The sequence below is a fragment of the Pangasianodon hypophthalmus genome, chromosome 19 (genome assembly GCF_027358585.1).
Source record: "Pangasianodon hypophthalmus isolate fPanHyp1 chromosome 19, fPanHyp1.pri, whole genome shotgun sequence".
Lineage (NCBI taxonomy): Eukaryota > Metazoa > Chordata > Actinopteri > Siluriformes > Pangasiidae > Pangasianodon > Pangasianodon hypophthalmus.
In genome coordinates this window covers 11,772,019-11,916,197 of record NC_069728.1, presented here as the reverse complement: position 1 = coordinate 11,916,197, position 144,179 = coordinate 11,772,019, and the positions used below count along the sequence as shown (strand labels likewise).

Below are 144,179 nucleotides of genomic sequence, written 5' to 3'. Positions count from 1 at the left end.
TGCAACCCCTAATCACTACTACATCATTGTCACTTCAATGCTGAAAATGATTCTCCACCCAAATAATTATTGAGCACACTTTGGCAGTCCATTTCCATTAATATATGAGTAGAGGGTGGCTGACAACTTATTCAAAGTAGCTCATATCAAGTCCACAAGTATAATATGTGTACCTCATGAATGTGGCCAGTGAATGTAGTGGATTGGAGGGGTCTCTGGCATGGGATAATGTCAAGCGCTAAACACTCCAAGCCTCATTTTCAGTTTTTTTTTTTTTTTTTTTTTTTACAGGTTTAATTTATAATGTGCCTTTGACAACCACAAAACAATAAAAATACCAAAATGGCTAAACTGATCTAAAACCAATAGCAGATAGCACAGTATACTGCAATAGTTGGTTTAAGCACCAAAGCTTAAAATATAGTTTCATAATATCACAGGTCATATTCAAAACCCAATCCACCTTGATCAGTGCATTTTAGCTGAAGCATCATGTCTTATTAGAGAGAGCATAGTCATATGTTCTGACCAAATACACATTTATTCCCAGGGCAAACCAATCCCTTGATTATTTCCTGCTGTTTATATCTACCTGTGATCGGCTAATTAGTCCCATGTCATTCTAACATGTATGCAGGGTCCTAACTATCAGCTAGGTTTGCCTTAAAAACTAGAAAGTGAATGTGTGGTGTAGTAGGAATACATAAGGTTTTCTATAACACAGGATGTCCTATCATATCTGCAAGCAAAGTGCTTTAAAAATTGAAGGTGGTAGGACCAGTTCATATTCAAAATTTTTAAAAGCATAATATTTATACAATTTAGGTTCCAAAGTTCAGTGTCAAAAGTTCTCCCAGCAAGCTTTCAGCAAAACTAGCAACACTAACAGCAATACCATTGCTGTTCTCACCACCGTAAAATGAAAAGTTCTTAATTCTAACTTAATTCTAAGTAGGTTTTGGTAAATGATCGCAAACTCAAATGTCAATATAAATTCAGATATACAGTATCTTTAATTTGAAGGGTTGATGCTCAAGACTGTATGTAAAGCCCATACCATTGATAAGTTCTTTTTTTCTTTATTGTAAGTTGCAGCACTAAGGATCATCTTCTTGAGGACTGCCACAGTAGCCAACTCCTGAAGCCATATTTTAGGATCAATGGCTAATAATTGATGATTTATCATCTATAATATCAGTGCTTATGTGCAATATAAATTGATTGCAGGTAACAACACCATAATAGTTCTTTGACAAGCTGTTGTCTTTACACTGGAAGAGATTAGTAGCACATGATAGATTAGATGGTTTATAGGTCAAAATGACCTTTTTTCTCAATGAGGTTAACAGTGACCTGGTTGGGAAACCATAATCATTTCTCTCTGTATATGCAATGATATGTGAATATTTTTAGATAACGGAACTTGGCTATTTATTTATTTATTTATTGCCTATATCTGTATAATGAATAATTAGGTGGTCACATCAGACAGTGGTGCAGGACTTAATACTGCTTTTTGCTCAAGCCAATATCATGCAAAATAATGGACTTAAGTTCTATATTCAATGAATCAAAGAATCGTGCATGAAAGAGACACAGAGTTATGTCCTGAATACCTCAAGGATTGAGGTTTGAATACCTGAGGTGTAGTGTGTGCAATTTCTATATTAAATCCCTGCTCTAAATCAAATCTACATAAATAAATCTATATAGCAGAAAACACTGCAATTTGATGACACGCTCCAGTAGAGAATTACAGTTAATTAAATACATTTGAGCAATTTAACTAACACATTCTAAGAGATTTTCATTTGTTTTCGGGCACAAGTGGCCAGATGCTTGAGGTTTTATGTGCATACAGTTAAAAAAGGTGTTAATTTATTGAATAAACAAGCAAAAATGGTGCAAAGGACTAGCAAACATGCTGAATGCCCAGTAAAGAGCATTATGTAAGAGTGGATAAGAATAGATTGTGTAAGTCTTGTTACATGTGTGTGTCTTTCCTGTTATCCTCTATTACACTGGTGTTTACTGTACTTTGTGTGACCTGTTGCTTCAGTGGGCTCCAACAAATCCAACATCTGTGGAAAAACATGCAAACATGCCCTCTAGTGGAAATTTCCAGACGTTTTGTTGACTGACCAATATGTAAACCAGATCCCAGTTGTGGAATAAAAGGGCCCTAGTTCCAGTATGTAATGTGTTAGATTTTCATATGGCCTTCTTCTAATCCAATCTCACACTTCAGTTAACCAAAATTATGCTTCATTAGGATGAAATAGAGAGCTCTAAAGACATGCTTTTATGACTGTCATAACTTGTAACACTCCCTTCCTGATTATATAACAGGAGGAAAACTTACATGTCTATAGTGCCTGATATTGTGTGTGGATATTTCCTTCTCTCTCTCTCTCTCTCTCTCTCTCTCTGCCACTACTACTTGACTACTGCTGCTACTACTACTATTACTACTGCTACTAGTAACGATAAATATAACAATAAATATAGCTGCAAGCAAGGGGCCAAGCCAGGGCCAGGGGCCAAGCACTTTCTGGCCCCACCCTTTAGAAACAGAGAAACACCAGAATCCACTGAGACTATCAGTACTTGTTGCCAAAGAGATATACTAAATTTGATAACAATACATCAAGCTGTTGCTGAGATATGCCTTCACTTTGCCATCAAATTTGTTTGTGCATATCAAAAATCCAAGAAACAAGTTTCGTTTGGGTTGGTCTCGATGCTATGATCCAAACTTTGTGATGATTGGACAAAATTTGCACAAGAAGTGAAAAACAAAAAACTGTTTTTGAAAAAAATCTGACCCAAATCAGACATGACCCAAATCAGAGGAAAGAGGAAACACACTTACACAGCATTGTGTTGCAGAGTTACAAACATATGCCCAAATTTGCCCTGATGGTTCACTAGAGCCCTTGAGGGGCGGCTGTGTAGCTGATACTGTCCTCTATCACTGGGCCAAATCTCATAAAATGTATACAAAGCCTTCTATGGGCTGTCATAGACTCCCATCTTTTTGTGTGGGGTTATTCATCTATGTCAAAGTTTCCATTTCTGTAAAGTTTCAGTGTGAGTGCCTGGGGTCATTTAGAAGCATGTTCTAAGAAGATATGTATTTTTAATTTAATTTAAATTTAATTTAATATAGTAGTTTTGTAGATATTGTGAAAGTGTGTGTGTGTGTGTGTGTGTGTGTGTGTGTGTGTGTGTGTATACATACATATATATCTCTCTTTCCTCCAAGAATACTATGCTGCCCTCTGCTGAACTACCAAACAGGTCATGACTTCCAAAATCAAGGTTTCTGGGTTTACTACTTCATTTGTTTCTTTTATAGAAATAATCCATTTATTAGCTACAATTTCATATCAACATCCAATACATTGAATTAGCCTGGTTTAGACTACGTCGATAACAAGTGACAAAATCTGTATTCATCTCATGTTACTTGTTTAAAGACAATTTAGTAATTCGAAGAAACAACTTTCTCTCTCTCTCTCTCTCTCTCTCTGAGTCAGAAAGGTTCTTTCCATAGTGTGTCGCCACAGCTGCCTTTTCCGATGAGGAGCGTATTTGGACTAAACCACACCATGCCATGGGATGTTATCTCAAAAACGCTGTGGATGACTTACTTTGGACATTTTAATTTTAGGGAATATGTTTTAGCATTCTAATAGCACACACGTTTAAATGCTTTTATTGAAGAAAATTCAATTTACGAAAGGAAAATCCTCAAAATAATCAAATGTCTTGAAGCGTTTCCCCCTACAAACAGTTTTTGGTCGCGCCCATGGGCAGCAGAGCGGGCAGGTCCAGGGTATCGGATCTCCCGCTAGCAGAAGTGATGAGGAGGAGGTTTCGAGTGTTAGCATAAGAAACGATGGAGCCTGTTTTCTCAGGGGAAAATGTCTAAATTCCTGATATGCTATGAAATAATGTATTGTAAAAGCTGCGCGGCAATGGATACGTTTGGGAATATATTTTAAAAGTGTTTTAGTTATAAGCAGGCTTTACTACTTTCCCCCGTTACTAAGGACACTCTTCTCCAACGCTGCCGGAGTCTTAATAATAATCTTTAGACTTCTTCAAGGTAAGTTCAAGTTCGTACTGAAAATAAGCTGGGTCTTCACACGTTTACATCCGACCACCTGTTAGTTAAAACTGCTTCCTTACTGTGCGTTATTCACACAAAAGCCAAACTTCTTGCAGAATAGTAAATAACGTTGTTTTAAAGTAAAGGGACGCGGTTTTGCAGAGCGTCTTTTTTGTGTTTATTCACATCTAGTAACAGTTTACAGGAGCGATGATGCTAGTGATGGTAGGTGATGGTAGTGATGCTAGTGACAGTAATTGATGGTAGGTGATGGTAGGTGATGGTAGTGATGCTGAAGTGATGGTAAGTGATGGTGGGTGATGGTAAGTGATGGTGGGTGATGGTAAGTGATGGTAGGTGATGGTAGGTGATGGTAGTGATGCTGAAGTGATGGTAAGTGATGGTAGGTGAAGTTAGGTGATGGTAGTGATGGTAGGTGGTGGTAAGTGATCTTGGGTGATGGTAAGTGATGGTAAGTGATGGTGGGTGATGGCAAGTGATGGTGGGTGATGGTAAGTGATGGTAGGTGAAGTTAGGTGATGGTAGTGATGGTAGGTGGTGGTAAGTGATGGTAGGTGAAGTTAGGTGATGGCAGTGATGGTAGGTGGTGGTAAGTGATCTTGGGTGATGGTAAGTGATGGTAAGTGATGGTGGGTGATGGTAAGTGATGGTGGGTGATGGTAAGTGATGGTAGGTGAAGTTAGGTGGTGGTAAGTGATGGTGGGTGATGGTAAGTGATGGTAGGTGAAGTTAGGTGATGCTAGGTGATGGTAGTGATGGTAGGTCATGCTAGGGATGCTAGTGATGGTAGGTGATGCTAGGGATGGTAGGTGAAGTTAGGTGATGGTAGGTGATGGTACAGTAGGTGTGGCCGACTGTGTTTTTCCTTTAAATATCCGGTTCACATACATTTTTTGAGATTAGCTCAGAGATCATCGTTGCAATATAAAGCCTGTTAAAATATGTTAATGAACCTGAGGACCTCTGCGTAATCAGTTTTTAGTGATGTAGTAAGTGTGAAAGGAAAAAAAAAAAAAAACCCTGGTCTGTGCGTCTTCTGTAAATGTCACCGATTGAGTCACGACCACTTTCAGGTCTGTGTGACAGAAGTACGGTTTAGAAGATTGGGCATGAATGACAAAGCATTCAAACATTACTGGAGAGATTTGTTGTCATTTTATGTGAGTAATTGCTCATGCTGGGGTCAGCTCAGGATTTATAACTCCTACAACTCCTACAACAGCATGCCTACGAGATCTTCTGCTTTCCAGAAGGATTGGGAGCTAGAGACAGTCCAGCATGCGTACGAGATTTTCTGCTTTCTTTCAGACAAATCTGGTGGCACACAACTGGACTTTCAGTGACATCGTTTCAGTGGAGTAGTCAGTAAGAAAGCATTGACATTTTGATGACAGGTTCAACAAACAAGCTATTCTGGGGAGAGAAAAAAAACCTACTCGGACATATCCGATGAGCTAGCACATGAGATGTTGGTTTTAGGCTCAGCTTATGGTCCAGTGGAGCAGGAGAAAGCCATCGGATTTGTGTTCTGCTGATCTTTTGACACCAGTCAGGGTAGATTTCGGTTACCCTGCATTCAAGCACAGGGACTTAATGAGGCTCACACAAACACAAAGAGGTTAATGGGCTTGATGATTTATGCATGACGGACCAGAGTTGCCAGAGAGTCCCTACTACTCTACAACCACCAGGAGAATTGTACCAAGACAGCTGATGTCATGGTACCATATATTACATAATGAGCTAAGAAATATGTTAGAAATAGGTTTATAAGTGACAAGCGAGTGCAGAGCTTTGTCTGTTTCTCAGTCTTGATTTTTGCACAGAAGTCCTGCTGGAAATTCCATGTCGCATGATGGTTCAAACTTGTGGTTGAGTACAAAAGAACATTCTGGTTAGCCAGGACAGCATGGGTGAGATTTCGACTGTGGTAATGTGTACTGCTGTAAGAAGAGACAGAGCAACAAAGATAAGCAGTCATGGCCTGGAGAGCACGAATGTTACATAAACATCTCCACATAGTGTACATTCAATACCTTGACTATCAGCACAATGTATGCTGGACCATTTTAACACCTCGGCTAATGGTAAACACATGAGTTTGCTGGAAGATTGTCGTTTTAATATCTTCAGTATTTACAAATATGTAAATTTTGCAATGCTCTGTCCAGCAATCGTCCCTAACTAAAGAAACACAGACCCTCATATGGTGAAAGAGTCAAATCTTTAATTGTGGTCTGTTTGGAACGAATTCCACCTTGTTATTTGGCCCCCCCCAAATGGATTATTTTCACCTTTCTCCCTCAGCTTGTTCAAGATTTTAATTTGGCATCTTTTCATACAAAATACATTGCACTGAATTTCAGCTCTGTATTTGTACTAGTCTAGTTATTTGAACTAAAAAGGGCCTGTGGGACTAGTCTTCTTGCATGCAGTATGTCTTTTTTTTCCATGCCACTGTATTTTGTTCTGCAGACTGGAAAGTTCTGGGTTTTATTGTGGCTTGGCAAGCATTTGAAGGAAAGTGGGAGTGAGTAAAACTCAACTACGCCCATGGTTATATCTGCGTCTGCAACTCCCAAGAAGCAGAGCAGAAGTGACATGACTCAGATTTCAGGACCAGTCTAAGTGTAACCACTTCCTGATGAAGAGGTGGACACTGAAAAAATATAAGCAGAGTCTGTGAAAATCCTTTCACCTTAAAGAATAAGAAATAAAGGCAAGCTCATCAAATTTAATAAAGTGCAGAAAGGGACATTTAACTGTATCAGAAATTTCCATTTAAAGTTAACCATGTATTAATAATACAATATGTAATAATAATTTAGCATGCTGATTGCTCTGAATTCATCTTCCACTCTCTTTGCGAGTTTATTTCCTGCCATCAAAATGTTGGCCTTGTTTGTTAATGTCACATCATGTTTACAATGTTTACTGACTGCAAGAGCCATGATGGCAGCAGATATGCATCAAGATTGATTTAAAAGCAATTATTATTTAAAAAAACAGCAACAACAATTTAAATAGGCAAAAGAGTAAGTATGAGATACAAACCTGGGAGGACATGAGGGAACAAATAAGTGGCCACACAATTCTTTTTCAGTATTGTTAACATTAAGCTTGTATAGGTTTAAGTGGATGGTGTAGCTGAATTGTATAACTTCCCGTTATATTTTGCCACGCCCAGCCACTTCACCTATATAGTCTCAAAACGCGTTTGTATGCGGGTATGCTATTTGAGCACTTCCATCCCACTGTCTAGGAAACTGATCATATTGTGTTATTATTAGGGGGACAAAATTCAATCTAGGAAAAATCATGCAGATCATCTTGATTGCTATCTCAGCCGAATGTTCAGAGCTGCATGTTAGACTATAAAAAGAGCTAATGTGTTCAGATCACACCTTTCAACAGTCCGCTAATGTGGCACATAGCACATTCTTAGTGAGGCTGAAATATCAAAGAATTCTGCATGACCATGAAATAATAAGCATGAAATATAAGCATTAAACAGAGAATTTAATTTTGCACACACTGAGCCTTAGAGAAAATGCCTCATCATGTGCTAAAGCCATATTAAATTAAAGAACTTTGAAGGTTGTAGTATCTGTGTAGAATTTAGGATGGAGATGTAGAGAATGTGGAGAATGCAGACGGTGTAAAACTGTCACTTGGTGTCTTCTGACACACACAGACACACACACACACGCACAAACATATTCACAGAAATAGTTCTGTCTATGAATTTATTATTGCAGTTTGCTGCTGTAACACACTACCCTGCACTAAAATTTATTCTTACAGACAGGACTGTAACTTCCTTTGTATTATCTGACTTGTAACTCACACCGTCTTGGTGGTTTCCTAGGTTATCTAGTGCAAGTCATGACCTTCTGTAAGCATCTCACAGATGGCCATTAGCTCCCCACCCCCACCACACCAGCATCGAGAAATCGATAAATTTTCACCTTAATAGGCCATTAAATGGTATCCATGGATACTAGACTCCTTTCTCTCATCTCACTAGATGTAATATCTTTCTCCATCTGGCCAAATCCTCAACTGACAAAAGAGAGGAAAAAAGTGTATGAAATTGGAAATACAAAAAAGGAATATCTCTGAGAATGTTGCAATTACTTATGATTTTTATTCATTCTGCTATCATTGTGTAGGGCAGGTGTCAGACACCCAGACACAAGAGTGATCCAGCAGAGGGGTCCTGGTGTAGGAGTGTATTACCATCATGGGTAAACAGAACAGCAAGCTACGTCCTGAGGTTCTGAATGATCTGCGGGAAAACACAGAATTCACAGACCATGAGTTGCAGGAGTGGTACCGTGGCTTCCTTAAAGATTGCCCTACTGGCCACTTAACCGTGGATGAGTTCAAGAAAATCTATGCCAATTTCTTTCCATATGGGGATGCCTCTAAATTTGCAGAACATGTATTTCGTACCTTTGACACCAACAGTGACGCGACTATTGATTTCCGGGAGTTCATCATCGCGCTGAGTGTGACATCACGTGGAAGTCTGGAACAGAAGCTTCGCTGGGCCTTCAGCATGTATGACCTGGATGGAAATGGATACATCAGCCGAGCCGAGATGCTGGAAATAGTGCAGGTGAGAGTGTGAAGACACTGTTTTGATTAACCTGTAATTAGTTTTCAGTGTGGTTATGTTGATTTTACCAACAGACACATTAACACAGGGCCTAAAGTGGCCTATAGGTCATGAAGAAATCATCCAAATTTAATCTAGGGTAGTGAAAAAAAAGAGGAAAATCCACACGTTTTCTGGAAAACATTTTTCCCAAAGCTACTTTCTGTCTTTCTTGCATTTTGTTTTATTTTTGTATTTGCAGCTCTGTATTTGCACTGTAGGTCCCTGTTGCTAGAGCAGTTTGTTCCATATCAGTATTGGTTCAGTTGAATGTTTGGTGATATAGTGGCCTGAATAAACAGAACACATCAAGCTGCTGTTCCACAGGCCATATGGTTGTGCCAGAAATCACAATTAAGTACAAAGGCTCTGTGTGCATTTAACAAAAAATAATGTCAATACTTATTATTCATGAAACAAATATATTTCTTAGAACTAACTGATCAAAATAGGAATGGGTGGTGTTTACGGAATGAGTGAGCGAATTAATTGTTGCATGATCAGTTGATTTTTTTTTTCCATAAACACAGGCAATTTACAAAATGGTATCCTCAGTAATGAAGATGCCAGAGGATGAGTCGACTCCAGAGAAACGCACTGACAAGATCTTTAGACAAATGGACACAGACAATGATGGTAAAAAAAAAACTGACCTAAACCGAGTTGTATTTTTTCATTATATAATTATTGCAGTGTTAATGACATGATGAAGTAACAATAAGGGTAGCAGAAGTGGTTTACTGAAAAGCCTGTATTTTGTTTTGCACATTCACTCTTCAGTAAGCATTAAGTATCCCAGCAGTGGCACCGACATCTGGGATTCAGCTTGGAGTTCCAGGAGCCTCAAGGACACAGCTGGCTGTGTTCTCATTGGGAGGGGAAAATAAGGCCCTGAAATATTATGTAACCTCTGAGGCATCTGTAAGTCCAGTGCATAGTGCCCTCCAGCTAGAAAATAAATGACTGTGCGCTTGTCTAATCATACTGAAGTAATTGACCATGCTGTGCAAGCATGTGCAAAACAAATGAAAAATCATTTAAAAACAATTTAAAGACCGGTGAAGACTACTTGAGTAGTACAGTGGCACAAATGAGCAGCACTGCCACCTCATAGCTCCAGGGTCCCTGGTTCATTTCTGAGGTCGGGTCACCGTGTGGAGTTTTGCATGTTCTCGCTGTGTCCGCATGGATTTCTTCACGATTCTATGCTTTCCTCCTCCCTCCCGAGCACATACCCATAGGCGGATTGGCTTCTCTCAGTTCCTAAATGTGCAAGGTGCCCTCTGATAGACAGGTGTCCCATCCAGGATATATTCCTGTATTCACACTCAGTTCTCCTAGGTTAGGCTCTGGACCCACCACCACCCTTACCAGGATAAAGCGCTTACTGGAGATGAATGAATGAATTACCTCTGCTTTTGAAATGATGTGGTCTCTCTATCAGTTTCAGATCTAGTTTGCATCTATTGCTTTATTGGCAAAATCAATACAAATTTAACAGAACCTACGTTGGCCGAGAGATGCGTAAGACCACAACATAAAACAAAATCCGATAACACAACAGTGGACTTTAGCAACATGTAATCTTTTAAGACAAATCAGCATTAGAAGCAGGACTGTTACCTGCTCTTCGCCATGAAGAAGCAGTTCTGTTGTCATATCCCTAAATTTTGTTTTGTCAACTTTGGTTTTGTGTATGCATTGTGAATACATTCCAGTATAATTTGCCTTAGTGCATGACTAATTTTGGAAATATACCTGGTTATAATATCACTGATCTTTGCCTTTAATATTACAGGGAGGCTTTCCCTGGAGGAGTTCATCAAAGGTGCCAAGAGCGATCCCTCCATTGTACGACTGCTTCAGTCTGATCAGAGCACTCCTCGCTAGTCGTGAAAGCAGCAACACCCACTGAAAACCATGTCACATATTCACACTTAGACAGGAGGATCAGTTGGTTGCGCTTTGGTTGCATGGACTGCATCTGAGTAACAAATCGGCTTCATATATGCCAGATGTTAGTCACAAAATCTGCTCAGTTTATTACTCAGGCGCGCTCACAGATTTAGCCCAATCTAGTACTTTTTGTTAAAGTTATGCTTAAAGGAGGATCATGTTATTTGGTATGTGTCAAATAAGATTCTAAAACAGCAAATTTTATTTAATGTGCTGAATATCAGACAGTACAACACAAGACAACCAGTTAATTAATATACAACCATAAAAGGGAACTCATCTTGAGGTAAAAGCATTGTTTTTGATGCAGTTCAAACAGGATTTAGACTAATGAATCTGGATATGCCACAGCCATGGGAATAAGGCACCCGTGTTTTTCTTTCTTTTAAACCCAATATGCAAACACACAGATAAGTAGCACTTAGTAGAAGTAGTAGTAAGTTAAAGCTCAGTCCAAAAACCCTAATGCAAGTGTACAATTAATTTGGTTCTGCAAATGTAACTATGTCCATTTATGGAAATGGTAAAGTAAATCCTTCAGTGTTTAGTCTTTTATTGAATTTGTTTGAAACTTCAGTTTTATTCTCCAGACTGTTGCTCTTTACCAGCTTACATAGTTTTATAGTTTAAAATGCTGCCACTATGCTACGCTTCATCAAGAGCCATTTGCCAAAACTAATGTTTACGCTGATTGTATCAGATTCCTTGGTTCATTAACGTAGTTGTCTGTATAGTAAGCAAGGCTTGTGCACTTGAGCAAAAAGCTATATTGCTGTATCTCAGTGTAGTCAACAATAGATATCTATGTGAGCTCCTTTCCAGTTGATTGTTGTATTTGTATGAATTATGTATTGAGAAATCAAGCAACCAACCATTATTTAAGATAGTAAATAAACTTACAGATAACCCTACAAAAATAAAACTTCAGTAAGATTTGTATATCCATAATAAAATGCAGTCATTTTATGTGTTCCTTTTTTATTTTCATAACAAAAACATTAAACACACTCATGTAAGAAAAATCTACACAGTTCCCACTTTACTCCCTGCCCAGCACAAATACAGTCGAAAGTGGATTTACTGACTCACTTCTTTCTCCTAAAAATAATTGAAACAAAAAAGAATATTATAGGGGGAAATGAATAGGACATTCAACAGGGGAAACAGCAGGTTAAATCCAGGGCAATGTATATAAAACACTCATGACTGCATCCGGTAGCCTAGAATAGTTTCCTCTCCTCAGTGACCATCCTGTGTCAGCTACCTGCCCCATTAATTACCAAGACTTTATCCTGTTTTTTTGTCATTGTTCACTGAGGAATGGACGTCACTGGATAACCACAGGGGTGGGTGGGATTTTATTGGAACAAAGCAAACAAACCTTATTCTGAATCTATGTGTAGTGGGTACAACTGGACAGGGAAAAGTGAAATGATAATCCTGTTCAACATCCTTATCAGCACATCCAAACAGTCAGCCAATCAAACAGAAAGGAGGTCTGTAAGGCAAAGCTAAAGCAACCATGATTTAAATCCTGATCCCACCTCATTTCAAACAATTGGAGAGAAGTTAAAAGTGAGACATGTCTTTGTTTCAAGAGTGTTCAGTAACTTAATGTCCCAGTTTTCCCCTCATCCATGGGAGAGGAGAGGCAGCTCATAGACTGGCTCAAACTGGACAAGCCTTGCACAGCCTATGTACTCATAATTCATCCTTCTCCAAGTCATCCAGATCCACATCACTCAGGTCAATGTCATCCTCCACAGGCAGCTGAGGGAATGGAAAATACAGGAGAATGTCTTGTGAGGACAAGTTTGACATTTCTTAGGCTAAATGTGACAAGGACAAGAAAGCTCCAAATGGGTATAGATAAAAAGAAACGTTATATATCAGATTTCATTTGCATGATAAAAAATAAAGCATAAATGAATATTTTTAATCTGTTCTTACACAGCTAATGTGTTTCTGTACATTTTCCACTATGTTGGTGTTCTTAAAAAAAAAAAAGCTCTCCCACCTACAGATTTACACTTTTTTTTTAAAAAAAGATGAAGCACTGCTTCATTAAAGTAGTTTACCAATAAATAAATAAATAAATAAATAAATACTTACAACGCCATCCTTCCCGTCCCAGGCTTCTGCAATGTGGATCTTGGGTAAAGCCCCACCTGTTATTGTGGCAGTGGAGCCACGCCCAACAGAGAGATCCCTACGGTAGAGGAAAAAGAAAAAAAAAACAAACAAGTGTTGCAATAACACTCAGTGAAATATGTGGTCAGATGTGGGAACAGAAGGGAAAAAACATTACCTTAAGAATTCATGGATTCCTGTCTCACTGAACGAGCCTTTTAGAAGAGCAAACTTCATCTTGCGAGCATTAATAGCTGCCATGGCTGGGTAACCGAAACCACCAATTCCCAAAGAAGCCTCAAGATCCATCTGAGCTCCAGCTTCGGTCCACAGCCAGCTATAGAAGAAGGAAAGAGAATTTAATTAAAAGCACTATAAAAAACGCGTTCAACAATAGATGATATTATGAAGCTGTTTTACAAAACTATGGAATTAAAACTTTGAGCTAGCCCATCACTGGCAAGAAAAACTCCCCAAAATGGCATTAGGGGGAAGGGAAAAAAAAAAAAAAAAAAGAACAACTTGAGAGGAACCAGGCTCTAAACTGATACTGGATTATGTGATTTGTACATATTCTGACAGAAGCAGAGAAAGGCCAAGCCACTAGTTAAAAACATTACCACGTATATTAACTCTTGCAGCCTGCTGTCCTTTCCTTACTCTAAATTAATCATCTTCTGTCCACTTCATAAACAATCTATATGGAAATATGCTACAATCACTGACCCCCACATCTTCTTCTTATACTTCTCAGCCATCTTCATCATGACTTCCAGATAAGCATTTCTGCCTGCTGCACCTACAAACACAGTAAGTAATAGGGCTAATTTAATTTTAGATTATATACATTGCAGGAACTCATATTTTAAAAATAAAGACTGAAATTATATATTATATATCACACACACACAATGGATTTGAATTTGAAGCAATGGATTTGATTGAAGTGTAGATTGTCACCTTTATTTCAAGGGGTTCAACAAAAATATTGCATTAAATGTTTAGGAATTACAGCCTTCTTTTTTTTTTTTTTTTTTTTTTTTTTTTAAAAATAGTCCCTCCACTTTCACAGGCTCAAAAGTAATTGGACAAAACAAACATAATTATAAATATAAGGATGCAACCCTTGGACATCACCAAATGCTGAGTTTCTTCCCTTGATGCTTTGCCAAGTCTCTGCCTTCAGTTGCTGCTTGTTCTTGGGTCTTGCTGCCTTCAAGTTTTGAATAACTGAAAAGTGTACTCAATTGGGTTGAGGTCAGGTGACTGACTTGGCCATTTAAGAAGATTTAATCTCTTTGCCTTAAGAAGCTCTTGGGTTGCTTTCGCGGTACATTTTGAGTCATTATCCATCTGTACTCTGAGGCACCATCCTATCAGTTTTGCAGCATTTGACTGAAACTGAGCAGAAAGTATAGCTCTATACACTTCAGAATTCATCCTGCTACTTCTATCAGCAATCACATCATCAATAAACACCAGTGATCCAGCCGTACATGCCCATGCCATAACACTGCCTCCACATGTTTGACAGATGATGTGGTATGCTTTGGATCCTGAGCCCTTCCTTCCTCTTTTCCTCTTCCCATCATTCTGGTACAAGTTAATCTTGCATCAGAACTGGTCAGGCTTTTTGTTTTTTTTTCTTTTTAAAGCAAAGTCTAATGTGGCCTTTCTGTTCTCGAGTGTTACCAGTGGCTTGCATCTTGACATAACTTGCCTGTATTTACCTTCATGAAGGCGTCTCTTTATTGTAGACTTTGACAATGATATGCATACCTCCTCCAGAGTGTTTTTGACTTGGCTAGATGTTGTGAAGGGTTTTTCTTCAACAAGGACAGAATTCTGCATTCATCCACTTTAGTCTTCCATGGTCTTCCAGGCCTTTTGGTGTTGCTGAGCTTGCCAGTGCATTCCTTCTTTTTAAGAATGGACCAATTGTTGATTTGGCCACTCCTAAAGTTTCTGTTATCGCTCTGAAAGGTCTGTTTTGTTTTTTTTCAGCCTAATGATGACCTCCTTCACTTGCATCGACACCTCTTTGGACTGCATACTGAGAGTTCCTAGGAACAGCTACCAAATGCAAATTCAACACTTGGAATTAACTTCAGACCTTTTATATCCTTAATTTGTCATGAAATAACTAGGAAACAGGCCACATCTTGCCATGAACTGCTTATCAGTCAATTGTCCAATTACTTTTGAGCCTGTGAAAATGAAGGAAATAATGGCTGTAATTCCATAACGGTTAAGGCAATATTTCGGTTAAACCCTTTGAATGAAAGCTGAATGTCTACACTTCAGTCTTGATTGCTTCATTTTAAATCCATTGTGGTGGTGTACAGAGGCAAAATTACAATTGTGTCACTGTCCAAATACGTATGGACTGTGTGTTTGTGTGTGCAATTTTAATAGATGCTTTTGGTTGACACTTGTTCTTATGTAAATGTGTACGTTTTTTTTTTTTTTAAAATAAATGTATTTATTTAAATGTACTTCTTAATCAAAATGTATTTTTGTAATGTAAAGGTGTTCCTTTTTTTTTTTTTTTTAAAAAACAAGTAGTATTTACTTAAATTCTTTCCCCAAGCAAGCAGTTTTCTTTTAGACCTCATTTAGACCACTGCCTATTTGGGGAACATTAAAAAAGCCTCCTAGGTGACACTGGTTGAGAAGATGCCAATAATGTGCAAAGATATATATACAGCTGATATTATATATATATAAATGCACTGGATAATCTAATAAAACTTTTGTTAAACAGCAGGTGTATATATGCACTATGTTCTCATTCAGTTCTCATACCTGTATCTAAAATATGAGGCAAAACAGCAATAATACAAAGCTGTTGATCCTCACAAGTCTTCTTCAAAATGTCCTCATTCAGAATCTAAAAAGGACAATGCACACTACTTTAAACATTCACAATTTAATCCCTTAAAATATAAACAAAAGCACAGATCTAGAAAGCAGTGCTAGATGAGCACCTAGCTTAGCTTAAGGAAAAACTGAATGAACAGACCTCTAGTAGTTCTGGAGGAGGGGCGTTGTCTGAGTAAAGGTCGATGGCACGGGCAATGATGTCTGAGCGTGTGCGTCCACCCTGGTAGTCCTCTGGCTCCTCTCCTTTTCGAAAGATCTTAATGGTAGGGAATCCTCTGATCTACAAATGATAAATTAAGACTATCCGTGATCAAGGCAAAACAACATTCTAAAATTCCTGAGTTGTCAATCCTCAACACCAATTTCTAGACAGACTGACACATGATTCAGGTATCAGACTCACTCCATAGCGGCTTGCCAGACCCTGTTGAACAGTAGCGTCTACAGCTCCCAGCTTCACTCTACCATTGGTCTGCTCTTTGACCTGAGTAGCTGCAGCCGTCCATTCAGGCTCAAGACTGAAACGAACAAATTACAGATTAATAACCAAGACCACAAATAAAAGCACAATGGATTTTTTTTTTTTTTTAACAATAGTATAATTCATGATGCTTGTACATTGTTTTCAGTCCACATGACATTACAGGGCCTTCACAGCATCATTTAAGAACTTTATGCAAATTTATGCAAGCTTACTTTTTACAGTGTCCACACCATGGTGCAAAGAATTCCACCATCCACACATCATTGCTGTCTAAAACCATGCGGTCAAAGTTATCATCAGTCAGCTCTTCCACATCTTTCTTATTGCCACCACTGCTACCACCGGAACTCTAAAATCAACAGACAGACAAATCAGAAAAAAAAAAAAAAATGATACAAGACAAAGAAAAACAAATAAGATTTGTGCACTTCAGTACCTGTCTGCTGTAGTCAGAACCTCCAGACTTCCCACTCAGTCTGTCTTTCACTAGAGATCGCGCTGCATTCAGAGCTGCCTCAACAATCGCCTGACTGCTGCGTCCACCTACATACAAAACACACCACGGAGAGAGTTATACACAGCACGCTCAAACCCCAGTACATACATGGACAGGCCTGGGCAATGAATCCAAGTTCCTTGTTCCTATTTAACACCTCAGATAATTATAATTGTATCTCTTTTTATGGTTTTGTACACAACTCATCTTTTTTCCTTATTAAAAAAATACTGTATTACACAAAGCAGCAACACAGCACAAAAACAGTCTGTTCTGGAAAGCATAATCATAAAATATGTTTTTCTTTTGCCATATTTTAAAGACGCTCCAGGACATGCTCTCTCTTTTCTATCAACTCCTGCTGAAACCAAAATAAAGCCAAGTACTGTCCCTGTTCATAACGCAGAACAATAAAATATAAACAACATGCCCATAAAGACATGTTATGGGCATGTGATCCACTAATGATCAAGCCCAACATGTGCAGCCACAGGCCCTACAGCAAGACTTATATTAATGGGCTTTCAGGATTCCTTTAACTGAAATCGCTAACATAATAATAATAATAGTAATAATAACAATAAAGGAAATAAACAAACTTTACCATGGAGTATTCCGAGTAGTTTTTTTTATGTTTGCATGTCTGAGAAAGTATTCCTCTTACACCACAATGATTTGCCAACAATTCCAACTTTTAATATATTAATGAACTTTTGATTTATCAACTATTTATTTTATGGAATATCCACAAGACTCCAGTCTTCAAGACAGAAGTGTTTGCGTTTTCTAGTTTCTTTGTAATCTGAGAAAGTTTTTTTGTCTTGAAAAGGAAGCACAGATGTTACAGGTTTTACAATGTCTCCAATGTTAATTGTTTACATTAATGTTTACATTAAGATTTCAAAACACTGGTCCAACCACATTCTAAAAATAACATAACATATATAACATAATAACAGAAAAAAATGGCATCTGTACCTTGGTAATCCTCAGGCTTATGCTTGTTAGCACCAAAGATTTTGATGGTGGGGAAACCACGAACTCCATATTGGCCTCCCAGTGACTTGTGTTGGTCTGCATCAACAGCACCCACTTTAACAACACCCTGTTGGTTTACAGCATACAGTTTAAAACTTATTACTTAAAAAGTGACAAATGAGAAATCTTTTTGTGACTGTGCTTTACAGAAGAGAACCAGATTACAAACAAAGATCCCTCAAGCTTTCAGTCTTGGCTCAGCTGTCATCATTGTAAACTGTCACAACTTATTTCATTATTCACTAGCTGGCCTTACAATGAACAATTGATACTCAATGAGAAAAGAAAAACAGCCAAGAAAACATGAGCAGTGCTAGAACATGCGTATATAGATATACACTTATATCTGTGTATATAGATATATCATTTATATAAAGTAATCTTTACCTTCAAAGCCGTGGCTGCTTTCTTCCATTCCGGGACCAGGCTCTGGCAGTGTCCACACCTTTTTCAATAAATCATCAGACTTAATAAAGCACAAACCAGAATCAAAACATCCTTTTTCAATGGCTATTAGGTACATGAACACCATTTATATAGCTGACTCATATAAATAATAAAGGACCCATAAATGTGGAGTCTGTGTAAGGATATAAGCACTGTTCCTCTTAACTCACCAGGGGGCGTAAAACTCCACCAGCCACAAACTGTCACTCTGCAGAACCTCCCTGTTGAAGTTTGAAGGATTGAGCTCAATCACATCATCACTGGCAGTGTAGAGTCCATGGACAGAGAGGACCGTCAAGGAGCACACCAACACACCTGAAAGCGTAAGCAGCAAGTTAGAGTCATTCACAAATATTCAGCTTTAAAATGGCAAGCTATGGATGGAAGGTTGTGTCTTTGTGCTGATAAGACAAACTTCTAAATGAATAAAAGTATATGCACACTTGTATGACCCTAGGTAGCTGTGCTCATCTCATGCATGTAAGTTTTTAAGCACGAGTTTACAGCTGTAGTCGGGTCTGGTTAGAACCTGATTGCTGTAAAATCATTGACCAACTTCCTGTGTTGCTCGTTTCTATTTGTTTCATGCAAAAGACGGTGGCAGCATTCAAATCTCACAATTTAACAAGCTGTTTTTTTTCCTTCAAGGCCTCTCAGTCCTTCTGAAAATGATGGTTCAAATGATCAGATTTAAATGTGTCTTGAATGCATATTAATTGGGTGCATTTACACCTGAATTTCATGTGGATAATCTCTATTCAAATATAATCCTGATGGTCCTAACACACAGGCTTGTCTTGGAGAAGAGAAAAGAGATCCGCAAGTTTACCAGGAACTCAGAATCAGAACTCAAACCCAGATGAGGTTTAGGAGAACTGTAGCTGTCTTGCACTGTTCAGCACTGTAGCAAACTTCATACAGTGAATTACATGAAAATGACAACGACACTCATTTACAAAACATCACTAAGATTCTGAGCCATTCTGCTTTCAGTACTAATATAAAAATACTCACACAAGATCTTTACAGTTAAATATTATGTCAAAGATCATACAAAGATATTTAATTTGTATTCTCCACCACTACAAACATTCCAGCCATCTGTTCCCAGCAATATGAACAGTTTGTAGAGTGACAGTCTCACATCAGCTCGCTAGTTACTGAGTCACTGGATACTTAGTTGACATTTCTCCATAAAATTTACATCAGAATCATTATTTACATTCACAAATATCTTGTGATATCAAAACAAGATCGGTCACATTTTGCATTTAAGAAACGGTCCGCAAAGTATTACAGTAGCCAAACAATCCCCAGTTAGCCATTTGCTAATTAGCCGGATAGTTTTCATTTTCTGCATAACGAGCTTTGACATATCACTTCGCTATCATGTTCACAAACCAAAACAACAAGTGCATTAACTAAGTGAGACAGCTCTTACCCAAGAAAGCACGCATGGTTGTTTCCAGGCCACAGCTAACGCCACTGACACATTAAAGCCCGTTCAGTGAAACCGTATAAACGCCGCAGCCTGCTGAACCGCCGCGCACCGGAGCATAAAGCAGACGCACTATCTCACCGTGGCCCGCGCTGATTGGCTCTCCGAAGCCCAGAACCAATCACATCCAATCACCTCCCGCCGTGTAGTTTTGAAAGGCGGAGAAGTACGGCGGCCCAAAGGGGACAAACGTCCTGCACAGGAACGGCGACATTCCCATTCTCCCTGCTGCTATGCAATAATTAGCGATAACAGTTCACGTCACGCGTTTGAGACACGTATCATACGGTAATACTGCAGACGCGTTGCTTACAGATTCGCTTAAGTTCTTCTGGGAAAAAAAAAAATTATGAAACACCCAACGGTTGAGTCACTATTACAAAAGAAAGAAAGAACTGACATGCTGACACATTTTCCTGTATTGATGTGTAATCTTAGGTGTTTAATCTATATTTATATATAAGGGCTTGGAATACAGTAGAAAAAATACTGTTTGCATACTGTTACTATAATACTGTTTGCATTACACGTTAGCATAAAACTGGAAGGCACCTATATTCGGGTAAATAGTGTGAATTCAAGTGTTAGGATGTTAGGTAAATTGGGACAGTTCAACTTAGCAGCATTTAATTCTTACCTGATAAGTGAAAATCAAAACCAATGCTGTTAAGCCCTTGCAATGAAATTGCTTGATAGAAGTAACATGAATTCATGTGACATCATATAAGGGGGTGTGGTCAAGATCAAACAGGAAGTTGACCCCAAAAAGCTTTAGGTAGGAAAGGTCACATATGCTTTGACTATTGTTTTATATATATATATATATATATATATATATATATATATATATATATATATATATATTTATATATATATATGCTGATCAGCCATAACAGGTGAAGAGAATAACACTGATTATCTCGTTATAATGGCACCTGTCAAGGGGTGGGTTATATTAGGGAGCAAGTGGTCAGTTCTTGAAGTTGATGTGTTAGAAGCAGGAAAAATGGGCAAGTGTAAGGTTCTGAGTGACTTGGACAAGGGCCAAGTTGTGATAGACTGGGTCTAGCCAAAACGGCAGGTCTTGTGGGGTGTCCCCGGTATGCAGTGGTTAGTACCTACCAAAAGTGGTCCAAGATAGGAAAACCGGTGAACCAGAGACAGGGTCATGGGTGCTCAAGGCTCACTGATGCTTACCTGAGAGAAGAGATGGCACCAGGATGCACTATGGGCAGAACGCAACCTGGAAGAGGCAGTGTGATGCTCTGGGCAATGTTCTGCTGGGAAACCTTGGGTTCTGGCATTCATATGGATGTTACTTTGACACGTACTACCTACCTAAACATTGTTGCAGACCAGGTACACCCTTTCACGGCAACGGTATTCCCTAATGGCAGTGGCCTCTTTCAGCAGGATAATGCACCCTGCCACACTTCAGAAATTGTTCAGGAATGATTTGAGGAACATGACAAAGAGTTGAAGGTGTTCACTTGGGAACACAAATTCCCCAGACGTCAATCTGATCGAGCATCTGTGGAACGTGCTGGACAAAAAGGTCCGATCCATGGAGGCCCCAACTCACAACTTACAGAACTTAAAGAATCTGCTGCTAACATCTTTGTGCCAGATACCACAGCACCCCTTCAGAGGTCTTGTGGAGTCCATGCCTCGACGGGTCAGAGCTCTCTTCCACCCTCAATACCACGACTGAGGTGAGACCCTCGAGCAAGGCACCGAACCCCCAACTGCTCCCCGGGCACTGCAGCAAAAAAAAAAAAAAAAAAAAAAGGCAGCCCACTGCTCCGGGTGTGCGTTCACGGTGTGTGTATGGGTTAAATGCAGAGCACAAATTCGGAGTATGGGTCACCATACTTGGCAACACACCAATCAACCATAACATTAAAACCAACGAGAGGTGAAGTGAATATTGATTATCTCGTTACAATGGCACCTGACAAGGGTTGGGGTATATTAGGCAGCAAGTGAATAGTCAGTTCTCGAAGTTGATGTGTTGGAAGCAGGAAAAGTGGGCAAGCATAAGGATCTGAGTGACTTTGGCAAGCGCCAAATTGTGATGGCTAGAAGACTGGGTCAGAGCATCTCCAAAATGGCAGGTCTTGTGGGGTGTTCCAGGTATGCAGTGGTTATTAATCTTTAATCAATCAATCTGTTATTATGTTAGATGTTTAAGTTTATTTTTTGAATCCTGGGTTATGCTGCTACAATTTTACGTAGTCCAGTGCTGTATATGTTCATATAGTAGATGTGTTCATACAGTGTTAAAGTATGTTGATGATGGATTTGAAGATGTTTTCAAGTCCTGTTATTGAAATTTGATTTATTGATGCCATGGATAAGTATGCTGCAAATAAATAATGTTTAAATATGTGATTAAGGATGAAAGAAAAAGCCAGAATCAATGAAAATACTGTACAGTATGTGTTTCAAATTACATGTCATTAAAATGGCTTTCAGTCAGTTTTGACACAAAGGTAAGCCATGCTTCTTTAGAATATGGTATATTTCTTTTCCTTCACATGTAGACAACACCTTGAGAAATTCATACATCTGAATTCTGAAATCTGAGTGGCTAATTTACATGCATTATTTCAAAATTGCAATCATCTAAGTGTAATGATCGGGTCTGGAGCTAGGTTGCTTGGTAGGTCGACGGTGGCCACCAGAGGGAGACCCACTCAACTCTGGAGTTCATTTTGTGAGGGCAAGAGTGAGCTGGTGTTGGTAATTTTGCAAGTTAGAGCTCTAGCCTTTCCTCAGCACCAGGTTGGCCTCACCTTGTCAACCTAGCTATCCTCTTGAGTTTTTGAGTTCCTTCTCTTGAGGAAAAAAAAGCTTTCTACTTTTGAGTTCTCTCTTCACTCTTTCCCTTCACCCTCTTTGAGGAGAGAAGGCATTTGTTCTGTTTTCTTCAGTTTCACCAAATGCTCTGTCCACTGTGTCACCTGTACCTTGGTGGTGCAGTAGGTAGCATGTTAGCTTGTGAGTGCCAAGGTCCTTTAGGCAGGTGGAATATATATATGTATATATATATATATATATATATATATATATATATATATATATATTTATTTTCACGAATCACCACAAACCCCCAGCCCACATCTTCTGAGTAAATACTATACCAAGATATAGCGCAGCAAGGTGGCTTCTCATATTACGAGGACCTGAGATCATGTTGCTGTTTGTGTGAAGTTTCACATGATCCCCCCGTGTCTGTGTGGGTTTCTTCCACCTCCTAAAAACAAGGTTGTGTATTCCTTCCTCGTGCCCAGTGTTGCCAGGATAAGCTCTGGGTCCCTGATCAGGATAAAGTGGTTACTAAAGTGAATGAACTCCACAGTTAAAAATGGCAGGGGTTACAAAACTGCCACTCCATGCATGATATGTCTTTGCCTACCCCTGAATAGCCTAGATGTTAAGTTTGAATTGTTTTCGTATTGAATTTTGAAAATTTAATATTTCAGTATAGATAGTGGATAGTATTTTTTAAACCTGAATTTTAAAAGATGAATCTCTGAGCACTGAAAAAAAAGTAAATTTGGTTAATTAAAAATAAATAAGTACAGATCTGTGTTATAAACCTAATATATTTCAATATTATGAATTCAGCTGTTTTTAATTTTCATTATTACGAATTCAGTGGCTTTTATTTCAATTCAATGTTTTTTAATTCAAACCTTTTCAAGACTCAAAACTATTCAAAACTTACTTTTTTTGCTTCCATAGTTGCTCCTGACTAAATGTTGCCAAATCATTCTTCACTAATGCCTCACTCTTGGTTCTCCCACAAGACAGCAAGACAGCAATACTTGAGTCATGGAAGATTTTTGCACTGACTTTGTTTCCGCAGTCCATGGATACACTGCTGCGACTGTGCTGCACACTGTGGTAAACAGATGTCAATTCATTGTAATTCTGTCTTCTTCTGTCAAATCATTTTTGACCATAAATGATGAGATTGCTGTGTTTTTTTTTTTCATCTTATTTGTATTCTGGTGTTTTTTGTCTTAGACAGTTTTAGCTGGACATATAATGCACATGCACTTACACCCCTATGTGCTGTGCTGTTATAATAATGTCCACTCTTCTGGGAAGGCTTTCCACTAGATTTGGGAGCTTGGCTGTGAGGTGGAATAGGTTTGGGCCTCTTAGTTCCAATGAAGGGAAATTGTAATGCTACAGTGTACAAAAACATTCTAAACAACTGTGTAGCAGCAGTTTGGGGAAGGCCTACATATGGGTGTGATGATCAGGTGTCCACAAACCTTTGGCCATATAATGTAGCAATAGCAAAATACAACAGAGTTTGACATTCATCCATTTTCCATAACACTTATCCTACACAGGGTCATGGGGGGAGCATGGAGCCTATCCCAGGGAACTCGGGGCACACCCTGGACAGGGTGCCAAACCATTGCAGGGCACAGTCACACACATTCACACACTATGGACAATTTGGAAATGCCAGTCAGCCTACCACATGTCTTTGGATTGGGGAGGAAACGGGAGTACCCAGAAGAAACCCCCAAAATATGGGAGAACATGCAAATTCCACACACAGGGCAGAGGTGGGATTCGAACCCCCAACCCCAGAGGTGTGAGGCAAATGTGCTAACCGGTAAGACATGTATTATTTGTTGTACAGTATATTCTCATTGTTCATGTTTTCATGAACAGTGGAAATAATTGAGGAGTTGACTCTATACATTTCCAATTAATGTTAATCAAGCAACTCCAGGGTAAACCTAATAAAGGCAGATTAGTTGCTGATTGACTATGCTTTAAGTAAGTAAAAAAATCTGTGTCATTTTTATTTTCCATTAACCATTCATTTAATAAATGTGCATTTAATAGCATACACGATTTGGCATATCCATTTCAATTCAACAAAGTTACTGTATACACAGATTGTTTTATAACTCAGTGCGGAAGGAACAGAGAAAATTAGCAGGCTGAGGAATATTAGGCCCAGCACACTGAGAAACACCACCACAAAGCGGTCCTATAATGTCTCCAAGCCAGGATACACAGGATACAGGACTCAACAACCATGACAAGCTGGTGGTGGGGTGGCTGCAGGACATAAGATTTCATTTACACACACACACACACACACACACACACTGAAGCATCTTTATTTCAATAAGTACATTTTATTCAATCTTCATACAGACAAAAATAAATTAATCAATAGTTCAATGTTTCACACTGTTAAACAAGAACTATACACCCTTCATAATATAAATAAGTCAGATTCAGTGCAATCAAGTCAGTTATCAAATTTGTTGATCAGTACACACAATCACAAGAAACAGTAGAAGAGCAAGCAAGTACAAAAACAGTGTACACTGCAAACAATGTAAATCAACAGCTGGATAGTAGGAAGAATGATAACACAGTTCTGAAATTCTGTGCTGGAAAAATTTTCACATATAGCAAGATCTTGAAATTCTATTTTAGTATGTCCTATGTATCACTCTTTTTTTCAAGAATTTGTCGCATGCTAATTATGTCATCAGCTGCAAGTTTTGACATTTTAGAACAATTTACACAGAAACTCAAGCAAGGCATACTATATCTTTAAAGTATGAATGAAAAGACATACATTCACCATCCACTTTATTAGGAACACCTGGAGATTCATGCAATTATCTAATCAGCCAATCATGTGGCAGATGTGTAATGCATACATTATGCAGATACTGGTCAAGAACTTCAGTTACTGGTCATATCAAACATCAGAATGGGAAAAAAATGTGATCTTAATGACTTTGACCGTGGCATGGTTGTAGGCTATAGTCAGCACAGGTTCACCAACTTCAGCGGTCCAGATTTTGACATTTTAACCACTACACTGCAACCATATCGTTGGCTGATTGAATAATTGCATGAAGTACAAGCAGGTGTACAAGTATTCCTAATAAAGAGGTCAGTGTGTGTATACCTTAATTTCTTGCTGAAATAAATAGTATAAATCAGGAAAAAAAGTTTATTGATTGGCAGGTAGATATACATAATGGTGGAAATCAATAAAAAAGTTCTTGAGGAATGTAAGATATGCTTGGTGTGCAACAGTGTGGATTAGTAAATCATCTGGAAGGAGAATTTTTAGGAAAGGCATAAAGCAGCATCAGTGTAGATGAATGAAACTGAAATCCTGCAGACTATGAAGAGGAGAGGTGGAATAAAACACCCTGTTTCTCTCTGGTTTCCTCATGCACCCAGCATCTTCTTGACCAGGTAGCCAGGCATACTATAGATGAAGAGGGCCACCATGATCACCAGCAGTATGGCCAGGATAATTTTGATGATAAGCCATTTGTAGCGGGTGCACACCAGGTAGCGCACAGCCTTAAGCGGACTCAGGAACCAGAGGAAGGTGGTGTCGGGCCGGCTGTTTCAGGACGAGTCAGGTGATGAAGTTACGGGGGAGGTGAGTTGGGAAAGTCAACGGGAGGCAAATGGAGGAGAGAAATAAAGCATGTATTAGTGGTTAGTAGTAGGTGGCAATCAATATTAAAGATCTTTATTTTCTTTAATTGTTTATTGTTTTCTAGTGTGGTATTTAGGATTTGCACAGACATTAAGACTAAAACATAACCCTAGCCTATCTTTATTAAGATGCATTTAATCAGGATTTAATACCAAAACATAAGAAATACAAAGATCAAATCATGGAAATGGCAGAAAATGGCAGTTATAGTGACATGCGAAATCTACGTGACAGACACATAGGATGAGACAGGATGCCTGAATGATCCATGTAAAACTGAGATCTACTGTACAGGTACAAAGAAATTAAAAAACAGGATCTGTGCTATTTGAGTCCCTTAGGCCACTTTTCCAACACAAAACCTATAGGCTTGGCTTATTTCACCAACAATCACAAATCACAAATCCTAAAAAAAAATTCTGATTCTATTTTTTCCTCTTTTTAAAAAATGTTCACACTTGCCATCAGAAGCATACTGAACCACATGTAGGGATACTGTGTTTATTCCAATATTGCTTATATTGCTCAGAACTTAGATTGAGATATGATATGATTAGGAATATTTAAGTAATTTTACAATTAATATCAAGTGATGATTTGGGTCAATGAGACATTCATCAAGCAATGAACAGAACATGTGGGTTAAGAGTGTGTGTTATGATTTCCAGCAATGGTTGCTCAAGTCAAAGAAAAGAGAGAGTAGAAAGGGGGAATGTAAGAGGGCTACCAGCAATTTTCCCCTCTCCCATCATGCCCCCAACAGCTTCTTGACCACGTATCCAGGGATGGAGTAGAGAAAGAGGCCGAGGAGCAGGAGGAGCAGCAGCAGTGCCAGTGTCTTCAGGATCAGCCAGCGGTAGTGGTGCCATATGAAGTATCGTATGGACTTCAGGGGGTTCAAGAACCACATTAGACTGGTGTCCGGACGACTTTTTCCAGAATGTGTTTAAAAATGAAGGAGATGAACGGGTAAGGGTGAAGGAAGGAATGAAATGATGAAGGAAGGTGGAAATGATAGAAAGAGGAAAAGTTAACAGGATACAGAGAAGGGTGTCTGTTTTCTGTATCGAAGAAGATACCTACGAGGTACCTATGCTTTACCTTTTTCTGTGTGTGTGTGTGTGTGTGTAAATGGCTTGGCAGTATATTATGTTATCAGTGAATAATGCAAAGATAATAGTGATAATTTTATATGACATCAAAATCAGGATTTATATTATCCCTTAAAAGATGGGGATATGGGTAAACGCATGAAATTATTCCAGTTTCGGATTTGTTGGAAGTGTGTGTGTGTGTGTGTGTGTGTTTAACATCTTACTTTGGTTTTTCCAGTGGCTCTGGCTCATTCCTTCCAAGGCCAACAGGATTTTTCTCTGCCTCCTCTGCTGTCATTAGATGGAGCTCTGCTTCCACTTTACCCTTTGAGGAGAATTAATAATGATGGGTACAGTTCAGCTGAATGGAGATTATAATAAGCACTAATAGAGATTTTCTCTTTCTAATACTACTCATAGTAATATATTTGTAAAAGCATACATGATGCGACATTCATGTCTCACCGTGAGCTCTGGCTCATCGTTCTCATTTTGTGCCATAAAAGGCCACCAGCCCTTCACTCTTTTCTGTTTGAAGATCGAGATGGTCGGCAGCTCCTGCTCATTAATAATCATGTCAAGGGAGCACAGCTTTGATGATTTCGCGCCTCTAGGAAACCGGTTCAAATCTAGCTCAATTGCACCTGAAAGAAAACATGTAAAATTACATGCTAGAAATAAAGTTGACCCTGAACTAACTTCTCTGGCTGAAAGCCGCATTACAAGAAAACAAAAGACATGTTTCATATTACACAACCTACAAGTTCCTACACTCACAAAACAAAAAAATTTGGTTTCACTTGAAGACACATGAACACAATGAACACATATGCTGGATTTCTAAACAAACCCTTACAAAATCCCTGTGAAGTTACTTTGAGAAAGCAATTTCTCATACCTAAGAAGTCATCTGCAGAGAAATGGTCAGCATCCCACACTTGCAGGGTGAGGCGGGCAGGAATCTTGTACTCTGTCTCATCCCAGGAGAACAAGGACTCTTTCTTGGAGACCACAATTTTCTCCTCAGCCACAAGATAGTCAAAGGGAAAGACGAAGCGCCAGTTAAAGTTTCCTTCTCCAGTCAGAGAGTGGTAGTGCACGTCTGTGTCCTGCTTATCTTCTGTCTGGCCTTTCAGCCAGCTGGGCAAAAAGGCCAATTTTAGTAAATAATTAGACATTTTTTATTAAAGATATTTACAATGATGATACAAATATAAAGCAAACTGAGAAACACTTAAGAAAAGTTCTTAGTCAAACAACTTTTAACCAGTTTAATTACCAGATAATAAATTTGCTTTCTTTTTAGAAATAAATGCAATCATTTGTGATACAAATTGTGATACATGGTTGTACATAATTAGTCTAATTTAATTAATTTAAACAGATGCTACTGTTCCAACTTGGCTACAAGATAATCTAATGAGTTTACAGATTTACTAAAACATTGCTTATTAAAAAAGGAACAAATATTGTGCAAGCTGATTTACTATCATGTTTTTTACATGAACAAAATAGCACATATCCATTTTGCATGTTTCCCCTAATGAATATGCAATATGTGGCATTTTTACCTAAAAGTGCAAAATACAGTACAGTGTCTACGCAAAAAGATTAATTTAGCACTGTAATTTACTTTACCTTATGAACAGAACATACAAAATAAAACAGTGTATGTTCTGTTCACCGTTATTCTGGATGCACACTTATGTGTGTGGCAAGTTTCAGTTTCAGTGTACTCTTCCAGATTTCTCACAACTTGAGACTGGAAATCACCATAAGTATCACATTATGATTATCATGATTCGCAAAATTAAAACAGCACATATAAGTCAATCTCCTTAGCCTTTCTTCATGACAGGAGTTCATACTGGTCAGTGAACATCTTTTCTTTGCGAGATGTCATTCATCCACTTGTTATTATAGTTAGGTGAGTCAGTAGCGCTGACGGTTTTGTTGCCGTTTTATCATAGATCCACACAATACAAAGTACTGCAGTACACCATGGATATGGGAAATTGCATTGGATATGAGAACTAATAGATAACTAATAGTCAATTAATGCATTCTTAGAAAATTCTGACACTGTTATGCAAGCAGTAGTGTCTCAAATGCAGGAAATTCAGAATTTAAGTTTTTATATGTTAGTTGACTGTTAATGTAATAGTTTTATAGTCTAGGGGGAGAGCATAGTATATGTATGGAGGCCTGGGAAAACAAATATGTTTCCCTTTTGCATGTGTCTCAACCACAAGTAAAGTTATAGCATATTAAAATCTGCTTACTTCCAGCATTTACCTATCCAACAACTTGCCTGACATTCACTGTATGAGGAAATCATACTTAGCAAGGTTTTAGACATCTTTAGCCAGATTGACAGTTTTTACCACTGCGTTTTCTTTAACTGGCCCCTTACCTGACTTTTTTTTGCAGGAAGAAGTCTAGGCATGATTAAAAAGTAAATAAAACTTTTCTGCTTCAAAACATTTTGGTGAAATATATTTATGGATTCTTAAAGTTAAGAAAACTCTTTTTTGGCTGTTTGCCAGAATGTAATTACAGTGAGATTTGACAGATTTTCCCAGGCCATCACATATGGGCCTGCTAGAAATAATTGCAAAATACACATTTCGTTCCATGCACAACAACCATATTCTGTGCTTTCATGCACTGTGAAGGGGAGATTTGTGAATCCTGTGGTGTCTTGGGCCCTGCTGTTTTGACAGACCAGGACCTTAACATTTGATTGAGTATTCACAGATTAAAATAAACATTAAATTAATTAAAATTTAATTAACTATTCAATAGTCAGACTAACCTTTAGGCTTGTAATATTTAATGGCTTTCATTATAAAACACATAGCAGCATTTCACTCTTGTTTAAATACTGTGGTCCTGTAAAGCTGAGGTGTGTGTGATGTTCAGTAAAATTAAAAGGGGAAGTAAAACCTTGGTTAATTTTTGTGCTTTTTAGTAATATGTTGGCTATAAGCATGCAGTCGAGCCATGCATTGGAATCGTCTTTACCCCCTGACATAGATGTCAGACATCTTCTCTCCTGTTATGAAAGCATCGTCTTGAAGAACTACGTCATCAGTGTTCCAAATAATAACGCGAAGCTCAAAGCTAGACATCACAGCAATAACGCGGGGGATGGGGAAGCAAGACCAAACAAAACATACAGACAGAAAAGAAAAGATTAACAAGACCAACCACACAGATTTCTCACACCTACCCATACCTACCCCCTGACAAAAATGTCACTGGATTTTTCCCCTGTGAAGTAATCATCGTCTTCCAGAATTACCTCGTCAGTATTCCATATTATCACCCTGAGCTCATATCTGGTAAAGTGGTGGAGGGAGGGGGAGGAAGGGGAGGACATGTGGTCATCTAACTATATTATAATAGTTTCAAACACTATAATGGTCTAGAGAGCATCAGAGAGAGAAAAGATAGAGAGAGATCATGTAGAAGAGGGCAAGAAAGAAAAGAAAGAGAGTCATAATCATTTTCTGTGAACCTATAGTATTTTTGAAGCCATGGTGGAAGACACATTGAAATAAACTCTGCAACAAAGAGACATACATACACAAAGTGGTGTGGCAGAGGAAAGGAATAATTTCTGAAGAATAAGTGAGATTTTACGGTTGTTGCAATGTCACAGTTTCACGGTTAGTCATGGTGTATGATCGAATGGCTTTTTCAAAATAATACATTTCCAACTATTACTGTCTACACATTTATTTTTTCCCCCTGATCAAGTTCCTTACTCCAGTGGTTCTCATCCTTTTTGTGTCCAGGCCCCAAAAATGGTCTTTCTAGACTTCCCCTAAACCGACTCCATTTCTCTGCACAAGGACATGGACTGCACTGAAAACCCTTTGACAAGTGTGAACTACTACTGTTCTAAACATGTTACAATGCTACTCTGCTGCCACTTCTGGCATGTTTGCAAAATGTTTGTATCATACCCGATGGCTATCAAATGCTTGCTAGAAGAATATGGCATTGCTGATCAAAACTAAATGAAACAGCTATCTGTGTGTGGATAAGCAGTGTCATGTACTGCCAGGCTATTTTTTTGTTTTGTTTTTTTCTGGGGGTTTGATTCAGCACGCTGCCATTCCTGACAGCCACTCTCTCTTTCAACTTTAAAAAAACACTGTGATAAACACTGACAATGTAAGAGAATATAATTTATAGAGGAATCTCTGAAAAAACAGTTTTTTAAGAAAGAAGAACAGTTAGGGGATTTGATATTTTTGTATCATTTGCTTTTTTGTTACATGAACAAGGATGTGCAAAGAGACTTTTTAATAAAGAATTGGTAATATGTTTTTCCTTCAGTTTTCATCTCTGGCTTGTGTGTTTTTAAATGGTTGACTGATACCGTGAAACTGTGATATTTTTATACTAGGTTGTCATACACAGTCATAAAAAAGGAAGATAATCAATATCGCTAAGTAAATAACACTAAGTGTATATGTAAAAATGTAAATAACACTAAGTAAAGAAGCCAAATCTGAAAGAGTTACGCACTTCTTTGGTTTTCGTGGTGATATGTCTAAGGCTGGTCCTGGTGCAGGCGCATCCATTGGGAACATGTCGACCCACATCTCAATTCTCCCCTGCAAGATTTATAAGATCCAAAGCAGAATAGGATGGATTACTTGTCTTTGTGACACATTTCTAAACAGTTACAGAGAAACTAATATTGAATTTACTTTGCATGATTTAGGTGTTAAGTCTTTGATTAACTTATTAATCTTAAAAAATGTAATACCGCTGACATCTGAAAAAAATGTAGCATGCTGATTTGGCCTTCAGTACTAAAATGTGAATTGTTCACACAGCATTGACAACCAGGACTCCTCTGTAACATAAACAGCGTGATGTTATTGCACCTGCTCTATGCCTGGTTTCTCCGGATTGAGAAGAGGCCTGGTCTCTACGTGTTCTGGGATGAGTTTACAGCCTACGTGAGGTATTTCCTCCCAGTGCTTCAGTGCAGTAAGTGCCAAATGTTCATCTGTTGGCTTCTTCAGACCTGCACACACACACACACACACACACACGTGTATATATATATATATATATATATATATATATATATATATATATATATATATATATATATATATATATATATGCAGATACATTTATGACTGTGTGTGTGGGTTGAATCAATGTCCTTCTCAATCCAACCCTTCTCAGGTATTAGACATCACAAAAAAAAAAGAGAGATCAAATTTGCTGCAGTATTGCTGAAACTTTCCTTTAATAACTTACCATTTTCATCTTCAATCTCTGTTGGCCCCAAAAAGATGCGGTTTGCAACCTTGACCTTTCCACCTGGGCCATAATGTGGCTCTTCCAGCTTGCCATCCTTACACAACTTAGCGAGTATCTGAGAGGGTTTCTGAGGATCACGCCACACATTGTAGCCGTGGCTGTGTGGATAAAACAAATCCAAACATTTCACCTGAAATGTTTGCTGAGAGCTCACAAAACAGGAAATACACCCTATTTGTAACTGATGTTAAGTCTAAACTGATGCTTACAGAGAATAGGTGGATGCGATGCCACAGGTGGCTCTGTATTTACTGTATAAACGGTTCTCCAGATCAATCTTGGTCTCTCCAATCAGGTCATCAGTGCCAACTAAATCCCAGTCAAAAATTGACACCGTCAGCATCGACTCCATTGGAAATGTGGCCTCTATGTCAAAGGACCTTAAAAAGCATAAAGTATTTTCTTTAATAAAAAATACAATGACATAAATTGAACTACAGTACAGAACTACTTTATTTTTATTTTTTGGTTCATGATTCAAGGCTTCTAAAGGGGTTCTACTTGGATTGTTTTCTGAAAGGAAAACCCTTTGTTGTTTGGTTTTGCATGGGTCTTTTTCAGGGTTCTCCCTTAAAGAAAAACCAAAGAACCCTTTAGAGTATGCAGCTGCTGTTGTTTTTCATGTGGAGAATATAGGGAATCCTATATTAGGATTAAATCACTGCTAGAAATCGAATATTATGATTAGGAATTTTATGATTATTGATACATCTACAACTGCTCTTTTCTTGTTCATTAAAGTGCAATCCATTTAGAAGGTTCACACTTTCATACTCACTTCCCGAAAACAGGGTTGAGCTGCTTAGAGATGTAATTATCCTTGTCCCTGATCTCTGTTTTTCCCAGCTTGATGACAATGTAGGGATCAGCTTTCCCATTTAGGTCAGTAGGGTGAAGGTTTGTTGCCTAGAAAACAAGATTTTCACAGCTCAGTAGTGATGGAGCCCAGTTGTGTGGATAGGGGTTAGTTAAGTGTTGGTTGAACACAAGGAAACAAGGACCTTGAGAAGTCACTTACCCTAACAATGTAAATCCTCACTAGGACATTGATGGGATCATTGTGTGGTATATTCTGAAACATGCCCATATTGGGATCAAATCCAGGCTCTTTGGTGATTTCTTCTGAAAGGGGCAGCTTGTACACACACAGTGAGCCCTAGGTCAAAGGTCACAGAAAGGGAACAAGGTTAACAACACACAACAAACAGTGGATTTTATCAGATATCTGGTTCACCCTGCTTTTAACAACTGGATATACTTTGAATCGGCCCATGATCCGGTCGTCATCCACCACACTGTTGTCATCGTCATCTCCAGCCTTTCCTTTAAACAGGTTGAAGCTGTGAAGCCAGTCCTCAAAGTCTTCAAATTCAGTCTCCAGCTCCTTATTGAACACCTAAATATGAACAATATTCAAAATTCATCTGGAATTGAGATGTATTTTAAACAGTTCTTTTATAGTATATACTTTATAATATATACAAAATATTGTATATATTAATACTCTTTGTAATAAAGTTCTACACTTGATAATAAATGTTACAGGTGATATGAAAAGACACTGACCACAAGCTCATCCACTTTGGGTTTGGCAGCTTTTTTCTCCACTACTTCACAGCTCTGATTCTTCTTCTTGTCTTTCTTGGCTTTGTTTTTCTCTTTAGTCTTGGTGCCTTTCACATGAGATTGATCAACTTTGATTTCTGAGGTTAGGATTGAGGAATGAGAGGAGCAGATGGGAGTGGAAGAGAATGGACAGCATGGAAGATGTCAATGACCATCTTACATCTTTCAAAGCCATGAGAGTTAAAATATATAGAATCAAAATAATAAATGCATTTAAAATTCATTAATATGCATCTTCCCAGACTATAATCAAATGTAAGTGTTTATTTTTAGAAGTACTTAACTGAAGTTTGCTGAAGTTCGGAGTTAACTTTCATGGCATGAAATAAGGATGTGAACATAATGTGATGGCAACAAACAACAATTATGGGATGGGTAATGGCATAGAGAATGAAGCCATAAACATTGCTGTGGAAGCGGGGGCTTGGTCGAGCGCCGATTTGTGAATGGAGGACAGAGCTGGAGGAGGTGAGTGGTAAGGAATGCACACCTGTGGGGTATTTAACTAACGAGTATTCTGTGTTGCAGTGAGCTGGGGCGAGGATAAGGGAGAGAGAGACGAGCACCTCGAGAGACAGAGAGCACGATCCAGCACAGAGCTGGGTGTATGTGTGTGTGTGGAACTTAAAGAGAGCGCTGAAAGCACAAGAAAAAATTGAGAATAAATCGCCTCTGAGTTGTTCTAAGCCTGCCTCCTGCTTCCTCATTTCCGCCCGAACCCGTGAGATTACCTTGGTGCATTTTGATACAATTCACAGTGCCATGTGCATCCTAACTTAGGTATGTTTAATTGTGTTTACCAGCCACTTCTGCAGCAATCTCCAAGTCCTCTCGCTCTTCTGCCTCGGCCATGGCTGCTTCTTGAGCGCGCAGATTCTGCATCAAGAAAAAGAGATTTCATCAAAAACATTCTTCTTTTTAGCCTGATAGGGAAGAACCCCATACTGAGGAAAGGCAGAGTCTCTCACCTCCATCATTGTCTCTATTGAGACAAAGTACTTTGACCACCAGTCCAGTATGCTCTCGTCTTGCTCCTCTTCCTCTACCTCCTCTCCCTTCTTTTTCTTCTTCTTCTTCTTCTCTTTCTCCTTTTCATCCTCGTTCTATTAAAATGAAAAAAAAAGGCTTTGCTGTTACCCTTAAAACACTTAAAACCCACTGGGGTTTTTTAGCCGACTGTAATTTGCTATTGATTATATGCTTTATGAGGAAGAAATGTTGACAAGCTGTTACCCATTACACATAAAGCTTCTGAAACTAAATACATACTGTGACTTACCGAATCAATTTTAACAACAGCATCAGAGGTCTACAGAGAGGGGGCCACATGAAACAAACATCAAATCAACTTAAACAAGATTAACTTCAACAAGACAAACAAGTACACGCCAGCATAACAATGAAATCAACACACAGGGTTACAAATAATTTATCTAGTACTAACCTGGACATACAAACATACTCATGCAGTACACACAAAAGACTGTGACATGTTATGGTTACTTTATGTGGATTTTAAAAATCATCATGGAGAGACTCACAGCATCCAGTTTGACCACAGTGTCCATCTTCTTAACATTGGCCTCAGGGCTCATGTTGATCACAATGTCACCTGAGGAGTGAGAGAAGGGGCGAGAGCAGGGGTGGGAACGGGACGTTCCATTGGTAAGAGCCATGAGGCCATTGGTCAGTCTTGCTGTAGTGGGTAGGGTCATGTGTACATGAGCAGTCAAAAGCCAAGTACCAGTAGAGAGGATAGGACAGTGCCACCAATGCAGTTCAGAAAGAGGACACAGTGGAGAGAAAAGTGAAGAATGGGAATTAGCTGGGAAAAGGAAAAAGAAAGTGTTCAACCTTGCATGCACTGTAAAAGGATGCAACCCAGCTAACAATTTTTGGGTTAGCAGAATTTCCAAAAATTACAGATCTAGGAACTTTTAACATTCTCCAAACACCCAATCTGTTAAGTTTTCTAGATGTTTGAGAATATTTTACATAATGTTTATAAAGGTGCCACAATTTGCCTGCAGCATTTTTAGTTGTACGAAGTTTAATACACACATGTTTCCATGATGGTAGTGGTTGTGTAACTGGGAACATTTGTGTAAACAAGCTTTTATTACAGTGCATGTTTATAAAATAGATTGCTGAAACTTTGTGTTAGCTGGAAAGTCACATTTCAAGTGCAGTAGCATCCTTCATGCATCCTTTATGCATTTCTCTTTAGGTAGTGTGGTGGAGTAGCTAATAAGAAGATTCTGAAGAGCAAGACAGTTTTATAGAGAAACTCAAAGTTTAGAGAGAGATTAAAAGCATTGCCAAATGTTCTTTTCTTTATGCTAGTACCTGTATTGGCCCAGTTGTTGGACCTCTTATCTGGCGGTATGTAGATGAACTTGCGAAGGCTGGAGACAGCGTGTGAGCCCACTAAGGTGTAACGTCCAAAAGCTCTGCAATCCACCACTCGGATATTCAGTGGAGGATGGAGTAACTCATTCTCTGGTAGGTCCTGCAATATAAAATTTGGTGACACCATTACTGACCTAAGAAGCATGTGAAAGTAACAAGCATCCCAGCTAACAGAGTAATGTATTTTACAGGTTCTAAGAAGGTAGCCTTTAATGTTATAGAAATATGCTCCTGGGGTGTTTGAAAAAATTGTTTCCCACTGATATTACAGGGAAGGATAGTCATAAATCACGAGTTAGCGACCACGTAGATGTGATCATGTTATGTCACCAGGTCAGCAGGTCATTTGTTTCATTGCAGGCAGCTACTGGATGATTAGCATTAGTGTGAATGTCAATTGAAAGACGATGAAATGCAAATATTTAAGTGCTGCTACAAATCAAAGAAATAAATTACTTTCTCAACAAGAACGAGCGAAACTAGCAAAGATACCAAAAAAAGTGTTTAAAAGAGAAGAAAATGAGCCAGCAAAGAGAACAGCTGAAATCCTGCAAAATGAAGAGCAGCTAGCAAATATATCAAATGAAGCTTCACCTCCTGCATTGGCTTAGGTGAAGTAGCCTACATTTCCTCATTGTTTGTTTGTGTTAAAAAATATTTAAAATGTAATGATTTTTTTCCTCTGGCTGGTGTGTTTTTACAGGCCTATATAGCGCAACTCTGTTTTTCTATTTCTTTTTCATTTCCGTCAAATTTCATGTGCTAATTTTTAAATCAATATATGAATGGGCATTTAAAACTTATTGTATTACAAAGTGTTAATGTCACCTCAATTTTAAATAACAATTTTCAATAACAATTTTTGAACCATTAATAGGTCTATGTTGTTTTTTTTGTGCAAGTTTAACGTAATGGAGCAGGTAATACACCAGTACAGTGGTGGACTGGCCATCCTCCTTGTTTGGTAGGAGGGCCCTGTCTTCTGCACTTGCTGGGGGGCCAGTATTTTTCCATTACACCACTGATTCCTACGATTAAAGCTGTTGCCGCAATGTTTTACAAAACATTCTCCAAACACCTAGCACATGTGACAGGTTGAACGTTCGGAGAAATGTTCTGCTAACCTAAAATTGTTAGCTGGGATGTGGGCTATTTACATCAGAGAGAACTCACCACTTCAAACCATTTCACCAGAGTGCTGAAGTTTGGATTTTTCTTGTAGTTTTGAATGAGGGCTGATTGGACACCTTTTCCTGCACACTCAATATCCACGCGAGGTTTGTCCACCTGTGTTAGGTTAATCCTCTTTATGTCCCTCAGGCCCCAGAACAGAATCTATAGTGTGATGGAGAGGCTCAGTCTGACACAGTCTCCAAAAAATACTTAACCCATACTAACTATACACAGGTAGTCTGATTATGGGCAGTGTGTAAATTTGTTTGTTGAGCTTTTCACCTCTATACGGTATTTGCTGAGGACAGGCCGTATTCCCAGAGGCACCGGTAGGATGGGACCATGGTCTTCGTCATTTGGCCCATCAAGAGGCGGGAGATCTTTTACTCCTGCTGGTCCGATCTGTGTATGGGAAAGCATTCAGTAACACTAACTAAATTCTCCTCAATATCTCCTGAAAATACAACATAAATAACTTTTGCCATCAAGTGCAACAGCCAGAAACCAGATCGAATCAGTGCAGTGGATTGAGTCAATTACAGAGAAACAGAGAAAAAACTGCAAAGAGGTAGTTTAAATAAACATGAACAGTTTTCTGAGAGAAGCACCTAGATTTGAGGGATTGCAAAGCTTATAAATAGTTCTCAAACTTTTTGCAGACAAAATAATTTATAAGCAGATAAAAATCATTTTAACTGTAAAATAAATTCCACAGACTGCTTCTTCACAGATGTTTTTAAGGGCATAATCAAACTATTCAAATATTAAGCAGATTATTTAAATGTGTATAATAAATAATACTATTCTGGCTATTTATCGGAACCATAAGGCTTTTTATCCTTGAGCATCAAACATTCATGTGAGCAGTCACCACTTGTACGTCTGTACCTGCAGAAGCTCAAAGGCAGCCAGCAGCTCTCCTGCAGTGGAGTTTCCTCTATAAATCTGGTAGTACTCCAACTGGGGCGGGAAGCGTGGGGGGCCGTAATGCTCATCAACCATCTTAGTTATGGGCTTGGCAAAAGTTCGGCCAATGAATTCTGCTTTTCCCTGCACACAATACACACGTATGACAATCAATTCATAAGCACTGGAGGTCACTGTTGGCACATACCTACAGATATGATTTTAGCGACTGTGGTGTTACAACTAGAGATGTCATTTTGTACATTCAGCTGCAAGAAGCATATCTCAGATTTATAAATTATGTTGTGCATTTGACTTTTGTTACTTACAAAATTTCACAGATCTGGTGGAAACTTATCTAATACACTGTTTTAATTGCAATGAAATTTTAATTATGTTCAGTGCTTTAACAGAAGTTTTGGAAATGAGAATTTTGTGAAGCGTTATCAAGAGGTACTTTCAAGCATGAGACAAAAGCAAATAAGCACTCAAAAGCCTTGCTGCTCTTTTCATTGCAAAATTGCTCTTAACTCCCACACTCATTACAGCACCAACACCATAAGTGCAGTTAGAATAATTTAGACTAAAACTTAAACTACGAATGAAACAAAAATTAACATACCTAATCACAAAGAGATAGGAACTGCAAGTTAGTGAGGCAAAAGGAACCATTTGAGGGTGTTTTCAATAGTGCCAGTGGAATTATGCTATATTTGACAAAACTGTCTCTTCTCTGGGTCTAGCCCCAACTCAGTCCACATATCATATACCTTGTGAAGCTTAGCTACCTGCATAAACCAGGGATTCCCCAACTTTTTAACCGCCAGGTAGATTCTACAGACTACCATGATCCCAGTACAGATTTACAATATTTTATGAAGCTAATTCTAACAATTGTACAATTAAAGAAATTAAGCAAAACCATGCCATCAAATTTATGTATTGGGGCCATTAGAGCTTTTTTTGTTTGTTTGTTTGTTTGTTTGTTTGTTTTTCCTTTATTGTGTTTTCTTTTTCTTTCTACAAATCCTAAACTGTGTTAAAAGATTTACAACACCTAGTTTTCATGAATTTATTTTAATAAAAATAAAGTCACATTCAAGTTGTCATTAAACCTTATTTTTAAGTTATTTTGGTTTGGATTAAACCCATTTAATACAAATGACCAGTTAATATAATCATTTAAAGATGCTATAGGTTACTAATAAGTATAACAGCTTTAATATTAGTTGATTGTAATTGCCAATGGATTAAAAGAAAAAAAAATGTGGCTATGCTTTACAGATCCCTCTGGGTCCACTTTGAAAAGAACCATGGGCATAAACCAAGATTTCTCTAGATAATATCTGTACTACAGCCTGCTATTACTTCAAAAGTGTCATTCAACAACAAGGCAGGGCCAGAGTTAAACAGGAACAAACATTGACTCCGGACAATGGCAAACATTTCAGTAAACTCTTATCTCAGTGAAACGAGGGTTCATTATCTGTTCATTACAGCCTCTAAAAATGCAAACGTATACTGCATTAGAGCTCAGTTTAAATGGAGTAATTACACACATACATAAAATCGAAAGCTTACCACAGTATCCTGGTCATATATTTCTATGACAATGATTGGAGGGTCATCACGGAGTTCACTGGCTTCACCGTAAAGCTCAACATTATCAAACACCAGCATCTGGTCCCATGTTGGACAAAGAGTCTCACTGAGCACCTGAAACAACCCAATAGATGCATTACATTACGTAGGTGAATTACACATTAATTCAGAAAAACATACACCTGTGTGTTGAAAATACAAACGTGAAGAGCATAGTATGTAGCAGACCTCATTAAAACTGAAATAAATCCATAAATCCATAGGTAAAGTATTACATAGAAACACACCTCTGTGACTTGGCTGTATGTGGAAAAGAAGACCCTGCCGAAAGGATCAGACAGGCCACTATCATCAGCAGCAAACAGGCTACGGGCCTGATACATGTGAGCCCTTAGCTGGAACACCTGCATACCTAAAAGGGGACATGGAGGCTTTAAAAACAATAAAAGCTCATTTTGGAAATATCCAAATGACATACTAATTGCTGTTATGTAAATTAACTCTACAGTACACTACAGAAAGCACATCCAAAATGTCTTTATATAAGTAATAATGTTGTATAAGATAATAATGATAATAATGATAATAAGTCATGTGACAGGGATATTTTAAGTTCTAGGAAGAATTTTAAAATCAGGAATTTAAATTTTAAAAACAAGAAAACAGTGCACAGATTACACTGTCAGCCAACAATCTGTTCTACTGGAAAGAAAAAATTACAGATCCACTTATGATTGCAGCACAGACTAATTTAATATAATTTTCTTCTAATGCTATTAAAAAAAAGCTAAAATAATTAAATTAAAAGAAAATTAAGCACATATGTTAATTTCTATAATAACTATATAATAGTAGTTGAAAGTTATAATAGCAAAAAAAGGACTTTCTTTCTTTCAATTTAATAACAAACACTGTAATAGCAGTTGTTGGTGAAAAAAAGTGTTTATCTGGGCCAAAGTACCAAAAAAGGAAAGAAATGCTGGATATAATACACAAAATTGCAATTCTTTCTTTCTTTCTTTCTTTCATACTTTCCTTCTTTTGAACTTTCTTTCGAATTTACTTTATAAACCCAATCACACTAAATAGCCAACACGTTAATTTTGCTCTGATTTGGATTTAATAAGTGAGAAAGCTCCCTAAGTCTCTCTAAGCACAGACTTAAGAAAAGATGAGCATGCATATTTACTGTTATAGACGAGGTTAATGGGAGGCACAGGCTGTAGGCCTGTGCTTTTAGTAGCTGCTTTATTTTCCTCAAAGCCACTGGGCAGGCCACTCAAGAAGTCCTTCCTTTGTTTGTTCAGGCCAAGCCACAAGTACAACTCCAACTTAGCTTGAACTGTCCAGCCAGCTGGGCCAAAGCTCTTCTTTCCAGGTAACTGCATATAAAAGTTTATTATGAACAATATAAAAGTTCCACTAACACCAGCATACAGCCAACAAAGGTCAGTATTATGTGAATGTAATATTGATGTGCTATTATCTCCTTTTAGAGCTTGAACTTAAAGGAAAATTAAACAGGACAAAAAACACTTTAGTCAGATAAAGGAAACAGAGGGACTTACCCGGAGAAAGACAGCTTTGACTTTCCCACAATCTCTACCCATCTCCTCATCTACAATTGAGTAGAGGATGTCTTTTGAAGGAATGCGTGCGTATGCTATACGCTTATTGTTACTTATCATCCATATGAACACATCCGGAATACTGTGCTGTGGCTGAAAACAAAAAGGATATTTTATCAAAATATCAATGTGATATAATGTTAAAATGTCAGAAGTTGTTGTTCATCTAACCTCATCAGCCATGAACCGGAGCTTCTGCAGGAAATTCAGTGCCAGTTTTAGTTTGTCTCGCACAGTGTTTTTCTTCACTTGTGAGCGCATGGACTTGGCCTGCTGGGCCATGCTCTCCTACAAACAACACAGCGAAACACGTTTAGCTCCTACATTTGAGCTTTTATTAGTTGTACATGGTGGGCGCGTACTGTGTAAATATAATGTAATACCATCTCTCTTAGACAAGACTTCAGCCTTTCCCGGTCCAATTTGGTTATACCAGCCTGATTCTGATCTTTATTGGCCAGGGTGACAAATCGACTGTCAGAACAAAAATAATAGAACATGAGATTGTATTTATTTGGTAAATAAATCATAGTATGTCATATGGAACTTATAAAGCTGCTGCTGGTGGTTATTTTTTAATTATTAAATGCTCGAATGGTTGAATGCTCGAATCGGACTGGAGAGAAAGTGTGCATTATTTTTGTATAACAGCGCAGGTAGTTAGGGCTGTAACATGAATGAGTTACTGTGCTCATTGTAATATGTTACTGTTTTTATAGTAACACAGGGACTTCTATGGTGGACGCTCCACATAATCTAAGACTGATAAACAAATTTAAAAATGGGCTGTTGTTTAACAAAGCAATTCTTATAATCATTGATGTGGTGAAGTTTTTTTTTAGGAGACATTTATTTAATATTTATGGAGTCTCGGTTGTAAGCGCTGTCATACTTGGTTACGCGTTCTGTTTTCTACATTTTCTCTGTAAAATTATAGGCTGCGCTCTGTGTGTGTGTGTGTGTGTGTGTGTGTGTATCTGTGAGAGAGAGATGTTGATGAAGAAGTGAGTGTTTATCCCAGCTTTTTTTTGCAAGTGATAACAGGAATTAACTTGTCTCTCAGACGTTCCACAACATTAAATCTAACTATAAACCATTAAAATGTGCAACATATCATTGATGAATAAATTAAACATTGTAATCTTTGGCAAATCACTGTGCTACAAACATAATTTTTTTTTTTACAACTGTAAAACAGCACAGTCTGTCATGTGTAATTCCTTATATAGGGTATGGCCAGAAATTAATATATTGAATTTCCCAAGATCAATTTTGTGGCCAGGAAACACTTTGGATTAATCGAGCCAGGGACTGTATTTCAGAGTGAATGAGAAATCAAAGAAATCAGACACACAGACAAATCAGAGAAGTTGATAATATAACACGTTACTTCAATCAAGGAATGACATAAAGACATACTGGTGTCATTGCAACATATATAGTCATGTATATATATTTGTGTGTGTGTGTGTGTGTGTGTGTGTGTGTGTGTGTGTATGTATAGGATATAGTCATGTCACTTTAAATGAATTCTCAAAACAAATAGATTTTTTCCCTTGTTCTTGTTCAATAATTAACTGGAGGCCATGTATTAAGTATGCCATTTCCACAACATGTGGACTCAAAATATTAACTAGTGGCCTCAATATATTAATTTGTGGCCACAGTTTATTAACAAATGTCCACCATGTCATCTCAGTGGCTCTGTAAGAACTGATGCTCATTCTTGTCTTTTACATTGTCAAAAAGGCTGCTATATTTTCTGCGACACACTAGCTGCTATATCACTACTAAAATGAGGTTTTGGCAGGTTTATGCACACTTACTTGCATCCAATGCTCAGCTCCTCCAGAACACCCCTCAGTCTGCGTTCAGGATAAGCCTTTTCTGTCTTCAAAATCTCCTGAACATCATTCAGACCCTCTTCCTATCAAACAAACACATTTCCTGAGCTAGGGAAAAAATATTTCTTCACCCTGTAACACAAATGTCTTTTTCTCAATTCTAGAAAACACAAGGACAAATTGTCTAACCAGTTTATCTGCAATCTTGTCCATGATATTTGAGTTGTAGAGACGTCTTCTGTGATCTTGCCACCAACTCTTGATGTAGATGCAAGGCTTCTTTTCAAAATATGGCAAATGGAAGTAATTGCTGAAAAAGTAAAATGCACAACGCTCAACAAGTTCTGAAATGGCTGCACTGGTAAATAATTCAGCTAATCAATTTAACTGATTCACTTAGAGGGAAAAACAAGAATGGTAGAAAGGAAGGTAAAAAATGAATGAAGACTGAAAAATAATTAGATTTGTTGATCTCATTCTGGGCAAAAAGATACTTTGTGCTTTGTGGTCATTTTCAGATTCTCAAAAGTCTGTCTACATCTTTCTCAAATGGCAATTACAAAAATTCACTTCACTACACTCATCATTTAATTACTAACTCATTATTTAATTAAAAACATCAGAAGGATGTGTCCACATATAGCATTCACCTGAGATGACACTAACACAATAACATACTTTTCTTAACCTTTGATCTTTAACCTCATAGGCATCAGCTCTGTTCTCTTAAGACCGACCTGTCAGTGATTACAGGCTTCATGGGAGGGGTAGAGGACACTGATGCCAGCTCTCCATCCTCCTCAGGCTCTTCATCACTGGAGTTATGGATCAGCTCGGACTCCTCATCTTCACCCTCTCCTTTGCCCTTCTTCTTCCTTTTTACAGGCTTGCTCACGCCATCAAGCTGGTTACCATAGTTACCTAGGAAAGGGGAAGGCATAATTGGAAAGGTTATTTAGTCCAAAATATTGTATCTTGTTAAGTGTACTTCAGCGAAACTAATTTTTAGCACTAATGTTATGCATGTTCCAGGAACAAGAAATAAACAACCTTATCATTTTCAGGCTATCATTTACATTTATGGCATTTTGGCAGACGCCCTTATCCAGAGCGACTTCCATTTATGTCATTTACCCACCAATAGTGACTTCAAAGTTGATTGGTTTGTCTCCTATCTTCCTGTCAATCATAGTGGCCTCTAAGAAGGATCCAAACAGAAAAAAATCCTCTACTTTCCCTGTTGAAACCTGAACACAAAGAGAGTTTGTAGACAATCACCATGTATCTTAGTTGAGCAGCGTGATTCTGTTTGTAACTTTAGATAGCACATTATATAGCACTTTTAACAACTGAAAATCACAAAACAGCCTAACAAAAATCAATAAACAATTAACTGAAAAAAAGCCAAATAAGGTACAAATTGACTGAAGACCATGGCCACAATAAAATGTTTTTGTGCAAATCTTATCGTAAACATAAAGCAGATTTAATTCCCTAATGAGTAAGCCAGAGGCAACAATGGCAAGGAAAACCTCCCCGAGACGACATGAGAAAGAGACCTTGATAGGAACCAGACTCAAAATGGAATCCATCCTCTTCTCAATGACAACAGATAATGGGATTTTAAATCATCACAGTATACACATGTAGAAGAGTAGTGTTGAAGGGATGTTCAGTATGATTATATTGTGAATAAGAGTACTCAGATGAGACGGTCTTTATTATTACTGCATAAGTTCTTAGCTACCATATATATCTACAGAATCAAGGTGAAATTATTCACTGAAGAAAGGGTGAGACTTGGCCATAAACTCTTTTAGGGAAGTATTTAAGGTATCCATGTTTCACCAGCCACAGGAGCAGGAAGTGAGTCCAGAAGCAGAAGTCAGGATGACTTCAACAGTAGATGTGGAACTATGTGGAACTGTGCCAGAAAAATAATAGCAGCATAATGCCCCTCAACGTATTCCTGCCCAGAACCCCCTACTATTTGACCTCAGTTTCCTCTAAACTTAAAAATTCCAAACCAGACATAGTGAGACAGAAGAGAGACAGACTCATGAGCTGCTCTCATCCTCTCATACTGCCAGTTATTACGCCCATTGTTGGTCTGGCTGATTACAGCTCAAGCGAGAAAATCTGTTCATTTCGGTTCATTTCAATATTTTATTAATTTTATTTCTATTTATCATTTTTGATCTATTTATGCTTCACAGTGTAATAACTGGTTTGCCCTCAGGTTTACATTGTAAAAAGTAAATAAATGGTGAGGGTTGGGAGGTTTCCTATAACACTTTATGACTGCTCCTGTCAGTGTCTAGATACATAAACGTGTTTTCACACAGCGAACCCATTAAACATTTTCAGGATTAGTATGGATTATCTCTGAGCAAACCAACCTCAGGAGACAACCAATCCTTGCTGCTCAGAAAAAGATAAAATATCTGAGGTCCCATAGGCACAAGTTCAACCCATACAAAATGAGCTCTAAACCTGAAGATACAGTACTAGTGATTTCCCCACTATTCACACATAAGGGCAATTTAGAGTAGCCAATCCCGGCTATAGGCTCAATACCTGCTAAAATACACACTTCAGTCTTAAGATCTTATAATTAGTTGTTCAGGAAATGGGGATCTACTTCCACAATTTGAAAAATAATATTAAATTAAATTGACAGATATATTGGTGAGTACATACTCTATCTACTTATGTGTAGTTACTTTATCTTTTTCTTATTATTTTGTTATAAAGCCTAATACAGAGGTTTCCAACCCTGGTCCTGGAGTACCCCTGCACATTTTAGTGTTTTCAATGCTCTAACACACCCACTTCCACTCAGGAAGGGCTGTTAATCAGCCGATTAGTTGAAGCAGTGTTGGGAGCAGGAAAAACACTAAAATGTGCAGGATGGGGTATACTCCAGCACCAGGATTGGGAACCTGTGACATGACATACATGTATGACTGGCTGGGGAAATCTGTCAGATGTCGCTGTGGCAGAATGTGGGAAAACAGCCAAAAATAATGAATTTTAACCAAATTAAGTTTTCCTACAAAAAAACCTCAACCATAAGAAAATAAATATATATTTTACGAAAATGATGTGGAAATGTTTTTATTTAGGCTAAATTCTAACCTTGCCTTAGCTATCTGCATGCAAAGATCATGTTGGGTAACGAGCCAGTTTAACAAACGCAGCAGTAAATGCAGTCAGTCTGCCTAAAGATGTCTAAAACTTTGCTAGCTAAGTGTGCTTTTCTCTTATAAATGGACATAAGCCTAATCAATTCTGTTTCTAATCAGGCACAAACTCTCAAATTGTCCATGATGCATCTGCACTGTCACATTGCCAAAACAGAGAAGATCGCTTAGTCACACGTGTACTCTGTTCAGAGTTTGCTTAAATGACCTAATAAAAAGACATTAACTAAAAAAAACAACATAACTAATCTATGATTATTTCTCCATTAATATTAGTGCGGAAATAAGTCAAGTGAAGAAGGTGACTTTTACATCAGGTGATGAGACCTGATGATGAGACTCAGTGTAAACCCATATGAGGATGGGTTCTCTGTTGAGCCTGGTTCCTCTCAAGGTTTCTTCCTATCACCATCTCAGGGAGTTTTTCCTTGCCACCGTCGCCCTGCTTGCTCATCAGAGACGGCACACACACACACACTTCACTTTACTTTTGTTTGTGTAAAGCTGCTTTGAGACAATGACCTTTGTAAAAAGCGCTATACAAATAAAAATGAATTGAATTGAATTGAATGAGACCGAGACAGAGATGATGCTGATAATCAGTAATTAGAAATTAATGTGAAACTAAATGAGTTCTCATATATAGTAGCACTTTGATCACTTTTTTAATGTTCCACAAATCTTATGAAAGTCAAAACTAATGCGGCGCTAAGCAAAAAATAATACATTACTTTAAGTCATGAACGCATTGTAAATTAACTAATTAATAATTAATTAACTAATTAAAGTCTGGATTCTGTTGTATTTTAATTACCCACAATCAGTCACTGTCTTTTCAAAAAATGCCTGCAATATTTTGTATCTTACTTCTGAAACATTTGTCATGGGTTCCACCTGGACTTCAGTGGAGATGTTTACATCTGAAGAGGATGTGTCCAAGATCTCCACAGCAAGACCAATGAGGAGACGGGCCCTGAAGGACACACCCTCTCCAATCCCCTCGTTTAAGTCCTGGTGCTCGTCCATTAGTGTGTACTGGCGTGTGGAGCCATACATGTTCACCCAGGCTGGCCCCAGTGTGGGTAAGAAGCCTAAAGAGGGGACAGAGAGGTGAGCCAAAATGTTTATGCTTCTGGGAAGACACCAGTTTCCTTGCTAATGTCTTAAACAGTGTGCTCTATAAGTACACTTTCTGTCCACATTTCAAAGTTCTAATTCAGTGGAGACAGATTGCCCTTTCCTAATACCTTTGTCTCCATCATTTGAAACCTTGCGAAGGTCAATAAAATGAGTTCCTATGGCAACGTCGTTAACCTTGTCGGAATCCCGGATCTGAATTTTCATGCGTTTACACAGCGGTGGGAACATCTCAGTGAAGACGATTTGCTCATTCCAGCAGGGCTCATAGGTGCCCTTCTGGACTGTGGTTTTCCCCTGTGGACACACATACATGTAAAGCACATCATATAAAGGCCTTCTTCAATAAAGCAATCAGCAGCATTAGACATAGACTGTATTGTTGTAAAAGAGTTGTAGGTAACTACTGTGTTTTTATACTGTAAGATGAAGGGAGCCTATTAGTGCTGCTGCAAGATTTTGGAATTTTACCTTTTATGCTAGAAAAAATGTTATTCTAAGCTATTAGAGGAAAAACATTTGTGTGTTGTGCTGTGCCCTTCTCCTTTCTCTGTGGATTAATCTGACTGTTATAAGTGGCAACTCAGTAAACTTTAATGATAAATTCAAGGCTGTGTCCCAAAATGTGTACTATGCAATAAGTGTAGTAAGTATAATAAATATAGCTGAATAGTAACACAGTTGAAGAACTGTCATATTATTTAGTATGATAGTATGCAATGTCGCACCATGCAGCTGTTATACATCAAATAGAGTAGCCAACTAAGATAGACAACCTTTACTGCCATATATACAAGTATAGCACAGAGAAATTCTTTTCTCCACCTATCCCAGATTGTGGGTAAGCTGGGATCAGAGTGCAGGGACAGTTGTGATAAGGCCCTCATGTAGTAGAGAGGGTTAAGTCCCTGCTCAAGGGTGCCACATTGGCAGATATGGGGTGCTGAGGCTTGAACACACAACCTACTGATCAGTAGGCCAGAGCCGTAACCACTGATTCTGGTTCTTTTCACTTGTGTCCTTTCATTACCCAGTAATGTGGTCATGTGTATTTTGTATCTGATCTCTGCATTTTTAATTTCTTCTCTGATCATGTGTATTTTGTATCTGATCTCTGCATTTTTAATTTCTTCTCTGATCATGTGTATTTTGTATCTGATCTCTGCATTTTTAATTTCTTCTCTGATCATGTGTATTTTGTATCTGATCTCTGCATTTTTAATTTCTTCTCTGGTTGTGCTCTCCAGCTTCTCTTTTAGCTAGCTAGCCACCTTTCTGATTAAGCTATGGCATAATTATGTATAACATATCCCATATAGCAAGTCATCACTACATATGCAATATACTTGTTTACTAATATACAATATACTTCTTTACAGAGTAAAGAACTCTGCACATTGCTTTATGATTATTTGCTTTTAAAGCCACTTCTGAGTATAATGTGCATTTTAAACTCATCAGTGTTAGAAATGAGCACCCACTCTTGGGGATTATTCATTAAATCTCCACACTATCACGATGTGATAAGCAGATTCAGCTTAATTTCTATTCACACTGCTTTCCTCCTGCAATTATTTGACATAATCTATTTTTTGAGCTGTAACACACAACTTACTGCATACTTCCCATAAAGCGATGAACAGTGGAATATTAAGAACATCTATTAACAGTGATTTAAAACAATGTCGAGGCAATGTCTTCCTAATAACAAACAAGCTGCATGTGAAACTGTGCCAACATTGGCTGGATGTGTGTGTGATGAAGTGATGCATCCAAAAACTCCTGTCAGTCAGTTTGATTGTGAGATACTAATTACAGCCTGGCAACAATGATTTGCTGCAGCTCAGGAACACCATGTTTTAGAATATTTTTCTTGCTTTGAATTTTTTTAAATTAAAAAATCATATGCACTGCAATTTTAGCAAAGCTCTGAACAGTGTTAGGTAGAGTTGGCTTACCTTCTGCCCAGAGAACTGCACTTGAACATAAGGGTCCACGAGGTCTCTGTTCTCTCCAATTAAAGCCTTTTTCACATTGGCCATGATGCTGGCATTCATTTTGGGCAGGCCTTCTGCTCGGAAGATCTTCACATAGAAGCGGGCCCACTGCCTCTCTGCTGGGAAGCCCTCAGGCAACAGAAGATTCCTGAAAGGAATTCAGGCCTATATTATGAAGAATTTTTTTTTTTTTTTTTTTTTTTTTTTTTTTGTATCTCATAATTAAGTACATGGGGATTGTGATTATTGAGAAGCTATGCAATCTTGAGCAACATCATTCCTTAAAATTTCATCAAATGTGCTATCCAACTAAAAAGTTTGACAATAATTAACCAACAGGTTATCTTTGGAATTAAACTCATTTCGTCTATCTGCACAGTTGAGTAACTAGATGTTTTACCCTTCTATGTCATCATCGTCTATCTCATTGGCCTTGTGTGGGGTCTTAATGTTGTCCCCTTTCCCTACCACCGCTATGTCACACTTTACATAGCCTTTGCAGCCTGCTGTGATGTCATCAGGGTCGGTCAGGATGGCCCATTTATGGTAGAACTGATGCTCTGTAACAAACAGCCATCAAAAAATTAAAGAGCAATAAATCATTTAGTGTCAGATAAACAATTTATTAATTAATCCAAAATATAGTCATCTACAGTATTTGTGTCTATTATCACTTCCATTTTTACTTACCAGGTTGTGCGTAGATTGTTCCTACATCTAGTTTAAAGGTGCCAACTAATGTGCCACTTCGCAATATGTTTTTGGAATGAATGACCTGCAGGATCATCAGAAGAGCCAATAACGTTCAATGCTTATGTAGATTTTTGCATACAACTTTACCTACACATTTCTTAGACCAGGGTTTCCTACTATGGCAGATAGAGTGTACTCACCGAAAGCTTCAGGATCTTGTCAAACATGACATCAGGTGGAACATGGAAGTCAAAGACAAAGTACTACAAAAAAAATGCAGCACATCAGCAAAGTTTTTCAAAGCAAGATTTCATTATGAAAGTGAATCTTTTATTGTCTCTTAAAAGTAGGACAATTTATGCAAATATAATCTGGGACTAGTTCAATTCGGTAAACAAGATTGTTATTTTTAAACAGTATGCCAACAGTATATTCTAATTGTATGTCACCATAAAACATTAATCAAAAATAGGGCCTCTATCTCAAATGCCTGTCATAATTCATCAGCTGAAGAACAGAAGAAATACCAAAATGAAAAAAAAAAACAGAAAAAAAGAATCAAGACATTGATTTCAAAAAGTCAGCAGTCAATTTTGATTCTTTTGAGAACAACTGTCTCAAGTTTTAATAAGTCTGAAAAACTCCAAAGATAGGGTATCCTAAAGATCCATTTGTGTAAAGCTAATTTTTTAAAAATTGGAGTCGTTCCATTATACTGGAGTCAACATACTGACAGGAAGCTAACAGGTCCATGAGGGAGCTATAGAGATCTCTCCAGTGCCTAACTGGTAAGAATAGTAGAAATATTCCAAATGAAGCATTTTTAAATGAAAAGTCTGTTGAGTCACCTCACAAAGTTAATACAGTGTGTCTCCAGTAACGTCAGAGAGCCAACAGAACAGCATCATTGCACCATTCATCAAAGACATTCCCTCAACTGATGGTTGAAAATCTCCTTCTGTATTGATCTGCAGTGGCCATTACCTCTAAGGTGATAAGTGGACCATGACCCCACAGCATAACATAGCCATGTTTCTTCCTTTCATTTTTTTTAAATTATTTAAAAAACAATATCATATAATAAGTAAAAAAAGACAGGGTTTATAATGGAAGATGGAGCAGTCTGGTAGATTGATCCACTTAAATGCAAGCTCAAGACTGCTCACCTCACTGTAGTAAGGACAGTTTGTTGACTCTTTCATAGACGTATACTTCTTCTCCTCTCCAATCTCTACACACACCAAAGGATCCATGTTTAAACCCAACAGCTGGCGAGCCTCAATCACCATAACGCTAATCTGCAAAGCAAATTTAATGAAAAAAAATTTAATTTAATGATACGAATTATTAAAACTTCTCTTTCCCACAACTTTGGTCCTGGAGCCATTGCACTATTTAGCACACTCTTTAAAAGGTTCCTTGAGAATTCTTTTGATTGTTATTTGTTCTACTTTTCTAAATGAGTTCAGTTTGAAACCTTTTAGGTTTTACCTTCTGTTGTGGCATTCAATGTTCTACACTGAACCTTTTTTTAAATCTGTTCAGACAAACTCTTAGATATTATGGTTGATGATATCTGGACCAGAAACCATTTTAAATGCAGCATCTACAATAGTGCTATTTGTGGATTTGGGTGTTGCATGTATAATCCACTGCTAAACAAAAAAGCAAGATAATATTTTTGAGGCTGAAGATAATTTTGGAAGCTGAGAATATGTTCATAGATGCAAGAATGGTGTTCATTGTCAGTATGTAGAATTGCTTTACTAATGAAGCCAGTGACTGGGGAACTACATTTTGGTTCCCAGTTCCCACAGTCCCAGAGCACCAGAGCAATCCCTCCAAATTCTCTTTATATTTTAAAAACTAAACGGTAAGCTGTGGATCCAAAAGTTATGCAGAATTTGCATTTTTGTGCAAAGGAGTCACACATAAGAATAATTAAGAGTACAGCTTGTACCAAATAATAGTTATCTTGAGGGGAAACATGAAAGCTCTGGGCTATACTTAGTTGTATCAAAATAATATGGTTCTGGGAATAAAAAACACAGAAGACAGACTGAGCATAATTAGAGCTAATACATCAAAAGCCTGGGTTTAATGTAGTGTCTCAAAGCATTCACATTTCAGAGAAAAGTACACATATTCAGAAGTAAACAAGGGGTATGAACACTGGTTGGTATATTTTTAAGCCCTGAAATTAAACAGATCATACTTAGAGGAGTTATAGCTATTGTGAGTTGTTAGTGGCTCTCATCACTAGTTCACTTCACTTCCCTCCATACCTGGTAATCCACAGGCCTTCCTGCAACAGGCTCCATCTTAATATCTGGCTTTGATCTGGAACACATTAAAGGAGATTAATTTAATAACATTATCCCTGCATACACTCTCAGAAAAAAAGGGTATTAATCTGTAACAGTCGCTGAGCTGGCACACTTAAGCATACACCTTATATATAGTTTAACTGGACATGTGCAAATAGTGTATCACCTAAGGGTATCACCCCAGCAACAAGGAAAGCTACAGTTTAGTACTCTTTCTTCTGAGAGTGTAGGAATGATGAAGTCTAAACTTTAATAGGCTATTAAACAGAATTAAATTTTGAGAGTGGAACTACCTCTTATTGGATACATTAGTGGTCACTGCAGTGATGGAGGCCAGAGAGATAGAGTCAGGATCACGCTTTATACCTTTATGATCAAGATCCTCAGTTTCCAAGATGGCAGGATCATCTAGACACAAACATAAAATTCGATTGAGGAGGCAATGCAAGAAAGTCATTCCTAATCATCTGGACTCATAATGGAATGCTGAGCAGCTTTTAAAGCAGATAACAGAACCACAGCAATCTGCACTGGTAAAAATCCTACACCCATAATTGCTGACAAGCATTTAGATGAAAGTCCATTCACTGTGAGCTATTATTCCTGCATTCCTGCTATCCTAAAAAGAAAAGCATTCTATGGCCTTTTAAAAATGCAGCTCTAAATGCAGACATTTACCTTTCTTGTGGTTGTCTTTGGAGCTGCGAACCTTTCCAAGCTTCATGGCTGAAAACACTCCTTTTCCTGCTCTGAAGTACAAGAATACAATTTAAGGTTTAAAAACAGACTCTGGATATACTGTATATATTATACACACACTGTAAGCATCACTTGAAAGACAAATATTTAATAACACATCCCATACGCATCGAATATTAATATTGTGTAAGGTATACAGACCTTATACCTTAACTATTATTATTATTATTATTATTATTATTATTCTGGTGCAAATACCAAATGTAGTTTTTGACCACACAAGGCTTGAAACTCCAGTAATAATAATGAATTATGCCTTTAAATGCACTAAACATTTATAAATAAGTTCCAATGCATACATAATCTTTTGCAATGAATATTGTGGCCGCTGTTTTCACGATGGAAAGTTTTCAGCACATGAATACGTCAGCCATTTCACCGGAGAAAAACCCAGTTACAATAGCACTGGCCTTATCCAGTAACACTGCACTGATATTATACTGCTCAAATATCAGCAGTACTACAAAAGGCTGATGATGTCATAGCCTGGCTCGACAAATGCATGGGTTTAATAATTAAACAAGATGGGTACAGTTGTCCAATTAACTGCTGATATGGATCAATGTCCAAGAACAGATGAAAGCAATCTACACCACTTTTTTTTCTTCTTGTTCTTTAACTTAGATCAAAATTGTCAGGAGGGCATGCTTAATTACTATAAGGAATAAGCCACAAGGTAAAAAAAAAACATTATGAATTAATTCATTAATCAATTATCTGTTTGCAAATCATGTTTATAGTGTGTAAGACAAAAGCACATATTTCATCTTTGCAAATTGTAACATTACAGAAGAAAACTCATCTTTCTCAACAAGCTGTTGAATATCACCGATAACTGAAATAACTGAAGTTATTTATTGCATCCCTCCAATGTACATTAATTCTAAAAAAAGAACATAAATGTATTTACTAATATATTTATATTTATTGACTTGGCAAATGCTTTATTCAAATAAAAACTTTGAAACTGAGAGTGACACAAATGCTGCAAGAATAAGTTACACAAATTGACCAGAAGCAAGGGGCAGTTTGTTATAGAAAGAAGCAGTGCAGCTGAACACAAGTTGGAGAAAGTGCAAGTACTCAAGATGCTACAAATATTAGTTACATAAACCACAACTTCAACATCTCCCTCTGTCCTTATACAAGAATACAGTACTTTATAAAATAATTCAGTTCACTTCAAGATGATGTGTAGTCATCTGCTACTTTTATAGACTTTTACAGATAACAAGTAAAAATTAGAAATGCACAAAACCACCTCGTTAGGAGTTCAGGAACACCAGCAACCTCAGTGTGTAGATACCTACAATGTTGAATCCACTCATTCAGTTTCCATTTGTGTCCAATATCAACAGTTCATTAAACCCATATCACTTAGTGACAAAGCCTTCAAAAGCCCCAAAACACTGGTCACAATCAAATACAGAAAAGATTCACATTAACAGGAAAACAGGGCTATAGCATCATGTTCAACAAATTATTTGATCAGAACAATAAAATACACTAAAGTACAGAGGTACATACCATACACACTGTGTACTTCTCTATGTCCAACGGCCCTCTGAAAATAGGAACCTGTGAGCAAAGTAGTCCTGAGCAGCTGGCAGACTATGTGTTCATTTCACCTGTCTAATACGAGAAGAGTCACTACTGAGAGGAAGAGGGGGGTCACCAATAAGCAGGGAACCTGAGAGGGTATTAGTAAATAAAGGTGTGCATGCGCACATGAACACACACACACACACACACACACACACGCATACATATAACCACAACTAAAACCGTGGTCCACAATTTAACACCAGGAACATTAGCAAAAGAGTGGATCAAAGATCATTTTCATCAACCACAGGTTCAACAAACACAAACTAAAGCATTGCCATGGAGGTACGGTTAAACTCAAGCTAGAGACTTAGTTTGTAATTAGACTTGCATGATATCGTAACACAACAATGAGCAGTCGAGGCTCAGAAAATGAGAAAATCAGATGTTTGATTAAATGTTTGATTAAATTTATCACAAGAATTCAGGATAGCAGACACTTCCATGTCAAACAGTCACTAGAGTCCAGAACAACACAATAACTGTAGCCTTTACAGGGTTTACACCACAGCATATCCTGTGATGATCTGTTGATTTCAAGTCAATTTTATTTGCAGAGCACTTTTAACAACAGATATTGTCACAAACCTGCTTAACAGAAATTCAAATGTAGATTTACATCCCTAATGAGCAAGCTAGAGGTGACAGTGGCAAGGAAACCTCAGTATGAGTATATAGTGAATAAGAGTCCTGTGATGAACAAGGTCTACAGTCTACAAGTCTACAGTATTCAATCAATGGATTACTATTCATCTCTAACCACCAGCTGTTTTCTATGCTTGTAATTGTAAATTGTTGAAAATGTATGGTTTATGTATAGTTTATGACTTAATTAGCTTTCTCATACTGAACTCACTGTCCTTTAATAAAAGGGTATATTTGAGTCTGTGTTTCAAAACAGTGGTGTTCAGTCTAGAGAAGATTTAAGAAACTATCACAGCAAAAAAGCTGTATCTCAATTTGCCTAGTGGCTTAAGTTCATTCACTGTATGATTGAACGCTCATGTCTGACCTGCAACCACCTGTGGTGTGAATTGGAAAATCATTTAGGCATCAGCCCGAGGAACTGGAATGAAAAATATGTATATGTTTAAAAATATGGTAAAAACACACCCTACCCTATTCATATTTCTTATTTTTCCATATCTTTCTCTTTTTCAGATGCCCAAAGACCTTTTGAAGAAGAGAAAGTAGGTGTAAAATAAAAATGAAATATATTTCGGATAAATACCGCTGTCAGAGTCCCTTTAATGATACATGACTCTTTTCCTCACTTTTGTTTAGAAGGATGAAGAATGTCATGTATGGCAAATATAAAGAATTTAGTAGATAGCCTGCTGGCAATTGTCCTCAGATAGGATTTTATAAATAAAAAGAAAAAAAACTGTTTTACATTCATTTACCTCTTTTAAGTATTAGAGTGTGACTTATCTACGTGCTTGTGCACATTTTTAATAAATCTGTTTATATTTTTTATACACTGACATTTAGCTGTGCACCTTCAGACCTGTCGTACTTTTGACTAACTTACAGTCATTGCTAATTGCTTGCAATAAATAAATAAATAAATTCAGTAAAGTCAATTAAAAGAGATGAAGTCAATTAAATGACAATTAAAAAAGGTTTTTACTGATTAAAACAATAATAGTTAACTACAGCCTAAGGAGAAATACATACTGCAGGACCAGCTGTATCTCCATTCAACTTTAATAATTCAGCAGTTCCAAGGAGTCCTGAATCACCTCCTACTTATTGTACACAGAGCACTTTGTTGTTTACCACTGTCTTTTTTACACACCTGAATGGCTGGTTAGTTTCTTAATCAATGTCCAGTTTACTTTTTTAAAATTATAAAAATGACTACACAGAGTCAATTCTCATAAAAGTAGCACAAAAAAACTGAATGTTGAGTAACGGTTATTGTAAAGTAGTTCTGCATAAGATTGATAGCTCAATGTTTTTTTTTTTTCTTCATACAAGCAGCTTTAAAAAGACCAGTAATTTGAGCTTATACTCACTAATAATCTGCAGAATAAAAATGTGTATAATAGTTTGCTTATAAAAAGTCTTTCGTTATACCTAAGACAACTCAAGAAGGATGTGATTATAATTAGTCGATAAACTGTGTTGTGTGTGTTAGACACAGAGAAACACACACAAAAAAGAGAGAATTAAATAACAGTCCCCTGCCACCTGACCTGCATTTCATATTCAGCAAAAGTTCTCCACTTGCAGATACATGCAGTTTCTATATATTTTATGTTTATGTCTGTAAGTTAACGAGGCAATAAATTAAAAGTGGAATAAATACAAATTTGGAATAAATGAGAATCAGAAAGGTTGCAGATGAATAATGCATGTTTTGGTTATAATGCCGTTCTCTCTAGTCAAGAGACCTGGGTGATTGGGCTAAGCTTCACTGGCCAGCACGGTTGAATAAACAGCATATATGATCTGAAGGGATGGACAGATGAGCTAAGACTGCAACATTCTCTAGATACAGTTACATAATTTTTTTTTCACTGTGTCTGATCCGAATACATTTGCTGTTTGTTCACTGAAGATTATGAAATGTGTTTCTGTCTCAGTGGAAGGTTGAGCAAGCTTTTTTGACTGGGTGGTCTCTACTTCTCTGCTACATAATATTTGTTCAAGTTAATGAAAAAAGAAGCACTTCATTATGGCATTCTGAGCACAGTATTTTCTAATAGAAGTAAAATGACATCCCAAGGACCAGAGTGATGGGTGCGGTTAGAAAGAACTGAGTGATGTAACCCCACCAACAACGGACAATTCCAAGTCATTTTATACAGTGAGACAGAGAAAAATAATGGCTATGTCTATATACGAATGGGAAATGATAATCTGGCTAAGGGTAAGGTGACTTGAGCTGGCCATCTCCACCCTGATATCTTTTATAGCTCCTGGAGGAAGGAAAGAGCACTGTGATATATGTTACTTATAAAAAAAACCTATAAACATGGCTTGAAAACAAAGAAAGACTAAATGGAACAGATGAAAATTGTTTTTTTAATGACTACACTAGATTTCCTGTGGGTGATGAATTGCTTGAAGATTACGGCATTATTGCTTTTGTCTAACTGGGTTGTACTTTATATCTTGGATGGATCCATTACTTAGGCAAAGTAGCCTGAGTTTATCATTAGAATAATTAGGCCCTGTTGGTTTGAGGATTGTCTTGCTGTAGCTTGCTGTTTCTAAAGCTAAATGCAAATTAGCTGTTTCAGGTGTGTAGGTGGAAAAATTAACATTAATAATTTAATAATTTGGGAGTGTTTGCAGTTAAAGGGCTAGCTTTAATCTTAAAGTGCCTCATAAACCAGTCCTTGTCTTCCTTCATGTTATCCCAGCGCTGCTTACTCCGCTAGTGTGGACCACACCACCCTTACACTGCCTTGTATAAGTATTTACCCCCTTAAACTACATTTTGTAATATTACACCCTAGAACTGAAAGAGACTTGGGAATTGGGCTTAAGTCATGATTCTACACAGAGTAGACGATTATACTGAAGTTGGGGGGGTCAAAATAGTTATAGCAAAATTTACGAATAATAAATGTAAAAGTGCTTGCTAAGTATTCACCCGCACTGCTGTGAAACCTGTAGCTCTGGTGCAACCAGCTGCCATCAGAAGTCACATAATTATTTGAATGGAGTTCACCTGTGTGCAATTAACATGTCGCATGATCTCAATGCAAATTCACCTATTGCTGTAAGACCTCAGAGTCTTTCAGAGACCATACCTAAATCATCATGAAGACCAGGGAGCTATGAAAACCATTCAGGGACAATGTTCTCAGGGTTTGGTTATTCAAATATCCCTCTGAACCTTGAACTTGAATCCATTATTTCAAAATTGGAAAAAGTATGGCGCAACTATGACTCTAGAGGAGACCATCCACCAAAATTCAGTTACCAGGTTAAAAGGGCATAAGCCAGAGATGCAACCATTCCCCAGCTACATTGTAATGTTCAACTGACCCACCATACCATGAGCTGTTTTAGCCTGTTTACAGCCTGGTGTGACCCACCACCCTTCAACACACAAGCACGACATTATCAAGAACTCTTCTCTGTACCTGTGCTTTAGTTCTCTTTGCTTCTCTTTATTTTTCTAGTGGCATGAAGAGAAAATTTATTGTCACCTCCAGGTTTCAGGAGAGCAGAGGAAAGTAAGATGGAGAGGCAATGTACAAGAAAATGCACACATGAAGGCCACTTTTCATGTCATTGTGACTTTCGCCCAGAGGACACATTAAGATTATATATCACTGAGGCACAAACAGCTGGAGTATTCTCTATGGCAAGATAAAGTATTCCAAAGAGCTAGTCCCAAAGTGATAAAAAGTAATTAAAAAAACAGTGATTTATTTATCTAATAAAAATGACTACATCTGTCCACTTAGTCAATATCATAATATTGGTATCATAAGTCAGATCCAGAGGTTAAAGGGAGTAAAGACAAACATACTAATAAGAACTGTCAGTTGAAATGTCAGTTCAAAGACATAAAGCCTGATGTCCTCTTCTAGCCACGTTCATGTAAGCTCAGTGAAGTGTGATTTCAATTTTGGCATTTAATCAAAATTGGTTCCTCTCTTCATAAACTTACTATGTATGTGCAGCTCAACAGAATGACATTTTCATCATGTTATGGCATCAAGTTTGCACTAAGAGGGGGTCCAGAGTAGGTTTGAACATTCCACTGTGCTGGAGGATCCACCCACGTCTGCACACGCACATTTATTTCAGCCCATGAAATTATTAACTGGGCAAGAGCAGTTAAAGAAATCAGCTTATGCCCAATCTGATTAATAATACAGTAACATTAGACAAGCATGCAAACACACATACACACACACACACACACACACTATATGACACTTGTTTTCCTCAGTCTTTGACAGGTTTGTCAAAGCCCTCTGCCTCTCTGTAACCAGGGCAACTCCAGCAGTTAATGTACATTACATAAGCCCTGCATAACACTGTAACAATTTCTCTGTTAAGCACACATAAAGACACACAGGTTGACTGTAATGTGAGAAATCCCTCATGAATCTAAGAAGTTTAGCCTTTATCATTTAACTTTCGTTTAACATGTGAAGCATGAGTAAATGTGATTAGATGATGCTATAACTAATAGGAACTGGCAGCATAATTATTAACACCACTCTAATCCATCTGGGGTGGGTGCTAAGAGGAGACATAAAGAATGACAGAGAACAAGAGAGAAAGACAGAAACAGGATAAAGTGATTAGCATGAAGAAATGAAAGAGAGCAGATGACAATGCTGGATGAATCACCACGGCATAAGAAAAAGAACAACACAGCCTTTAAATGTGATAATGAAAGACAGAAAATGGTAGAGAATTTCAGAAGACAGAAAATGGTTAGCCACATCAGATCTTACCCTTGAACAAAAAAGTAATTTAATGAACATTAAAGAGACTAATAAATAACTTAAATGAAAGACCACATTTTTTATCATGTTCTTTCTGGAGGCACCCTGTAGCTATAATATTAACAATTAGGTGAAAATTAGACTCTGCCATGTACCTGTTTGTTGTTCATTACTGAGTATTTTCAAATAACATGCTGTTCTTAAAAAAAAAAAAAAACTGCAAAATCCTTTAACAGAACACATATTGCATTCTTGGACATCTTAGTAAACACATCATACTGATTTTAGGGTCTCTAATAGAATTTAAAAAATTATGTCCAGACATAAACTGACCTCTAGAGACTGCTGTCTACCAAATGAGAGGTTAATGAATAAATTGGAAAAAAGCAAAAGTTTAACACTCAATTAGGACAAATATGCACAGACATAAGGATTAATTATTGTTCAGGATCCCACACATTATTCCTGCAGATTATCCATCCACAGACACAGGTTAGAATAACATTGTTATAACCTACATGGCAGTTATGATGGATGAGCACATCTGTCGAAACCAGGAGGCTTAGTGAAAATCAATACCACATCCCACACTTTATTCAGTGAGAAAATACCCCCAAACAGCACATTCTGGATATTAGTCATGAAGGATCCATTAGTCAGCAACATCTCAAACAAACACATGCACCATATGTTAATAAAACCACAGCAAGGATTTTCTAACAAAGTACAAGTGCAGACTGTATATAGAATATTATAAACTGCATGCAAAGACCAAATTTGCATATTTTATTTAAAAATTGCCACAATAAAATGTTTAACAGCATCACTCGTGCTGTGGTTCATTATTCTAGTAAATAAAAGGTATAGAATATCTGCAGCATCTCACTGCACTCTCACAATACTCAGTTTTTAAACTCCTCTCATAACAGTGCTATGTAAAGTCCATAATGTTAGAAAGCAATGTAGACATCCTAAGTGCTCAGATATATAAAAAAAATCCAATGAATATTCATTGGAAAATATATTTTCACAGGCACAAGGTGATGACTTTTCTATTCGTATCTGGAAACAAGCCCACAGTTGCATAATTCCAGTAACAAGCATTTTTTGAATGTCAAATTTAGAAGCTTAGCTTCCTTTTCAAACACCACAGACCTAACTAATTATGATCTTCTTTATTTATTTATTTTTAAATCTAATTTTCTTACCTATTGTGAGAGGCTCAAATTAAACAGGTGGAAGGACATTGTGTCCAGTGTTAATTTATTTAAAAAAAAAAAAAAAAAAAAGAGAGAGAGAGCAAACAAAAATAAACACTTTCAGCTCATGTTTCTGCTGGGAAAAAAAACCTTAGAACAGAATTAATTTCATGCTATTCCAAGATGATTTATGTTGCTGACTGCTGGATTGTGCTGGTTTAGCTGGTCTGGTTGACTAGGAAAATGTTCCTAGTTTCTTGCTTGTAACCAGCATGAATTATGCCAGTCCAGCTAAAGTTCAGATGATGGGTAGTGTAGTTGCGCGCCATGATGATGATGAGGATGAGGATGATAAGTATCAGTGGTGACCAGTGCCTTCTGACACAGTGAAAGCCTAACTGTCAGTTGGCACTGGTCACCACTGATACTTATCATCATCATCATCATCATCATGGTGCTCAACTACACTACTCATCATCCTCAGCCCGTTATATGTCACAAATCACTCTCACCTGTGTCTCGTTATGCCTTGTTAGCACCACTATTTAAGTTCTAGTTTTTCAGTGTCTCTGTTTTTGCCTTATATCCACAGTTCATGTTTATGGTTCTTGGTTTCACAGTTTTTGGTTGATTTGTGCGCACTTTACATAATAAATGATCTGCACTTGCATCTGCCTACCACCTACAATCCCTGACAATCATCATCATCATCACCATCATCCTCATCATCATCAAACAGGACCTAAAAAGCAAATGTTGATTCAGGAAAGTCTAAGACACTCACTTCCTTAAAGTGGGGAGGCTGTGGGTTGATCGTCCTGGCGATGTTCCTGAGCTCTGGCTGTGTACTGAGAGCAGACTCACTGTCTCAAACTGGAACATTCCATCACGATCATCAGGAACGTCAAGGAATTCTCCATCACTCCACACCCTCACACTCCCATCCACTGGCTGGTACCTGATCTCTATGGAGATACTCGTCTGTAAGAGTAGATTAATTAGGACATTAATTAATCAAATTTACAACAATGAAAAATAAAAATATCTGCTTAAACTGTATCACACACTCTTACCTATACAAAGCTGTTCATTATCATATGTTGTTCAGTTACTTTTTAACTACTTATTTGTCTTACATGAGCCCTATTCATATGGAATTAAATACACATGGAAGCCTGAAGTAATTCCATTATATTCAGGTGATTTTATTTCTGTCTGTATCAGCCATGTTGGTGTTTTTGTCCCTCCTCTCCTGAGAAAATTACAAATCAAATTATTGCGGTCATTTGATAATTTTAGTACCTTTTTTAGATATGTCAGTGATTTTGCAGGCAGATGCTACCTCTTGGCATGGAAAAAAGTTTTTGACAGTTGCTACTAGCTGTATTTTTGACAGATGCTGCATTCACTTCTTGCAAAATGATAGATGCTTCTGAAGGATCTCTGAAAAAACTTGGCATAACTATATAAGTATAACTTCACCTGTATTATCTACATTGGGAACCCATTAGAAGGAAAACAAAAATAAAAATCAGAAGCATTCGATCACAAAGATTGATTAAAAGACCTATTATAATGCCAACGACAGGTTGTGGAGATGGGGACGTGGTCAAGCGCCAGTTTGTGAATGGAGAGTGGAGGTATAAAGCCGCTATATATTCACATATGTCATGTAATGATTAAAAATAAATGAATGAACAGATGTATCACTGTAAGTTCCTTAATAATCTAATTCTGCCCAATAATAAATATGATCATATGACCATGTGTGACACAATCATGCAGGTTCATAGACAAAACATCCTTGCAGAAACTTGTCCCTCCTACATTAATTTATTTCCCATCCTGGCACAGAGACGTGAAAAAGTTATTACAGACATCACCCAGTGAAGCTCATCGCAAGCGTACAGGGTGATTGTCTCCAACTGTTGTGTTTACTGGAGTATGCCTATTGTCCTCTTTGAGGCTTTTCTGCTCCCTATCACTAATATTCTCAAGAGACAGGTGAGTATAATCGCAAAGACCTTTTCTTTATACCTTTTTGAAAATTCATGTCAAAGTCAATGGCAGACAATGTCATAAAATCTAAATACATGCTCTTATCTAACAAGGAAGCTAGGCAAGGCTAGTTTTGCTGGACCGCCATCGGCTGCATAGCATTTGTCACATAAATGTCAGCAGATGCATATATATCGTAAAATGTCCCTGGTATCTCTCACTGCTTGCTAGCAAGAATGAATTTTGGCTAGGTAGCGCATATGTGTTTCAACAATCAGACTCAGTCAGTCAGTAAGTCAGTCACAAAATGCCTCTCCTGGATGCTAGGTGGTTCGGCAAAAAGAGGCCAATATCAACTGTCTGAGGATTGCAGACCACAAATGCATCTCTTAAAGATGAAAGAAGAAATTTGTTGTTATTTCTATATAGTTTGTGCATGTATCTTCACACTTTTTGTTACCCAGGTAGCTAAAATAAGCTAACATTTCTGAGAATTATCAAATCAGATTATCAAGTCATATTCATAAATATTAATAAAATGTTAATAACTACTGTTAACACTGGATAACATGATCTAACCAGACAGAAGTTCTGAGAAGATTTTTAAGTCATCTAAAAAATAACCATTGCAAATGCAGAAAACAAAATAGCAACGAAACAGTGAGAGTAAGAACCTAAGTAATCGTAGATTTTAGTAACCAAGTCAACAAAGACACTAGAATCAGTGGAAACAGTTAAAAACATATAGAAGATTATAAAAAGCTCAAGAGTATATATTCACATTGAGTACTGACAAGAAGTCAGTAGTGGTGGTGGTGGTGGTGGTGTGTGGGTGGGTGGGTGCGTGGGTGTGTGCGTGGGTGTGTATGTGTCTCAACCTCGTCTGCTTACTTCATGATTAACTAACAGCAAAATTAGTGTTAGCTAAAGTGTCTAAAGTAGTCTAAAGTATCATTTTGGCACATGAGAGGTGGCTAAATCTATCGTGCTAGGATGGCCAAACTGGCATTGACATGATGGCATCAGTTACCTTCTCCGCTTATGTTTACATACTCCTGAGTGGAGGAACAAGAAAGCGTTTAGTCTGTGCTCTGTAATCTACCTCTCCAGAGACTGACTCATCGGGAACCAGAGATCTTGCCTGACAACACAACTGAGACTTTACCACATCCCCTGACTTTAAACTCCAGCCTCTATTTATCATCCCTGCAGGATTGTTACACTGCCATCAACAAAGTCATACATTTTGTTGCTTAAAAGCTTTTGTTGCTTAATGGATGATGTTTATGGTTAAAACATATGTTGCTGCAACAACTCTGTTGAGCTCCAGAGTTATTATTATTGCTATTTTACTTGCATACAAGGCATTTTTTTTTTGTGGTTGAGCTGTGCTGATATGGGTGTTGTGGCATGTGATATTCAAAATCTGCAGACACATTGGAACTTATTTTGGTTCAAAATGGTCATGTGATTCTGCTTCCCAAGACCTCCCCTCATAAGGCAGACACAAAGATAAGATGATATTTTCTTATAAGCGCAGTCTTAAGTCCTGTCCTATTTCTTACAACCCTGTTTTGTGGATGTTCACTTCTTGTCACACCACGTCAAAACAAATAGTCTACTTCACCCAAATACTAATTAAATATTATGATTTAATTATTTTACGTTTAACCAATAAGAAAGTTCTACTAAAGGCCAGTTCACACCGAGAACTTCATGATGTGTCTTTTATGTTTGCACAAGCTTTTTATTTTAACAAGCATTTAAATCCACAGCAGCTGTAATACTCACCATGAAAACACACCAATCTGTGCTGTTGTATTTTTGATCTTGTATAGTTGAAGACTTAAATTCTACAGAAACCCATTAAAACATAACATACCTCTAATAAAACAGCCAATTTATTTACATAATACTCAGCAGTACTAATGCTGTCAGGGTATCAATGGCATTCCCTCTCAAATTTGCACTTCACACAAACTTTTACACTTTGTTGCATGACCTCTATTTGGACTATGTTTAGGATCATCAAAAGATGATTTCAAAATCATCGAATGATCCAGTAACTTTACATACTCCTACATACTCTCACTTGTACACACTCACTGGCCACACTTGTACCCCTGCTCATTCATGCAATCATATAATCAGCAAATGTGTGCAATGCATAAAATCATGCAGGTACAGGTCAAGCGCTTCAGTTAATGTTCACATCAAACATCAGAATGGGAGAAAAATGTGATCTCTGTGACTTTGTTTGCTGGTGCCAAACAGGCTTAGAGTTTATCAAGAAATTGCTGATCTCCTGGGATTTTCATGCACAACAGTCTATAGAGATTACACAGAATGGTGCAAAAAATGAAAAAACAATCAGTGAGGGGTAGTTCTGCAGGAGGAAATGCCTTGTTGATGAAAGACGCCAAAGGAGAATGGATAGTCTGACTCAAGCTGACAGGAAGGCTATGATAACTCATTATATATACTAACACAATAACCACTCTTTACACCCGTGAGTAGGAAAGCATCAAGATGTCAAACCTTGAACTGGATGGGCTGCAACATCAGACAACTACAGTTTCTGTGACCTCTCTCATCAACTAGACATTTCTGCTGCAGAACTCCTGCACACTGGATGTTTTTGTTGTTGTTGTTGTTGTTGTTGCACTATTTTGTATAAACTCTAGAGACTGTTGTGTGTGAAAATCCCAGAAGATCAGCAGTTTCTGAAACACTCAAAGTAGCCTGTCTAGACCAATAACATGCTATAGTCATGTTTTTTCCCAATTCTGAAGATTTGCATTGTGCTGCTGCTGTGTGATTGGAGGTCCAGACTGCAAAATTTAGGCTAGTTTAATTTTTATTGTGTTTATATCAGGAACCATTCTGACAGGAAGTATGTGCTATAGTAAACTCTGTGTCATTCTGTGGCATGTGGCTAGTAAACTCTGTGTCAATAATGTAAATTGTATAATAATGTATTCATTCAAACCTAGACCGTTTTACATTTTTACATTTTCACCATGTTACTACCATTTGTCATTACAATACCAAAACTATTCAATGCCACAATCTTATGCCTTATTTTTGTGTGTGCTACAATCACAAAAATAAATTCTTTTGTGTTTCCAGTATCACTTGATATAAAGATAGTGTCTGAACAAGACACCACACTGTGCATGAGGATATCTCTTTATCTATTTATATATTTACCCAAGTTATATTTTTAGTAAGAAGCACATTTATGTGCTGAAATATTGTTCCTGACCTAATCCCTGTGAAGTTTAGCACAAATTTTATGTCACACAATCTATTCACCTTTTGTTAACATCTTATTATATTAGACAGCTGAATTTATAAAGCCTGGAAGGCAGTGTCTCATTCGGTTTATAAGAAAAGTGATGAAGTGTTTAGTCAGTGATTTTCTCTCCCAGCTGAATTTATTCCCACCAGTGGGAGCAGGCTGCAATAATGTCAAGCAGTTCAATCAAAGTCAATAAAAGCTTAAGCGAAGCAAAGTCTAATAAACCACCTCCAGGCCTGTACCATCTTTATTAGACCTTCTAATTCATAACCCTGGTACAGAGAGATGATGATGGAAAACCCACTGTAAATCACTCTCAATGTGTCAGGGATAGATAAGCTGCTTTTGAGAGAGAGAGAGAGTAATGAATAAAACAGAATCCAAACTAGTTTTAGAAAGCACATGTGGTCATGACAATGGGCTTTTGTTTAAACTGTAAACAAACCTCGACTCTACAGACTCTATGGAGCAAGCAGAAGTGTCTCAGGATAAATGAAGGCTTTCATTAATGACAGAAAGGAGGGAGCAGTGCAGAACAGTACACTGTGCAGCAAAGTCATATAAAGTCCACTATGTCACAGGTTGTAGACTCAGCACAACCTATAGCATTTCGTCAACATGTCCACACACACACACACACAAACACACACACACCTCATTCCAATCTAATTCTCACCAGAACTGATGTGTTGTTGTCATCAGTAAGAGTGTCAGACACCTCCAAATGGCCTTCTTCCACGACCTTCTGTAGGACCATACGAAAGGTGCCAATCAACCTGTGACCAAAATATAAAATAAAAAGGAATCAAATGAAAAAGTTCTTGAATTCCATCTCTCTTTAGCTTTCCCTGTAGAGACATGGTGAATCTAGACCTAGCGATGGCAGTCACTTACAGGATATCAGCCTCCACATCTGTATGAGAGCAACACAAACATACAAACATTCACACACAAAAACAAACACATAAAAGGTCATCTCTAAGAATAACCTTTTATTGGGGTGGTTTTTTTTTGTTTGTTTTATTACAGGGGCATTGAAAGAAGGTGATACTTGAAAAACACAATATACAAAGATTTGATGGCAAAATACTGATAATGTAAAAAAAAAAAAAAAAAAAAGTCTGTTGTAATAATGAAGAATGACTTAATGCAGTGTGATTTCACAAGTTGCTTATTTCAGTCATGAAACATTTAAATACTCCACTGTATGCCTCTGACTGAATGTGACGGAATGCAACCCTCTCTTTGTTTAATGGAAATTATACACTGAATAATTGATGTCTTTTCTCTCACACCATAAAATGTGATACAAACCCTCTTCAACTAGGTCAGCATGAATGCTTTGTTGCAATCTAAACACACACACACACACACACACACTTTTTTTTTGGTCCAGTTACACTGGATATCTTTCCTCTTCCAACTGCTCCTCTCAGTTTGTGAGTTTCAAATTTAGGACCCCTTTAATTATTTTACTATTTTAACATTAACTCTGATTGTCTTAGCATAACATGTCTGTCTATTGTTGTGCTGACAATATGCAGATTTTTCTGAAAGTTTTATCCTTCTCTGAGACATTAGCTTGGAAAGAAACCACACACTAGCATCAGTATGTGTGTCCTTATGTTCTGAAATGGCTGCTTTGTCATAAACTCTAGACTGACTTGCAGCGTATAGCCGTGCACAAGTGAATAATTCACTGATCTGGGATCAGGTTCTAACTCCTGATGTACTTTTCAAAAGACCATCTATGCATTATTGATCTTCCATGCAACAAACAATTGACTTTCATCTGCTTTATAATTTAATTCAGTCTCTCTTTTCAGGACATGGCTTTGTTTGAGTGAATCAGGGGGAATTTACAGCCTGTGTCTGATCGGTTTATTCTATGCTTGGCTGAGAACAGATGTTTCATAGGAACATGACTAATCAAAATACACACTGGCCTCAGTTTCCAGGTGACAGCATTGGCTGGTTATACTGGATCCCCAAGCTGGCATCAACCCTCATGTGTTGGAACAGAGGTATTTACACACAAGGGATGATCAACAAGACCTAATTATTTGACAGGAGGCAAAATGGTTCAATCCAAATCATAAGAACTACCTTTATTTTTTACTTCTTTAATATTACCATGATCTTGTGGACTGTAATATGCTCTTATGGTCAATGTTACTATGCTGTTAAAGGACACTTATTTTCAGGCTACCAATTGTGGTGGTAGAAGTTTCATCCTGCTGCTATGGAGATAGTTTTCCACTCAAATTGCTTGATGTTGTAGACTTGGGATAGTCAACTGGTGGACCACAGTCTCAAAATATTTCAGCAGATCAAACTGAGCACTGAAATACTATAGCAGAATCGATCAATGTATGAAAAAAACAGCCATAGTCTAGCCATTCCAGCCATAGTGCAGCCATTCCATCTCCAGAAGAAGAGGCTCCAAGCAGTAAAACTTCCATCAAAAAACTATGTCCATGATTCATTGGTCCTTTCATGATTTTGAGACAATTTTAACCCAGTTTCCTGTATGGGAATAATTTACTTCAAGGCAGTTCATCAAGAAAGTAAAGTGATTTTTAAAGACTTTCATTTTATTTACCTTCACTGTTCTGATTAATGAAGTGATGACATGGCTTGTTTAAAAAACATCTAAACAAAAAACAATGTTTAAAGATGAATCAGCAGATAAGTATGTGTTTATTCTCTGGTTCAGGTTCAAACTGATGTCCGTTCAGATGTCTGATCTGTGTCTATAGCACTAGTTAAAATTGGTGACACTAGTGCAAAACAAAATATAACCAAAGCAAAAAGATGAATATGAGACAATAGATAAAAATTTCAGCTTTCATTTTCTGATATTTACATCTAGATGTGTTAACTTAGACCATGACACCTTTGATGGCAGGCCACTCAATTTTTAGGTGAGCAAATGTATTGGAAGTGTCAAGCTGGCGACCCACTGACATCACCATACTGCTGCATTCCTCTTTCGTGAGGCTTTTCAAGGCTTGTACTGCAGCTTCTTTCAGATGCTGTTTGTTTGGGGGCTTTCTCCCTTCAGTCTTCTCTTCAGGAGGTGAAATGCTTGCTCAATTGGGTTAAGGTCTGATGATTGACTTGGCCAGTCTAAACCCTTCCACTTTTTTCCCCTGATAAAGTCCTTTGCTGTGTTGGCAACAAAATCTAGGTTCCAGAAATTTTGTGGTTCATCTCTGTATTTCTTTGCAAATTCTAATCTAGCTTTCTGATTCTTACTGCTCATGAGAGGTTCTGCTCAGTGTATAGCAAAAACAATAGAATTGGCCTTGCCATTCCAATACTTTCGGAGGGGACTGTATATGAATTCTGGGATCAACACCAGGATCAACATTGGTTTGGATTGAAATAGTCCCAAAACAGACTATTTGAGGTTGCTCTTGTTTAAAACCTTAAAATATTGATACATTATGTTGATACACAATATTGATATCTTTCCTAATATTCTAGTGTGACGTTTTGCTCCAGAGAGAGGATCTGTAGCCTGATGTGCAGTCCTTCATGGTTCAGCGTCACTGTTCTTTGTTCACAGTGCCTGCTCTGAAAGTGAGGACACAGCTACAGCGCCACCACCTGGCTGTTTCTGAACTATCTACTACAGTCACATTGTGTCCAATGAAGTGACTATCTTGTAATCTGGTGGATTAGTGAACTTTTGTAATTGTTTCAGTGCTTCTAAGTTGATGTTTTTCACCCAGGGAAGACTTGCCACTTCTTTTTAAGTACATTGAGTATCTCAGTACCTTTGGAGTTAAGTTAGTATATATGATACCTGTAGTATGAGTTAAAAATAATAACAAACAATGATTTCTCTCAAAATGGAAAAAAAAAACAACTATAAAATAATTTCAAGTGTGTTCAGGAAAACTGATCTTCCACAAGTAACACAAAATACATTTCTGGCCTGCTATTAATATAATCTTACTAATGTACTAATTTCAATACTTTTTCCTGTTAAACGAGTCTTTTTTGCAACAGTGACTATTCTTTTAATTCTCTCAATCCTCTCAAAAATTGACCACAGCTTTCCTGCAAATTCTCAGTCCCCTTGCTCATCTTCAAGCACCTTTGATATAAAATAGAAAATCTCAGATGAATGAATAGATGATTGTAAATAAGTGCGCTATTAAATTTGTATGTGATTGCTCACATGTAACACATAAACAAGGTTTAATGCTGCAATACTACTAGATAGCTAATGAGTTAGGGGAATGCCATGTACTGCACTGGTATGTTAATTATTCAGTCAAATTTTTATTATTCTAAATTAAGAATTTTAATTATTCTGCCCGCATGCAGCAAACATCCTCTACCACAGTGACATAAAAAGAGAGGAGTTATGTGGTCAGAGATAAGACACACAAAAGGTGTTAATAAGTCATTAGACAGCCAAGCGACATGTTCATTTAGGAAGGCTGAAATTTGTACTTAAGCCAATGTCTATTCAGTTCATCGCTGCCTTGGCTTTACAGAGCAATGTTATGTAAGAAGGTATATGTAATGGACATCAACTCCACACTGAAGCAAAAGAGGCAGAAAATCTATAAACAACGTGCTCATGGCAGTGGCAGTGACTCATCCCAGCAGGGGGCCAGGAACAAGAGAGCATGCACTCTCTCTTTCTCTCTCTCTTTTTCAGACACACACATACACACACACACAAAATCTCAGGTGCACCCTACAGATGTGTCACACCTTGTCAGGACACAGGATTTAGCAGCCACTCACAGAGGCTGTAGCTACATGATAAGAGCCTAAAGGTAACAACCATCCCCTGCCTCCCCAACCATCCCCAAAAAGGTTGCATTGCCTGAAAGTGAAAACAGCACGAAAAGTTAAGGGAATGAGGAAACACACACACACACACACACACACACACACACTACAGCAGTAGAAAATGTGACTCCACATATTGAACAAACACTACAAAAGCATTTGACACGATTTGACACTCACACATGCAAACATTCGTAATTAAGTTTGTAATTCAGCCTGCAGGGCGAATTGTCATAGCATTAAAAACATCGAAAAGCCTTCCCTTTCCCCGATCTGACCCCATGCTCCCTAAATCTATGCCACAGGAAACACTAGGAAACCCTGGAAACATGAGATTATTGTTTTTGTTTGTACCTATTCTATTTCAGAAAACCACAATCCTGACCAGACAGTTACTTAGGACCACCACATGTTTATGTTAATGAACATGGCCTTTATTTGAGCCCCATATCTGCAAACTCACTTGCACCCGCATGAAAGTAAAAACCTCCCACTCACAACCGCCGCAGGTTCCCAGTCCCAATTCACACCTATAGTCTCAACCATTCTGGCAAGCTTCTAAAAACAAACAAAAACAAACAAAAAAGCATACCTTCCCAAAGTATATTCTACAATATTTCTGAGAGATGTGTGTTAATCTTTAACACTAAATATTCATATGTAAAACACTTTATGTCATTAAGATTTACACACCTGTTAGTGAAGACTTTGCTGTAGTTGTATATATGGATCTCCAACATCTCATTACCATCCACTTTACTGGCAATTGGCCAACGAAATGCCTGGAAAAAAAACAATGCAACAATAAAATAAATTACATACATTCCTTCAGGGTTTCTGGTTCAATCCTGATCTCAGATTACTGTCGCTGTAGAGTTTCACATGTTCTCCCCGTGTCCACACAGGTTTCCATGTGCCGCCTCACACCCAGTGTTCCTGATCCACCACTACCCTGACCAGGAAAACCAGTTACTGGAGATGAATGAATGAATGAATAAATGAACAGAAGGTTTAATTTAGCAACATTTATTTTTCCTCAGATGCCAAAGTCAAGAACACAATATTAAATGTGAGAGAGTAATATATTCTTCTCTCAAATTTCTACAGAAGCTACGCTGTATTAAAAAAGAATAAAGGCATGTTCCCGAGTCAAGCCTTGACTTTATTGTTTTGTGTAATTTGTGTAATATTGTGTAAGATTATTTTAAAAACTTTTAAAATATATACACATAATTATTATGTGTGTGTGTATATATATATATATATATATATATATATATATATATATATATATATATATATATATATGTGTGTGTGTGTGCGCTATATTGCCTATTTGTATATCTTTGCCATGACACAATTAGCTTAATATTAATAAGTTCACAAATTATCTTCCCTTGTGGTCAAACCTGCTACTTCCTTCACTGGCAGTTCTACAACGCTGCCAAAATTAATCAACCAATCAAAACGGGTTATGGGTCTGCTCAGGAATTACTCGGGGAAACTGAAGAAAAGCTCCAGGATGCATTTGAGTGTACCTGTATATTTTTGCAAGACAGCAAAAGAGCTCCATTAGAGAGTGAGTTTTTGTACAGACACATTAAATATTGTACAATATTGCACTCTTGACTTTCAGCAGCAAAATAATGCCATGCATTGATGAATGTTTTGTTAGCACACAAATTAATAACTTTTATGTGGTAAAGAAAACAAATAAACAAATCCACTAAATGAATACATTACCCAAATTACATTGCAGCCATTATATAACTTAATTATAGAAGATAAGACATCTAAATGGATGCTGATGATGATGATTATGGCACTCAGCATGCAACAAAGATATATAATAGTGTCTGTGGAACAGCAACCTTTGCACTTTCCAGTCTCATGGTAACATGACAAGCTGCATTTTTTTTGTCTTATTAACTTTAAGAAAGAGGGAGAAAAAGAGGAGAGCCAGTTTATGGCTGTTATAGTGCAAGTGACAACAGGGACTAAAACAGGACAACAGGAACATTTATTGTTGTGGAACAGACATTCATTGACAAATTGTAGTGGTACAATTGTAGTGGATGTGCTGTATTTGAAAATCGTCCACTCGAGGTGGTGTGATGTGGCATTGATTATTTTCCTAAAACAGCATGCCTCCAAGTGTTTCATTCCTTACTTACAAGGAATTACAGTATAATACCCAATGCAAGTCTGTAACGTGAGAAGTATAGCAAAACTATATATGTTTCTCCCTGATAAAGCTGCATATGTAAAAACTATGAATCTGACAGAGAAATGAATTTACATGATATTCATTTCTGTGGTGGATACGATTGGAGGAATGATAAAACACTGCAGATCCATTGATTTACACTTCTGAAACTTTCAATGGCAATCCTGAACTCTGTGGGACTTTTTTCGTGTTGTTCTGGGCCACCTGTCAGTGGAATGATCTATCAGCCTCCTCCTGTTTTGTAGACCTGGAGCTCCCATCTGTCCTACACATCCACACAGCCAAAACCTGTAAGGGGCTGTGCAGGCATGTCATTTTATACAGTGATAATGAGGAGCACCAGGCAGGCCTTCCAACACTAAACTACATGACAGAGTCACCATTCAAGGCCACTGTGAGAGGACAGGACACTCTAGCAATATGTACAATATGAGATGGCAGGTTTTGTTACAGTGCTTTTAGAATGCATTGGGAGAAATATATGACAGAGATGAATGCAAAGGAATCGATACGCTCAGTTAGAGAATCAATATGCCTCTCAAGGTTTTTCCTCTTTCATAAAAAGAAGAAGTATAGTCAATACAGAACATTTCTGACAGAGATAATATGACCAGCAATTGAAGACTAAAAGATCGGAAAGGCAAGAAATTCCAATAGGATCATTACATAGTATGTTTCACTGATCATTTAAGCATCCTTGGACATCAATGATGACAAAAGCCACAATGATAATCTGAATTGTACATCCAGTCAACAAGCAGAAAGCCCCTATAACGTTCTCATACCACACACACAGAAACAATTAAAGCAAGCTGTACTTTTGACTATGAAACTCAACCTAATGTTTCACTGTAAACATAGAAAAACTTGTTTTCTTTTCTGAGGCTATGGTTTCATTGCCGCAAGTTCTGCTACTGTCAGACCTGATTTATAATAAATGAGTACACAGGGATGCACTACTGTTACAGTAATATGGCCACAGTACATTTATGAAATTCTTTGTAAAAGAGTACACTGAAATCCAGTTTAGAATATTCCCAAATAATGAGCTCACCACATTAAATAAACTCATTGTTTGCATTCCTGGTGTAAATGCTATTGCTAGACAGAATTTAATTAAGCCAAATTTTGCTCCTTAAGGATAGATACTGGCACAACAAGAAGCATATCTGGGAATTTGATTGCAAAAAGATATCAGGTGAGTTCTCTCTGTCACCATTGTATAGTCCTGTGTTTGCTATGTTTCAGTACAGTGAAGAGTTGTATCTTAAGGGAAATAAATACAGACTTTATGTTAATAAAAATATCTCATAATCCTGGTCTCGAGAAAAAGCTTCAAGGCTATTTTGTCATACTCTAGTCACTAGGAACCAGAGATGCAGTAAAAAGAGCAATGCGAGGGTGGATGTGCGAAGCTATGCTTCTCTGTCTCAACAACACACATATGTACAAATCTCTTGAAATACCTGTGTTAATGTTATCTGTGTATGACCCTATAATAAAGCAATTGAATTTCAGTTGTTCATAAGAAATCAATTTTTTAAAGAACAACAGCCATAAACATCAGAAACTTGTGTTATTCTACAAAAGATTCTAAGTGCTATTATTGTAAGGTGGAAGCATCTAGGTCTCATGAAGCAGTAGACCACACAAACTCACCGAGTAGGGCCACCGAAAGCTGAAGTGCATAGCACATAAAAATCGCCCATCCTCTGTTGCATCACTCACTCATTCCAAACTGCCTCCGGAAGCAACACCAGCACAAGATCTGTGCATCAGAATCTTTATATAATACAGTCGCCTCCAAAAGTATTGGAATGGCAAGGCCAGTTCTTTTGTTTTTGCTATACACTGAATATTTGGGTTTGAGATCAAAAGATGAATATGAGACCATAGATCAGACTTTCAGCTTTTATTTCCTGACATTTATATCTAGATGTGTTAAACATGGCACCTTTAGTGGCAGACCACCCAGTGTTTAGGTGAGCAAAAATGTAGGAACAGATAGTCTTAAAGTAAATTAAAGTAAATAGCATTTCATATTTAGTTGCATATTCCTTGCTTGCAATAACTGTATCAAGCCAGCAACCCAGTGACATCACCAAACTGTTGCATTCTTCTTTTATGATGCTTTTCCAGGCTTGTACTGCAGCTTCTTTCAGATGCTGTTTGTTTTGGGGGTTTCTCCTTTCAGTCTCCTCTTCAGGAGGTGAAATGCATGCTCAACTGGGTTAAGGTCTGGTGATTGACTTGAGCTCCAGTGGCCTGCCCAGAGCCCTGACCTCAGCCCCACTGAACACCTCTGTGATGAACTGGAACATTGATTGCGAGCCAGGCCTCCTCATCCAACATCAGTGCCTGACCTCACAAATACTCTTTTGACTGAATTCCCAGACGCACTCCAAAATCTGGTAGCAAGCCTTCCTAGAAGAGTGGTTATAGCTGCAAAATGAGGTCCAACCCCATACTGTATTAATGCCAATATTTTTTAAATGGGATGTCCAACATGCTCATATAGGTGTGATGGTCAGGTGTCCACAAACTTTTGGCCATATACTGTATTTCTTTATTGTGCTCTTAAAAGTTCCCTTGAACCCTGCTTACAGTTGTGTTTTATTCTTCTAACAGTTCTCTGGAAGCCCAGACCACTATAACTGTGATTTGCATTTCCTCTGAGTGTTCATCGTTCAGGAGACTAACATTTCCCTCAGTGTTGAAAAGCCAGTTCATTAATGGTGGTTTTTGTTGCTATGGAGATGAACCATGTTAGTTTCAGATTTGCCTCACCTAGAGTATCTACATCTTCAGCTGCTCATTAAGAATGTAACACTAATGAAACTAATAAGAATAACATCAGTCACAGGTATTATTATGTTTATGCCTGAAAACAAGAATAATATTTTTCATATTTTAATTCTGACTTCATTTCATTCTACTGTATAGATGCCTTTTTCCCTGAATATAGCTCTTAAAGCAACAGTCTGGTTAATAAATTGTATCCACCAAGGACTTTTAATTCAATTATTTTAAAAATATAAATCTAAATAAAAAAAAAATTGTTTAGTTCATTATTAAAAGTTCATAATCAAAGCCATTGTAAAGCAACATTATTGAATCTTGCTAACTTCAGCCTGACTTAAATCCTTATACAGACTGGATTAGTTTTACATGGGACAATGTAAGGGGATCGGGCAATGTAATTATTTCCAGAGTATCTATGGAATTTTTTAAAAAAAAGTTTTATTTTCTGTACAATGATCAGTAGAAATAATTCCAGATAAACCCAGGTAATATAAATCCTGTCCTAAATCCTATTATTTGACATGTTGGTAAAGAGTAATGATTTATATTATCACTATATGATTTACAATCTCACAGGTATCACCTAGATGAGGATGGGTTCCCTTCTGAGTTTCTTCCTCATGTCATCTTAGAGAGTTTTTACTTGATATCTGTAAAGCTGCCTTGTGTCCATTGTTAAAGGCACTATATAAATAAAATTGAATTGAATTGAATTGAAAATTCCATTATATCCTGTTTTTCATCAATATAAAGACATTTCAGGAAACTCTCACTCCTCTTTCTATTGTCTCCCGGCAAAACAAACCAAAACCACATATTGGGCAAGTTTAAAACATCAAACAATAAAATACAGACAGCATTTAAAATGACTTAACATTTAAAGTGGATATATGCACTGGATATATTAAATAACAAAAAAGAATACTAATTTCTCATCAGTGTATATTTCATAGGCTATTACAAGAGTTTGTTGTAAATGTGCTAGGCTAATAGGTTGTAATTGCCTATGAAATAGATATATAAAAATATATACATGTCAGATTTAGGGTTGTCAGACTTTGGATGTTTGATTTAATGAAATGGACAGTTTGAAAGAACTGGCTTAGTAAATTGAAATGAAATTCCTGTTACTAGTAATTCCTGTTCATTTTTTAGCCTACCACTGTAAGGGCTACCTGTGTACATGCCAAATAACTGACAGGGAGAGATGCCGTAGAAGTTTCCTGATTGATAACTACAGTTTTCTGTATTGCATGATTCTGACAATTTTACTGCTTTTTTTCCAGCTGCATTATTTGTTATCCAAATGCTCAAATGTTCATGCTGTTTATACTTAAGGCTGATACTGTTTATATGATTAATGTTGATTAATGTTTATATGATTAATGATTAATAATGGTGTAATTTATGGTATAAAGCAAGACCTGACTTGAAAAATGATTTGACAGAAATGTTCAATGTGTCAAAAATAAATTGCTTTCATATTAAAATCTGAAGATCTACACAAATTGTACCAGCATTGACAATATAACTCAAGGACTCATCAATTTTAAAGCCGAAAGGCTGAATTATTCACTCACTGCCTCAGATAGACTTCATCTCACTCTCTCTTCACCTCCCTTTCCTATGTTTCTACCTTTCAGTCCCTTTTACTCTGTATCTAGTGGAACTTTGCTTTCTCAATAATATAGACATGTGGTCATATCAAGACTAAGACAAGATTCAGAATGGAATTCAGTTGAGAAATAGAGCTTCAGAAATCAATTTTCACCCTGTGAAACAACATGTACTCTGGTACTGACTTCAAACTGCATCCCTAATAGGCCAAGGCTGCAGAGTCATCTACTGTATTCCCCCTGATCTCTCCTCCCCCATACGTCTGCTTCTCTCTCATTCTCTCATTCAGCTTACAGCAGTTCATTGCACAGCACACCATACAGTGTTCATTCTAAGCCTACACTGTTCTTATTTGAAAATCCTTCCCATGGTGGGAACAGCTCACAAGAATATCTTAACTATGGAACTTTGTAACTATGGACGTTTGTGCAGATTGTGTTAGCTCACCACATTAATCTGGAATGATTTCATGTGGAGAGTTTTATTTCTGCACAGATTTCTCCTAGCCATATGGCTTCACAGCATGAACAGCACTTTCTTCTGTGATATTTCATACATTTTGGTCTTGGCAAAGCTTTCTATGACCTCTTTTGTTGCGTGAATTATCACACTTTTATCTTGTTTTTGCCCTTGCATTTGTTATTGCCAGCAAGAATTAAAAGAATAAATATCAAACCAGACCAACTTGCTTTTTCTATTTCTATTTGGCCATGCAAATGGAGCAAGATATCAGACATCAAAAAAATACATGGAGAACCCCCATATAAGGGGTTTAATTTTCACTGAACAGGTCTTTATACTGGTTCGGTGCAATGTTGCATGTCACTGAAGCATGAAAAATACAGTGCCCTATCTGGAGTGATCACGCTTTTTTCTATAATTAGGTGCATAAGAATTTTGTTCACATCTTGTTCCTTTTAAGCAATTTTTGAGCAATCTCAATTAAAGCATCTGTCTCTTCTCAAGCATGAAATGTTTCTAATAAGGTGATGCAAAATCCCTTCCCCGAACTGTCATTATAAGACATTTTCATATTGCTTGTGCAGTCCAATTAATTTCACCTTCCCACATGTGTTTAAGCCAACCATATTCACCAGGCTACCATCAACCTCACACTGAAAAACAGGTCAACCAGATAGTGCTCACTTTCAACACTAGCAGTAGATAAAATTTAGATTTCCTTCAACCACACTGTTCGGCTAAAACCCCACATGAGCGTTGTACCACCATCTTCATTCATTTATTATTCTTATTAATGTGTTTGTGTAGTCTCACATACAGAACATGGACCTTTTGAGAAAAACATCATTACATTCGACTGTTTAATATGTCCTATTCAAAACGACTTATACAATGATTTATTCCTGTCACTGGAGTGTAAAAATGAGGAACCATATTCTAATCTTTGAAGTAGCATTTTGTGATGAGATGAACGTAATTATACATATTGACTGGAGGGGGCTGAGCTAATAGGCTTCAGTAGACAGCTCTAGCAGAGAGAGGTTTATTATGTAGATAGATGCATCCCGCAGAGACCGAGCAAGAAGAACAAATTATCTTAATGTAGCATGTCTCTGACTGTTGTGTCAAACTGTTATTGTTTCTTTCCAAATCTCACTTAATTTTTTTTAAGAAACTTTGCCCAATTAAGTAGCTTTAAATTGGGAACATTGTAACTTTGTCTCTTTGTAATTTACAATGATGTTTTTCTGCCCTCTCCTCTCTGACTATGCCTCATACTGACTGAGATACACATTCGGATGCACATGGGTCAGTGATCAGGAGGTCGTTGGGGATGTTCAAATAGAAATGGTGGCAACTCATGTCTGTTTTAATTTGGTATGGAAGGTATTTTGGTAAAATCACCAAACTGAATGCACAAAGATTATCACTGATGTTTTGCACCAAAATGTTAGTAATTTCATAAAAACATTGGGATTGACCAAACAGTTACTCATAAATGAGCTCATTAAGGCTAAAGGAAAGTCCATGGATTTAACTGCATGTATTTCCTATAAAACAAGTACAGAATCAGAATAGGGGAAAGATGCAATGGCAGTTTTAGAGACACAAAGTTAAGAGGATGTCTTTCCTTAAATGAGAGAACATTGAGTCAAACAATCCTGATTGGGGTTTTATCCACCAAAGAAGGTTTTTTTTATTTAAGTACCTTAACCTTTAAAATAAAGACTTACAGGTCCAGACTTACATTCTTTATTCTTGTACCTAGACCCATTTCCAAGTTACAGTACAGTACTGTAGTTACAGTACAATTCAGAGTAGACTGATAGATAGACAAATAATAAGATTTAATAGTAATAAGACATGCATTTAACTTGGATGAATTACCAGGAGGAAGATGAAGTTGAATACAATTGTTTACAAAAATAATGGGAAATGCATGACTACTCAGAAGCATGGTGAAAGCAATAAGCTTGATATGGGTGGCAATGATCAGTGGGGTTCACTCTAAATCCATCAAACCACACAGAGAATTTGCCCTAATGGATGTGTCCACAAAATTTTGCTCTTAGGTATCATTGCTGTATTTTCATGGATAATAGGTTCAGTAAAAATGCATTTATCAAAGGAGCTTGAAGTGATTATGGTGGATTAGGCAACATTAAGGTGCAATCTCTAAATGTATTACGAGTCACAGCTCAAAAAAACTCTCCTGTCTCTTTCTTTTACCACATTATGATGCCATGGAATCATACTGAAATAATTTAAAGTCTGAAATCACCTAAGGAGATTTTAAGCTGTGGGATGTGACTATGAGTAGCGAGTAAGCTCAGAGGGAGTGATGTGCGCACTGGCTCTAACACTCTCAAATGAGTCAAACACACAACCAGGATGGGGAAAGTCAGTAAGCCTGCAGGAATTTGGCTAAGACTCCAAGACTCTCAAACTCCAAGCCATTAGAAAAAGTTGTACTCAGTTGGAGTTGGGGGAGGTGGGTGGTAGATTATCACGCAGAGTTTGACTAATGATAATGTGAATAACAAGGTCAGTGTTGAAAATAAAATGTCCGGAGTTATGTAAAAAATAAAACTTTCACTGTTTTTCTGCCTCTTACTGTGTAACATCTGTCTCTCTCTCCTGCTGCCTATTTAATTGCAAGAAAATGCAGACTTGCTTCCTTGCTTCTTTAACCCAAACAAAAGCACAGTAATCACAAGAGGAAAGAGCACTCAGCTTTTGCACTTGACAGAAGAGGAAATTTTCTGATTCTTATCCCTGGCAGCACTAAAAAATAGAAAAGCTTCTATTCTGTTCTAAAGCTTAGAACAGTTTGCACTGCTCTTATTCTAAATTACAACAAACATTAAATGCAAACTAGGTAATAAATGTGGGTTTAATATAAATGTAGTAAATGAATAAACAAATTGTAGAAGTAAAGCTAGGACAGTGTAATTAAATATTTATGATTAATCCATTTTAGTTATGCGCCATCAGACTTCATTTCTAAAGCATATCAAGCATGTGTATAAATAAAACTAATTACCTCATTGTAAGATTAGAAGTAACACAAATTCAAGTGCACTGGCTTTTGCCTTCCTTCTAAACATTTGCTTAGACAAACGTTACCATTAGAGTGAGCTGAATGGGATTCAGTCCATTTACTGTGCAGGTGAAATGAGGAAAGACAGACAGCGAGGCGTTCAATATGTTCACTTGGTTCACAGTGAAAAAACTCCTGGGGTAGGATTAGACAGACACAAGTGCATAAGCATGCAGGGGACAGGGACTTCGGGTAATTTACTGGGTGCAACAGAAGGCTTATGGTTTCTTTTTATGGCTGATTTTTACCCCCTGCTTCTCAGTTCTATTATAAATAGGAAACAACACAGTTAAATGTGATGTGCTAGAACACGGATGAGCCGTTCGATTAGTTCCCCACTGCCTTCACTGCAGGCTTCTCTGGACCAAAATCCACATATTGCTTTCACTCCTCCTGAGCTTAAATGTTGTTTTCATGCTTGAGCGACTGAGTGAGAAACAGACACTGACACAGAGAATAAACACACTGACCTCCTCAAACCTGGCTTCATCCTCACAGTTCTCCAGGACACGTGAGTAGAAGGACAGACCTACAGAGAGGGAAAAAGATCCTGTCTTATCAAATACTAAGGACATTCACTCAATTTGAGAGCATCAAAATGGACACGTATTTATCATCATAAATGTCAGAGCATTTATGTAAGGATCATATTTACCACCATCATCAAACATAACTCATTTAAAATATCTCTTATTGGAGTCAGGAAAATAAAGAGACAGGCAGGTAGGTCAACATTCACCATCCAACAAGCCAAATAGTGCTATTTAATTAGCATTTAAATAGATGTATTAAACCGTCTCCAGCAGTATAAACAGAAGCTGTGAACACAGACAGTTTAATGATGATTGCACATCAAGATGATATCAAGCTAAATAGATACAACAGGTTCTGACTGTGTTGCAGTACAACGCTGTAAATATGATGAGTATGAAGAATATTCTACACCCTAGAGAATATAAACCCACTGAACACCACATATTCCAGAGCTAAGCAAACATAACCGTCAACACAAATGCAGCATAAGCATGGCCGCCCACACACACATACACATGCAGTAATAATCACTGGAAACTAATGTTGTAATGCACATCGAATTAGACCAGAGAGCTTATTACAAAGTCACAATTGCTGCTCCTCTTGCCTGCTTGTATCACAGTACAAGTGAGGCTTTCATATAAGTGGCCAGGGCATTTGGATTGCGGATGCATGCTGGATTATAATGCAGGTGTGTTAACAAAAGCACAAAACACAAAAGAAGAAAAGATCTAACAAAATAAAAACAAGAGAGAAATATGATATATGCAGCCTGCTTTTATTTTTTTCTGATCAAGAGTTTGCTGTAGTACAAAGTGTATTTATTTAAAATATTAATTTTATTTAGATTAGAAATCTACATACAGGTGACATGTGGCTCTCTTATGCTTTTGGGGCATTTTTGCTGGCATGGTTTGGATCCACTTGGAGAAAAGCATCACTGCAAATAAATACAAAGTTCTTCTGACTGATCACCTCTGTCCTATGATGAAACATTTCTATCTGGTTAGAATGGTCTCTTCCACACCCACAGGGCTCGAGGGCTCACTGAATGCTTTCATTGAAAAAGAGTATGAAAATGCCGTAATTCATATGCTATGGTCTTGGCAGTCACCAGATGTCAACCCAATTGAACACCTATGGGAGATTTTGGAGTGACGTATTAGCACTTCTTCACCACAGTCATTAAAAACCAACTGAGTGGATATCTTGTGGAAAATGGTCTTCAACCCTCCAGAGATTCCAGAGATTTGCAGAGTCTGTGCCAAGGCACACTGAACACATTCTGGCAGTTTGTTGTGGCCCAACACTCAACACATAAGACACTTTAACCTTATGTTTGTTTTTTCACTTTGATTTATCACTCATCTGTGGCTAATTTTTTTCTCTGGAGTCAGACCAATACCTGGTGGGCCTAAAATAGCCCACTCAGCTTCAGATTTCATTGATTAAGTAAATAATTCCACCCACCTAAGGTACAACAGAATAATTAATACACCCAAGTCAGGGTATGTGTTGTATAACAAACACCAGGCTGAATTAGACACATAAATATATATAATCCCCCAAAGACTATAAACAAAAGGCCCTTTGATGATGAAAGAAGCCCTGGAGCAGCTCTGTCTCATTGCTTTCCGTTTAGCTGGCTTTTGCAGACAGACATAATGAATGCAGCAGAGCAGTTAGTGTAATGCCTCATAGACATAATACAGCTTTCAGATTCTTTCAGCTGAAAGGATCCCTAACAAGAAGCTCCTGATCTCATTCAAAGAAAACATGAGAACGGTTTATCATGTGACTTGCCAGACTGAATCTGATTTCTGAGATATACACTGTACATTTTTAGGGTTCTGATTTTTTTTAATCTTATAAATTTCAGATTATATGTTTCTAAAGGCAAATCTTGCCACTAGCAAGGTCAAACAAATAAGAAACATTGGCAAAACATTTAAATTTATTAAATACACCACAGAAAAACAGTATTTAATGTGACATGTACAGTATGTATAATTCGCTTCCAGTATATAATCAGCTTCCAGTCTGCATATAGTTGTTGTTTCAGTACTCATCTGTATAGAAACAAAAAAAATGAGGTTAAGAAAATCACTTAAAATCAAAGAAGTAGGGATTTGGTGATCTTTTCATATGATCCTGATATCAGTGCTCTGATCTGATCAGATCCAATACCAGATCAGTGTTTCAGGACCGTCTGGGGTCCATTACTGATACTACCTAATAAGGTCAATGCGTCCTGCTGTCATTTATACTCCCTTAGTTTCCCTGTATGCAAAGTATTGCATATGCTTTATGCATTGCCGAATATATCTTCCAGTCTTTTTGTTGTTTGCTGTTTCTATTATTTAGTATTCTCTGGTTTTGTCCCTCATCTCAACCTCTTTTTTTTTAGTCCATGACCCCAGCCATGGACGTTTTTGGATTTGGACGTTTTTGACCTCCCTAATCTGCACACTGTGTGTCTTTCCAACACGTACAGATTACATAGTCATACATATTGCCAGATTTCAATATGACTCCATTCCATTTCCTAGGTTCATGCAGAACACCAAGTGGCTTTCACTTGTTGTTGTTGTTCTGGGTGTTTTAGCAGAGTTTCCTCTTGTGCTCTCGTTACTGTTCAACTGTCCAACATTGTACGTGCCGTGCAAGTACACTAAAAAATGTTTGTTTATTTATTTATTTATTTATTTATTTTTGCTTTTTTTGTTGTTTGCTTGGTTTGATTTTTTTAAACCCATGCAGTGGATCTGGAGTTGGTTCAATATTTGCTGCTGACAGAAATATCAGGGCTGAAATTGTGTGGTGTGCACTTGGAGTGCACACATAAGTGTGATGCTATGTTGAGCACAGCCTATGGACAACTGAAATTACTGATGATAAGAGGGCAGAAAATAACAGTGCAGGATAACATCCTTTAGTGTCCTAAAGCTGAAGTGCTTGAACTATAACAGAACTCTTGAATGAGATGGAAATGATATAATACCTACATAAAATTCTAAAAATGAAAGAGCAAAGCCCACTTAAGAAGTATACTTTCACTTGGTAATTAGGAGTAAATTCTGATGCATCTTGCCTATATTTGTAACTTGAGAGGACACATCTCCTTTTTGATAATCTTAGTGGCTTTGCTTTTCCCTATTTGATCAAAATACACATTGAGTATTACATGCCTGTCTTTTTTATTCTGCATGATAAAAATCAGATCTCTGTGTTGTAACAAAGTTCTGCATTTCCCAGAGGAACAGGGTGTGACTGAGCTGAGACGGTGCTTCCTGAAAACCTTCCTCTCCAGACAGGCTGGAAAAGCATGTGCCATAAACAGGACTGTGGGTGTCGCTGGCAGCAAAAGAGACCAGAAATTTGGAAACATTTTTAAACAAAGCAGAAATACTGCATGTCACATTGGATATTAGATCATTTAATTTGACCAAAGTACTATTAAGCAGCTGTGTGTGTTCTCCTTTTCAGTATTAAACAAATTATTTTGGTAAACGTTAAATGGGGTCCCTGGAGAACTAGTAGTTAGGCCACGGTGCTTTCACCACCACAGCCTGGGTTCAATTCCCGGCCAGGGAACCAACCCCAGCCACTGGGGTTGCACACAACAGTGCACTCCCAGTGCCAGTCTCAAGCCTGGATCAAATTGGGAAGGGTTGCGCCAGGAAGGACATCCTGCATAAAAACTGTGCCAAATCAAATATGCAGGCCAATGATAACACATAACAAGTGCAGCCAAAAGAAAAACAACAACAACAACTTTCATAGACATTAAATAAAAGCATCAAACTCAGTTTCCTAATACAACAATACTGTTTTCCTGGAAGCTTGTCATCAAACCCACATCTTCAAGTATTTGTCATATCACCCACCTCTATTTTGTTCCCTGAGGAACAAAAAAGTAACCTGTTATAAAATTCTTCCAGAACAGGTACAAGCTCAGTTTTCACAAATTCTCTCTTTTTTTTTCACTAGTGTAGTGTTGGAAGCCCCAGAGAACCATTTACACCTATCTACAACAGGAGTGAGCAACACAAATCAACACCACCCTATGTCCTATCAAATACAATACAACTACAAAACATTTCTAACAAACTAGTCAACCACTGTGCTGTCCAAGGTGCTGAATTAACAGCAACAGAATAACATAATGTAGACAGAGAGAGAGAGAGAGAGAGAGAGAGAGAGATTTCCTAAATCATATACTCTCTCATCAAATCATCAAATCTTGTCTCTTCAGATGTTAAACCTCAGCTTGTTCAGTTTAATGCTAGTTGCACAGGGCACTTCAGCAGCCTTTAGCCTACACAAAATTGGGTTCAGTTAACTCTTGATTGGCCTACAGCTATACCAAATCAGTCAGATGCTGCATTTTTTTTAATACTCTGAAATTCCCTTGAGTGCTCAGTGAAAGTGGACACTCATGAACACTCAAGCCAACACTGTAGGTGAGAATTTACACACCGCTAATACACACTACTGATATAATTTCAGCATCTCTTGGGGACCACATGCAAACCTCGCCTACATGTGCATTAAATGATATGTCAAAACATGAAGCTGCATGTGTACTATTGTGACACAGTATTCAGTCCAGTGCTGTGAGGTCTTGAATAAAGCCCTCCCATGTTTAAATAACGTCTGTAGGCTTGGGTTCATTCATACAGTGTCCACTTGGACTTTTCTTGAACATTGTGTCTATTCATTTAACAATGTAGATTTTACAGCAGGGGGTTTCTCTGTGCTCTACTCTGTGTGTGGGAGAGGGGGATCCCTAACTTTCAGCAGGAATCCTCCACACCACTCGGGCATTCATTTGATTCACCCTCAAACCCACCCACGCGCACAAACTCAAAGACTCAGGATTAAGTAATAGATCCATAGATCCATAGATCCATAGATCCATAGATCCGGAACAAACCAAACAAAGACTCCAAGCTGCACTGCAACATGCGTGTGAAAAGGAAAAGAGTAAATAGAGTGTAGCAGTACCTCGGAATGAGACTTTGGCGAGTCGGTCTCCTTTCCCTGGAAGCTCGGATACAGATTTCAGATACAGCACCAGAGCCATGGCAGTTATTAATGCAAATCACTCAAATCACGAGCCAAAGAAATTCCCCCAAAGTATAGCCTGCTTAGAGCTATAAACATGCCATAGACTACGCAGACCTCTTCCTAAAATGGTAATTTTTCTTTGTGCCAAGCGTCAAAACGTCAGTGTACACTATTTTCTGACTTTAAAAAGCTCTGTAAAGAATTAAAGTGCATTCCCTGTTTGGCTTGCCCTGCTCACAGCTACACACTCACAGCTTTCCGCCCCTTCAGCGCCGATGTGCACTAGTGATGGGGATTCGAGCCAAGAAAGAACCGGTTCTTTACAAACAACTCTTTCAAGCGAGTCGAATACATCGAGTCTCATGCGGGAGGGAGCCAAAAGTTTCGTTTTTGACTTATTTCGAAAATTTGACGCCGTTTTCCCCTCTCTATATTCATGTCTTAGCCTACTGCAAGGTCAAAGACTATTATATGGTATATGTTATGACATGGATCTTTAAAAGTTACTAGATTAGTAGACAAATTGGAAGAAGAAGAAGAAGAAGGAGTCTTACTGCCAAGTGTGCACACACACACACACACACACACAAGGATTTTGACTTGGTAAGTGAAGCTTCCCGTACATACACAAACAGCAAGACTCATCATAATAAGAATTAAGAAAAAAAAAGTATAGAAGACACAATAAAGCTTATAGAATAGGATCTGAAATAGCTACAGATAAAGATTTGTACAGATGTACAAATACAGTATATACAGCTATTATTATTATTATTATTATTATTATTATTATTAACATTATGACGTTAGTCTCACATTATCATATACATTTTTACTCTTTTTTTTTTACTTAAGCTGTAAATGTGAGTTATTGTTCAGGTTAATATTCCAGCATAACATCTCTGGAAGCAACTTGGTGCTCAGTTGAATGAATCAAAACTCGCAGAATCCGATTCACCTGAACATGTAGGCAGAAGGAGTCGACTCATTAAAGCGAGTCGGAATGAGCTTCAGTGTGGAGAGCTGCGCTGCTCGTGGCGCGCGCTCGAGACCCCGAAGCCCCAACAGGGGGCAGCATTTTAAAGTCAGTACACTCCAAGCAGCGCGCTTATAGCACAACACCTACAGGTCTTCCACAGCAGGGGGGCTTGTGGAGGTGAATTTTAGACAAACAAAATGCGACACCGTGTATATTGTCACTCAAACAGCCAGGGTTCCGCACCATGTTGGAAATAAATGCCAGGCCCTGCTCACTGAAACTTTTGCCATGAAACTGATTGAACAGTTATTCCCTGGATGAATTAAACAAGTAAAGCTGATGTAATTAAACACTGGTATGCTATTCATGCGTCTCGTGCACACGCATACAGAAACTGTAGTATTGCACAATGTTTATTGCATGCAACTGCTGCAGTTTTTGCCTCAATGACGCCTATATAACGGAGCTATCTTGTGCTGATAGATGGAATAGCCTTCACACTGTGCAGTAATGAAGAGAGCGCGCGCAGGGTCACGTGAGCACCTCAGTGGTTACTAGGCAACTCAGTGTTGTTGCTTCAGTTGTGCCACGCTGGAGAACCGGCTCTGAGCTCTCTCTCCGCTCTGAGCTGTGTGTGTGTGTGTGTGTGTGTGTTCACCAGAACATGGCAGCAGTGACTTCCCGAAACGGCGCTCTTATCACGCACAACAATGCGACCTACATCCCATCGCCTCTGATACCGGGGTAGGCTAACTGATCACATGATTACATAACGGTGCGTGATGTTGCATGGAGCATTAAACATGCGTGAAGGTGCGTAGGGGTGGCCTGTGGAGCGTTTGGCCCCTTGCTTTAGCACTTAAGACAAACAAGAAGACATGGACATCATCGCTGCTTAAAGGAAAAATCCAGTGAAAGACATGCATATCAGTATCAGTATGTGATCTTGTGATTTTATGATTAAATTCAAAAAGTCAGCTTTTTGAAGTCAGCTTTTTGAATTTACACTTCTTTCATAAACATGTTTACTTATTTTCATTTTGGTTTCCCACATTACCTACAATGCATTCGATCCTCTGATATAGTGGCACCAGTAAGAATTCATCTCCACCTAAACAGACTGATGCAGCAGTGCTTTAGTCTTTTAGTCTGACCCGCTGGTTCATCAACTCATCTGTACATTCTGCCTCAAACACACACTGTTCCAAAGCTTCCACTTTCGTGTTAATACCGCCGTATTGCACTAGAGAACTTTGAGAACACCATTTCTCATTTCTAATTAAATTAAATTTCTGGATTTCTCATTAATATGACATTGAACATCAGTGGAAAATGGGGAGTGAGAAAAGAAGCTATTGTTCTTGTCTTGTCTTTTCACTGTTTATCACTTATGTTTGAGATTGGTGAATTTTTTCCCCCTGTTAAATATCATTGTAACTGTTCGAGCAAACCACTAACATCCCACAGGAATAACAAAAATACAGTACAAACCAACAAATCAGTACCAGAATCACTAAACACATCATAAATATTCCAATATAAACATATTTAATGTATTCAGGGTGGACTTTTCCTTTAATGACAGAGGGAAATAATAGAGCAGTGTCTTATTTAGGAGAATATGATTTACAGGAAAATCCATTAAACAACAACAAGACCAATATGTGGATATACTGAGTCAAAACAAACATAGGAATAGGGACTGTATCCACATCTGCTTTTTCTACACAAAAAATGGAAAATATGTTGCCTCTGGCTGAATTGTGTGTTTGCATATTGAGCAGATTTCTGTTAGTAAACTCGTGGATCACTTAGGTTCACAGGACATGTGCCTACCACCAAGTTTCTGTATGGGGACACGTTTGGGAAGGCAAGCGTCAAGTATTTACAGGACGTCCGCTGTGCATCCATGGCCTGCTATGCAAGTGAATATGGTAAAGGTGGCCTGCTCCCTTGTATCTACTCGAATGATGGGGCCCTGATCAGGATACATCGCACACAGAGCAGATACCCAGCCTTCTACCAGACTTACGGGGCACGTTACAATGTAGATTTCAAACGGCAAGGAGAGATAAAGCTTTTTAACGAGGTGAGAAATGGAACTGTGATGTACTTTGCTCTGTATATTGACAATAAATACACTGGGTGGTTATAGCACTAAGAGTGTTTCCATCTTTTCAAAAGAATAGACAAGAATTAGAAATACTAAGCTATAAAATGACATGAGAGAGTAATGCATGAAATAAAAGACAGAAGTGAGGAACAGTGATTAATAGTGAAAGAGAACCCATGAGACACAAAGTGAAAGAGAGAGAAGAAAGCTCATGAAGTGAATGCATGTCAGCGTTAATCTAAATGGCTTGTTTTGTCCTACAGCTGGCACAGAAACACAGGGAGAACTACAAAGATAAGACTGGCACACGGCACCCTGTGAGTTTCTTCATCATGCCAGTGACAGAGAACCAGAAGTATTTGCAAAAGCTCGTGTAAGGTGCACTGCATTAAATATTCATTAAAACACTACATTAAATATTAATTAACAATTCTGAGAAGCTTTGCATTTGCTGGCAGAATGTGTGTTACTGTGTATTCAGTGACATAATGCAAAAAAGAAAAAAAAGCAATGGAGGGGGCCCTGTGGGATGGGAGGGGGGTTTATTGGGGTGAAACTACACTATACAGCCAAATGTGTGTGGACACCTGACCAACACACCTATATGAGCTTGTTGAACATCCTATTCCAAAACCTCTTTATGGCTGTAATAGCCTCCACTCTTCTGGCTTTCTACAAGATTTTGGAGTGTGTCTGGGTCAATTCTGGCCTATTCAGTGAAAATAGTATTTGTGAGGTCAGGCACTGATGTTGTACAAGGAGGCCTTGCTCACAATCAATATTCAGTGGGGTGTTCAGTGTGTTCAGTGGGTCTGAAGTCAGTGCTCTGTGCAGGCCACTCGAGTTCCTCCACACCAAACTCATCAAACCATGTGTATAAGGAGCTCACTTTGTGCACAGGAGCATTGTCATGCTGGAACAGGAAAGGGCCTTCCCCAAACTGCTATCACAAAGTTGGAAGCATACAATTGTCTAAAATGTCTTTGTATGCTGTAGCATTAACATTACCTTTCACTGGAACTAAGGGGCCCAAACCCTGAAAAACATCCCCAGACCTTTATCTATCTTCCACCAAACTTTACTGTTGACATTATGCATTCTGGTAGGTAGTGTTCTCCTGGTGTCTCAACAATCAGACAGTGATTGCCAGATAGTGAAGTGTGATTCGTCACACCAGAGAACACATTTCCACTGCTCCAGAGTCCAGTGATGGCGTGCTTTACACCACTCCAGCCGATGCTTGACATTGCGCATAGTGATCTTAGGCTTGTGTGCAGCTGTCTGGCCATGGAAACCCCAATTTCATATAGCTCACAACACACAGTGCTTGTGCTGATGTTGCTTCTGTATCACTCTGTAGTGAGTGATGCAACAGAGGATTTTTTACACACTACATACTACAGCACTCGGCGGCCCCTGCTCTATTAGTTTGCATAGTCTACTGCTTCGTGGCTTTGTGGCTGCGTGTTGTTACTACTAGATGCTTCTATTTCACAAAAATGGCACTTAAGGTTGACCAGAGCAGATATAGCAAGGCAGAAATATCATGAACGGACTTGTGATAGAGGTTCCATCCTATGACAGTGCAACATCAGTGAGCTCTTCAGTATGATCCATTCTACTGACAGTGTTTGTCTGTAGAGACTGCATGGTTATGTGCTTGATTTTATGCACCAGTTAGTAATGGGTGTGGCTGAAACACTTGAACTAAATCATTAGGAGGGGTGTTCACATAATTTTGGCCATATAGTTTAGCCTGTATCACCCACAAATGTCACTGACATGCATGTTGTCTGTGTTTTTTGTACATTTATAAATGTTCGCTAATGTGTGCTGTCCAGCTGCATGATAATTAAATTTCAGGGTTTTTTTGTGCTCCTTTTATAATTGATGTATTTCACATTTTCTTAACCCACACTTAGTGTTTTCCTTTTTAGTCTGTGTTGAATGTTTTACAGTTTTACTGTATTACTATTATATATGATATCTGGTATCAATTGCTGTGAACTTTAGCACTGTAAATCAATTAAAATAAATTTCACACATTTATTAAAAATGTGCTATACAGTATTTACCATAGCATGAGTTCTTTTCTTTGTAATAGCAGTCTGTTACAGCCTACATGGGCAATAGATGTCCAGTGGGTGGTTTGACACTTGTCTTTTATAAAACATTAAACAGTAGTGTGTGAAGAAATAAATAAATAAAGCTAAGAGACACAGACAACACTACTGCTTAATGACACTGAGGCTACAAGAGAGAGGATCTACATTTGTGGGAATAGGAAAGAGAGAGCAATGTTTTGAACAATAAAGAGATCAAGTCTGCATTTGTGCTTATGAGCCTCTAGGGACTCCTTTTCCCCTCTCATTCCTTCTCTCTCTCTCTCTCTCTCCCTCCAAGTCCCCTGAAGCAGTTAGAGCATGATTATTTCAGGTTTTCTTGCTGATACAGCACTTAGGGTAAACTCTGGCTTGGTGCTCTGGTATCCTTGGAGGAATTGTGTTGGGTTTGCATTGAATAGCCGACTTTTAGTGGTCAGAAAACAATACAAAATGGAGGGGCTTAATTTTGTAGTTATGAAGCAACTTTTCTTCTGTTATTATGCACATGAAAAGGTATCATTTACCAATCAAGATCAGACAGGCAACTACAGTATATAATTTTAAAAAAGCCCTTTATGTTTATTATTTCTGTATTTAATTAATGTCATTCTCTGATTTCTTCTTTTTGTTTACTCTCATTCTTATTATTCTTATTTATTCACTTTTTCCTCATCTTGCTTAATTATTTATATTTACTGTATATTTTATTGTTGCTGCTCATATTATGTCGTTACTTGGTTATTATTATCTTTTTATTGTCTTTTTATTGTCTTTGAGCTTTTGTGCTATAATAATAATAATAATAATAATAATAATAAGAATAATAAGGTGCTACAATAATAATAATAATAATAATAATAATAATAATAATAAGGTGCTATAATAATAATAATAATAATAATAATTCACAGTTTTATTCCATTTCGCTTCTTATGTTTGCTGATGCTTATTATGTTTACACTAATAAGTGCTTTAACTATGGGGGTTAGCGACATAATAGCCATGAAGAGGGAATCCGGCACTACTAGATCAGACATCAGGACTTCACTAAACAATTGTGTCATGTGAGAAGTACTTTTGGAGCACAGGTGACCAGCAGTGTCACCAAGTGTCATGTTTTCAAACAAGCAGTTTGATATACATAAGAAGGGAAATTACACAAGCAGTTGGTGCCATGGTGGTATTATGAATGTAAAAGCTGTCAGTTTTGGCCGTATCTATGTTAAGTTGAAGCTATTCCCTTTCCTCCTTTGGCAGGAACAGAGAAAGTGGTTGTGGCTTACATTCTGGATGCACATGATTCTTTTAAATCTAGTTTAATAGAGATATTGTCGGCTGGGAAATTTGAAACAAAACAGGCCTACCTTCCATGCATGGAAGCAATCAACTCCTGACTAGAAATAGTTTTATTAATACACATACACAAACAACTGAGTTGGCTGACTGAAAAAAAAAATCTCCAGTGGAAAACTAAAGGCTTATAGTTGCATACAAGAACTCTCTGTTCTACGACAGCACTAAAGGTTCTGAGAACAAAACATAAAACCATGATTTGGCATTGCTGAACCATCAAGAAGCAGTTAATGTGAGTTCTTAATAAATCTTGCTCACCTTATTCTGTCAAAATGAGTGTCATAGACCAGACCATGCAGAGAGAATCCAGTCTTTCACTGGGAAACTGTTGCACAACACTGAAGTGTTTTGGTTCAATAGCATCCAGTGATAGTAGTTCAAACAGTAGTACAGACCATCTCTTGAATTTATGGGTTAATCAATAAGATGAAAAAAACAAAACAAAACAAACAAACAAAAAAAAACAGGTAATAAATAAAAAATGTAACGTATTAATTTCATGGTTTTATACAAGATATTAGGGTGTTTCCTTTTCAACTGTATAATTTTTTTAAATTTAAAATTAATGTAAAAAAAATATATTTATAAGGGATTGGTTTAAAAAAATAATCAGCCCATTGAAATGTCACTCAGTATAAAAACAGATAATAATTATTTACCAAACATGCAAAAAAACATACTGCACACTTACAGGAGGCCACACTTCCCAAGTAGGCTTAGAGCAATCACCTCTGGTGTGCAGACATCCTGAAAAAGGGAGCAACTGAGGTCAGTCATGGAAAATACATCAGGTCTGTCACGACGGCTCATTCATGGATTCATGGTACGGCTCATGGGTCATGTTACTTTGGGAAGATATTGTAAAGCTTTACAGAAGCTCAGAGAGAAGGGCTCCAGACAGCAGCCGCAGTAAGGCTACCATAGCTGGAAGAAGGTTTTCAGTGAGGCACAAGAAGAACTCTGGACTGGCAGGAGACCTGTACCATGGATTAACCCCATGTGGAGTAAGAATAAGATAGGTACACATTACTCAGTTAGGGCAAAATCTAAATTTGATACTGTTTATTCTACATTTTTGACTGAGATATTGTCGTGCTTTCATATGAAAATAGCCCAGTTCAGAAGGATCAGCATAGGCGAAGAGATCCAGACATTAACTGACAGTCATGTTGTGCTTTGATTTCATACATTCCTCCTTAAACATCCATTTATGAAGTCTGTGATATTATAATAAGGGTGGAAATTTACTAATTTGTGGTAGATGGATGTGGGCACTCATAGACAGACATATAGACCGACATTTACAATGTATAAAATGTATGAAATATAAGTTAAAGCAGTGAGGTATATGTCTGGCTAGTGGATTAAGCACTGCATAGTTTATGACCCTCGGATGTTTTGCACTGTTTTGGATTCAGCCTGTGTCTCCCTCTTGCGGTAAGGCAGAGTCGTTATGTGCTGTTGAGCAGTGCAGTGTGGCTTTGGCTTTGTGCCATAAGGTAGGGAGCGGCCCCCCGCCTCCTCCCGCGCTCTCCGCAGCGGCGCGCGAAGCTGCGCGAGCTGCACCACTTCTGTTCGCTATGTGTCCACCGGCAGCACGCGCTCTCCCTGCGCTCCTGCTCGCGCTCTGCGCCCTCAGCCCGGTGCTCACAGGTAAGCATCACACACGCACAATCACACACTTCAGCCTGCTCATCATAATAGGTACGCTTCACACACACACACACCTCATGCTGTCGGCACGTGCGTGATTGCACTTTACCATTAATGAATTTTAAAAAGATTTTAAAACTCCATCAGCTCAGAAGATATAATTAACAAATAATCACGTGCAGTGTTTCGATGGCTGTTTTGCAAACGCATAAGTTTCAGCAGGAAAAAAGTTTGGACTTTTTTTTAGCATCATATGTGTGAATTTAAAAAAATAAATTTTACAGAAGTATACTGCCAGACTGGACTGTTCAGCCTCAGAGTCAAAATTTTGATTGTTTATTTTGTGTTCTGATATGTACAATATTGACTAATAAAATATGAATTAGATTTATGTGCAATAGTAAATAATGAAATATGCATTACATGTCAAGAGTAAAACATACAAATGCTGTAAATGATATATTTACTACAAAATGTGATATTGCTTTTCTGACCTCAACTTTGCAATCGATTTAAGATTACAAATATTAAATAATAAATCATGGTTAAAATGAGACCCAGATATTGTCATGAGCGTGCCATGGGGCTGATCTAATATGCTTGAGGTCTGCCTCTAATCTGTGCTGTGGTCTGGCTTCCAGTAGTAACGTTCATGTAGCATGCATGCACTATTAATTATGCAGTAAAAGCTGTTTGCACTGTACGGAATAAACTTAAAATAATAAATAAAAAAGTCTTTTATAAGCATTCAGTCATACACATCAACTTCTGAGTGTTAATAAATTTAGCTATAACTTATGTGCATTGACAGTTTTTTATGTGTCTGAACTTTCATGTGCCAGTCAACATCACTTTTAAACTTGACTCCCTTTGCTATAGGGAATCATCATGAAGGAACTGTTAGTGTAGAACGCTCTCATGGAAAATGCTGTCAAAGTGAGAGCTGTGTGCCAAAAAAGCAAAAAATAAAGAGTGATCTCACTGTATAGCCAGCTAACAGAGCTGAGATCCCACTGAGCACAGAGGCTGCACAGGAGGAGCACAGTCTGGTTAAGCAAAGTGCAACATACAACAGTGTACAGCGAGCATGGACAGATCAGCATGTATTTCAGAATATTAGAGCCATCCTGGAGAAAGTGAGTTGCATAGCTTAAGCACGCCATCAGAGAACGCACAAGTCACATTGCAGATGTTTTTTAAATTTCACTCTTAGTTTGTGAACTCCGTTTTGTCCAGACGTTCCTCTACCCCTGTCTCAACGCACTAAGAAAAGAGCAGTATAGCTGAGGAATCTTGGAAGTAGCTGTGTCCCAGTGAGCACGGTTAGCTGCCACGTTACAATAAGACATTTTTCTCTCTCTCTTTTCCGCTTTTTCTCTCACTTTTTCTGGAAGTGGTTCTGTAAATGAGGTCAACCAGTGCAGCCTGGAACTGCTGTCAGCAGCTGTGTATTAATCGCCTGTTCTCAGTCTATATTCTTCTGAATTTCTCTACTCATTGACCCAAACCAGTGCCTGTGTGGACCATTCAGAAATAACCTGTTTTGCTATTTTGAATTCTGCTTTTTCTCCCCACTTTTATTCTTCATACGTCCATCTTCTGTATTTCTATCTGTATTTTAATATGACCTATCCTTATTGTGTGTCCAATTACAACAGCTCGCAAACTGTTTTGTAGCCAGGCATAAATTCCAGTGTAAAATATATTAATGGTCTCGTTCTGATCACAGCACAGCTTTATTTTAAGGACATTATTAAACTCTGCATATATCTGGCACATTAGGCAAGTGTGTACCATCATACTTATTATTGTAGCCTTTAAAGCTTTTTATTCCTGAGCATTCCAAGTTCAAAACACAAAACCAATTCCACTTTGTTTTAAAAGAAAAATGTAGATTTGAAATATTTTGTATGATATTAAGAGCACTTTAACTGGTTTTGTTGAATGGCAGTTAGATACATGTTGTCATTAGATTAAACCTATTATGTTCAAATGAACAGTCATGTGGGCTTCTATATATAATAACTAATACTATATGACAATTATAACAATTATAATAACTGTGTGGTGTCCTGAGAAAACCCTTCAAGTTGTGAGATTTTGACATTTTCTCCTATGTATAGTTCTGAAAACTACAGGTTACAGGCTATACAGTATCTGTCTCTTTCACGTGCATTTCAACCACAAGTAAAGTCACAGCCACTATGTGATTACAAACAGAACTCATTAGGCTTGTGTCCATTTTGCTACCACACATAACTTTATCAAAGCATGAAGTTCACTGTGAGGAAATCACACTTGGTCAGCACGGTTTTAAACTAGGACCTTACCCAACATGATCATTGCAGGAAGATAGCCTGGGTAAGTTTTAAAAAAGGAAATAAAATATATTCATGTCATTATGGATTCCTAAAGTTGAGGTATCAACTCTTTTTTTTTTTTTTGGCCAAAATCTGATTTCTCTTCTATTTTGGCTGTTTTCCTGAATTTTGATAGTAGTTGATAGTAATCTCCAACAATGTAACATTCATTCATTCATCTTCAGTGACCACTTGATCATGGTCAGGGTCATGGTGAGTCCAGTGCCAATCCCGGGAACACTGGGTGTGAGGCAGGAGAATTCACTGCAGATGGGACGGCAGGCCATGCAGCACCATGCACACACATTCACACACATTCACACCTAGTGGGAATTTACTGTAGCCTAAATGCATGGTTTTTGGACAGTGGAGGAAACCAGAGAATTGGAGAAATGCGAAATTTCACACAGACAATAACTCGAGCTCTGAATTTAAATAGGAACCCTGGAGCTGTAGGTGGCAATGCTAAGCACCGCACCACCAAGCTGCCCACAATGTAAGATAATACTAATAATAATAATGCAGACCTTCTGGCTTTACATGAGAAAACCCACTTAAAGAACAACAGGCCCATTGTACTTTCTCTGATAGTATGGACTTTACATTATGGAGTGTCACATGTCTCTCCTTTCATCACATTTACTCATTTTAACATCCCACTTGGCAGTGGACAACATCAGCCACACACATCTGCCTCACAGATAGAAATATGTATTCGAAGGTTTTTTTTTCTCAACCTCATACCTAAACACACATCTGGTGGTGTTCTAGTGGGAATTCTTAAAGAGCAAGCAAAGAAGAAGAGATGAAGAAAGATAGAAACAGAGGGAGACAGACAGACAGGGAGGCATACAGATACGCAGACAGAGGGAGGGAGAGAGGTAAAATGTGCGTACAAAACAGGGTCAAATTGGGATGAAGGGAAAAAAAAATCATGCCCTAATCATCTACAGGAATTTAATTCCATTGGGTTTGAGAAGATAACAAGTCTGCTTAGATCTCTAAACTGAGAGGAGTCACAGGTCAATGCATGTCTATTAACAAGACTGCAATTCTCTTCCGAGACAGAGCTCTTTGTCAAGTTAATGAGATGTCATTTAGCAACAGCTGCCTTTAGGTCATTGTGAAGCACCTGGGCATTAATGATGTCTGTCTCAGGAAACAGTTCACATACCTTAGTCAAGATGTACAGTGCATTCAGAAAGTATTCAAACCTCTTCACTTTTTCATCAGTGTCACATCACAGTATTGCTCTAAAATAAATTATTTTTTTTTACTAATCAATCTCAGCAAAATATTCCATAAAGAACATGTTTTGTAAATTATTTACAAATACCAAACTGAAATCATATTTACATGTGTATTTAGACCCTATGCTATAACATTTGAAATTGATCATCCTGTAGATGTTTCTGCAACTCAAATTCAAGTTCATTAGTGTTAAATACAGTTTAGTGGACAATCAGGATTTGGAAAAAACACACCTCTATCTATATAAACCCCCACAGCTGACAGTGCATCTGACAGAGCAACAAACAAGGCATGGGGTCAAAGGAATTGTCTGTAAACCCGAAACCGGATTGTGCACGGTGGCTTCCATCTCTCTTAAACTGAACAAGTTCAGAACCACAGAGACTCTTGCTAGAACTAAGGAAATGAGTAAAGAAGGGCTTTAGTCAGGTAGGTGACCAAAAACCTGAAGGTCACTCTGATCAAACTCCAGAATTCCTATGTGGAGTTGAAGGAAGGAAAATCATCTCTGCAGAGCTCCACCAATCAGGCCTTTTTGGTAGAGTGGCCCATCAAAAGCCTCAGTAAAAGGCACAAGAAGCCTCGCATGGAGTTCTAAAGGACTCTCAGGCCATCAGCTAGAAGTATCTATATTCTGATTAAACCAGGACTGAACTCTTTGGCCAGAATGCTAAGCGTTACATCTGGATACAACTAGGCGCCACTCATCACCTGGCAAAATCCATCCCTAAAGTGAGGCATGGTCATGACAGCATCATAATGAGGATTTATATTTCAGCAGCGGGGACTGGGAGGATTAAGGAAAAGATAAACTGATCAAAGTACAGAGACATCCTTAAAGAAAACTGTTCAAGAAAGCTCAGAATCTTTCAACACTACAGTGACACACATATCCAAGACAATTCCTCGGCTTCTGGACAAGTCTGGAAATGTCTCTGAGTGGCCTAGCCAGAGCTGGTACTTAAACACAAGTGAACCTCTCTCAAGAGATTTGAAAATAGTGGTACGAAGACACTGCTCATTTAAACCGATAGAGTTTGAGAAAATCTGAATGGGACCAGCTTAAAATATCGTACTTACTAACTGAAGGCTGTAATTACTGCCAGTGATCTTGAGCAACGTAAAGTAAAGGGTCTGAATACTTGTGTAAATATGATATTTCACTTTTTTGTTTTAATACATTCACATAACCCGTTAAACTGTTTCTGCTTCTTCTTTAAAGAGTATATTTTTGCAGATCAGACTGATGAGGGGGAAAATGAATGTATTACATTTAAGGAGTGAGTAAGGCTGCGACGTAACAGGAAAATATGAAAAGGTCTGATTCCTTTCTGAATGCACTGTGTATAGTTGAATCACAGGAGAAATCACACCTGCTGCCTCATGCTTTTGTGTTTTCCTGCTTTAAAACATCTGATCCAGCTCACAAGGGCCGCTGAATAATTTTACAAGCACAAATGCACCACATGAGGTCATTATACTTCATTGTTCTTGAGTGTATGGTGAAAATGTATATTATCCATGCCTACTGTTGAAATAATAACAGTGACCATATTGAGAAAGGCTCTTTGTCTCTGTGTGGGTTTCAGTAAACTGGTAATGCATAAATTTCACATACTTCATTGACACTCTGGCGTTTTAAACGGCAGGTGCTTGCCCCGCAGCATTTTCCATGAGTTTTTATTTTAAAAAAAGTGTGGATACGACTGACACTATGATGGCAAACACGAGCATAGTCACTCACACACTACAGGTTATGCCCTGACATTGCGACCTAATAAAATGCTGATATTCCACAAACCTCTCATTTTACTTTCATCCAACTATAAAATTATCCATGACCTATCTGTGGCCTTTTCTGATTGAATGGAAAAAACATTCTCTTTCATTTGCACTCTTAGAAATATGAATTTATTACATCACCAAGGTGGCCAAGCAAGAGAAGAAAGTATGAGGGTGTGGAAGTATAAACTGGAATGAACTTGCCCAGCAGCCTGGTCCATTTGTGTATCGCATACCTTATGCATATCCATCATATGTACCATTTGTATTCACCATTCATATAAAGATGCTTTAAGAAATTAATGATCTTCAAATGAGCACAAAACACTAATAATATGATGCTTGTAAACAACCTTACCTAATTTTATTGTTCAAAAATTAAAATCACAACACCTTCTTGGTATTCTATTGTAAATTCAGTTCATTTACTCTCAATTAGTGTTTTATTAGTATTGGAATTATGATATCTCAGTTATTCTCCATAAACTGTTTAATTTGAGGTGAAAGTTCTCTTGTTTAGTTTTATAGAGCTCAGTCTAATCCATTTGGATTTAAGACAAAGCTTTAGAGACTTGAGTTTGTGACCATGTGCTTGTGTTTATGTATGTGTTTTTGGAAACACTACTAACGTGTGTTTATTGTATTGCCAGACTTAAAATGTGTAACAGTATTTACTTAATGCCTTTCTTGTGGGTTAGTTCACATAGTATTCAGTAGCTCTTGATTTTTTATTTCCGTGAATATACTATGATTAAGAAGGACTAGTGGTTAGGCTACATCGCTCTCACCGCTGTGGCCCGGGTTCGATTTCCGGCCAGGGAACCGACCCCAGCCACTGGGGTTGCGTGCAACATTGCGCTCTCAGTGCCAGTCCCAAGACCGGATAAAATTGGGGAGGGTTGCATCAGGAAGGGCACTGTGCCAAATCAAACACATGGACCAATGATCCACTGACGCGACCCCTAACAGGAGCAGCTGAAAGAGGAACAACAACTATGTAAAAGTACATATTTTTGTTTTATATATATGTATTACGATCTCTGTTGTACTTGTCAAGGTGATGAGGGTCACCTTTCCATCCATGCCCAAAGGATGAATACAAAAAAAACATACCTTTAATATTCCTTTATTGCTTTAATAAAGGTGACATCATGAGATATCTGCATTAGCTTAGTGTTTGGTGCCTGTTAACTATTCCTTGGCAAGAAATCCTAACTTCAATTACACTCCAAATTGCAAAGTTGATTTAACAGCTATAAAACTGTCAAGTTCTGAAATTCCTTTTTTTTCCATAACAATAAAACATAGACATTCAGAAACAAGTAGTTTAGAAAGTATTTTCCAATAAACAGAGTCCAAAACCACAGCAGAACATGACATAAACACCATGTGCTCGTGTGCTCGCTGAAGCCACTCCTTTACTGAGCAGATGGGTTCATTATTTCTTAGGATGAGCCAAATACACCTAATCTATATGGTTTAGCAATGCTAGGTGCACATAGCACTGAACATCCACTGAAAACCTGATATGTAGCATAAATAATTTTGAGAGTTTGAGGCTAGTGGTGCATTGGGATTGTAGTTCTTGAGGCCGGCTTTGTGACCACTGCATCCTGATCATGATCTCCTTTTGGTCTCGAGTCTATTTTGTCTCAATCTTTTCTTGATCTTAGCCATAAGTCACAAACTAAGCTAAACTTGATTTCATTTAAAAATGATACTCCAAATAAATAAAAGATTGTAGATTTTAATGACATTTATAACACTATTTTTATAGCATTTGCATTTACAACATTTGGCAGATGCCCATACCAGAGAGACTTACAGAATTGATTTGTAATTTAATATATGCTCATGCTGATACAAATAGGTCATGGTCTAAGAACACTGTCAAATGCAAATCTTGTTAGAGAGGAGTTAGTATAATGAGTTAGTAGCAACATAGTGACATACATACTACACTGCACAGTCCCAGCAGTAGCATTAGTGCACAGTGAACAGTATTGCACAGTTCCCTAGGCCTTGCTTTTAAAAAATATATATATTGAAGCTGTTACAGCGGTTGAGATTGCACCTTGTCACTCTATACCTTCTGCCAGAGGGTAGGAACTGATACTCAGTGTTAAGGACAGGATGAGTCAGCCACTATTTTCTGTGGTCCCTTGAGCAAATGGACTGAAGGGACATTTATTCCTTTTTATCTATGGCTCTCATGGCAGTCTTAACAAATGAGACAAGGCAAGGCAAGTTCCTGCTCTTCTAGCTCTGCCCCCTAGTGCTTCTTCAGTGCAGACTGCTCATAACAACATAGCAGTTTGGATCTGTAAACTATAAAGACTTTTTCAAAGGAATCACAAAGAAACACAGTGTTATGTGACTGTTTAGTGATTTTGGTCTCTTTAGTCTTCTTTAGTCACTTCATCTTGCACTAGCAAGGTAGAAATAAATAAGTGATCATGTGGGAATAAGTTCTTGCTTCATTTGTTGCTTCTTTGTAAGAATGAGGATTACTGAGTAGTTAGTTTGCTGGATCTGTGGCCAATGGGCAAGAGTTATTGTGACTTTTATGTGTAACTCTATATAAATGAACTTTGAGGGTTGTTGGTTTGTCAAGATGTGTGACCAGAAGGATTTAAATTCAAATTCCTGGCAGGAGTAGATGGAAGATATTTTTTCATGCCTTTAATGTATTATGTTAAATAAGTTGTAGTGGTGAAACAGTACATTGTGACATGATACAATGTGATGCAAAAATGTGATGTTTTTGTGGAATTGTGGAAATGTATAATCTCTTAGTTATGCATCTAATGCAATTGCATTGTTTTAACACCAGAAGTCCCAATTTGTGCAACTCATAAAGTTAAAATACTGTATATATAGAGCACGCTGGCCACATGATCACTTTTTTTCATGGAGAGTCTGTACCATTACCAAAATGGGAATCATATGCACTTGTGAAGTGACCGATAGTCAGATAGCTCCAGATCACAATAACTGACAAGTGTTATACATTATATACATGTTACATGACCATGTGTTCACAGATAAAAAGAGCTCTTCAGTAGCTTTCAAACAACAACAGCCCCGCTCCTCTGTGATTTATGGTGTATGAGAAAGAGGCCGTGGAATTCAGGCAGTTTAGCTGAGCTTGAAGCTCTGTTTCCTGCTTTAATGACACTTTGTGTGCTGCTGTGGAGCTCATTTTCAAAGTCTCCAGGTCTTAGACTTTGTTTATTTAATAGATCATTTTTTGAAAAATTTATATATTTATTCTTAAGATATGGTGAACCTTTTGTACATTTTGTTTTTCGTAGCAATTTTTAAATTTATATTCATAGTCATCAAAGTTTTATAGAGACAAAAATGTGCATTGTTTTAAATTGTTCAAAAATAAAAAGGAGTCTTTTCAGATATCATTTTTCTTCATTTAAATTTTGTTCAAAATATTCTGAGAATACTAAATCGTGAGTAACACAACACTTCAAGCCTTGAGATACATTATATGCTAAGCAGATCATTACTGCTCACCAATTCATATGAATAAACTTAATAAATCTTTGTATTGACAGCATGTGTAATTTGGCAGTCATTTTGTTTGGTTCTCTCTTAGCATATAAACCATTACGTCCACGCAATGTGAAGCTAACGTCAGTGGAGAAGGGCTTAAAGGTGACATGGGACCCACCTAACGAGCTGGACGGTCGTCCAGTGGATCGATACAGTATTGGCTATGGCAAGTCCATGAGGTCTCTGCGCTTCATCAAGGTGGACAAGGACCGCCGCTCCGAGGTACTAGAGGACGTAGGTAAGGTGGATAGATGTTACATTACTGGCTGCAGATTTGACAGTCGATAGTCACGCAAAGATGTAAATGAATTGCAAGTATTAAATGCATGACTACAGCATGCACTATTTGTCTAATTTGCACGGTGTGTGTGGGTGTGTGTGTGTGTATGTGTGTTAGAGCCTGGAGTCCTGCACTTTCTCAAGATCAATTCTGAGAATGAGGAGGGAATGAGTAAACCAGTCTACAGAGCAGAAACTCCAGGAGGTACGTGTGTGTGTGTGTGTGTGTGTGTGAGTGAGTGTGTGTGTGTGTGTTTTGTGCGTGTATGCACGTGAAAGTATGAGAGAGCTTTCCTTTGTTTCCTATTATTGCTATTATGGGCCTTGGTTTTATCATGAAGAGCTATAAAGTTTTTGTGCATGTTTAATTGACTGCATTCAAGAACCCACAAAAGTACACTCCTTTTATGACCAATGTATAGCAAAGCAGTTTTATAAAAGATTTACAAATCCAAATGACTTAACAGAAATTCTATTTTAATATTACATTGTCAATCAACACTTCAGCAGAGTCCTAATGTGGCTCAAAGTCATTTTTGATCTTTTACACAGAAAATATTTATAACTTCATGGCCTCCCTGCTTATTCTTAACCTTGCCTTTTAAAACCAGACTGGATGACTAATAAAATGACACACACTTGAGCACGGTACAGAATATAATCAGTCCAGTCTGCTATTCTAATTATTCCATTCTCTTCCATTATTTGGCCTTTCCTAGAATCTGGAATCGTACTCCACCATAAAAAGCCAATACCCGAGCTTTGTGTCATCAGTCCCAAAGCCAAAATCGAGGCCTTGTGTTGTGGCAGCTTGTCACCCATCCAATGCATGCCATATAAATCTCAAAATTATTTCCTTTTCTGCCTCTGACAAACAACATCCGTGTGCATAGTTGCATTTGCAGAGCACTCATATTACACCAGACACACTAAATAAGTACACAAATTACTGCTGTGCGTAGGCCATAAATTTGTCTGTCGAAACATTTTTATTTTAATAATGTAAGATTAAGTAAAGGTTTTAATGGCATGTTATACAATATATTCTCATAGTTTGTCAGTTTATCACTGGTACATTGATCGGAATAAGTCATCACTGTCGTAAATACAATTGCCTGAGAATTAAATTGGCGTTGTTGTTCACTACAGGTGGAGAGTGGGTAAAACTGGATGGCTTTGCTGTTGAAGGTGGATTTTCTGCAAACAGCTCCTCACCAGGTAGGATTTCATACAATCAAAATCTTTTCTTAAATTTTCAATAGCTAATGTCCGTTCGCCAAAGAAAAATATGAGAGGCAATGACATAAGAAGGAATCATGCATCAGAATGTCAACAGTTTAGCTTTGCCAATATCCTTCACCATCTGTAGCAGAGTCATGAAGGCACCACACCTCAACTCACTCAGGAGAAAATCTGAAGTTTTTAGATGACAGAATTCAGTGTCTTTCCCCAGCATTTTAAAACTCAAACTGCTAAGGAGTTTTTATCTGGTGAACCAGTTGGGTGGGGCAAGAAGTTTTTTGGAATCCTTTTGGAATTTCACTCCAGATAGAGGCAGGAATGTTTGGCTGGAGGAAAGATGGTGCCCGTGTACATGACTTCCAAGAAAGACAATCACAGAATTTCATACTCTCAAACATTTTTTTTAATTATGAGGGACAGTATAAACCCTGATCAGGGTGGTGCTGAATCAGCACAAACACAGAAAAAGAAATGTGAAAAACAGGAAGCAGAAACTCAAGACAGGAGTCCTGGACTGTGCTGTCCAAACTGAAATCTCAGAACAGTCTCCTTGTGTAGGAGTGAAAGTAACAGCCATCTGAAATGCACTTGGTTTTGCAAATAATAAACAGTGTTAACAAATAATTTATAGCCTAGCTTTGCTAACTAGCTCAAAGGTAAAGTATAAGGTTAGTCACACCCATATGTGCCCATTCTAAAACCATGGGCATTAACACCGAGTTGGTCCCCCTTTGCTGGTATAACAGGGTCTAGTTGCTGCAACCTGTTCTGTCTGTACTACATAGCTTCTGGAGAACAATAAGAGTAGTCACACACAGCATAAGAACATGCTAAACAAAACATATATTTACATATTTACATTTTTAGTACTCACACTGCAAAAAAGCTCTGTAGCAAAATGTCTCTCAGTTAGTCCCTACAGTAATGAATGTTTAAAAGGGCGCTAGAAGGGCAAAACTTCCATATGCTTTTCACTTCAGAGTTTCCTGTGCAAGCTTCATTTACTTAATTTCTTCAGCACTAGAGGTAAACACATGGCCTCTGTGATATTAGATAGTCTCACAGTTATATATTTATTAGAATAATGGCACTAGCATTTCTTTTTTTTTTTAATCCACCAAGCTTGCTGAAGCCAATCTGTGAGTGTTTTATCTCTCCAAGAGTAAAGGGAAGGAATCTGTCTAAATAAACCAAATGATAATAGTTTCCTTCACTTCAAGGAGTAAATGAGGTACAAAATGAGAAAAACAAAATACATAGCTATAGTAGCACTGTGAGGGCTCTTTCAGATAGAGTTACCGCTTTTAGTCTCCAAATGCCTTTGTAATTGTATGGAGACAGCAATGAATGCACATGCACTTGCACTTACTATATTATTACTACCTTCTTGGGATATTAAGCATATCTCAGAGGATTCAGTTACCACAGCAGGATCCCATTATGTCAGATTACAATCATTTATATTTAAAAGATAAAGCAAGGCTTAGAGAAAAGATAAAGAGATAACCCTGAAAGAGACCAAGTTAAAAGAGATTTTTTTTTTCATCTGATTGACGTCTGTGAAGTTGGCAATGGCTTAGCATTCCTACAGTGCTGACTCTGTTCTGCTTTAGATTCACCTTGGAGATGCCATGGTGTTGCCATAACATTGCATGCTAATCTCTGTCTGGCAGAGAGCTAATAAGAGATATAAGTTAATGTGTCTGTCTGAGTGCACTGGGTTCATTTTTGCAATGAAATGTTTCAAAATCAAAGTCAACATTGTATTTGTTATTATTATTCAATATTTAATATAATGCTATATGCTGTACACTTTTAGAAAACATGCAAAACTCCCAAAAATAGCTAAAAGATTCTTTTTCCTAGCTGTTAACTGATGATACAGGTGCACAGAATTTTTTAAATGGTGGGCTTTGGGTTTTATTATCATCATCTCATTAAATTGCAACCAGTAAAAATGAAGCCATTAGCTCTCTTAGCCTCATATTTTGTACTTAAACTTTTGTGATGCATGCACCAAGTTACATGATGCTTAACTTGGTGGAATGGTGTTCAAATATGACATGTAGGAATTCTTAATTGGCCCTTTCAGTATAACCAGGTGTGAACACATGTTGGGAGCCAGGCCCTGTAAAACCCAGCTGAGTGCACACATAGCTGGACTGTGTCAGCTGCTCTTGGCCCTAGGGCTGACCGGTTCATCCAGCACCTGCCAGAAAGCAAAACAGAGTGCAGTGAGGCACATACCATAAAAGCCCTTAGAAAGGAAAGGGGATGTAAGTGGGGAAAGTAAGAAACAGAGAAACAGATGGCAAAAGAGAGAGATACATATACACTGTCTTTTCCTCTAAAATGAATGATGTGTGAGCCTAATTCAGTTGCATTGCCTAATTTCTTGCCTTTAAATAAGAAGAGTAGGGGTTTAATCATTCATCTTCAGTAACCAATTTATCTTGGTCAGGACACACTCATTGACACCTAGGGGCAAGTTATTGCCAATCCACCTACAGCCATGTTTTTGGGAAGTGGAAGGAAACCAGAGAACCTGCAGGAAAGCTAAATGGACAGGGAGAACATGCAAAACACCAGACAGAGCTCAGAATCGAACCAGGAACCTTGGATCTGTGAAGCGCCAATGCTACCCACTGCACACCATGCTGCTCATAGGGGTAATAGTTAATAGTGGAACACCTGGCTGCAGATAATTGAAACACACCTACATGATGGTAAAAGCATCTCCCTTTCCTGCTGCTGCAATTTAAATGTGCTTCAAGATTTGTCCAGTCTCTTTCACTAGTTTGGTATGATATTAATTTCTCTGGTGATAGTACTGTACCTTCAGCAGTTGGTACAGTGCCAGAGTGAATATGTTGAAGTGCTGCCTCTTAGAAAGTGAGACAGAGTGGAAAAATGATCCAGAATTAAACCAAAGCTTTCTAGCTCATATGAACAGAATGATTTCAGCTCACGTTCATCTCTCTCTCTCTCTCACACACACACACACACACACACACACACACACACACACACACACACTATTTTTCCTTCCTCTTCTTCCAGACCTGTTCCTCCAACTAGAACTCATTCACCCCAATAGCATTCAACTCTAGCACATACATTCTGTCCTTTGCTTTTGATGTACTATATTTCTGATGCTTTTCTAGTCTAGCTCAATTTCCAGAGACAAAAAGTCTTCATGATTTTTAAATAGATACTGTAACTGTCATGTAAAAATGCAAAAAAAAAAAAAAAATCGATATTAATAAGATGGATGAGCCTTGTCTTGCTGAAACAACTGATACAATACAGTAGATCTTTAAGCCATTCATGAACGTAGTGCACTGTAGCAAAGAAAACACTAAATGATGCAGAGCAACAGCACTCAAGGACTAGATTTTGTTCCCTCCTGGCTAACCCAAAATATCTCTCTAAGCATTCAGCCTGGTGTTGCTTTAGGAAACCTTGATTAAGATATGCAATTCTGATCTGCTGCAATCAGCCCTCAAAATGCAGTGACACTGTGTCCATTGCCAGAGTCAGATTGCAGTCTATCATCTGCGACTGATTACTGAAGGAGACAGAAGAAAAGCCCAGGGGGATGTTTTTCATTATACTGTCTATGATATTAGACTGCAGTGCAATGAGAAGAGAAAACAAAAAGTAGGACACAGAAAAATGGGAGAGAAATCAATGCTTTGACAGAAAGAGAGGAAAAACTGCCTGGCTTTCTGCTGGCCAAGTCCAGTCATATGGGGAATAGCACTAGAAAAACAGCAAAAAGGAAGTGAGAGAGCAGAGGACTGTGTGGTCCTGAATGGCTATAAGCTTGGATAAACATGGGCTGCTAAATTCTCTCTGCATTCTGCAAATGCTTTGTCTGAGAGTCAAGATCACATTTGTTTGCTACAAAAACTAATCAACATTTTTGTAGCCAGAGTATGACTTACACAGGCAAATTGATGCCACATTAAAAATAAAAAATAAAAACAGATCAGCTACAGAAAGTCACGAAGATCTTAAAGTTAATGAATAACATCGTATAAATGGTCAATATCCCAAATCATTGCCTTTTATGTCCCTGCAACAAACTTTTATATCATTTCTGAGAAATGACTGAAACATCTCAGTTTAAAATGATTGTTGTAAATTATTATGAATTTCTTGTATTAAGATAAACCTTTTATTACATGAGTCGATATATACACACATACGTATATGTATAATTTTTTTCAGGCCGCTGTTGAATGCTTCTTTCTTATTGGTCAGAAGGTGTTGATTAATTTTCTGTAACAGCATGGCTAAAACAGTGCATCCCCCTGAGAGGTTTATATACTTATTCACGTTCTAATATGTTATCATTTCTTTACTAACAGCTTGCATAAGGACTGGTATGGTGGATGCTTAACTTAAATAGATTAAAAATGTGTTATCATTGGTGAGGTTTTCTGTGAAGAAACATTTATTTAACATTTTTGGATGCCTCTAGTGTGGGCTCTTTGTAACAGTCAGAAGTAAAGCTGTAACTTTAAAGTAGACAATACGTCAGAGTGAGGAATCAGTCTCTAGGTTTAAAAAAAAACTATTTTACCTAACCTATTAAACCTAATTAACTTTTGTTCTGTTATGACTGCATAAAACAGTATTTTCTTCTGTTTTCTGTTGATCATTTTCCTTGTCTCTGTTACAGTTTATTGAATTAAGTGAAGCAAAACAAAGAACTCTAATGCCAATATTGTCTTGATCTCTTGTTAGGTAGAAGGTCATCTGAGTTCTCCTCTAAGATAAGCCCTCAGCCTGCAGTTGAGAAACCAACACTGTTACAGCAGAGAGCCCCTCAGTCTTCCTCAGGCCCTGAGGCTCCACGCAGAGGAGGATACCTGCCGATCCGCTCTCAAAACAAACATAGGGTGGACCTCAGTCAGCCCCAAGCTGACCAGCGCAATGCTAACAAACCTAAACTAGGTGAGGACAACAGGCATCTTCTGAGAACATTACCTGAATTTAGAAATTATTTTGATATTCCTCAAGTATGTTGTTCACATAAAGATATTATTTTTGATTATACTGTTTCCTAGTTACTTAATATAGTAGAATGAGATCCTAGAAGCTTGTATGCTTTAAGAGTTAATTATGGTCTGTAAGCAATATAGTGTTAAAATGCATGTTCATTTTGTGAATAGCATGGCGTATATAATGATACATGGCTGTATCTGATATTTCCCTCTATTCGTAGCATCTGAGTCCATCTATGTGGTATCACTGCAGGCACAAAAAACACTACAGAGGAACGTACCAGCAAGTACGAGTGTAAATACCGAAAACCCTCCTCCAGGTAGAGTCCATTATTGTAGCACCTCAGTATTACAAGGTTCTATCTGGCAATTTAGTTGAAAATATGTTAACCACATAAACTTCACTGGTGGATACTTTATTGTCCTGTGGTGTTATTTTTTATTTTCCAAAACTTTTGGTGTTATACTTGAAAAAATGAAAAGTTCTCCAAAATCAGAGATGTATTTTAATGAGATTTGATGAGGTTCCATCTGCCAGCCAAGCATCATCCAGGATGAACATATGATGCTTGCAACATAGGCAGGCTTGACCAACCAACATCCATGTTCCATTTACACTCTGACAGAGAAGAACAGACTTGTAAATCTCTGTACAACAAGCCAAAGGAGACATTAACTTTTACCTGTACCAGTTTACATATACTACATAAAAGTAATAAAAAAAAACAGGTACAGACTAGGTCTACTGTACTGACTGTGTTTGCAATATATAAACATATTGGCATATTAGCTAATGTAAAAAAAGCTAATATTGTGGATAACATCACATAACAATAGCATTAAATGACATTACTGACATTAGCTAGCTCCAAGCAATATGCTTAATATACATGTATGTTCAAATGTATTTAATATTGATAAATTTTAAAAATGTCTTTCACTACAATGTTTAGTACCATTTATTCATTATTTAATGAGATTTAGAGTTGACCTAATAAGAAACAGCCAGATAGAACCTTATAAAATAGTAATTGAGCTCACAGAATAAGGTTCTATCTGAGTTTGACAACTGTTTTGCTAGCTGGAATTTCAAAACTTTGATGTCCCATATCTCAAAACAGCACTTCACTGGAGATAGACCATTATAATACTAAGGTCACAACATTACATGAGGAACACACACTTTCACACAACTCTTTTCAATTGCTCAAAAACATTGTGTAGTTAAGATATTTAATGCTGCTATAATGATATGATACACAGTTTACAACTGTAAAACAGTCTTACTCTTTTGGGAAATCAAGTATTTCATCATTAACCATGTTTATCAGAGCGTGATGAAGTAGAGGAGGCAGAAGACGTCACAGTGAGGATTCTGTCTCCCCAGTCTGTTGTAATCACATGGGTGGATCCACTTGTCAAGAAACAGAAAAGTATCCCTGAAGGTACCAGGTAAGAAATGTGTCAGATGAGTTTTGGTTTATGCATAGTTTGTGTAATATGTTAACAAGCTTTGTATGATAGTGGATAGTTTCTAATGATTTTCACTTCAAGATGGATTTTTGTTGTGTCACAATAAACGTCCTTTACTTGTAGGCAATACACTGTCAGATATAGAGAGAAGGGAGAGTCTGCTCGGTGGGAATATAAGGAGACCTCACAGAGGCGGCTCGTGATTGAGAAGCTCTCTGCTGATGGAATGTATGAATTCTCTGTTCGAATCAGTCAGGGAGACCAACATGGAGCATGGAGTGTATCTGTATTCCAAAGGACTCCTGAATCAGGTATGGATGAGTGAGCTCCAAACACTTTGTGTTGTGCTGGTAATAGAAAACACACACATATGCACACACATACTCATGCCAAAAAATGCATATATACAATTAACAAAGTCAGAGTTGCATAAATCATGCAGCATGTCATAACAGCCTCTGTGTAATGGATCATTAAGATGTTCTTGCCTGCCTGCTTGGAAAACTAATGACTTCATTACTATTTTTCCTGGAAAACCTATAGCTGTGTTGTTTCCAGATGAAAAAAAAATGTGGTAGGAGGAACGCCGAAGTTCTAGAGCAAAATCTCTGTATTACTCCTTCTCTTTGGCCATGTATATCTTTTCTTCAGTTCTGACCTTAACTCTGCAGCTCCCTCTGGTCCTCCTGAGAACTTTGAGGTGAAACCACTTAGAGGGAAAGGCACAGCGGTCACAGCAACATGGGATCCACCTGATGAACCCAATGGTAAAATCAGAGGTGAGACTTACAACGCACCCCTGTTTATTATTACAGTTTCTATCTGGTTTATTCTGTGAGGAGTATGGCCAAATTTCTGAAGGAATTGGCTGTGAAAAATTATACTAGTGTTTTGCCAAGTTACAAATAAAAATAAATCATATTTTCTGGTTTAACATGTTGCATTAGTCAAAGTGCTGCTTTCTATTAGTAAAAGAGGATTGTATCGTATCCAAATATAAATGACCAGATGTATTACTCTGTGTTTTTCTTCTAGAATATATCCTGTCCTATGCTCCAGCCTTGAAACCCTTTGGAGCAAAGTCAGTAACATATCGTGGCACTACTACCTCAGCCACCATAGATGGACTGAGACCTGGTGATCGCTACATCTTCAAAATTCGAGCAGCTAACAGGAAAGGGCAAGGACCACAGTCTAAAACCTTGAGTGTTGCAATGCCGGAAAGTAAGTCCCAAATTCTCTCTTTCTGATTATCAACAAAATTAAGGTTAAAAAGATTGTCTTCTAGGGTACTTCTAGGGTAAACAACAAAAGCATTAAAATGTTGGCAGGTATAACTAAAATAAAATATGACTTTTATTATTATTATTATTATTATTATTATTATTATATTAATATTATTATTAATTTCTCTACTTTTAATTCATAATTTAGATTATGGTATTAAAATCAAAGAAATATATTAAGGTTTAGCAACTTAAGTTTAAAACCTAGCTTCTGAAGTTGCCAGATTTTACCGTTTTTTTGCCGTCTAAAAAACAAGCATAAAAGAAAGAGACACTATAGAAATGAGATGAAAGCACGGACTCAAATATAAATATAGCACAGGCAATTTTTTAAAAAAAACTAGCCTACTATTATATGTGGGCAGCAGCAAAAAGCATGAAGTTTAAATGAATAAATTCTGAAATGCTGTTGAAAAGTAGAGAAGTAACTGGACAGATCACAAAAAATAGCTCTTGATATCGAACAGCTAAAAAAATTATACACAGTGTGGCCTGCATTGAGCTTCATGAAATTGTAATGTATGCATGCAGTGTAGGCTACTTTTTCTGTGCATTTAATTCACAGTTCTCAAATTAATAAAACAATGGCCATGCTTTGATTCATTCCAAGTGCTCTTCTATAAAGAAAATAATGGCCATTGGTTTAAAGGATAAGCTAACCAAGCTGTCATTTGGTTACAGATCACTTTAAGTAGTTTTTTTGTCTGAGTGTATTTAGCTGCTCAACAAAATGTGAATTTATATATATATATATATATATATATATATATATATATATATATATATATATATATATATATATATGATAGATAGATAGATAGATAGATATAGATTATAACAACTTGTCAGAGAGTTTAATTCAGCTCACATGCAACTGTAGGAGCAGCATTTAAGTCTGTAGAGGTCTGAATACACATACACTCAGTTTCGGTACACAGGTTTAACTCAACTCTGAATATGACAAAAATTGCTTAACAAAACCTTACAGGTTTACCTTACTTTGTTGCCAGCCAGCACTACTGCCTCACGGCATTCCACTCAGCCTAAGAACCCATCCAGAACATCTGTATCTGATGACTTAGAGGATCAGTATACAGAAGACACGGAAGAATCTCATACCCATACCACTACTTCTCCACCCACAAACAAGAAATATCGCCCCCTTTCTCAAACACGGTCTTATCACAGCATTTTTTCATCTATAAGGGGCTCTGTCAGGAGTTCAAGTTCCAACTCTAGGACAACCATTAGCAGTGATAAAGAAGGAGATGAAGAAGAGACACCAACAGACACTCCAAAAGAAGATGAAGCAACAGCAAATGAAGCTGTTGAGGATATGCAACCTGAAAGTACTAACAATGTTCCATCAAAAACTGAGAAGGAAGAAGAACAGAAAGTTTCATCTGCAGCTAAGGAATCAAGCTCTATTCTTAAAGGTTCATTACCCAAAACTCATTCCTCTTCTCCAATGTCCAAAGAGGGCCATCACCAATCTCAGTCACTGACCCCTCACACATCTTCTGTTGTCAATGCCGGCCGTTTAAGACGGCCACCCTCTAGTACCTCAGGGTCACGGTCAAGGAATCAGAAAGGAGTATCTTCCAGTTTACCCAACAGCCAAGACCCTGCAGTCTCAAAGAAAGTCCACCCCAGCTCCTATCCTGAAGACAAGGTCAGTACTACAGTAGCAAAATCATCCACCCCATTGCCTCAGGAAACCAAGATGGAAACAGAGAGAGAGTCATCATCTTCATCACTATCTTTGCCAGTGTCATCAGCTGGGACGAGTAGAGTTTCTAACCCAACAAATCATGCCAGTAACTCAGGGCCTGGTCCTGTTTATCCAAATGGCAGAAGAGTAACTCAATCTAAGGGTCACAGATATCAGACAGGACAACAAAAAACAGCTTTAACCTCATCTGCTTTATCACAATCTTCAGCAGGATCCAGTACTGACAATCGGGATACCCACTCAACCAGCATTGGGGACACAAAATATGACAATAAAAATGATTATAAACTAAAGATTAAAAATAATGAAGACTCACCTTCCTCTTATCAATATACCACTACTCCTTCCCCTTCAATTAAAGGAGAGAATACACGGGACCTTGGTAACAATAATTATAAAGACAAGTCTGTTAATAGTCATTTGCCTTCATCTCAGATTCCGTCTACAGCAATCGCAGGACATGGTTCCTCCTTGTCTAACAGAAATTCCAAGATAGTAATTGGAAGTAGTCAAAGAAAAGATGTCAGGATCCCATCGAGCAGGACTGCTTCTTCTGTAGGTGCAGGGAGGCCAATTCTGAGAGGAACACCATCGAATTCAACAACCCCAGGAGAGCATGTCAGTGGTAAAACCAAAACCTTCCCAACAACCTACACTACAAAACATTTGGTTGACTCTGACCTTGCAAAACCAACTGTAAACAGCAGACAAGCTGTTTCAAGCAATGGACAGACAACTTCTAATGATCACGTTCACAAAGAAGACATAAACTATAGCAATGATCACAAACATCATTACCTCTCTGAGGTCAGCAAAGAAACCCATGAGATTAGCAATAAGAATTCTGCCCCAACTGATCCCCCCAAAACAATTGCCTCTAATGTTAAAGAGATTCAGCAGTCTGGTCAAACATCTGAGAACAGCTCTCACTCATCCTATATGACTCTCAGTAGACTTGGTTTGGGTTCAAAAGGAAAGGTTCGTTCTGCTCTCCTGGCCAGTCGTCTGAATGAGTTACGGTTGCTTGGTAGGTTACAGACAATACAAAATACACAACTGGGCTCTGCTGCTAAACAAAACTCCTCTTCATCATCCGTTTCAACTTCTTCATCCTCTTCTGCCTCCCAGACCATGGAACACAAAGCCTCACCTTCAGATCATGGCACAGGTACAAGCCAAAATGCTAACGTTAGATCAACTGTGGGATCGGTCTCACGCTCATCCCTGAAGCAACCTGCTACTTATCAAAACTCTGGTGGCGACACTCCAACTGATATCAAGACCTCCTTAACGGCTCCAGCTAGAAATCCAGTGGTGAGATCACGCTTTTCACACAGATCTGACAAATATTCAAGAGGAAAAACCCCACTCAGCTTGCACAAACCTAGTTATGGGCAAGGTAAACTTAATTTTATTCACAAGTCTTGTTCAATATATACATAAATTAAATGAAGGTGTGAAGTTACAGTGTCTCGTATTTAATTTGCTTGTGCAGGCAAGAATGGGCGACCAAATCTTACAGCTACAAATGGCAAAATTGCATCTACATCAAATGAAAATACAAAAGGAAATGGAGTCAAATATATTACAGGCCCCGATGGAACCAGATGGGTGTGTTTACATTAATAATTATATATATTAATAAACATATAATGAGGCTTGCTCTGCCAACAACTTTGTGTGAAAAGTCAAAACATTGTCTTAAGGGATATCTTTATGTTGTGGCTTAGGTCCTGCCATGTGTCTTTTTTAATCTTTCTCATGTATTTACAGTGAATGTACCCTCCCTTAGGTTGTAGATCTGGATAAAGGAGTCTTAATGAATGAAGAGGGAAAGGTTTTGCAGGATACTAGAGGCCGGCCCAGGAAAGTAGTCATTGGAGAAGATGGAAAAACTATTTTTGGTATGATTTTTTATTCCTTCTCATTTTACTAACTGCTAGCTTCAGATGTAGTAAACGTTTGTCAGACAGTTAACATATGATCTGTTTTCCATTAGATGAGCAGGGTACCCCATTAGTAAACCAGGAAGGTATGGCTTTGTTTGGTCATGGGAGGGACAGTCGGCCTGTGGTTAACCCCAAAGATAAGTACCTCACTGTGGGAGGGAAGCCAGTGGTGGGCCTGGATCGTCCTTCACCCAGTACTACAACCACAACCACCACATCTACAACTACACCTACAACTACACCTACAACTACAACTACAACTACAACGACAACCACCACCACAACCACCACCACAACCACTGCTGAACCAACAACAACAGAAATTACAACTCTAGAGTCCACAACTGAAGCTTTGCCTACCTGTCCCCCTGGAACATTTCCAAAGCTGAATAAGAACGGCATTCCTGTGATGGATGTTTATGGAATACTGGACTGCTACCCAAGTGGTGAGCTTTTTAAAAGCATACTTGAATTTTCCAGGTGTTTTTAACATATGACAAATATTGTACCAATATCATATCATATCATATCATATAAAATAGCTATTCAATGAAGAAACAGTAAAAAAATTGAGATGGGCTTATACCTGCACATAAAAAGATTTTCAAAATGTGTTAAAGCATGTTTTACTAATGAGATGTTCTGAGCATGTGATTTATTGCCATTGAATGCAACTGAAATGGCAATGTAACCAGGGTTAAGATTAAATTAAAGATTGTTTAACTCACCATATCACATAACTGTTTACTCTTGTATAATATGATTTGAGGAAATATAAACCAAATATGAATTTGGATAAGGATTGTCTGCTTCGCTGTTCTTCATACTCAATATATAGGGCTCATAAATGTGGGGCATTTCCTTTCATTAACAAATATCTGTGTAAAAAAAAAAAAACTTTTGTTTGGCATATAGATTAGTTCAGGCACCATATTTGTGTTTTTGCATTTGGTAGGTTATACATTAGCAAATCTGAGTTTATTATTAAGGAGTCTGAAAACTGTAGCTGAGTTTTTTCGTTTCTGGTAGGGGCGGCTCAGTGAATTGAATTTGACTGACAGGAGGAACTTAGTCTGAGTGATATAGTTTGTATGCAACTTACACGCAGGTGTTAAGGCTTTAACAAATAGCTCAGTTGGTTAAAAACGATTATATTATAATAATATATTATATTATATTATAATAATACTTTAATTACTTATGTTTCTTATGTAACAATGCTTTGACATTTCATGCTGTCAATGTGCCGTTTATCCTACAGATGAATTTTGGATGGAGACCACCATGTTTCCTACCACCACTCAGCTGCCCACTACCACTCATACCCCCACTACTGAGTTCCGCATCTTCAACAACAGCCCATCCTCTGAGTTTGATGCTACTGGCAAGAAACGCTTCACAGGTAATGTATCTTTGTGTGTGCATGTGTGGACATCTCAAAAATTGCTTTGTAGGTTCCTCTGCGTTTGTAGGTTCAAAACCATGATCCTCAACTTACTGATCCTTACTGTGCTATTCAGTTTCATTATAAAATGACTTAACCATAATTCACCTTGGTATGGCTCTCAGCAAGTAATATGAGTCTTGGCCCAAGTTTTATTTGTTCTTTTGGAGTGGGCCATTTGAGAAAGTCATTGACGTTACAAAATCTAATAGCTCAGCTTCTTTAATGTGGGTATCTTCTATAGCCTACAGAATATCTCTGAATACCTGAGAGAAAGTCGATCTTAACAATAATCTGAAATCTTGTAGCATGTGGATTCCTGCCCAAACTGAGAGAGAGAGAGAGGGAGAGAGGGTGGAGGAATGAGAGATTTAGCTATATAAACAGCCTTTTAAGTTTTCTGTTCCAGGTGAGAAAATGTTTATGAAAGTGGGTTTTAGTCATCACGGGGAGTGATGGTGGTTGTTCTAATCTGACCCACCACATAAGTAAATTACATAAAATTTACAGTGCATAATTGTGAAACATATTTATAGTAAACTACTATAATATATTTACAGGTAATTACTGTACTTCAGTATATCACTATATATAATCAATTCAACCACCTCTACCATTGAATTAGTGCTTTATTAATTTTTAATTCTACCACTCAAAGAGATAAACTCAAAGAGGGTTTGTGTTTGCCTAAAATATTAACTAAAATCAAGGGCACAAAAGTGATCCACTAATTTTCAGATGTTATCTAATCTGATTATCTATGTAAGATTAAATCCATCAGAGTCTCTTCTGAACAAGTGCTTCAACAGAAGGGATAAGACTCAAGAAAAACTGAGTCTTTAAATAGTGACCTAGAAATAGTGCAGACTCTTGAATATGAAATATATATGTTTTATATTTATACTTTTCACAATTCTAAATCTTTCTGCTTATTTCTAGTTATAAATGAAAAAAAGATCTCAGATTTTTTTATGTGGTCTCAGATTTTTGGGCCCTACTGTATATTGTTGTTTATAAGGTAAATGTCTTGATAAGGGCAAGTCATCTGGAAGCTGGATTTGGCATGTAAAGTTAAGAGGTGATTCTGTCTTTGTGGCCTGTATCCTTTAAGTGCATTATTCTCCTCGCTGCTGCGATCTTTTCCTGATTAAGTCTTTTGTATACAGAACCTGGTGCAGATGTTGAGTGCAGGGCTGGAAGTTAGAAGCTGAAAAGGTAGTGTGAGTTTACTGTAAACATTATTCTGAGCCAATACTTCCTCTCCAACACAGTCTGCAGAGATCAAGTATGCTGTTAGCATAACAGCAGTGTGTCTGCTTTGCTCATTTACATTGCCCTGCTCAAGCTTCTGATCTGAGGCCAGCTCAAGGCATGTGACTCATGGTGGGATGGTCAAGGACCTCCTGCTTAATGGTTTCCTACCTTCCCTGCTTCTGAAGAGTGTTTTTTTCAAAGCTGTGACTTAATGGAAATTTAACTACAGGAAAGAGGCTGAAAAGACAATATCAATAAAATTTTCATATTCAGTCACAGGAGCTACTCTGGCTTGTTAATCAACTGCTTTCACCAAATTTATTTTAACCTCTTAGGTTCCTTTACATTTCCTAATCCTTATCAATGTTATCCAGTAACTGAATGGAAAAACGATGCACAAAGTTTAAGCTAATATTACATTATAAATTTAAGGACTGAAAGTGGCAGATCATCCACAGTTCCTTGGAGTTTAGAAGGACATTTACAATACCAAGGTGTAAACTGTGTCAGAAAATGGCCCTGACCTGGAGAGCCTCTTTTTCTGAGCATTAAACCATGTTCTGAGAGTTCACAGGGTCTCATGACTCTTCTAATGTGCTTTTCTTGGCAGCAACTTGACGTCAACAGTTTTGTCTGGGAAAAGCATGCAAAAAAAACTCTAAAGAATGAGTAACGTAATAAGCCAGCTCCTTGTTGTTTCGTGAAGGAGTCCCACAATGGTCCTCAGGCTTGCTGGACTGAGAGAGCAAGCACAGATGTCAACACCATAGATACCAGTGGAGCCAGTAGCACCAGTGCAGAACTGCTCTCGTAACACTCAAAATTCCCTAACAGGATCCCATTATAGACATCCATAGACATCCATAGACAAATGAACTCTGCATGAGTTCAAACCATTCTTTTTCTACCAGTGGCAGTTGGCCAGTTATTCTCACCCTGGGAACAACAAAAACATGATAAGTAAAGTTAAACATGCAACATTGGACTAGTAAAACGAGGGTGCAAGAAATCGCCTGAGCTAATAACATGACCGTTATGAAATAACAAAATGCAGTTAATTCTGAAGCTGCATTAATACAGAACAGGACACTCATAATTGAGACAATGAACATGGTTTAGTATACTGACAGTAAAAACACCTGGCTCAGCAAGTAGACTGAGGTACCTTAGATGACCCCAAAGCACATTGTCAGAGAGAATGAGAAAGAGTGTTGTGCATTATCATGCTTTAAAGGTATTTAAAGGCCATGGAATCTCCTGGGGTATTTAAACCCCAGTCCTCCAGTACATCCACTGCTTTCACAGAACTGCTTTTGTATTTGTTTTTTGACCCTCGCAATTACACATGACAGCTGCAAAATCTTTGCATGTTTTTGTGTATTATGGTCTGAAGTATCTTTTCTTATCACACATGAAACAGAGGCCTTTGGTTATTAGCTCATAACTCAACGCAGTGTGACGTGTGTATGTCTGTATCTGCACATGTTTGTTCCGGTCAGCAACGTCTCAGGGAGCATTTGATTAGCTCCAGGTGTGCGTCTTGTAACCCAATCAAATTTCTGGAAGTGCTCCCAGCTGTCAGACTACAGCAATCACAGAACCACATTGAGCCAGCAATAGAGACAAAACCTACCAAACCACCACAGAACTGCCAACAGATAACAGATAAACAATAGTCTCAAATAACAACCCCTTCTTGCCCTCCAAACAAACCAGAGAACCACAATAAGTCAGAAGTTTCATTCAGTCAGCTAAACTATACCAGGAATGTATGACATGCAGTGTAAACCCAACTGAAAAAGTATTTTATTTCTTTAGTCAGTGCAGAATGTGGAACACATTAATATAGTGTTCTCCTGATGACTAGACATAGAGATTCAATATGTTTGACTTTCACTTGAGCCCCCATTTCTTTCCTTTTCTCAGCTCCATATGTGAACTACATCCAGAAGGATCCTGGTGCTCCATGTTCCCTGACCGAGGCTCTAGAGTACCTGCAGGTGGATGTGCTGGCTGATCTCATTGAGAAGGACAGTGTCACAGCCAGCCAAAAGCAGCCACCCAAACACAAGCCGCATAACATCACTGTGATTGCCATGGAGGGCTGTCACTCATTTGTTATTTTGGACTGGGCCCGCCCATTGAAGGATGACATGGTGTCAGGTGCCACCTCTGCTTAAATCTAGCATGACCCTACAAATACATTTTGGCTTTGCTTAACATGACAAGAAAAATGTACTTCAAATCCCTATAGGATCCTTCAGTTTGTCCCTCTGGAAGAATCCTTAGAGGCTCTATGTCAAATTCAACATCAGGGAGTATCCATATCAGGGAAGGAGTAGAACCCATTTAGGAAGACATGAAGCCTTAACTACCCTCAGAACCATGTTCAAAATGCCTAGACAAATAAGAAGTTCAATCTAGAACACTTAAGGGTTTGTCCCTCTGGGAGAACGCTTAATGTTCTAAGTAGGATCTCTTTAGGGAGCTATGAATGCTTTACTATCTATAAAATAGACAGGGTAAGTAAGCACACACACTTAAGTTTAAAGGTAGATCCATAAAAGCTTCTATCTAGAACTCTGTAACAGTGTCTTTCCCCTTTAGAGAGGCTTCCAAGTAGTGTAACAGTATAAAAGTGCACTGTAAGTTCCAAGTACTCATTTAAACGCTCCTTCAAAAGGTTCTGTGAAAAAGGATCCCACTATTCACATGGTTTTCCATGTTTTACTGGTGCCAATAGGCTAAACAGTATTGTTGATTCACTTTTAGTTTATAAACATAACATAAACATCTCCCTCTTATGACTTATGAGACCAGGTAAACTCTGGAGTCTCTAAGATTACTGGATTTCCTTGTCAGAATTAATCATTTAGTGTCCCTGTGTGCTTTAAATATGTTCTCTCTGAATAGCGGAGAAGAGATTTGAAGCAGCCATGAGACTGTATGATGTCTAAAACAGATAGTAGTTGTTTTCCTCACCCCGTCCTCTCCCTGCATAACTTCATTCCATACTGTTTCTCTCCTCCTTTCTTTTTTCTTTTTTGCAACCCCAACCCTATCGACTTTAGTGCAGTCCTGGCCTAAATATACACAATGAACATGCACACACACACGCACACACACACACACACACACACACACACACACACACCGTCTTAATGTCTTAAAACATATACAGTCTTTAAATGTTCTGTTGGCCTTAACTTTACCCCAAAGTGACGTGTAATGTTTGTAGGTGCCGTAATTTAAGCCACACATTTCTCAACAGAGAGCTGGTGCATGGTTATCAGCAGCTCCATCAGCAGTAGAATAATGCTTTGCTGTAGTGGTTTTCTAGAATGTAGCAGAAATATTTTCAAACCTATTCATTTTATTGTAAGAAGTTTGTTCTGTTCTGTGCATCACTGATGACTCTCTCCGCAGGGTACATGGTGCAGAGTGCCTCCTATGATGATGTCCTGAACAACAGATGGTCATCTAGTCTCTCATCTGGCACCCACCTAGCTGTGGAGAACCTCAAGCCAAACTCCAGGTGAACTATATTTTTTATGTAAACACACATAGCATTGTGCTGGTTTTGTTGGGGGGTTTTCATTAGAGTAAATCCCATGAGCGGATCTAAGTCTTATATGTAAAAAGCTATGACTGTTCATAGACAGTTCATAAAATCATGCAGATACAGGTCAAGAGCTTTAGTTAATGTTCACACCAAACCTCAGAATTGGGGAGAAATGTGATCTCAGTGACTTTGGCCATGGCATGGTTGTTTCTACCAGACGGGCTGGTTTAAGTATTTTAGAAACTGCTGATCTCCTAGGATTTTCATGCACAACAGAATGGTAGCAAAAACATCCAGTGAGCAGCAGTTCTGCAGGTGGAAGCACCTTGTTGATGAGAGAGGTTACAGGAGAATGCTCAAACTGGTCCGAGCTGCCCAAGCCCTATAATAACTCAAATAACCACTCTTTACAACTGTGGTGAGCAGAAAAGCATCTCAGAATGCATAACACACCTAACTTTTTGGCAGATGGGCTGCAACAGTAGAAGACCACATCTGGTTTCACTCCTGTCAGGAAAGAACTAGAATGTGTGGCTACAGTGTGAACGTGCTAATCAAACCAGGGCAATTGAAGATTGGAAAAAGACCAGGCAATGTTTTTCCATTTTTCAACTGTCCAGGTTTGGTGATTTTGTGCTTTGCGCTGCTGCAACTTGATTGGTGGATAATTGCATGAAAGAACAAGTGTACAGGTGTTCCTATTAAAGTGGCTGGTGTTTATAACCATATGAGTAGACAGAAAACACTTTTATTGTAAGCTGTCAGCCAGCTGTTTTATTTATACCTGTTACAATGTTGTCATCCCCTCTGTGTGTTGTTTCTCACGGTGAAAGTGTTGCTGTCTCAGTGTGCATTACGGAGCCTTCCTTCAGTGAATGTGTTCATCAGTACTTGTAGTGAGCCAGTACTCACCAGTAATCAGCAGTAACAGAACTTCTAGGTTTTGCCGTTTTGAGTACTGTTATTTTTTTTTCCTTGCTTTCTTTACTGGTGCTTTTCTTAAGCTATTAAAAATGCAGTATGAACAGAATGTAAGCACATAGATATGACTGAATTATCTTATCAGATATACTGTATAACCTTGACAACTTTTTCACAGGCTATTTAAACACTGTTGTGATTGGAAGTGTGAATGTCTAAAATAATAGCTAGCTACAGAACTGAGTGGACTATTTAATTAATAATAATAGTATTTTTGGCTACATACACACACCAAGTAGAAGTTATGCTCGCAGCATATATAGAGTGATTCTGTAATTACGCGCACAAATAAAACTACAAACAGAAACAGCAAGAGTACAGCAGAAGCAAGAGCTCACATTTTATGCACACTTAATGCTACTGGCATGGATTGAAAAGCTTGTTAGAAGGAAAGTGCGACTGTCTTATGTGATTTAAAAAAAAACCCAGAAATATGTGTGGTGTAAATTGACATAAATGTAAAATGGCATAGCATTTCCTTGAAATGAGAGTGTGTGAAATACTCAATGACAAATTAAGACAAACCACATAAAAGTGTGGAGCAAGAGCTGATGGCATTTTAAACCAAAATTATAGATATTTTAATATTTTTAAATATTTGTATAGGCTACATTTTTTAAATTAAAAAGTCATCTTAATTCTGTCTTCTTTATTAAGTTTTCAGTATGTATCAGACATTGGGAGTTTTTTCAGTTTTCAGAATGTATCAGACATTGGCAGTTTAGGTTCTCTTTCACTCCAGAGCTTTGAAAGTACTTAATGGTTTGCTAAAACTGGTAACACATTCACAAAAAAGTGAGTACTAGCAGTCATGGCCTAATGGTTAGAGAGTCGAACCCGAAGGTCATGGGTTCGAGTCTCAGGTCTGGCAGGGATTGTAGGTGGGGGGAGTGAATGACCAGCGCTCTTGACTATCTGTCACCTGGCGCTTCACTGAACTTCCTTCTACACTCATGTTTGTACGATCTCAGACAGACTTGTTGATTTTTATTATTATTATTTTGCATTTTTAAATGTAACAAGGAGAAAAGGAATGCCTAAAATTGAACACGTTTTTCTGCATTGTATGTGTTGTATCTGCCTTTCTCTCTCTCCCCCAATTAAAGATGCAAAGAATTTTTGTGGGAAAACATTTAAAAATCAACATTGAACAGAATGTAAGCACATAGATATAACTGAATTATCTTATCAGATATACTGTATAACCTTGACAACTTTTTCACAGGCTATTTAAACACTGTTGTGATTGGAAGTGTGAATGTCTAAAATAAAAGCAAGTTCACTGCATCATTATATAAGGAACAGTGACAGCACCTACATCTAAAGTCATTTGTGGAGCTAGCATTGTCAGCCAACTCTTGTCAGCAGCCTTTAATGGATATATTTTAAAGGAAAGGCTTAAAAAACACCAGTCAGGGTAGTCAGCGTAAAAGTTATTACCTGGTTTAGATCTTACTTGAAAGACCAATTAGTTAGCATAAACTTAGCTAAAACAATACATATAATTCGCAAACATAATGTTGGCATTTACTTTTATACTGATTACAATTATATTTGTCAGTTTGGCCTCGTTTAGCAGCATAGCTATTCAAACGGGAAGACTGTGTAAAAAACATAAAAGCTTGGATACATAAAAACTTCATTCTTCAAAAAAAAAAAAACATGCTTATGTTGGAAATCTTATCTGTCAACGATAAGGATGTTGATTTGGCAGTTAAGACCCTTGGTGTAACCCTAGATACTGTCTTACATAACTCTCTTTAGAACATTTGTTAACATCTGAGAAACATAGTTAAAATAAGTAATATACTAAATCTACATGACACTGAGAAGCTAGTGTATGCTTTCATAACCTCTAGGCTGGACCAGCTGCCCTGCCGACTGTCTGCTTGTTCAAAAGCAGAACCAGAAAAGTAAGAGCATACTAGCCCAGTCTTATTTAATCTACATCAGCTACCTGGAATTCTGCTCATGACATTTAAAGCTGTGAATGATTTAGCTCTGCTGTCTCTTTCTGAACTCCTGGAACAGTATAGCCCACCCTGAACACTTCATTCAGCTGAGGAAAGCTGGTGATCCTAAGCTGGTGGAAGTTGTTTTATTTACATTACGTACTGTTCTAGGGAACATTAAAAGACTAGGTCAATAACTGTTTTTAAAATCCAGATTAAAAGATACTTAGAAATACTTAAAAAATAGACTTCGTGATTCATAGTAAGTCTCATAGATGTAGAGTTAATTTATTATTGATTTACATTATTTAATGTGCCCTATCATAAATATCTTTTTGTTACCATCTAATGTTTTGCATGTAAAGCACTTTTGAACTCAGTGCTACATTGCCAATGCATGATTTCAGTTGCTTAGTACCCACTGAAAATAAATAACTTGCGCCGAGCCTAACAAAAAAAAACAATTATGACAATGTCATTAAAATGCCAGAATAAAGAGATATAATTGTAACTGCACTATGTTTTTCTTTCTGGCTTTTATGGTAACAGCCTATGCAGCAGTGATGTGATCGACACAGAAACATTTTTACTAGTCTCAAGGTGGGATGAATAAAACATTCAACAATTGGAATGATTGGTGGACAGCGTGGAAACAAACAAATATCCCAAAAGTCATTGAGCATGATGCCGAATAAGAGCAGAATTCAAGTTTCCGACAACTCACAGATCTCACTCATATCAACAATGAGGAAGAGCTGATGTCATCATATGGCACATCAAACCTATGATTCCAACATCAAACCTCAGTCTAAACATCATCTCATTCCATGCAAATATTTAGCAGCACCCATTCACCTTTCAATGAGAAAGAGTCAACATGGTGATAAACTATTTTGATTTGTGCCCTGGAGTGGGTGTTTGTGTTTAAAGTTCATGCATCATGAAAGAGCATAGCAGTTGCAGAGAAGAAGCAGTGTTTTCATTTCTGTGCTTCAATCACCATGTCCAACCGTGTCTAAAGGTGGACTTATGCATATATTGCAAGATGTACATCACATCTGCAAGCTGGTAGTATAATATCCACTGTACAGAAGGTCTTTAGGCATAGCACATTTTGATAATAGATTTCCGTTAGTCATAATTTACATCAGCATAACACCCTAATGAAAAATATGGTGCATTCTCAGCCCAATAACTATATCTAGATCCTTACTAAAGCTTACATTGAATTGATTTATTTTAATAGTTTTAATATGTAATGGGCAAAATTACGTTTCAACACCCACTATGTCTCCCTCTTTATCTGTCTTCCATGATCTAAAAGAGACAGCAGTCAGTTCAACTCTGAGTAATTCAAAAGGATCAAGATTACATGTGTGATTTGTTTCAAACGAGCTAAAGAATACTGCCATTTTATGTTGCAGAAAGTGGCTAATATGGAGCATATGTCCCATTTGCTAGGTCTTGGCAGCTCTATTAGAACAGCCTTTACTCTACTCAGACACACTGATCTGTGATTTGTGTCTGTCTTATGAACACTACTGCACACAAACAAAAACTGCACCCAGGTCCTGACAAAATTTGATTTCTAAGTTGGCCATAGAGGTGCTTTGTAGTCATGGTTGCAGTAGATGTGAAATATGTTTATGGACTTGCTGGACATTTCTCACAGATGTGGAGCTACCAGATCTGGCCTAACACACATCATCCACTCCAAGAGAGTGCACATGTGTGAAATTCCTTCGCATTAAGCTCCTTGTGCAGTCAAAAAGCAGGTACTCGAGTCTTAAGCTGATCAGATGATAGCAGTTGTCTGGTCCGGGGACTATTTTTAAAATGATATGCTTCCACACAGTCATTACAGATGTCAGAATGTAGATAATTCACAAGATAGGAATGTAGAAATGAAGAGTGTTTTGCTTGATTTTATGTGCGTGAGTGTGTGTGGGGGTGTCTTTGGCAGGGTTGTTTTCTTAGCCTGTCTTCAGAACGCTGTGATTGACGAAGGCAACTGCCACCTTTAAAAATAAAACCTACGGAAATGTTGACTCAAGAAAACACAGGCTAGTGAAATATTTTTTTTAAAAAAAATACAGATGACAGAGACTTTGTAAAACTTTAATTTAGTACTCAGATTTGCTGTCAAGGGAATGGGGTAAAATACACAGTCACAGACACACACTTCTCCTGGTCTCTCTATGCCAGGCTGTCTGGAATTGTCCCTGTAACTCCCACTTTATTTTGGTCAGAGTTTCCACACAGCTTCTCTAATCTGATCCAGCCATACAGATATTATGTCATTAAATGAGTCTCATATAAAAAGAGGTGAAGCGTGAAGGTAGTGACCTTCTGCACACGTATATATACACACACACTCTACATTGGAAAAGGGTTGTCTTTCACTGTGTGAGTCTTATGGCACTGGGTTTTTTCTTATTTCCTTTATGAAGTCTTTGTCTAATCTAAGTAACTTAAAGCAAGACATTTTTGTTTTTTTCAGTGAAAAAAATTCTCTGCTATGTCAGTGTTTTCCCTTTCCTTGCTCCTTGTTGCTCCTCTGATTGGACATTATTCTCTTTAGCCTCACATGACTATAAAAAATCATTCATTCATTCATTCATATTCAGGAACCGCTTTAACCTGGTCAGGGTTGCAGTGGATCAGGAGCCTAGCCTGGGAACACTGCGTGTGAGTGTATATGGGCAGTCTGTCACAGGACACCACACACATTCACACTCTTATTCACCCCTTAGGGCAATTTAGAGTCACCCATATATCTACTTGCATGATTTTGGGAGGCGAGAGGAAACCGAAGAACCTGAAGTAACTTGACGCAAACACAGGGACAATATGTGAAACACCACACAGACAGTAACCCAAGCTCAGTATCAGACTTGGGACCCTGGAACAGTATGGCAAAATAATGCTAACTGCTGCAGTAAAAAACAAATAAATAAAAAATACAGATAATTCTCTTAAAATGTGTAACTCTTCAGTCATCTGAATCAGTTATTAAGAGTAAAATTCTGAAGTACCCAGGTGTATCATTGCTTTTACTGAGCATGTTTTTTTCTTTTCCTGTAGGTATTACTTCAGAGTTCAAGCAAAGAATGTTTTTGGTGTAGGGCCATTCAGCGAACCATTAATGTATGTTACAGAATCAGGTAGGTATCCTCTCCAGTTTGGGGGCAGCTTTGTCTTTGTTATTTTAGTTCATTTTACTGTAACTATTTTGTAAATGGAAAACATTTATCATTATCTAAATGTCTAATCAGAATGCTGTCCATTTTACAGATGACCCTCTTCTTATAGAGAGACCTCCAGGTACAAGAGCTCTATTGCACAGAAACAGCACTCTATGGGTCTATAATAGGATGCTATTTTAAACACAAACATAAACCCCCTATCATATTTACTCACAACAGTTCAAGTCTCATGTCTCTAACAAACTCAAATTTCTTGTTGAACACATTATCCCTGTTTCCCCCCAGGTGGCGAGCCTATTTGGATTCCTTTTACCTTTAGGTACAATCCTGCCCACAGTTCGTGTAAAGGAAGTCAATTTGTCAAGCGCACCTGGTACAGGAAGTTTGTGGGTGTGGTCCTGTGCAACTCACTGCGCTACAAGATCTTTATGGGAGATGGACTTAAGGGTACTATTGATGATTGTTTTATTTGCACATATTTACATCTCTGCTGCAACAGATCCAATTGACCTTGCATCGATCATACCTCTAGTCCACATGCATCTTGTTTACAACTCAAGACCTGCTGCCTCATTTCATTTATACAGTGTGACTGTACAATTATACTGATAAGTGCAACACACTCATGCATTTTGGCTGAAAGCCAGACAGTAGTATAAGCAGCGATGGCATGGATCTGTAATGTAATCATTCAATGCATAATCTACCATCGGCCAGTCTGACCATATTAATAAGACTGCCATAAAATACCTTCATAATCCTTCCACTGAATATTAAAATAACATCTTAGTAATAGGGGGAAATGACATCTATCCCTGTGCTTAGAGTGTAGCTAGCTGGCTGTTTTCAAAAAGTTTCTCACTATAGCAGCTGGTAGCCAAGTAAAATGTGATTAAACTAAGAGACACATTTATTTTATGTTTGAGGCAGTTAAATACAGAATAGTAAAGATGACTGTTGACCTTTTATAAATATGAGTACAGCACAAGTACTGCGTTATTTGACACATAGATAATCAGCTGTGCTGTATATGTGTTATGTTAACCATCCACGAAAAAGAACTCGGTACTCTCAAAAAATATTTCAGAGGGATTCAAACCTAAAATCCATCCCTGTGCCTCTGGGTGTTGGCTTTTAATATGATCCATCGATCGATTCCAAGTGTATCACCCAGTGTGAAGATCTATGTTGAAAATCAACATGTTGTACAAGGAAATGGATGGAGCTCAAAGGCAAGAGAGATGGAGACTAAGAACATACATGATTTTAGCAGTTTAGTTCTTATTAAATGTGTTTCTCAATGTTATATATTTTTAAGTGTTTTACAAACATACGTATATTTAAAAAAAATTTAATCAGGATAATACATGTTATCACTTTCAGAAGCTGGGTTATTGGTCTTTATCAATAGACTAGAAAATATCTCAAAAAAAAAAGTTTAGTTTTTGGCCCTTCAAGGGCTCACAAAAATGCTGATGTGTCCTTGACAGATTTTGAGTTTGACACCCCTGCTCTAGTCCAATCTGTACCTCTCATGTTTTCATAATCTTGATCAAATTCCCACGCCTGTATAGTACATAATGTGTAATACGTGTCCATCAACTTCAGCTTGCAGTTGCTGCCTTTCAGTTTAGGCACTAATACTTATTCTCTTCCCTACATTTTCAGAAACTTTCTACAGTATTGCTGATTCTTTTGGCAATGGAGAAGACCACTGTCAGTTTGTAGATTCACATTTGGATGGAAGAACAGGACCACAACCCCTTTCCCTCTACCTACCACAAGCTCAAGGTACAAATCCAGGCACACTCTCAAAATTCACTGCTTTCCATTCTGGCATCAGTGCTTATTTTCCATGTTACTTTTTCTGTTTCAGGTTACTATCGCTCATATAGACAAGAGCCTGTAGGTTTTGGGCCCATAGGCAGACGTACGCCTCATCAGTTTGTGGGCTGGTATGAGTGTGGGGTCCCAATCCCTGGGAAATGGTAACAGAGGACATTCTGAATGCCAGTTATCACTGGCAGCTTCATTACATTCTACTACAACCTCTCTGTTTGCCAAGTCCATAAATGAACTTTTGCCAACCGAAGCAACTACAGCCTAAACCAAATACAGTTTCTGTCAGAGAGGATATAATACTTAAAATAACATTTTCTATATAACTGTTCCAATATCAAGCACTTTTTTTAAAAGCAGTCTGTATATGAGGAAATACAAGCATGTGTGCTCAGATTATTAACAACATTATCAGGAACAGTGTATCCTGAATAATTGCCAGTGACAATGGCTTTGATGGCTTCTTATTATTTTGGTAATATTAAGTAGTTTGATACAAACCACAAGCCTTACAATTGCAATGACTTATACAATAATGATGTAACAAATTGTCCATGATTTATTTTCTTGTAATTTTTAATAACTTTGCTAGTTTTGTACTCATGTTTGCTATCCTCTTACCTTGAATGGCAGTTGGCTTGGAAATATTGCCCATATTAGGGCAGATAAAAAGGTAATTTTATTTGCTCAGGAAAGGTCAAATACTGAATAAAGATACTACGTACAACACTAAAGTTTTATGTTACACAAACAAAATAATGTTACCACGTTAACATGTGAGGAAAATACTACTTTAATGAGAGGAGGTTTCATTGAGTGGACCAAATGATCTATTGGACGCCTGACAGTACAGGGTGTCCCAAAAGTCTCCATACATAGGGGATTATGTATGCCAGCAACACATCGGTTGTGCCTTTGTCAGTAGATGTTCATGGACGTCCACTTCTTGGTTGGTCCGCAACACTTCCAGTCTTTTTGAATTTGTTAATAAGTTTGGCAACAGTGTCGTGTGTGATGTGCTTGCCATGTTTCCTGTTCAAGTCCACTGCAACCTTGCGACAGCTTCCCAATCCAGCCATGAGAATGATTTCAATATGTTCTTCTTTTGTCAAACGCATTCTTAAAGGCTATCTGAAAAAAATATATCATATAAACTAACTATGAAAAATTTTAGAAGGCATTTTCCTTCTAAAGGAAGTGTTTATTGCCCCTTTGTATGGAGACATTTGGGACCTGTATTATATGTCTGCATGTTCCTGATCACCTAGCATCTGACAAGTGCCAACCTTACTGATGTGTGTTTTTTGGCTCATCACATAAAAAGAATTATCAAGTAATTTGAACAGGTGAGAGAAGAGTACATAAGTTGGTCATTAACACATTGATGTTTACATGCTCTAGCTATATTTTTACACAGTCTAATGAAACTATAACACTGTCATCATCATTAACAAATATTTGTTAAACTAATAATGCAAGTCACTTATTTCCCTTGTATGCCCATATTGTAAGAAGAATAGTATATGGTTAATTTATTTGAGATTAAAATGCAGTGATATTTAGCAGATCTCAAATAAATTTCATATTATCTATGGACAATATTTCTACTACATCCAGAAACAACATTTTCCTATAATTACTGCCATGCAGTCATGTAATTTTGGAGCTGAATTGTTTATTCTTCATACTACTGTGTGGAAAATATTATTATCTCAAGGACCAGCAGTTCTTTATTGCAAAAGTTAAACACATTTGTGTTTTACTTGGCATTTAGGAAAAATGTATCAGGCAGTTCATACAAAGGGGAAATCCGAGGTCAGCTAGCTGAATCATCTCTCCTTTGGTCAGCCGTTGTTTTCCATAGATTTTGGTGACAGTAATTGTTTTGTTTCAAGGATGGACCATAGCAAAGCAGAGCACATTTTGCACTCCAGAATAAAGACATGCTCCAGAGGTAATCTGTTTTTTATCCCGCTTTGTTTAAACTGGTTGTCTGGGACCATATTGCCATTATCAAGCACAGCATGGGTTGGAATAGTTAACAGCTTGGGTTACATAATAATACATGTGCTGTTTGTCACTACCAATCAATCCATGTAAATGAAAAAATACTGGAGACAATCAAATCAACCTCCAATAATGAATAAAACATCTCTATTCAATACTGTAAGAGTGTTGAAGTGTACTGTACAGCAACCTTTGCCTATAGTTAGGTCTAAAAATATAAATGTTTATGTAAAAGATAAAGTTTAGTGGTCAAAATGTAACAACATTTCCATTAAAGAATCCTGCCAATGTTCCCTAATGCAATTCATTTTATTATATAATTCAGAGGAACTAGGATTAAACTGTAATGATAAATAGGATCAAACATGCTAATAACATCCATACAATATCTCAAATGATCTTAGTTCAGAGGATAAAACTTTGGAAATAGCTTTGCAGCCATCTTTTGTTTAAAGAAAATCACCATTTATGTTCTGTTTTAAGAAAAATTGTAATGTTGATTCAAGAGTTTTGTTGATTAAGATTACAAGATGCACAGAGGAAGCTGGTGAATCAGTGAAAAGCGTATTTTCTATTTCCTCAACAAAAATCACTTGATTTAGGTTTTTGAAACTTGCAAAACACTGATTATTCCCATACAGTTCAGGTGTATCACTTTATCCCCAACACTCATCTAGGCTCTACTTAACCTGTAATATCCACATATTACTACAACTGAAATCTTTTATTTGTCTCTAACATGTCAACACCTCGCATTAAACTTTAAACTTATCCTTTGTATATTTGCCAATTCTTGGCACGTCTCATGAAAATAAACTAAAATTAATGTATGACGTGAATAGCAGATGTAATTACAGATATTCTGAGATTAAATATATGAGAATGCTGTATAGTTTTATTTCAAAGCAATATTTGAAGTAAACATGACAACTGCCAACCAGGGAGGGTGAAGACAAGAGCATGCTTCCTCCAAGACACATGAAGCAAGGGCAGTGTATCACACTTGGAGGAAAGTGCTTCCCTCTTCTGTATACATGTTCACACAGACACCCATGATTTGCTAGTGCCACTCTAATCAACAGGGGTGAGACTAATGTCATACCTCCCACCTAGAGAGCATGGCGAGTTTTGCTCTTTTGGACTCCCAGCCACTAATGACTGTGGCATCAACAGGCTTCAAATTTGTGAAGATATCATGAGTGCTTTTCTGTTGCGCCACCTGGAAGTCCATGTTTTATTTTTTTCAAACCATAGTCATTCCCACAACTAATCACTGAGCCTCTTTCTTTAATGTGTCTCTAACACACTTGGTTCACTCCTCTATGCAGAACATGTCATGCTCTTGGGTTTGCATATGTGGACATATGTCCCTCTTCATTTCAGACCCCATTTCTGTGTTGATTTGAATTTATGTCATAATCTTGTTGAAAAATCCATCTATAGCCAAGTCTTAACCTAGTCTTAGGGATAAAATATCATGGTACTTAGCAAAATTCCTGATGCCATCAAACTTAACAAGGACCACTAACCACAATACAGCCAAAAAGCATCAATAATCCATTGTAACATGTCAGTGAGGAGCCATGTGCCAAAAAGGGTTTTAATGCAGACCAGACGAAACAAAGTAAAACCCAGTGATGAGGTGAGGAGGTAGGCGGGGGTAATAATCTCACCAGATCATAGAATAAACAGTCCAAAGGAGCTTGTTTACCAGGCTTTTGAAATGTTATTTATTTATTTATTATAGCCCAGGTTTTGATTAATAGTACACTCAACAGTATTTTATATCCATTACCTTCCTGGCAGACCATTCTGTTTTTTCCCCATGGTGATGAATGGCAAAGGCATTTATATTTGTCTGCAAATTCATATTTAGTCAAAGACAACAGCAGAGTTCCTGGAGACTGAGAGGAATTTATATGGTTTAACAATAGCAATGTGTTTGTATTTATTTTTAATATTATTTAATGGCATCAATCATTAGAGAGAAAATACTATTAACTAAAAATAGCTCTAATGAGAATCTTTTTTAGAGAAAAACTAAATCATTTCTCCAATTGCTTGTGTGTAAAATCTGATGTATATTGTGAGTAATATTTATTTTATACAGTACGTCCACTTTCTTGAATGGTGCCAATAATTCTGGAGTTGACTGTATCATCCATGTGTCTTCCTCTAAATAACCCAGACTCACAGTGTAACTTTGCACAGTCTTGCTCCTGCATTTTGTCTGTGGTAGTTCTAGGCCTTTGTGATGTGCCTGCACTGATTTAATTTTGTCTAGCTACTGTATGTTTATTTGCTGATTGCCTGGCCATTACCCTGTCTCATGTTTTTGAGTATTGCATAGCCGTTTGGATTTTTTGCTGCCTAGCTTTTAATAAAACCAGAAAACCTGCATGTCTGTCCGCATCACAACATCATTAAAGATTTGCTAAAAAAGTGAGAGAGAGAGAGAGAGAGAGAGAGAGAGGTGAAGGACACACCAGAGTTCTCTTGGAAACTGGGGGCAAGGATTTATTCAGTAAAGACATTCTCTAAAGACAAACACGAAGGCCATTTTCTGTTCCAACAAAGGGTATGCAGTCATAGCCAAGTCACCTGCAGTTCTTCCAGGTAAAAGCAAAAAGCTGAGGTATTCACTGCTTCTTTACATCACCTTTATAACATCCTTGTGTCAAGGATGTTATATGTATTTTCTAAAAAATGAACATGCATTAAAAGAAGTAAATAAAATGGTTTATGTATATATATATATATATATATATATATATATATATATATATATATATATATATATATATATATATATAGCTACATAACTACATTATATAACTACAATAAATAACTACATTGTCACTGGTTGCATAATGGTATATATTAAGTTATTGAATATAATGATTTGTAATCGCAAGTGCAGTCCAGCTTGGTAAACTCAAGCAGGATCCTAGCTGTTTTCCACATGCAACTTAACTACGTCTTTTAAAAGTAGGTCATGCACCATGCCTGGAAAATCTTACCATACATTTTGAAAGGATTAAATCATAGAAAGAAAGTTTCAGGTCAAAAATGAGAGAGGCAAGCAGGGAGAAAGACAGATAGACAGAGAGTGTCTGCTTTTGTTTTTTCAGAAGGAAATGCCAGTCGTGTTCAGGCATTTATTTATTTACCTTTATTTAATTTGAATAATACAATTAAACCATCTGTGCTTCCTGACATCTGTGTGCATACTTGCTATTTAACTCTGCATAACATAAAACTAACCACACAGGCCCTTTGTGGATAAGAATGAAGACCCCTGGTCTAGGTTAATTTCTAATTATAAACATTAGCTTTTAAAAGTATAGATTATGCCAGCTGAATGTGAATTATGTTCGTGTTTCAGTCATTTTCTGTGGCACTTGAACATGCAATGAGTGATATCATGGAAATGAATCATTCCACTGCACAGTGAAATGTAGTGGAGCATGGCATGTTACACACTATATAACATTTATAATGCCTCTAAAATCTCTAAATGTATAATACTGACCTCTAATGCTGTCTCTAAAAGACATTTTAAAGATTGACCTGACAGTGAAGAATAGTATAGAATTTTCATTTAGTATATTATGTATAACAATAATAACACATTTCCCAAATATATAAGCATAAGATCTACTGTAACCTCACCACATACAGAAATGCTGTACAAAATGGTACAGTGCACAAAGTGCTTTCCCTGCTGTTCCTTCCAACAAGGAAAACGACACACATATCCAAAGTGCCAAAAAGGGAAACTGGTGATCTAGGATAAGTCCAGCACTCAAGGTTTTTTTTAATGATCAAATCTGCAGATTTGAGATTACACTAGATATAAACTCAGCATGTATGAACACAGACTCACCAAAGAACCACAAGAATAAACAAAAAATAAAATATCCAATGATGGTAACACATTGATAGATCTATAAACCAAATTAATGAATTGTAATATATGCACTGCTTTCACTTCCACTGCAAATTGAATGCACTTCTTTTCTTTCCACTGGCTTCATTAGTTTTCTCATTAAAAATTAGTTAATCATTAATTTGTTATATATTAAACAATATGTCCAAGATGATTTAAGGAATGTGTGAGAATTAAGGAATACAGTACCATCACAAAATGTTTATTTTTTTTATCAGAACAGCTTTGCAAGTTTTTATTTTTTAGATTTTTATTTTTATACATTTTAATATTTGCAAAGTGTTATTTTATGACCTATTAAAATATGGTGCTATTAGAATGAGTAATTCTTTCTCTACTGGTCTTCAGGTTGTCTGTGTGAGATCATCGTCTACAACAGTGAACATTGGTTTGTGCTGAGAATTTTATGGCCTAATCCAGTCATTCAATTTTTTAAAAATACAGCTTAACCTTACAGGGACTGATTGTTCATTAATGACTGGTAAAATGCTCCACCAGTTCATGCTTAGCAATAATCACTCTTTTAAAAAAAATATGCAGAATATCACCATGATGTCTACAAATTTACCATCTTCTAATAAAAATGTCAATATATGCCCTTGAGGCACTGGAATATTACTTTGGCATTTGCAGGATGACTATTTCACATTACTCAAATGAACGGAATGCAACCCTTAATAAATATTAAACATTTGTGAGTCAACATTTGCAGCAAAACACAAGCGATATGATCTATGAACAGTACATAGATTGCTATGAAGTGTATACAAAGCAAGGCATAAAGAAATCATTGCTCAGGAGGTTGACTGCACAACTATGTAGTGTATGTAGTGCTATTAGTATTGTGGGGCTAAATGTTTATGATCAATAAATATCCTAATTCTAAAACCACATGAATCCTGTACAACCTCCCCATTTTAACTCCACATTCAGATGCAAGCAGAAATCATGATTTGTGATATTCGATTCAATGGTATAGCACTTTTAACAATGGACTACTCACAAGGAAGCTTTAACAGAAATAAAGATGCAGATTTAGATCCCTAATAACCAAGACATGGAGAACAGCAGCAAGGAAAAACCTCCTGAGACAACATGAGGAAGAAACCTTGAGAGGAACCAGCCTCAAGTGGGAACCAGTCCACTTCTGGGAGGCACCGGATATTGAGATGAAGAGCCATTACCCTACTACAGCTGTTGTAAACTATAAAGTCAAATGGTTTTAAGTATATTGAAAGGATTATCAATATGAGCGTGAATGTAAGTAAGAGTCCTGTGATCAGCACAGGACAGGCTTTAAGATTACAGCAGCAGTTTTTAGATACCAGGCGAGATTATCCACTGCAGCATGGGTGAGACCTCGGCATAAACTGTCAATAAAGTAGCACAATACGAACTTAGCCATCTTTAGAAAAAGAAATTGTAATATTGAGATTTAACCAATACTATCACCTCCTGGGCTTTCATTCTGACCCAACATATCGATCCATATTCTGTCACAAAAATCAATCAATCAGTCAATGTTTATTTATAAAGCACATTTAAAGACAACCAAGGTTGACCAAAGTGCTGTACAAAGAATAAAACTACGAAAAATACAAAAAAGTAAAACTACAAGAAAAACAAAACAGACAACAAATCAAAGCAAATACAGTCGTAAAACAGTGATCAAATCAATGTTTATGGAATATTGAAGGCCAGAGAGAATAAATATGATCTGATATGGAGAGGTAGACTGTTCCAGAGTTTTGGACCGGTGATCCCAAAGGCACGATCACCTCGTGTTTTAAGTCTGGATCTAGGAACAGAAAGTAAGCCAAGATCACAAGATCTCAGAGTTCTGGAGGGAGTATACAGATGGAGCAAATTTGTCAGATACTGAGGGACCAAATTGTTGAGGGCTTTGTAAACATACAGTAGAGTTTTAAAATCGATTCTATATTTAACAGGTAGCCAGTGCAATGCAATTAAAATAGGAGTAAGAGGCTCACACATGTGAGTCCCTGTGAGAAGTCTCGCAGCTGCATTTGGTACCAGCTGCAAACGGGAAAGGGAAGAAAGTCTTAGCCTTTAGGCATTTTATAGCTACTTGAGCCTACAGTAAATCCCTGACACCTTTATATTCTATTATGATTAACAGTAAAACTCTGCTTCTGGTGAGAAGATGGCTTATTTGTATTTGGCTCAATACGAAATGATGACTTGTGCTTTTAAATATATATAATAAATTTTATGCTATCTTTAATACAAAATGATTGGTCTACATGTGTCAAATCAATGACACACAGCACCACATTAAAGTCATAGCCCAGTGGTATGTTGTGAGTGCACTGTGCTTTGCAGAAACATTAGGAAAAAGTGTGCAAGTGTGGCAAATCAAAACACAACAGATCAGGGCTTTGCTGAGCTCCAGCTCCAGCACATAGAAGGTAAACAGGCAAAGCTGTTACACACTGGAAATATATCATGATATACCTCAATGCATGTGTTTTAGGCTACTCCTTTTGTGAGTACAAAACTCCAGCTTTATTTTCAATGCCAAATAACTGTGTCATGCATTTTGTGCACTGCTGTAGACAGGATCATGTGGTGACCATAGTTTTTTGGTGGGGCAGACCAACATTAATCATGTGGTGATTAATGAACATGAACCACAGGATCATGTGGTGACCGTAGTTTTTTGGTGGGGCAGGACAACATTAAATAATGACATGCCAGCTTAAACAAAATTAAGTTGAGAGGCTATCACACTTGACTTGAGATATAGGCTACTATCTGGTGAATTTTTAGAGTAGCCCTGAAATAGGAAGTTTAGAGTCAAAGACTTGAATGAATCTAGGTATGTACACTAGTTCAATGAGACAGCAGAAAGGTGTAGTCTGGTGTAAAAGACAGTGCCTCTAGCACAGATGAATAGGCCAATAATAATAATAATAATAATAATAATAAGTAAAACAGTAAAATACAGTTCCCTCATACTGAACATTTCTGACATAACATTACTACCTCACTGTTTAATTTGCCTCATCTTTAATGAAATGTACCCCATTGACCTTCCAGATACCATTTTTTTATCATGACTTTATTGAAATTAGAAATTATTGAAATTAGATGTTAAATTTATAAGCAATTGGTGCAATTATGTTAAGTTTCTGGTAATGATAAATGCACTCCAAAGACACATTAACAACCTAGCTAGTTACATAGCTAAGAAAATAAAAACAGATGCTTCTCCAAAAATGAGTTGTAAAATGGCAGTCCCTCAAAGAAACTGAGAGAAAGGTTGCACTATACTTTTCAGAGACCGAGAGCATGCAAACAAGTTTGACTGGCCAAAAGGAAATACCTAAACTTTTCAGCTAGTATTATGACATAGGGTTACATTAGGTCCAACATATTATATCACATTAATAAGAAAATTATAGCTATGAACAACAAAGTTCTGTGTGAAAATGTAAATCATTGATTGTATAACAATGTATAACACAACATTATTGCACCATTTATCTAATCAATTTTAATCAATTCATTTGTGTTACTTTGTCACCCCTCATAGATACAAAAGAACAATAATCATTCCTTAGCCTTATTTAGATAATTAGTCAATGCCATTGAGTAGCTGCTTTCTGAATACTGCTTTTGGCATCATGACACTCACCAACAGCCTATCTATTAAGTTCATTTATTTATTGCATATTTTATTTAGTTATTTGCTACATCTGCCATCATTGCTTTTCTTTTCCTTCCTTGCAGTTTCTGTGCACTTTTTCTCCAGCATTGCCTAGTCTATATGCATCCACAAGTACAGGAAATCAATTTTCAGGATTGAACTAATTACAAGTAGAGTCTCAGAATGGTACCCTCATGACAAATATATAGCCACCCAGGAATATGGCTATGTGACACTGGATGATATTCAAACAGGACCAGAAATGTGGGCCAAGCAATGGGAAAAACTGTGTAATTTTATAAACTGACCGTAAAAGATTTTATTCATAAAACATTGTATTCATACTTGATTTATTCATTTCTCTTCTTCGTGTCTCTATTTATCTTTTTGTTCAAACCTCATGTGTTTTATATCTATTTTCAAACGCTTATATCAAACAGAAAAGCATGTAAAGCCATTTCTTCCCTGAAAAACAGAAATGATGTACAATGTTTCCTAATGTTTATGCTTGTAGTTATTTTCCATCCAGATATTTCTTCCAGGACAAAATCAACTTTCAGAAACACTTGTCCAACTCATTCACACAGGTCATGCAACATAAAAAGTTCATAATTCCAGGAATCTGCACTGAGCGAACTCTCTTTTAATGAACAGATATGTCTTCTAAGCTGTAGGAAAGCGCATAAATACACAAAGAGTCATAATGCACAACAGATTCATTTAGATAGATGTTCATAGTGTGGAGGCACTGTGTCTGTGGTCACACAGCAATGCTGATATTATTGTGCTGTGTTACATAATAGACCAACTACCCCCTCCCTAACACAGCTGCCAGACACATGGATATGAGCACTGCACTAAAGTCAGCAGACAGCTGGCTATTCATTATTGTGTGCTTAGGTGGGGCACACAGACAACATCTGCACAACTGTCCCATGAGACACAAGCCTGCTGTGTGTTCCAATTAGTGCTATTTCCAAATTTATCTAATCAGCTTATAACATCCATCCATTTTCTGTGCCGCTTATCCTACACAGGGTTGCAGGGATCCTGGAGCCTATCCCAGGGGACTTGGGACGCAAGGTGCGGGACACCCTGAATGGGGTACCAATCACACACAAGCACACACACACTATGGACAATTTAAAGATGCCAATCAGCTACATCACATGTCTTTGGAGAGGGGAAGGAAACCAGGGTACCTGGAGAAAACCCCCAAAGCAAGGGGAGAACATGCAAACTCTGTGCACACAGGGTGGAGGTGCGAATCGAACCCCCAAGAGGTGAGAGGCCAGCATGCTAACCACTTAGCCACCATGCCCCCCAGCTTCTAACCATATAAAATAGATGATCAATAAATAATAAGTATCAAATACTTTCATATTTACCTTGCTCAGCTGTTTAAGACATTTGCATTTCCACCTTCTCACACCTTTGTGTTTATCTTTCATTGTGTTATCTTTCATTAACAGAAGAATAGTTTTTTTTTATATATATCCTCAGATTCATCACAATCTCACTTAATGAGCATTTCTACATATTAGAAATATATCAAAACCTTCATTCGTTATCAGTAACTGCTTTATCCTGGTCAGGTTGTGTTGGATCCCGAGCCTATCCCAGGAACACTGGGCATGAGGCAATAATACACAGCTTTAAGGGATGCCAGTCCATTGCAGGGAACCATGCACACACATTTTCACACACTTGCTCAGACTTAGGGGCAATTTAGAGCCACCAATCTACCTGCTAGCATGTTTATGGGAAGTGATAGGAAACCGGAGAACCCAGAAAAACCCCACATGGACACAGGGAGAAGATGCAAAATGGTGCAAAGACAGTAACCTGCTGAACCACCAAGCTTCCATAAAACCTTTACATTAAAAGAAATTTGAACTACAAAAGAACTATAACATATCTTATTTAAAGTTTAATGATTAAATTTTTTAATAAAAAAAACAATTTAAAATAAAATTTTTTGAAGTTTTATTTTAAATTGTTATATTATTACACTGTTGTCACTTATTCCCCCTCG

General features: G+C 37.6%; 5 protein-coding genes across 15 annotated transcripts; 3 read left to right on the top strand and 2 right to left on the bottom strand.

Moving 5' to 3' along the window:
• The first annotated feature begins 3,841 nt into the window (after positions 1 to 3,841).
• On the top strand, positions 3,842 to 13,375 carry hpcal1 (hippocalcin-like 1). 3 transcript variants are annotated; one of them, XM_053242177.1, is made up of 4 exons: positions 3,842 to 4,111; positions 8,313 to 8,756; positions 9,326 to 9,431; positions 9,576 to 10,585. In XM_053242177.1, exons 2-4 carry the CDS (start codon positions 8,379 to 8,381, stop codon positions 9,680 to 9,682), a joined length of 591 nt encoding a protein of 196 aa, XP_053098152.1. In that variant the 5' UTR covers positions 3,842 to 4,111; positions 8,313 to 8,378; the 3' UTR covers positions 9,683 to 10,585. The 3 variants fall into 3 exon arrangements, with proteins under 3 accessions (XP_053098152.1, XP_053098151.1, XP_026778835.1); XM_053242176.1 differs by having other exon boundaries at positions 8,308 to 8,756; XM_026923034.3 differs by lacking the exon at positions 9,576 to 10,585 and adding an exon at positions 10,594 to 13,375 and having other exon boundaries at positions 3,844 to 4,111; positions 8,308 to 8,756.
• Positions 11,713 to 19,851, bottom strand: pdia6 (protein disulfide isomerase family A, member 6). Its single transcript, XM_026923027.3, has 13 exons — positions 19,671 to 19,851; positions 18,400 to 18,544; positions 18,170 to 18,227; positions 17,723 to 17,849; positions 16,685 to 16,791; positions 16,461 to 16,597; positions 16,168 to 16,282; positions 15,904 to 16,044; positions 15,687 to 15,771; positions 13,608 to 13,680; positions 13,060 to 13,218; positions 12,864 to 12,960; positions 11,713 to 12,521 (listed from the first exon to the last, which is right to left on the bottom strand). The coding sequence occupies exons 1-13, from the start codon at positions 19,684 to 19,686 to the stop codon at positions 12,453 to 12,455; spliced, it is 1,329 nt and encodes a 442-aa protein (XP_026778828.2). The 5' UTR covers positions 19,687 to 19,851; the 3' UTR covers positions 11,713 to 12,452.
• A 5,030-nt stretch (positions 19,852 to 24,881) lies between these two features.
• otofa (otoferlin a) lies at positions 24,882 to 88,406 on the bottom strand. Of its 8 annotated transcripts, none has more exons than XM_034313807.2 (47): positions 88,082 to 88,406; positions 83,011 to 83,069; positions 73,026 to 73,114; positions 68,194 to 68,293; positions 63,003 to 63,199; positions 53,911 to 53,981; positions 53,526 to 53,640; positions 53,191 to 53,245; positions 52,072 to 52,203; positions 51,106 to 51,168; positions 50,903 to 50,987; positions 50,613 to 50,772; positions 50,174 to 50,360; positions 48,326 to 48,512; positions 47,946 to 48,169; positions 45,014 to 45,122; positions 44,613 to 44,796; positions 44,065 to 44,185; positions 43,858 to 43,958; positions 42,415 to 42,505; positions 42,203 to 42,319; positions 41,972 to 42,124; positions 41,593 to 41,785; positions 40,691 to 40,815; positions 40,383 to 40,517; positions 38,784 to 38,945; positions 38,178 to 38,297; positions 37,896 to 38,057; positions 36,660 to 36,822; positions 35,855 to 36,009; positions 35,593 to 35,622; positions 35,282 to 35,416; positions 35,114 to 35,189; positions 34,254 to 34,390; positions 33,946 to 34,083; positions 33,706 to 33,843; positions 33,466 to 33,593; positions 32,897 to 33,067; positions 32,625 to 32,785; positions 32,240 to 32,382; positions 31,875 to 31,963; positions 30,578 to 30,676; positions 28,234 to 28,475; positions 27,801 to 27,979; positions 27,560 to 27,660; positions 26,969 to 27,170; positions 26,011 to 26,142 (listed from the first exon to the last, which is right to left on the bottom strand). In XM_034313807.2, exons 1-46 carry the CDS (start codon positions 88,158 to 88,160, stop codon positions 26,990 to 26,992), a joined length of 6,042 nt encoding a protein of 2,013 aa, XP_034169698.2. In that variant the 5' UTR covers positions 88,161 to 88,406; the 3' UTR covers positions 26,011 to 26,142; positions 26,969 to 26,989. The 8 variants fall into 8 exon arrangements, with proteins under 8 accessions (XP_026778820.3, XP_026778821.3, XP_026778824.3 ...); XM_034313810.2 differs by having other exon boundaries at positions 35,855 to 35,925; XM_026923019.3 differs by lacking the exon at positions 26,969 to 27,170 and having other exon boundaries at positions 24,882 to 26,142.
• A 1,312-nt stretch (positions 88,407 to 89,718) lies between these two features.
• fam166c (family with sequence similarity 166 member C) lies at positions 89,719 to 93,220 on the top strand. The gene is made up of 3 exons (XM_026923036.3): positions 89,719 to 89,867; positions 90,939 to 91,212; positions 91,500 to 93,220. The coding sequence occupies exons 1-3, from the start codon at positions 89,788 to 89,790 to the stop codon at positions 91,611 to 91,613; spliced, it is 468 nt and encodes a 155-aa protein (XP_026778837.1). The 5' UTR covers positions 89,719 to 89,787; the 3' UTR covers positions 91,614 to 93,220.
• Positions 93,221 to 96,061: 2,841 nt separating this feature from the next.
• Positions 96,062 to 134,688, top strand: fndc1 (fibronectin type III domain containing 1). 2 transcript variants are annotated; one of them, XM_026923025.3, is made up of 22 exons: positions 96,062 to 96,347; positions 105,351 to 105,545; positions 105,705 to 105,791; positions 106,736 to 106,804; positions 111,581 to 111,790; positions 112,062 to 112,160; positions 113,172 to 113,292; positions 113,437 to 113,624; positions 113,985 to 114,092; positions 114,349 to 114,537; positions 115,610 to 117,730; positions 117,827 to 117,942; positions 118,124 to 118,235; positions 118,331 to 118,726; positions 119,542 to 119,682; positions 122,905 to 123,141; positions 124,405 to 124,513; positions 130,558 to 130,637; positions 130,768 to 130,797; positions 130,965 to 131,126; positions 132,348 to 132,470; positions 132,556 to 134,688. In XM_026923025.3, exons 1-22 carry the CDS (start codon positions 96,077 to 96,079, stop codon positions 132,669 to 132,671), a joined length of 5,280 nt encoding a protein of 1,759 aa, XP_026778826.3. In that variant the 5' UTR covers positions 96,062 to 96,076; the 3' UTR covers positions 132,672 to 134,688. The 2 variants fall into 2 exon arrangements, with proteins under 2 accessions (XP_026778826.3, XP_026778827.3); XM_026923026.3 differs by lacking the exon at positions 105,705 to 105,791.
• Positions 134,689 to 144,179: the final 9,491 nt, after the last annotated feature.

Bases quoted from the DNA above. Each gene is read 5' to 3' on its own strand.
- hpcal1 (XM_053242177.1), top strand. From the start codon at position 8,379: ATGGGTAAACAGAACAGCAAGCTACGTCCTGAGGTTCTGAATGATCTG. The intron at 8,757-9,325 runs GTGAGAGTGTGA...CCATAAACACAG, and splicing joins AGATGCTGGAAATAGTGCAG to GCAATTTACAAAATGGTATC. The intron at 9,432-9,575 runs GTAAAAAAAAAA...TTCACTCTTCAG, and splicing joins AATGGACACAGACAATGATG to TAAGCATTAAGTATCCCAGC.
- pdia6 (XM_026923027.3), bottom strand. The intron at 13,681-15,686 runs GTATGAGAACTG...CTGTGTTTGTAG, and splicing joins GCCTCATATTTTAGATACAG to GTGCAGCAGGCAGAAATGCT. The intron at 12,961-13,059 runs GTAATGTTTTTT...CCTCTACCGTAG, and splicing joins GGAATCCATGAATTCTTAAG to GGATCTCTCTGTTGGGCGTG.
- otofa (XM_026923019.3), bottom strand. From the start codon at position 88,160: ATGGCTCTGGTGCTGTATCTGAAATCTGTATCCGAGCTTCCAGGGAAA. The intron at 53,246-53,525 runs GTAGTTCCACTC...AATGTGTTCCAG, and splicing joins ACTAATGTATCCAATAAGAG to ATCAAAGCCAGATATTAAGA. The intron at 42,506-43,857 runs GTAAGTGTGCAT...TTGTTCTGACAG, and splicing joins GAGCTGAGCATTGGATGCAA to TCGATTTGTCACCCTGGCCA.
- fam166c (XM_026923036.3), top strand. From the start codon at position 89,788: ATGGCAGCAGTGACTTCCCGAAACGGCGCTCTTATCACGCACAACAAT. The intron at 89,868-90,938 runs GTAGGCTAACTG...TGGATCACTTAG, and splicing joins CCATCGCCTCTGATACCGGG to GTTCACAGGACATGTGCCTA. The intron at 91,213-91,499 runs GTGAGAAATGGA...TTTGTCCTACAG, and splicing joins AGATAAAGCTTTTTAACGAG to CTGGCACAGAAACACAGGGA.
- fndc1 (XM_026923025.3), top strand. From the start codon at position 96,077: ATGACCCTCGGATGTTTTGCACTGTTTTGGATTCAGCCTGTGTCTCCC. The intron at 114,093-114,348 runs GTGAGACTTACA...TTTTTCTTCTAG, and splicing joins ACCCAATGGTAAAATCAGAG to AATATATCCTGTCCTATGCT. The intron at 118,727-119,541 runs GTGAGCTTTTTA...TTTATCCTACAG, and splicing joins ACTGGACTGCTACCCAAGTG to ATGAATTTTGGATGGAGACC.